General features: G+C 41.9%; 3 protein-coding genes across 10 annotated transcripts in view; 2 read left to right on the top strand and 1 right to left on the bottom strand.

Moving 5' to 3' along the window:
* The first annotated feature begins 1,056 nt into the window (after positions 1-1,056).
* On the top strand, positions 1,057-3,889 carry insm1b (insulinoma-associated 1b). The gene has a single exon (XM_079572917.1). It carries the CDS (start codon positions 1,568-1,570, stop codon positions 3,005-3,007), a length of 1,440 nt encoding a protein of 479 aa, XP_079429043.1. The 5' UTR covers positions 1,057-1,567; the 3' UTR covers positions 3,008-3,889.
* Positions 3,890-5,397: 1,508 nt separating this feature from the next.
* On the bottom strand, positions 5,398-63,045 carry ralgapa2 (Ral GTPase activating protein catalytic subunit alpha 2). 7 transcript variants are annotated; one of them, XM_079574196.1, is made up of 43 exons: positions 62,767-63,044; positions 55,748-55,855; positions 55,402-55,451; positions 51,382-51,439; positions 51,018-51,061; positions 50,726-50,906; positions 50,545-50,660; positions 50,212-50,350; positions 49,640-49,848; positions 49,175-49,411; positions 48,681-48,863; positions 48,248-48,379; positions 48,023-48,171; positions 47,822-47,933; positions 47,444-47,681; positions 47,042-47,221; positions 45,706-45,852; positions 45,368-45,490; positions 45,200-45,285; positions 45,005-45,095; positions 44,757-44,930; positions 44,335-44,493; positions 43,762-43,955; positions 43,312-43,410; positions 43,058-43,213; positions 40,353-40,481; positions 40,128-40,256; positions 39,903-39,961; positions 38,886-38,994; positions 37,550-37,660; positions 37,116-37,184; positions 36,813-36,950; positions 35,095-35,269; positions 32,979-33,792; positions 32,395-32,466; positions 32,161-32,284; positions 31,915-32,070; positions 26,731-26,889; positions 25,857-25,984; positions 12,093-12,214; positions 10,556-10,615; positions 9,686-9,723; positions 7,703-7,845 (listed from the first exon to the last, which is right to left on the bottom strand). In XM_079574196.1, exons 1-42 carry the CDS (start codon positions 62,870-62,872, stop codon positions 9,719-9,721), a joined length of 6,030 nt encoding a protein of 2,009 aa, XP_079430322.1. In that variant the 5' UTR covers positions 62,873-63,044; the 3' UTR covers positions 7,703-7,845; positions 9,686-9,718. The 7 variants fall into 7 exon arrangements, with proteins under 7 accessions (XP_079430318.1, XP_079430320.1, XP_079430319.1 ...); XM_079574192.1 differs by lacking the exon at positions 9,686-9,723 and having other exon boundaries at positions 5,398-7,845; XM_079574198.1 differs by lacking the exon at positions 10,556-10,615.
* A 57,829-nt stretch (positions 63,046-120,874) lies between these two features.
* kiz (kizuna centrosomal protein) overlaps positions 120,875-126,982 on the top strand; it is a 19,792-nt gene continuing 13,684 nt past the window's right edge. Inside the window, exons 1-6 of one of the 2 annotated variants that reach the window (XM_079573136.1) lie at positions 120,875-121,044; positions 121,221-121,283; positions 121,496-121,658; positions 122,390-122,464; positions 123,733-124,300; positions 124,388-124,601. In XM_079573136.1, the coding sequence (XP_079429262.1) occupies positions 120,878-121,044; positions 121,221-121,283; positions 121,496-121,658; positions 122,390-122,464; positions 123,733-124,300; positions 124,388-124,601 (1,250 nt within the window). In that variant the 5' untranslated portion in view covers positions 120,875-120,877. Of the gene's footprint in view, positions 121,045-121,220; positions 121,284-121,467; positions 121,659-122,389; positions 122,465-123,732; positions 124,301-124,387; positions 124,602-126,982 lie in introns of both variants that reach the window. The other variant, XM_079573137.1, reaches the window with a different exon arrangement.

The following is a 126,982-nucleotide window of genomic DNA, read 5'->3' as shown; positions in this document are numbered from 1 at the left end:
CTAAATAACGGTGTGCTGCCGGCAGGTGAGAAGGCACCGGGACACAGAGGCCTATTCAAAAGAAGGGCAGGCCTGCGGCTCAGCTCCGATTGTGTAATTATTTGACTTGGTCATACTGCAGCTTTATGCAAATGAGGAGAACAATGTGCGACGATGGAGATTAATTCCTCCCCGGTCTGCGGCTGAAAGGAGAATGCGCCACTGCTCAGAGGCACAGTGCAGCCCATACATTGGACACTTTCTCCCCCCCAAAAAATAAAAGAATCAAATAAATAAACAACTAAAATATAAAGGACCAGAAATAGCCTTAGTTGTGAGCAAAAATATGAAAACTTAACAAAAACTTTGGATCTTCCACAAACAAGATTAAAACTATATAAACACTGTGAGCTAATTTCCAATGTTGTCAACACTGGGGAAAAGTTTTGTCTCTGAATGAAACTATAGGCCTATATCACGGTAAGCTCTGTTTTTAAGCCAGCGTTGTTGGGAGAGTTCAACATTTTGCGGCTCGGGGCTGGTATGCGCACTTCTTTGTCTGCAGGCACTGATTACGCCCAGCACGCGTCTCGCGGTGGGCCAGATTGTCCACTAGTCCCGCTTCACAGTTAAGAGGTCAATTTGCTTTCCCAAACCAAAAAAAAAGGACAGGGATCCCCACGCCGGGGCAGACGTGGCCATTGTGCACAAAGGCCAGAGGGCTCTTATTACTTATGTATGCACCGAGATGTCTGATTTATATGTCGAGTTAAACTACCGAGACAGACACGTGCCCTAAAATAAAGAGACACTCCCTCTGCCGTATTTACCTAGGCGCCATAAAAATAGAGCAAACAAAACAATCAGGTTACAGTGAGCTGCCGTGACCAGTGCGTAAAAGTTATGCGTAAAGAGGCAGAGTAAACAACTGTGGGTATCAAGCAGAGGCAAAATGAGAAAACACACGACGAGGGACTGTGAAAGCAGTGTTTCAATATGTTGTGCCATGTCCATGCTGCAGTGCCACACACGTCAACACGTTACACCTACGTATATCTAAAACAGACTTTAATTCTGAAGTTATAGTTGTAGTAGTGACAGACATTTCCTTTTGGCAGCAGCGGGGCCCCCAGGAGGAGAGCCACAAAGCCGTGGCACGTGTGCATTTGTATAGGGGCCCATCAGACCGTAAAAAGGAAGGTCCCGGCGTGTGCCTCTGTAGGGGAGGGGCTAGACGCACACATTAATGTAATAAACCGCCAGTGCATCTGCTAAGCTATCTGCACATCCTCCAACGAAATCCACCAAAGCCAGGCTCTGAACCCTCCCACAATCAAATCCACTGGGATCTTGGTTTCATCCGATTGGCCGGGGATGCGGCGAAGAGGGGGGGCCGAACAATAGCATCATTCCGGCATAAAAAGAGTGGAGCTATGCCTTAGAGACGAAAACATTTCAGGAACAGAAGGATCGATATACAGGGGAGATAAAGTCCCACGCGCTTCTGTGTTGCCATATTTTGAACCAACCTGGATCCCCGAGACAACATTCATCTCCCCGAAGTGCCTTTCAGCAACGACTCGCCAACATGCCCAAAGGCTTCCTGGTAAAAAGAAACAAGAAATCGACACACGTTTCCTACAGGACGCGCCCAGACGAGGATGACCTCCAGGAGCCTCCCACCCCAGCTGCCTTGCCGAGTCAAGCGGACCCCTCCCCGCCGCTGTCCGTGGCGTCCAGTCCAGACCGCATGGATTTCAATGGAGCTGATGCGCCCGTGCCAAGACTGGAGAAGCCGGCGCAGTTCGGCAACCCGGAGACGGTGTGCCAAGCCCTTTACAGCCCCACCCGGCCAATCAGCAAGGAACACGAGCGGGGGTATTTTGAGCGAAGTTTCAATCTAGGCTCACCCATTTCTGCAGAGTCATTCCCCACACCCGCCTCGCTCGCCGGCCTGGACCACCTCCTGTACGCCCCGGTCGATCTGAAAATCGGAACCAGCAACAGCACCCGCAGCGGCACCTCCTCCTCCATCACCAGCAGCAGCAGCAGCAGCAGCAGCAGTAGTAGCAGCCTCCTGGCTCCAAACAACCGCCTAGCTACCAAAAGACCCGCTGAAGCCACGGAGCGCAAACCCAAACCCGCCCCCAAAAAACCCAAAGCCATCAGAAAGCTGAACTTTGAAGACGAAGTTACGACCTCTCCGGTGCTGGGGCTCAAAATCAAAGAGGGCCCAGTGGAGATGAAGCCACGAGCACAGTCAGTGGCGGGAAACAAACCTTTGGGGGAGTTTGTGTGTCAGCTTTGCAAAGAGGCATACGCGGATCCATTCTCTCTCGCGCAGCACAAGTGCTCGCGCATCGTCCGTGTCGAGTACCGCTGTCCCGAGTGTGACAAGATGTTCAGCTGCCCGGCTAACCTCGCCTCTCATCGTCGCTGGCACAAACCCCGGGCCGTCGCCACTGGGATGCCCCCTGCACAAGGCATCAAATCCGACATGGCCAAAACGCCTCATCTGGGTGTCAAGTCCGATGAAACCAAAGACATAAGTGACAGAGACACCCCGAGCCCAGGTCTGTCCGAGTCGGGGTCTGAAGACGGTGCGTATGACTGTCAGTTCTGCGGGAAGAGGTTCAAGCGCCAAGCATACCTAAGAAAACACATCATGGGGCACCAGGCCCTGCAGAAGAAAGTGCTGGAGGAGTTTCAGACCACCGAGCGCGCGGCAGAGCAGCATCCTCCTCCTATCCCCACCTCCTCATCATCAGAGGAAGCGTCAAACCAAAGCCCCCTCAACCTGAGCCCTGTGGACTGCCTACTGTGTCCCGTGTGCGGGGAGAGTTTCACCAGCAGGGCCGGCCAGGAGAGACACCTGCGCCTCATGCACTCATCCCAGATTTACCCGTGCAAATACTGCCCCGCCACGCTCTACAGCTCACCGGGGCTCACCAGGCACATAAACAAGTGCCACCCCTCGGAGAACAGGCAGGTGATCCTGCTGCAGATGCCGGTGCGCCCAGCCTGCTAGAGACAACACTCAACTCGTGCCTTTGAAGAAGAAAAAAAAAAAAGCAAACAAAAGTGGCTTTGGGAGGAGACCGAGTCTGTGATGATGCTCACTGCCACAACTTCAGGCCCATGAAGGGCAGGGCGGTTTGATGTAGCTGGTTTCTTTTTCATGCCAATCAGTGATTGTCGAATGCTTCTCTCTATCTTTAATTACATATAGGCCTATTTTGAGATTTACATTCTCAAATTAGTTTATCAAGTTGAAGAATACAAAGCGTTAGTTTGACTGTTGAAGGGTATTTTTCTAGAACAGCACGTGTGCTCAATGATAGCTTCTAGACCTAAGAAATGTCTTAAAATCTCAGTAACCTTTTCCCCATCAAAGCCTTCGAATTCACCGACCGTGATTGCTCTCTCGTGTAGCTTTACGCAGTTTGTGAACGACAGAACCTATACACTTTGCGTGGTGGAGAAGCGTGACTAAACATTCCCTGTTTAGAACCACAAATGCCTTTAGTATCAATGCCTAGTGACATAGTATCCATACCCATCCAAATCCCGCTGTACAACTGCCTTAAGTCAACTTAGATTGTTTCATTTGAATGCTGGCACATATTTTATTATGGAAGATTGTTGCAATATTTTTCATCATAAGTTTATTTATTTATTTATTCTAATTATTTTATGTAACTTATTGTTGTGTTTGTTGTGATTTCTGTGAATCGTTCTGGCAGTTTACATGTCGTATAGCCAAAATGTTTTTTGCTTTTGCTTTTTTTGTCAAATTTTTGAGTTGTGCTTAATGTCGTGGGTCGGGTTTTAAATCTTCAATCTTCACAGCTCTTGTAAAAAAATAAAAAAACGTAAAGCTCTTACCTTAGATGCAATCTTTTTTAAGGACAAGTTATTTTCCTAAATGTTGGCTTTTATAGCGCTTTGATTGTATGTGTATATCGTTGTTGTCTATCAATAAAGAAAAAAATATTTTCAAAAGAAAAAACATTTCTCAAGTACTTTACTTCAACAATTTAATTCAGAGTGACACATTTGATCCTTTAGATGCCTAGTTTTCTGGCTATTTCTTTCATAAGCCTTTTGAACTTTTCACTTTAATTATCCAGCCAACATTTTTCACGAAATACAATAGCCTACTAACAAAAGAGATATAGGTGATTATTATTATTATTATTATTATTATTATTATTATTATTATTATTATTATTTGTATTATTATTATTATTATTATTATTAAGTTAGAAACAAGGAGATGAATGGAAGTAGGCCGAAGATGACAAAGTTATTATAAGTTGCTATAAGCAATGATTCTTTAGGCTACTTGGTTTTATAAGGCTGTATAGCTACATCAGTAAGTTATTTACGTCATAGTTTTCCATGGCACACACTGTGCGTTTATTTTACAGCTTTGGTTAACGGGCATAAATCATAACCACTGGTTCAATATGAACAGAATCAGAGACACAGCAGCACTTAAGGCCTAAACATAAATTAACCCTGATGCCATGTTGGGACATGACAGGGGACAGCCAGGTTACGGATTATGTTCACCTTTAAAGCAGTAAAACACCTGCCTGCTCTTGAAGCTTCATTATTGTTGCTCATCGCAGATTTAAGACGCAACATTGTAAAAAGCATAGATCACCTAATAGAGCTTTGTGCTTGCTTGGCAGCAGATAATTGCAACCACCACAAGTCTAACTGAAAAATGTAAAACTTTCTCTTCAGTTGCGTTTGTCAGAGCTCTACATTTAGACTGTTCTGAGGTGAAAGGAGCCTATTACTATATTTGCACTTTCCCAAAATAATTGTGTTTTATTGTAGGCACTTCGCACTACAGTGACAATAGTGCTTTTTGAAACGTGAAAATACAAGGGCAACAATCATGGCCTGTGCAACATGTGACTCCAGATTGGGAGTAAGGTGAACATGCACCTCATGCTGGTGTAGTGCTAAATAAATAAACCTATCCCAGTGTTTAACAGCAGTGGGTTAAAAAAGAGGCATCATCACCCCCACACTTTTTAGACTCCAATTACAGTCAAGTGTCTTTCTGTGGAAAGGTGAGGCAGTCCAACCCAGAGGTGCAGCGGCCATTGCACCTGTACCTCCTGGTGGGCTTCCATTATGCCACTCTCCTTATAAGCTGAACTGAGCAGCAGGGGTGACAGATGGGAGGAGGGTCAGGTTACCCCCACTGCTGCCTGCTACAAGGCCAGGCCAGGGTCAGGAAGCCCCCGTGGAAACAACACCCACCATGTTTTTCCATATATCAAACCAGGGCGCAGTAATCCACAAGCTCTGGCATTACACAATTAGCTGACGAGGAGGAGGAAAAAAACAAGAGAGGGAGAATTTCAACTTGATTTAATGAAATGTTTCAACTTTCACATTTCTAATAAAGATAGCATTAAAAACAGTCTGATATGTTGACAAGGAATGGGGAAATCTTCAAGCTTTTTTTTTTTATACGTATACAAATAAAATAGTACAGGCATTCATATTATTATATTAAGAAAGGGGACAACAGAGTCCTCACATTTGACACAATTGTACAAGATTTTTCAGAGTAAAAAGTGACAAAAATCATACTAGGGCTAAGACTAGATCATTCTCCTCACATATTAAGAAACATATCTGTTCGGACTAAAAACTCCAGCAACTAAGCCACCGATGGGGGATTACAGACCCCTTCACTATTATGATCTACTGTATAACCTACAATCTTTACATCAGCATCCCAGGTGGTTTCTTCAAGAGGCTTATAGGGAAAAAAAAAAAAAGAAAAAAGAAAATTCCCCCCCGATGCGATACAGACCAATGCTTTTATACATTCTTCACAACCACACAGAGCACAAAAAAGGGATTTTAGCTCATCTCCTGTCCCTGTTAGTAATCTCCTTAGTTTTCAGCCGTGGGGAGTGCATACAGGTATAGCAGGCGGCCGGTGAGTGCGGAAAAGTAATAGGAGGAGAGCGTGGGGGAAATAAGGCATAGTTTAGTGTAGTGCAACAGATGGGACTATAGTGTGCAGCCTGGGTGGAGCCCTCAGATAGGTGCGAGCGCGTGTGTGTTTTAAGAGTATGCTGGGAACACCTGGCTGCCATGACGACCGGAGCGGGGCAGGTTGGAGGTGCAGTGGCTGTTGCTAGGAAGGTTGGGAGAGTTGAGGCATGCCACCGACAAAAAAAAACCCTCCTGTGGCCCTGGTGAAGCCCCCGGAGGCTTCATATGGGGAGGCTTCACATGGGAAAGAGGAGGAGCCTGTGCCTCTTCTTTCACTGTTATAAACACGGCAAAAGCATTAATAATACAGACTGAAGAGGCCCACAATTTCATCCATCTGTTGTTGTTGTTTTGGTGGGAATCGCAGGGCTTGAGGAGTCCGAGTGAGAGGAGAGGCTGCCAGTGAAGAGATGGCATAAAGGATGTCTGTGATGTGCCATGCAGAGACAATTAAGGATGGATAAGGAAAAGTGGTGATTATAAGAGAGGCAGACAGAGGCAGATGGAACAGAGGCACTGTTAAAGTCATTGGGGAGATGACACACTCATGCAGACGCACACAAAACCACTGCAGTGCATGGATTCAAAGTCACCTGAGGCTCACGAGGGATCTTTCCACAAACAAAACATCCAACTCTTAACAACAAAATAATGATTCAAATAACTATATATCGCTCTGACAAACAAAATAATTAAAAACAAGAGTAATCACACATTCAGTGAAAGATAATCAATGACAGTTAGTGCAATAATGTTGGAATGTCAATGCCTCCACGGGACGAAACTGATCGCAGAGGAAAGAGACAGGAGGAACTTATCCAATTACCGGACATGAGCCCATGTTAATGACATCACAAAACAATTACAAACGCAGACTTTCTCATTCCAGCAGAGCTGCATAAATCAAATCATGACACAATCCATTGGAATTCGTTTAAAAAGGAAAATTGGTGATAAAAAGCCCCAAACAGATTTCGGCTCAAGTTCAGTTAGAAAGACATCATTGATTGTCCACTCTGGGTTCAAAACAATTAAAAATCTCCTGGCAGCACACATTAGCCAGGCAGTCTGTGAGGTGGTGTGCCAAACTGGTCAGTGGAGAAACTCCCCCACAAGTCACTTCTTTCAGTAGTAAAATATGGACCATAACCCTGATCCAACAGGTGCAAATTAACAGTAACAAAAACTTTCACAATGTCCAACAATACAAACCAAGTGTGTTTACCAAAGAGGGGCAGTGGCCAAGTGCAAAGACGTATAAAAAGACAGACACATTTAAATGGACACCAATGTCTTGTGCAGTCCCACTGTTTCACTATTTACCAGCATCACTCAGTGCTCGGACTGGGATTGAGAAGGATCAGGGGTAAAGATTTGAAAGAAACATTACATATGATCAGATTTACTGCATCAGTTTGCACTGAAAATAATAAATGCTTGATTTTAGACTCTCAGTCATCCTAGGTTTCCCTAAAATATCTCTATCACAAACATTTGAAATTAAACATCAATAAATCTAATCAACACTTAAATAAAAAATTGCATAAAGTTCCAGTTCTATGTGACACATAATAAAACATAGAAACGGAATGTCTTGCAGTCACAGCGCGGAGAGGTTATTAAATATGAGCGTAAAGGCGATTGTGGGGGGAGAGACGCATCAGGCAGATGATTTGCTGATAGCGCTGGCTGAGCGACGGAGTTTTCCAGAAACTCGATGCTTTGTGGCACGGGGCAGAGTGGGAGAAACCTGGTCAGTGGAGTCCGTGGCAGCTGTGGCAGAGCTGGCTGCTGTGGCAGAGCTCGACTCGGTACTCGCGCTGCCAGTGAAGGAGCCTATAGAGGGGAGAGAGACAGCTTGTAAAACAAAAGAAATGAAGGCATGTGACAGGGGTCTTAAGGCGTGAATGTCCCATCATGCTTTATCATGCACGTGCCTGGTTGCTCCCCTAACCCAGATTACCGATAATGCATTTCAGAACAGATCATATCAATAATTTGCAGAAAGAGGAATGAACAAGTCAAGTGCACTTGTCCTGCACAAGGCGTCATTAGAAATGCAATCCCAGAAATCACTAACCATTTTTTCAGGAAAGCAAAGCTGGTTAAACATGCTCATATGTTGCCAAAGCAGTTTTTTCCCTTAATCAAAATGTCAGACAAAAAAAAAAAAAGACTATTCAGTTTGCAGCAAAATGTTTTGAAAGAAAACTAAATTACACATTATACTTCCTGTTTTGAACATGTGGAGTCTTTCCTTTGTCACATATTGTGGCTGTTCAGATAAGTCCATGATCATGGGATGGCAAACAGTAATAAGCTGGAAGGTGGGGAGGACAATCAAGAACTGTAAGCCTCCACTTGGTTGCTACACCCCCCCACCAGACCCAAACTGGAGACCCCCTCTGTCCCTGCACCATGCCTCCAGTTTAAACAACTTTTACGCTTTGTTGAGATGGCATCTGGTTGCCTATTTTCTTTCCTATCCTTTTATTTCCTGCCATTTTTTGGAGGCATCTCAAGTTGCAGCAGCTAAAAGGAATGGCAGATGGCTGGAGTAACAGACACTCAGCAGCACAGTGCACCCGGCAGCATCCCGTACAGGCAGAGAGGGATGGAGCACTGGGCGTGTGCATTGTACTGGGAGCAATGGGAGGTGAGGGCTCCCTACATGCATTCTCCAATCTGCATATGAATGTAAAAACCAATGGGCTCGGCTAAAAATGTGGGCTGGCTGTACAGACTCTGAAAGCCTGCATTCCCGTATTGTTGCACTCATTCCTACAGTAAGACACTTTCTTTTTTTAAAGTAAACCACAAGCATTGATCCAAACATAATTTGAAATGAAAACAGAAATATTACAGCTCACCACACACTCAACAGCCTTCCACTTTGGCGGCCATTAAAACAATCTGCAATCATCATTTCCACTGAGCCACTTGATGACTGAGGTTCACTTTCCTAAATAGGCTGCGCAGAGAATGGGCTTATGCAAAGTCATTGTAAAAAAGAAAAAAGGAAAATTACTTGTAGAGATGTGAACTAAGAATTTCCCAAACTAAAAACGACCTCATGGTTGATCTTTAAAATGGATAGAAACAAAGAGAACAGGCCACAAGGGAGAGCAGAAAGGGATTTTTTTAAATGACCCTTCTACCCCATTGGTCCCCCGTGCAGCAGTTCAAACAAGGCTGTGGATGACAAAGACGTCTTCCAGTGCGGCAGGTGTTAGTCTCAGAGTCTGCCTCGGGCAAACAGGCACACTCCAACAGGAGGAAGCCAGGGAAGGGAGGGGGGTTGGATCGGGAAATAAAGAGAAGAAAGAAAAAAAAAAAAAGAAAAAAAAAAGAGAAAAGTGTTTGCTGGGGGAGAGGAGAGGAGAAGGCGCGCCACATGCACAAGCGAGGGTCCAGAAGAGGAGCCGTATTGTTCATGCTGTTACTTAGTCAGGTGCTAATTGTCCCCACCGTGCATCACTCTCAATTACCAGCTTGCCCTAAACAGTGGGACGGCCCACCCAAATAAACAGCCAGTTTTTTCCAGTGCTCATTCCTTTTGTTCGGTAAATAAAGCTTGGTTAGTACCGAAGGATAAAAAAAAGAAGGGTGAGGGGATAGGAGTAAAACGATTGAAGGGTGCAAAGGGGCCTCTCTTCCAGCGGGACTCGGGGCTTACCTTTTCACAAAGCATTTGGACCTTTAAGAAATGTTAATCTAAAAGGGAAAAACACAGTGAAGCATCGCATGAGACCAGTGGACACACACCATACCCGAGTCAACTCCACACAACATGGCCGGGCCAGAAGCAGGGGGTCAGAGTTTAATGGGGCCTCCAGGCGGCTTGTGTGGAGTCGGGGGTTAGTCCTGAGTGGAAGGTCGAAAACATTTTACCCTGAAAACGGCGAGGTCTGCTGGCACCCTGATCTGCCCCTTTTAGAGAGTCGAAATGTCTGGCCGCTTCTCCAAAATTGGGTAGTTCACGTGGTATCAACAGGCTAAGAAAATACTTACTAGCCTTTTTTTTTTTTTTTGGAGCCTAGAGAGGGGTTAGAGGGAGCAAGGCACGCACAGCGAAGGCGCCTCAAAAAGGTCGAGGATGCTCTTAGAGACTTGAGAGCCGAACTGTGCGTGCCGTCATTTATTTAAAAAAAAAGAAAAAAGAAAAAGTTTGGAGACCAGGCAAAACAACGGGCAGAATGTGTGGTGAAAGATGTCATGAAAAGCACACTCACAGATGGGTTAGCTCATGCAGGAAGCCACGCTACTGAATGAAAAGGGTGTAATGGATTGGGCTTCTGTATGTTGAGGTGAGGTTAAGATATTAGGGCTGCACAATATGCGATATTTGACAACTGTGCTGAATATGACTTTTTCTGATGAGTGTCATATTGCGTAGCCCTGTTAGGTACAACGTTACACCCAGTGTTGGTACAATTAGTCGAGCAGAAATACTTGGATAAAGGTCTCAGATGATTTTAGTAAAAATGAATGTAGGTAGGGGGGCAATGGGCTTCATGCCGAGTGTGGAGGAAGCAGGCAGTCTTACAGTCCAGTTTGGCCCAGGGGTACTCCATGTCCCAAACCATCCCCGGCCAACGCCTGCACGCTGTCATGGAGCATGGATGACATGTTAGTGGCAGCAGTGGCAGCCAGAGCAGGATGAGCGGAGCAACTCGCATTCAGTCTCACACACGCACACAGACACCTGGACATGGCGGGGCAGTGGCACATTTCAGGGTGAGAATGAGGAAGAGTGTGAGCCAGCCACATCGATGCTTGATGGGGCACACAATAGTCGGGGATGGCAGGCTACAGCGGTGGGAAAATATTTACACAAGCAACATTTTTAAAGATGCTTTTCGAGCTCCCGACGTGTTCATCATGGCAATGTCCGATGTGAATTTAACTGCACATAATTATCTTGTAACTTGGGGCGACAGAGTTGACTCTAGTGTCTATGTACACTGGTGTATGAAAGGGATTGTAAGTCCAAATGCTGGGCCGATACCTACAATTTGGCGAGTTGTGTTGTTGCGCCTGTCCCATGTATGTTCATTACCATGCACTGACCCAACCAAATATACACCTACCCCCACACTACAAAGCTACAACTATTGTGCTTGATTGTGCGGATAATATGCTCAGCTTCCCCATGTCTAAACATTAAAGCCCCAAGATCTAAAAAAAAAAGAAAAAAAATATATATATATATATCTAAAATCTGGCAATTCATTTTCACATGCCATCGAACCCAATAGAAAACAGTGTCAACAACGTTGACAGCTCTGTAAATGGCACGACGTTGGCGAGTGTTGTATTGTGAAGTGCTTTTCTTGTCATAACAGAAAGTGTGGCGGGATCCGATAGAGTGGAAAAGTGCAGTTCAGTATTGATCCGAGCGCTGTTGCAGATCGATCGCGGCTGGTATGAGTCGGAAAAACAAGATAAGACACGTTTTTCCATTCTATTCATCATGGGCTGATAAGGCGCTGTCCTGACATCTGTGAGCATGCTGTTTGTCAGAGCGCATCTCCCGAGTGTCGCCGAGCTTATGACGGCAATGCAATGCCCCGGCGAGGTAACCTAATGTTTTGAAGTCATCGCAAAGGTATGGCCCGCAATAAGAAGGAGAGGGGAAAGAAGGGAGAGCGTTTGAAGTCGAGGAGCCTGGCTGTTCTTTTGATATTCATCGGACTCTGTAGTCGTACAAGGGGAGAGAGAATAAGGGGCCAAACAGGTGTGTTGTCAAGCGCAAGTAGATGCTAATGTGGAAGAATAGGTAGAAGGCACAGGGCAAGTAAAAATCTGTGCAGAGATAAGACTAGAACACTAATCCACAAATCAGTGAGCGTTCTTGAGGTGAATTTGCCTTCTGAGTGAAATCTAGTCAATTTCATTCTCTATTAATTATGTTGAATTACTGTGTTACAAATTGCCTTGCCATAAAGCGTTAAAAGTCAATGAGTAGACACAAAACAGGTGCTATGCATTGAGGGGACTTGTAGTGAAGATGTCAGGCTCTCAGAATGGACAAAGTAGACAATGTAAATGAAGGATCTGACAGATTTTTTGTTTTAACTCACCTGTTCCACTCATAGGATAGCCAGGAGAAGGCGAAAACACCTGTGATGCAAAGTCTTCAAATGTCACGACTTCTTTGTGATTCTGAATGATAGCCTCCAGGTAGAGGGCCCGCTCCTCATAGCTGCCATTAGATTAAGGAAGAGTCCATTCACATTCATCAACAGTAAACAGTATCAAGAGACAACAGTCATGACAATATTGTACTTCTGCAACATCATTTTTGTCTTCTCAATGCTATGTCTTCTAAAACTATTGTCATATAGATGAGGGAGTTGGGTAGTGTTCCTGGACTGGAGTGGTACCAAGAACATCCAATCAAGCAAATGAGACCGTACACACAAAAATCAATGTTGCTACTGTCCCCCCCCTAAAAAACAAACAAACAAAAAACAAACAAAGGATACAAAATGATCACTAAAGTAGGGAGAAATATCACAGCACTGGCATGGTGCTCAGACCTCTCCTCTATTTCATCCCTCTTTTCTCTCTAATACAAGCTGCAGGCTGCATGGCTAAGACCACCATTCCCGATGTGCAGCCTGCCACTTCTCCGTGCCATCAGGGGGAAAATTGGAGCCATTTGAAATTCAGAGTGACAAGCAGTGACTGGGGCACAGGCAGGAGAGATGGCTGAATTTAAAATGAGAATGCACAAATAAATAAGCAAATAAATAATCTGGCCGGGTGTGCAAAGGAAGCAATGGGATGGTTGTTATAATAGTATAATCAAAGCTATATAACTGACAGGTGACCATAAAGGTTTCATTTTGTCTTTTATTTCATGTATTTTTCTTTTAGTATGACAACAAGCAAGTGTGTTTCTTTGTCTTGATTTGTTTCAGTTCTTAAAGGTTTTTTGTTGAAGTTGAATTAAATATCTGTTTCCCATGTGTACACAAACGAGGCTCATGCAAACAGACACAAAACGCTCCTGCTGAACCTCTAGATGCACTTTGATTGCCAGGGAGGAGTGGCCTCAAGTCGGTGCTGAGGCCAACGCTCAGCCAGCCTGCACTGAGATAGGCTGGACAGGGCTGAGAGGCTCTGGTCTGGGTTAGATAGATAGGACAAGACAGTGACTGGGCAGGTGGCCTGCTGTGGGCACATGCCGCCACAGCAGGGGCCAAGTAAGCCATGACCAATGGCTTTGAGAGAGGCGTGGAGAAGTGGGGGTGACAGGCACCTGAGCCGGACACACCAGAGTGTAGACAGAACAAGCTGTTCACATGGACGGACAGAGACCCTCTGAGGTCACAAGCAGGCCTCAAACAATAACCTACAGGTAACTGGAGTTTAATGTGTCATCCAGCACTGGCTGCACAGTTCACTGCAATCACATCAATTATCAGCTTTTATTGCAATTAGCAAATCACAATGACTGCAAGTATTGAGGTAATAAATTGTCCTCTGGAAACAATAACCTCATGAATAAGACCTGACAATCTGGTAGTTAATCCTCTACAAACAGGTTCTGAAACAAATCTAATTGTAATACTTCAGAAAAACTGCCCTTGCCCTACTAACAAAGAAATAAGTTTACAAAAACACACCACCATATTCAAAATGTCACAAACAACCTGTTCATTTCAATATTGTCCTTTCCAGTTACCCCGCCCTGCCCTACCAGGATTTATCACGTTACAACCACAGGCTGTAAGGCCTAACATGGAGTGCAGCTTCACTCGACATGCAGCGTCATTGTTGACTGTCACTTGATGGAAACAGTGGGACAAAGAGTGGGCATCTCAGACTCAGCTGCTATGGCAACCTGGGTCACGGCTCTGTCTGATAGGTCATATCCGGGTTAGACGAGGCACAGAAAGGATGTCGATAAAGGGACAATATGAGAACAGCTACACGAGTGTGCATCTGTAAATAAACATGGAGTAAAGAAGGGCAAAATGAGAAAAATAAAAAGAGCAGTTACTACTGAGAGATACAGGGGTTAGAAAACCTTAGCACAGCATGGGTCAACAGCACCATATGGCTGTCCATTATCAAAGATGCAGATGACTGGAGGCCTGTTATTGAGATTCCTAAAGCAAATATTGACACCAGCTGGAGCAGGCGCTCTGACTCCAATACATGCTGCTCCTCCAACACTTCCTTCCTCTGACTTCTATTCCTGCTAGACCAACTGATTATAATGGGATAAAGAATAAAATAAAGGTGTTGGCATAGAATTACAACAGACAGAAAAATGTAAATATTCAAGATATTTCCTAAGCTGCACTGCTTTATTCATGCCATTGGATTTGTAATAAAGAGTAATGTTCAACATGTTTTTTCAATGCCTGAACTACTGATAGAGACAAACATTCTGCTGCCCCTGCAGATAAGAGCTCACTAAAACTTCAGGTTAGTCACAAACCTCCAGTGAAACAGAAAATGTGTTCTAACATTAGCGAGATAAAGACTCATAAAGCACACGCTGGTCTACATCTTCACAGATGGACTGACAGCTAAGTCATCCATGACATAACTGTCATTTACAGCAAAGCTATCCAAGCAAGTGTGTCATGTGGGCGAAGCAGTGCTCAAGCACTCTGGGAATTTCCAAGGAAGCCCATGGGTTCCAAGTGGTTGAATTCCTATTAGGAACATGAGAGCAAACCAATGTAATGTCGCTGGAGCATAACAACCAGAAAATAAGGCACCAGTAGGAAAAAATGTGAAAAAACCTCAAAAGACATATGTCCAACACAAACAGGCTTCTGTTAATGCCACTGAGACCTATCATTATCATATATCCATCTATGACATTTTCATTTAAAGATATATTGGGAAAGTTGAATACCTTTCATCAGGCCAATACCTGTGACAGAAAACGTGTACATGCATTAGTATCTATGGGTGTGTAGACGTATGTATACATATGCATACATGCAGTCCAGATGGTGAGAGGGTGACTCTGGGGGAATGGTGGGGGTCAAGAATCTTTGCGGATCAAAGCCAAGGTCAGGGCAGCAGCAGTGGCCCATGTTCAAGGTGAATGGAGGCCTCAGATGGTTCTTCATTAGCAGCCTGCTCCATCCCTGCTGGACCCCCTCGGCCAACCGCCACCAACCCTCATCACCATTCTTCTCTTTTTAACTCTCACTGTCCACAGGGACTTCTCTAGAAAACGCCTGTCCACTGGGATCCATTTTTGGGCCATGTGTCACCCCACCCAGTGCATGCAGAAGCGCACACATGCTCACACATTGTGGCTTTGTGCATTCATCAGCAGCAAAACACTCAGAGTCATTGCTGACCTCTGAACTGATGTCCTTCTGGAGAGGAGAATCACAACTTTTCACCTCAAAAGCTAGGTTTACTCTCTGTCTACCCTTATATGATGAAACACCTTTTGGGGAGTGACAATTTGAGAGGACATTTTACAACTGGTCAAGAAAAGTAAAAGGTTTCCGACTGTCCACTGATGATGCCCTGATGTACATGGACTGCCTCAAGCACAATAGGTTTTGAAGACAAGCTTCTGTACTGGTTCTGGACACAATGCATCTTGTATTTGCTTGATAAGAAAACTATTCAAAATGAAGAGTAAAAAAAATACACAAATTGGGAATAAAAAGTTGCGCCCTCCATAGAAATATCCAAGGTTAATCCAGTTTGTAGAAGCATTGGTGCTAATGGGGGCTCTTGAGGTGAAGTGGGACAGTTTAAAGATGAGGTGGAGGGTGTCTCTAGGTGCTTGACCCCCTCCTCTTTTAGCCTCGCATCGGCCCATTAACCTGTGCCAATCAGCTTGACCTTGGTGAGAAGAGAAGCTCAGGAGTAGCTCGCAGCGCCATTGACTCCCAGCAGTCACATAATTGGGCTGTTAAGAGGAAGGGGTGGGGGCACAGGGGCGTGTATTGTTGCCGGGATGCCAGGGTAAGCACTTTAAATAAGCAGTTATCATTCATTTATTTACATTAATAGTGCAGGTCGTTCACCGTCTAAGCATATGTGAAGTAAAGGCATGATAGGATATTCAATGCAACTTTTAGATATTCTTAAATATACTGGACAATGCACAAAAAGAGCAAGGTGAGAAAAGGTGTTGGAGAAATTGGTACACACGTGGTACCGTGGTGGAGATGGGCGGGATGCAGCGAGACAGAGCCAAAGGAAAGGGATAAAACGAAGCAGGTGTTGATTGGAGAAGGCCCGGCAGTGAGTGCCGGAGGTACCTGTTGTCACAGCGAGACCTGAGGTGTGAAGCTCGACTCAGCAGAGGCCCTTGGAGGTGTTAGGTGATTATGGGAAAACGGGGAAGCAGACAGATATTTAGATGGAGAGACACCAGGCAAAGAGAGAAAGGAAGAAAGCGAGAGTGAATGTGGCAATAACGCTGGCTGTAGGAATAATGGCAAGGTAGGAAGGAACAACAGCTTGAGATGGATAGAGTATAAAAGTGTGTGACGAAGACCGGCCAGCAGGCTGATTGTATTGTGTGTGGCATGTCCCACACCCATTCTCTATGGCAGCCACTCAAACTGGTGTCTCATTAAACAGCAGCTTTTTGCCATAAAAGCGACACCAGGGCAGCAAATACTTGGATGTGTCAGAGTCACAGAGGCATTATGATGAGTAGAGGTGTTTGTGCTGGTGGTGCATATACATACAGTACACAACACCAGAAGCTCTAGAGAAATAGATGGATGCAGAGAGTTTTTAACAAGTAGTCTAATTAGGAGCTGGTCCAGGAAACTGGAGTTCAGCAGCCCCAAAGGAGCTTTGTCAAACAGTAAGCCCAGGTTAATGACACCTCCAGAGGGGTGACTTTCCCACAGCAAGTGCTTCTAAGTTCCAACCTCCACCTCACTACAGTCCATCTGGTATTCAGACAGCAGCACAGAGTTATAGCTGTGACATCACTGCTAACCCGTGATATCATCACTGCCCATCAGTGATGTCACACGGCTTTGCCACAACTGCTCACTTAAAACTGATGTCTTCAAGTTGGCATGAGTAGTTTATTTATGTGCTGATAGGACGATGCAGTCGCCCATTTTCTCAAGTTTACATAGGCTCGGCAACCCCCTTCTCCTCTCGGGAGCAGTAAAAATTGATTTTTGTAAAGCTACAAATCACAAGATGACCACCTATAACAAAAGTCGGTGCCAGCTTTAAAACATATTGTAGATACAGTTGATCTTAAGAAATACATCAAATAAACTACAATGATGTGTAAAATTTCAAGGGATTTCTTATTGGAACAAAATGTCATAATGTATAGTTGTCACAAAACATAACTGTCGCCCAAGTACATTGATCTTGAGCATTCAACTGAGCTGAACCTGTAACCAATCTCTCTTTCAAAAGACGCCTGGTCTCCAGTGATGAGAAGTGACAGAGCAGCCTTAGATGTGAACACAATGGATGGACATGATTAATCAAACACAGGTCCATTATGGCTCCACAGTCACACAGGCCTCTATGGGGCATTAACAGAAAGTCATAATAAGATGAGCTACAAAAGGCTGAGCTGATGAAGATTAACAGATACACTTCTGTGACTGCAGAGTTTGTGAAGGTGCCTTTTGTCAGTGACGATGGCCAGTGACATGAAGCCTCTGTCTCTCTTTATTAGAACAGGACAAAGGTCTGCACCACACACACTCAAAATATGCATCACATTTCTCCTTAACTTCCTGCTACGTTTGCTCATTGTGAATCTCTGAGTATCGAGACAATGGTCGGTCCGTTCTGTTTATCTGTTCCCAACTTGAACTTTTATTAAAAAGTCAAATGAAGATTAAAAAAAAACAAAACAAGACAGATGGTAAACCCGGGCCATCAGATAACACACACCTTTTAGTGTCTTGTCTCTTATTAAAGACAAAGATCGAGGCTGTCATACAAACGGGGAAAATAATTCTATTGCAATATTTAGTCATATGTAATAAAACATAAATAAGCTCATTTGACATTTGTAGAAGAACAAGACTGACACTTTAATTGCAAGAAGACTGTTTCATGCCAAATATTCAGCTTTGATTTGAACCCGAAGATGACACAGACAAGCATTAATGAAATATTAAAACTCAATGAATAAAGGCTTCTGCAATTTTAATGATGTTTGCAGCATGTGGCTGTAGCATATCTGTAATGCGTTCAGGCCAATGATGACTGGCCACCTCTCAGCCAACACATGCATCAGATGAAGTCTCTTGCTCACTCATTGCCCCCTCTATGAAAGGTTCATCAGGCCAATTAGGCTGCCTGTCCTTATGCAAAATGCCAGGCATTTAACGAGAATGATAATGATTAGCACCACGTTACATTGGATCACAATTGGGGAAAATGGCTAGTTACGCTAGTGACTTCATTTTTACTCATACTTGGCATACTTAAATAATGTCAATGTAATTAACAGTAAAAAGAACGTGCTTCAGGGAGACATAATAACCAGACGTCAGCTGAATATTAGTGCTGTTGAGATGCTGAGATTTTACTTTCTACTGAAAAACAATAAAAAGCAGCGAGTCTAACAATAAATACAAACAATTGACTTGTTTACATTTTTGATAAGAAAGAAAGAGACCAAACAAGGACCTAAAACTCCACAGGTTTACAGTGACATGCATGCATGTATACACAGAAAACCATGGACACAAACCACAGACAAAACCTAAGGCAAAAAAAGAAAATGGACTACTGTGTTGGCAACAGCTTTTTGCTAATCCTCACCCCTAGGCTATATTGTGCAGTCAAGCAGGCTATTACATGGCAACAATTAGGGGAGCTGAAGCCCAACACCTGGTCGTCTTCTTTTCTGGCCCTTCAGTGGCAGCTGACTGTACAGTCTTATAGCCAGGTGGCCCTCCTTCAATAACATTAGCAAGTCACTCCAGGGTTAATCAGGAACCGACCAACGTCCCGTGGCTATACAGAGCTGCATTCAGATTGCACGCATTTATAGGCCTAAGGGACGAAGAGGGTATAGTCGTAAAATCTGCTCAATTAAAGACCTCCGACTGCGCACACCGACGAGTAAATAAAGTTGTGAAACCTGTGCATTAGGATTGATGAATTCAGTACACTTCTTCCTTGGTTCAACCCGAGCTCCTGGCATGGTTATTGTGCATCTTGCACGTTATAATGGACCTTTTCATGGGTGGACGAAAACAGATGGAGGAGCAGGAAGTGCTATACATCCACTCAGACAGGACAGCCAGCGTTGGAGGGGTGCGAAGGGGGGTATCACAGCGTCAGATACAAAAACAAGTGGGTGTAGCTAGAGCGGCCCTCGCTATATCTGCACAAAGCCCCATTCCAAAGGCCTCTGGCTTGAAGATCTGAGGGTAAATAACACTCATTAGAATAACAAAAGCTATAGATTTGTACCCAAATCAGCTCGAGCCTCATCAATAGTAATTAGAGGTTATACATAACTAATGAAGATGTGTTGCCTACATTAAACAAAGACACTGAGTGCTGCTGTTTCTAAATTTAGTGTGGGGATAAGTGGACGTCTGTGTCAAAAGGTTTCTAATCAAATTACAGCTAAATCAATAAAGTTAATAATTTTTGAATAAGACTACTATTAACTATCATCCTATTTATTAATTAATAATTGACAAATAGATCAGTGATTGTCCTAGTGTTATAACGTTAGGAAAATACTTTTGTTAGCTGTAACTTTAAAAAAGATGACATGTTTAAATTTATTTCAGTACCCCCCTTTATCTTAGTACACTTCTTATAATACTTATTAGTATTATCACATCAAAGGCTAATTCTGGAAGCAGGCGCCCACAATGCAAAGCAACGGATGCTTTATATTTGTTATATCCTTATTTCCCCGCTCTGTCTATCAATGCAGAAAATGCCCTTTAGTTGTGAAATGCAAATCCTGAGAGGTACAAGGACAGCCTTTAAAAGAGAACAATGGTCTCCGGCCACAGCAGGAATAGACACAGCCTCTGAACCCTTAGAGAAGCATTATCAAGCAACGTATACATAATCAACTAATTCCTCCTTAATGCAGTGACATGAAGCAACCCATTCTTATTGAAAATAAACTTTGGCTTCAAACCCAATTAAGGACAAAGGTACATAATAATATCTGTATTCACAGAGGTCACCTCAGACTCAGGGCCACATCAGTCCAGGAGATTCCGGCGAAAAACGGCGAGTGACATTTCACTGACATTTCCCCAAAGCACTCAATGAAAAGCTGTGTTAAGTCGCCTCAGAAATATCTATGGATATGTTTGAATGTGTGACAGGCGTAAAGCGACGCAGGTTCTTTCAGTGGAAGCCTCAGCTCTGGGGCTAGTGATGAGGAGTCTGGGTCCAGAGAGATTGAATGGTAATCACTGGAGCACAGATAATGGATGATTGAAGGCTCTTTCTTGCCGCTGTTGGATTTCAATATCAGAGAGGCCCTAGAATTGGAATTCTTATCAGGGGCGGTGTGTCAAACAAAAGAGAGCCGAGCGTGAAATATGGGGTCTAACTCAGGCACACGACCATGGCGATTAGCAAAGGATAAAAAAGGCCGCGCAGACAAAAGAGGACAGCTTTAGCTGGACAAAGAGCTGTCCACTCTGCCTTGTACCAACAGACACAGAGGAGGAAGAGATAGGACAGTGTGGAAGAACAGGACAAGACAAAGTTTGATGGCGATTCAGCTTGTTACTAACTTCAGGAGTTTGATTGATTGTGAAAAGACTTATAAAGAAGGTCTATCAATTTTTGGTAATTCTATGAATAAATCTTCTTACAAAAATTCTTATTTCTGCAAAAACTACATACTACAGTCTGTTATATTATACATTTCTTCAAAAACTCACAGACAAAAGATAGGGGAAACAAAACCTAACTAATCAATGAGAGCGCACCCATGAAGGAGGGGGGAGTGGTGTAGGGGGCAAGAACGCGCATCCATTTGGATAACCGCAGTAGAAACAGCTTCTGCCTCAGTGTTGCACTCGCTGACAATAGGGCGGAGGAAGAAAGTTCATTAATTAAACAGGGCTAGAGGGAACAGATGGAATGGCTAGCTTGATGCTAATCACTAAAAGCAGACAGACAGGTTTTTACACCCTGCTACTACAAGCATAACCGCAGCAATCACCACAAACATGTCTTTCCACACACAAAGATAGCCCACCTAGACCAAACACTGAGGTCATAACCATTTGAGCGCAGGACAGAATATTTGAGGAACCAATCAGGAAAGTCCGTGGGCTTGCAAATCTGGGAAATATATGTATAATAGAACACGCAAATCTAACAGATACAAGCCTGGGCATAATTATCTCAACAATTAAAACAATGTCTTGTGTTTTCTTTTTCTTTCCTTTGTACAACAGATGGAGAGTTAGATTAAGAGTAAAAAGAGAAACATGTGGGAGTTATTTTCAAATGCACAGCTTATATTCCAAAATTATTGGAAGTGCCCTGATTTAAAGATGCCAAACATTGATTCAAAATATGCACATATTTTTAAAGAGAATCACTAAGGCTAGATGTTTTTCCCCACAACATGCATGACTGTTTTAATGACTGTATGTACACAGAAACAGGCCAACCAGTACAACAGTTTGACACCAGCAGTGTGTGTGCGACTGTGAGGCGGGGCTCGGGCCCCTGCTGTTGGCCGTCTGCTTCCACGCCTGCTCTACCTGTGTTTAAAAAGGGGCGGAATGGGGTGGCCCCATGAAGCTCGGACCGAAGAGTACAGGCTGGGCCGGCCTCAGCCCCAAGGGCTTTGAGGGTGTCGGAGCCATACAGCCAAAGCCTTTTGTTGCGGGATGGGTGGCAAGAGGAGGAGGATCGTGTGTGTGTGTATGTGTGTACTGAGGAGGGGGCTAAAAGAAAAAAATGAGTAATGCTATGAGTCATTCTACATTAGCAGCAGGGGAGGGAGAAAGGGACGGGGGGTGAGGGGAGGAGGGAATACTTTTGCATGTTGTATGAAGCTAGACACCATATGCCATGCGAGCAGAGCTGCCTTCTGAGTCAAGGCGCTTGGTCTGACAAGCCTGTGCTTGCCCATTCCACACCCCCAAAACTACCCCTGCTCCTCCTACCAAAACCCTCCTCCCAGTAGGCCTTCACTGGTTCCAGCAAAGGCAATTGCTTCGGTTGTACATGAACTGTGCGCAGTGAACTTGTGTGCACATTTTAAGGGGGGTACTCAGTGATCTGAACACATTGGACATTGTGGAGAGTCCCTGCAGGAACAGCTGGTCAGCTGGAGAGTGGGGTGGGAGAGTAGGGATGAGGAGGGGGATTGAAGAGAGGCAGTGCGCTACACTGATAATAGGATTAGGTTAAAACATTCAGAGAGGTTCCTTTCCCTGTAGCCCTCCAAACACTGTTTACACTCTCAACTTCTCCACCAAGGCCACTAACCATCCCCAGTCCGCTCCAAGTAAACACTTCTATGAACCAAAAGGAGTAATGAACCAATTACAGTTATAAAAACAGAAAAAATATGCAGCAATACCAAGTAGCGCTTCCTCTCCTTCAGTTTCCAGATATAAACAATTGACCATTTTACATAAATAGGAAGTTGGCTACTTATGCCCTGTCAGCTAAAATGAAATGAGCGGAGCATAAAACGACAACCCAGGCGTCTCACTGTGCCCAGTGAAGCACCATGGTCCACAGTGATACAGACTGCTGAGTATTATCCATTAGACTGCTGACAGTCATGGCACAACAGCTGGCAAATTAGACCTATCAACGATGCTAAATAATTCATGTGAGACAACACTAACATGGCAGATCCTATTCATGACATCCAATCATGCATACAAACACTTTATCTGCTAGGTGAGGAATCTTACAGTCTTTGTCCAGTAAGGCTGGACAAAAGCACTGTGAATGAAAGAACTTGCAGGGGGGCGTGAGAAAATGCTATTGTCAAAACTGTAATTATTATGTTTGGAACAGTGCAGATATCCTGAAGTGAGCTTGGAACTGCAAGAGTGCGCTTTCTGGGCTTCACTGAAAGAATCAAGCCTCCCTCTTCCTTCATCTGCACACAGAAAAACCCACATTCACAGAGCACCTAAAAGCCTAGCTCGCATGACTGGTGATGGGCAGAAAGAGATTATGGTTATTGATCGCTGCCTGTAGAAGGGTGTGTGTGCCAAACCAGAAGTAAGGGACAGAGGACGAGGTGCGTGACATTGATTTTGACCAGCAGGGAGGCAATGTCTATGAATCAGGGTCAGTTCCTCACAGTCACACCTATTAGAAACCTGCTACCTCCAACATTTGTAGACTGTCCTACCTTCAGCAAAACTACACCACAGAGGGCGACGCACGCTACAATTATCACTTGTAAAGAATTTTTGGATGAAGAATTATGTTCCATATAGAATGTCAGGCTTTTCATGATCAAGTTATTATTGTCGATTCACAATACGCAAAAGCAAATAAATAATACTGGTTTTAGAAATGTCTAAAATGCTGGTGGTGCATTTTATGGTCATTACCATTCACAGAACAAAGTGCAGGGACAAAATACACTTAATGCACACAAAGCCAAACCAGCTGCTGTTTCCATCAGGCATATAAATAATTGATGTTAGACTTTAAAATGCCTGCAAAAGAAGCTTGTGATATGACGGTCGTGCAACTAACTAATAACAAAGAGCAAAAACATACAATGTGGCTCCATATTAGAAAACGTGAGTGAAAGCAGTACGTAGTGTAGAACAAAAAAAGGGAGGTCTCTGTGCCTTACTGAAGTTTGCTTCTGGTTCAATGAGAAATCCTCTTAAATCTAAAACATTGTGGGAGCAATGTAAAGAAAGAGACACTTCCATACAGGCCTTTTGTCTGGAGACACAGGGACCATATAGCTTCTCTTTGAAGAAATATATTCAACTAATTAGCTTGGAGAGTAGGCTGTGGATTATTTTTTTATCTTCTCATCATGAACATAAATACCTTGAAAAAGGCTGCCATTGTGTATACTCAACAATCATCTAAGATTCCCCAAATATTATCAAAGTTTTACACGTTTAAAATACTGCCTGAACCTCTTCAGGCATGGATTGGAAAAGGCTGAATCAAAACATTAACTCCCCCATCTTTAAAAATGTACCATTGTTAAACATTTACTTTACCACTTGACCTTCTGAACATTTTTATTTGTTATTATTTATTGTTTAAGATCTGACAATGTACTCAACGTTGCTTTATAAACTTCAAGTTTGAATTTAACCTGTGTAACGTATGTGAGTCAACTGTTTGTTTTGAATCGGCCAGTACTAACTTGATTCTGAACTCTTTACAGTAATCGATCTCAGGTTCCGTAAAGTCTAAAAATGTCACCCATATGACAAAACTCTGCTCCCTCAGGAGTTGAGGGGGAATTGAAATGTATTTATGTATTTGATTTTTTAATTTTCTGTGATTGGAATAAAATTTGTTTTGTCCTTTAATATATGGTAAAAGCAGACATTTATCCAAAAAACACTGGTTTTAAAGCCTTTAAAGAGCCATAAAACGTCAGGCTAGTAGGCATTTCTTACTGTGAAGTGACAGTCTTCCTCCCTGAAAGTTGTGAAACCTGGTTTAAACTCAGTCCCTGTGACGAATTTTGATGTTGTAAATGCATTAGGAAAGTTTGAGATGAGTTTGGATCAAGAAATAGCAATTTGAAATTTGAGTGATCCTGTTTCTTTGTACAATCAGGTATAGCTCCTTTAAGATGGGACACTGCATATTAATTAACACGAGTCCTCAAAGTCTGCATATGAATATGCCAGAGTTAGCTACAATGGCTAATTTTCATCTGTCCCATTTGTATTTTACTTTATAAAAGACTGAACTTAGTCCTGTAGACAGACAGGCACGTAGACACTTGTGCCTGTAGCCTGCTTTGGTTAGCACATTTATTCATCTCCTCTTTTGGAGAGCATCAGAGTTGGCAGCACATCAGTGCCAGAGCACCAGAGGCAGCGTTATCTGTACTGATAGATGATGCCTCTGCTAAGGAATGCCAGGTGAAGCTTCAGTGGCCTTGTGCATCCATAGTACTGCTGTGTCCCCATCTCACACCCGGAGGCTGAGAGGCAGCCTGTCCCCCCTGTAGCACACTGGGCTAATTCACTTGGCGTTGGGTAACAGACATCTGTCACTCAGGATGCCCCAGGGGACACACAGACAAGGCCTCGACAGTCAGCGGGAGGGCATTGAATGTGAACACAGAAGACATACATACTTCCACACAGCCAAATACAACATTTGTATGTAGTTTCAAAAATGGCCATAAAACAATTCCACACATATGACACCTTTGCATCTGACCAGTGAACACATTACACTTTCGTCTCCTTTGGGAAGTTTCTATAGCAACCGCCAGAGGGGCAGCGTGGTTCTGGCGAGGCGGTGCTGTACTTGTCCAAAAAGGAGCTGGGCGTTAGGGAGATCAGGTTTCCCCCTCCAGGGGCCATCCTGACTCAACTCCCCCCCATCTACCCCCCCAACTCTCTGCTGCTGGCATTCACATGCTAATTCATCTCTATTGGTGATTACACTCCCTTTAAACCAACTGACAACTACAGCTGGAGTCAGGCTCTTAACGGCACGCTGTTGGACGGAGGGGAGGAGCACTGACAGCTCGTGTGTGGGGATGCGTTTGTATCAACTATGGATCTGCTGATTGTGCAGAACACATATTTGTGCTTGTTTTTTGTTTGCATTTAACGCACTTGTTACAGATAAATGAGCATAAATCAGCACTGAAGAATTGAAAACAGGACAGTAAAATGTAATATAGTAAACTTTTTGAAAGGGAAGGATACAAGCTCTGGTAGAGCGTCAGTCGAGATTTGACAGCTCTACTGGCATTGATGCATGTGGCGCGCACTAAGCTTGGCAGCAGGGTCCCAGTAATGATGGCGCCATCAAACAAGGGGCCAAAAAAAGGAACCTGCAAGTAAATTAGACAAGTTATAGAAATGTATACTTTTTAAATAAAACATATTCACAGAACATGACTCTAACAACACATTGCCCCCTGAACGCATCAAGATCAAGACTTGATTAAAACCTTTTTGTTGTTGCTTTTCTATGTGTTAACGGTTTGTCCATCTGTTTGGGGCAGGGGTTCAAGCTGCAATTGGATTTTGCCCAACTTTGCATGACAACCACATATATCTGATGCCAATCAATGTTAGGTGAAAGAAATTAAAATGACAATCAATACAAAACAAAGCCCCCATATTGAGCAACTGAACAAACACAAAAGGACAATATGCATCTTGGCAGCAGAGTAGAAGTGTGTGTACATGCATATTGGGAAGAGGCCCTTAATCATTCTAGCTCAGTGATCGTTGACCTGGAAGCTGATCGAGAGTCGAAGTTATTCAGAAACGTCTTTAACTTGCAAGTCTAATTAATTACACAGTTTTGCATCCAATTATACAACACCATTTTACAAAAGCATCAGGTAAAAACAAATCTAACCCTACAAATGTTCACTGTATAAAGCTGAGATAAAAAAATTAGAGTATCTCAAGAAAAGGAATTTAAAATAAACTGCACAGGTGAGTAGTACTATGATAAACCAAGAAACAAGCACCGGTAGTGTCTGTGAAAACACATGCTCACAGTGTGGGTCATCACACCTACAGTTGTGGCTATAGTTTCAAAAGAGAATATTTTTTAGTCCTTTACCTGTGGCTTCTTCATAATCTGGATGAAGTACATGTGGTTCTTCATTGGATAGATGATTATCAGCACATCACCAAAGTCAGTGGGGATGATGCCACGGCGGTAGTCCCGGGAGTGCTCCGACCACACTATGTGCACCTCGTCATTTCCCAGGTGACGCAGCTGCCAAACAAACAAAATCAGCCTAATCAAGAGCCTGGCAAAACAGCTAATTTTCATCTCTATGGTGATGATAATAAGAACGCAAATTTATGGCAATTAGGACAAGACAAAGGGCTACAGCAGCTACTCCCTGGACTACAGCAATGCACAAGAGGAACTGTATGTTTACATGTTAACATTTTTGTTCTAATGTTGAATTTCCCAACAGTAAGACTGCCGGTGGAAAAAACAACTTGGCAGAAAGATATTGATAAGACAATGATTTAAATAAGCAGGCACAGCTGACCTATTTTATTGCCTTTTTAGTACACGTTCAAATTGCAGACACAAATGCACAAAATTGGTCATTTAAAAATAATTCAAATCCAATTAACTCGACCCATCAAGTTTAAATTGCTTCCCACTTCCACTCTATTCAGAAATCAAAATGAGACTGGACAAAACAAGATACACTTGAATAACAGGAAATGTAAAAAGCAGTACTGCCTTTTCTTGCGTAATATAATACATGGAAACGGCTACTTTATACAAACAAATTGGGTGCTGAATTAAGGTTAACCTTTTCAAAGATATCCTTTACAATGAGAAGCAGGTCTTCACTCTGAAGGAAACATCTGTCAATGTACTGGGTCTTAATGAGCTATCAGGAAACATGCCCTTGTCACCAAAAATGTAATTAGCACATTCTATTAAACCCTTCATTATGCCAAAACATTAATCTTAAACAAACCCCCTGCATGTTGATTATGCATGAACAACAGTCTGACCAAGGATCAGCACTTTAACGAGTATCTACAGTAAGTCAGTCACTGGGGCAATTGATCGAAAATGACAAATATGCATTTGCTGGAAATAAATCACAATCAAATGTGGGGTATTAATTTGGGCTAATGTATTATTTGCAGGGGCAGAATGACAAGTAAGGATTCTGAAGAAGCTCTCGCTTGTTAAAGGGGGCCTATTATGCAAAATCGACTTTTTCAAGCTTTACATCATGTTATTAAGTCATTCCCTCATTAAAACCATGCCTGAAGTGTTGCCTTGGCACATTCACGTATTTTCGAGTAATCTGTAGAAACTCTGATGGCGGCCATTTTAGGGATAAAACGCCTGATTCCTTCAGGAAACGCCCTCGACCTCCAGGATACGCCTCCGACCTTTCGTCACCAGCCGAGTAACCAACCACTGCCCCTCAGCAGAACCCCCTCCCCGCAGTGTCTAGCCCTAAGATGTAAACAGAGTCATCATGGAGGATTAGCTTCATGTGTTGTGAACCGGAGCCACAGCAGACTTTTACAAAGACACACATCAGTGTTTCTGTTACCGAAACACCCAGGATTAAAACCGGTGACAAGAACACTTATTTCAGTGTCTGGTTCTGCGCTGGGCCTTGATGATGCATAGAGCCTCCGGAGAAAGCTAATGCTAAGCTAAACCTCGAGTCATCACGTGAAAACGAGAAATATGCACAAATAAAGTCAATAAAACCACCACACACATAAAGAACCGTTTAACAATGATCACACACGGAGCCAGGCTTGTTGATTTGGAAGTTTATTGCTCACATTTCATCTACAATGGGTCATAGCCGAGTGGTTTTCTCCCGGAGCTAACAAGCTAGCCGCGACAAGCTAACGGGAAAATTCACTGAATACAAGCATATTATGCATTGAAAACGTCACTAAAACAGGCAACTGCTTGAAGCAGCCTTTATGATGATCACACACGGAGCCTGGCTTGTTGATTGTGTAGTTTATTGCTCTCATTTCATCTACAGTGAGTCGTAGCCGAGTGGTTTCTCCCGGAGCTAAGGCACTATTAGCCGCGACAAGCTAACAACCTTCACCTTCACAACATTCATTGAAAACAGGCAGCATATTATGCACAAATAACGTCAATAAAGCCGGCAACTACTCGAAGCAGCCTTTACGATGATCACACAATGAGCCTGGCTTTACACATTTGTGGTTTATTACAGACTTTTCATCAACAATGAGCTGTAGTCGATTATAACAAGCTAACGGGTAACCTCGAAAAACCATTGTCCACTTGCACAGATAATGTCCGTCTTTGAATCGTATGGGCTCCTGCAGATCCTGGTGTCGTCCATGGGGGTATAGTTAGAGATCCATAGGGCATGGCAGATGCAAAGAGATAGCCTCCAAACAGCAGTTATTTTTCAGGCAAGAGCCCCTTCCAAGCGTCCGGTGTGGAAGGTTTGTTTCCAAATAATATCCTGTGTGGCCATTGTTCACAAAGTGATAAACAGTAGGTCCTTTCCAACAATAAAAATTAAAATGCACCGATCGTAGTTTCAATACTTGAGACAACGAGCGGAGTGTTGTTGTGATGCCACAGACAGCGTGTGGAGGGGGCGTGTCGGAAAGGGTCAGAGGTTCTTAAAGAGACAGAGGCCTATTTCAAGTCATTTGCTAACGCCATTTTGAAAGAGCAATTTTATACAAGGCAGTTATTCTAATTTACTGCATTGACAGACCAACAGAAGGTTTCGTCATCATTGTAGTGTCCTATAGACTGGTGCTATGTGGCTGAAAAAAGCATAATACCCCCTCTTTAATACTAATGGATCGTCTCAGCCCTCTGTCTAAGCAGCAGAGCATAAAAAAAGAATTGCTAATTGGGTGATACTGTAAGCAACTTGAACTAGAGTCTGACAGTATATAAGAATGTTCTAAAGTCACATTCTGACCACAAGAGCCGAGAAGCTTCTGTGAATAGAAGCAAAACGTCAGTCCAGTCGACGATTTAAACTTCACCACGATGAATACTTCCTGGACAAATGACAAACCGAAACTCCCTCAAATAGTCCCCGCCCACATCTCCTGCAGATCAGCCTCTGTCACTGGGAATTTACCCATATCGCCGATTGGTCTTTTTCTATTGCTGAAGGAGCCCACAGACCTATCAAGCAGATGTGGTGCTAGTTCAAAGATGTTTTCAAAGTTCTGTGGCCTGTTTTCGCTGCATTTTATCATGAGCATTAACCTCAGATATCACAAATTATGAATAATACAAATGCTTTTTGGCTGCGGTCCATCAATTGACTATATTATTAAGCCTGGTGGAAAATCACTGCTGAGTGCATAGACCACTTGACTTTTTATGTTATTACAATTAGCATGTAAAAGTGGATCTACGAGTCAATTTCTTTGCCACAAACTCAACATTACAACAATCTTAAAAAAAAAAATCCCCCAAAAAATCAAGCAGTAGTAAAACAATAAATTAATAATCAAGAAAGTGATATTTATGACTAAAAAACCCAGATATAACATTTTATTCATTGCCAATTGAGAATAAATGTAATACACATATATCTAGGCTACATATTGAAGAGATTGATGGAAAAAGTAATTGAATAAAAAATGACCAATGTAAAACGAGGTAAAGTGTTTGTGAAGGTGAGGGTTTGGTCACTCTAGGACAAACACACATAAGTGATAAAAATGAATGATTTCATAAACAATAGTCTGTATCGGGACATTATAATAGATCTCTGGTCTAAAAAGGACTCAGGAACGTGCAGTTTTTATGTTCTTTAATATTTGCTCTAAGCTAATAAGTACTGGAAATACAGTTTTAAATCAAATCCAAATTGCGCTTCCTTCTTCCTCCTCTGCCTCTCAAGCTGCGGCAGCGCTGATGTAGGCTTACTGCTCTATCCCCGTGTTCCCTCATTTGAGTAAATGGTGGCTACTTGCGGAAGTAAACTGAGTAAATTTGATAACTTTAATGCACAAACTCGCGCAACAAGACAATAATAATAAGGCAAGGATGTCAGCGCCGCGTATAGAGACCATCCGGACAATGTAAGCGGGAAGAAGTCAGTAACTTTAGCAATTCTGTTTGTCGTGCTATAAAATATTTTTTTCATGGTTGAGCACCTGCTCCTCAAAATGTCTGTGCACGTCACTAGAACTGCTCTATGTTCTCTATGCACATTCCGCCCATTGCTCACTCTGTATGTACCGAAAATTGCAGAACAAAACATCTGTCACTCGTATTCACTACTTTAACAACATTAACTAGTGGTCTACATAACCTTTGAATTATGGTATGACCTGATCCTAAAACCCTAAGTCCAGTGGCTAGTGCAAACAGCCACAATTCAGTTTTACTTATTAGACATTACTCTCCTTGCAAGCAGCCACTCTGCTGACTGAAGTAAAACTATACAGAACTCTCAATAATCCAAGTTACTTTGAGTCTATCTGGCCATGTACAAATGCCATGGGGGAGTGAATCTATAAAGATGAACACCAGTGTATGGCAACGGAGAATATTAGTTTAATAGAGAAAAGGTGGGCAGCAGAGGACAGGAGGTGTATAGCCTGATGAATTTCCCTTCCCAGCAGGATCCTGTATGAGAAGATTGGGAGCAATGGCAGGGGCCTTGCGGCTCATTTCTTCGATGCTAACTGCTACTGGTGTGCAACAGTTCAGAATCCCACTGCAGAACCCGATCGATGGTTCCTGTGGCGGCAGCAGGAATTGGATAAAAGGATCCTGCCGGCATCCGGCCGGCGCCTGCCCTAGCAGCCAAAGCTAATGGCTGAATCCAGGCCCTGGTCACAGCACTGAGGGAGGGGGGCAGGAGCGAACAGAATCATAGTCATTACCACAGCGGCACATGCCCTCTCTTCACTCACGCGCCTGCAACTCTGTTCCACAGGCCTGATGGGCCAGGGTCACTAATCAATGCCCGCACTCCAGAGTCACACCTCCAGATCACAGTTTAACACAGAACTGAAGGCTACAGCAACACAGGGCCTACAACTATGTAGCCATTTCAACGGTTCATACACGCAGGACACACACCCCAGAGCTTATAAATAAAAAAAAATATTGGCTAAAACTTGCAACGTCACTTTGGTACGAGGTATATCGTCAGATTTGAGCTTCGTGGTACATCGTGGCATGGTGCATTGTTACACCACTACATTTTACTGCATCCAAATAACAATAAACGTAGCAAGGTTACAATGGAATTAAGCTAAAATGTACCTTTTTGGTGAGGCAGTCATCTGAATTAGACGGCATACGTGTGGAGACGTGAAAGATGGCTTCCACCGCGGAGGTAGCATAGTAAGGAGCTGTGAGACCTGTGCTGCCATTTCTCTGGAGGCCGCCCATAAAGCCACAGTGTGAAGCCAGCTCCACCTGTAAATAAAAACATTATTTTGTTGATATGTACAAAGAAAACTTGCTTTGTCTGATCATTTCCACTTTAGATGAAGTTGATGTCTGTACCTCCCATCCAAGCCCTGAAACAAAGCCTTCATATTCCTGACTGCCAGTGCAATTGGACAAGATGGAGCATTTATCCTCTTGACCTTCTCCAATGTAAAACACAGCAATCTTGTGTGTCTCTCGACTGCATCAAATCAACACAGTTAATATGACAAAACCAACAAGACCCTAACTTTATTCAATGCCATCTTTGTCCTGAGTGCATTTTAGAAAACGTTTGGCAGAAATCATTACCATTGTCTTGAATCCAAATTCTTCAACTCTCGCAACAGTTTTGAGTTTTTCTTCAGCAAATGGAAACTTTTCCTGATAAATAAAGAAAAAGAATGGTTTAATTATTGAAATAAAAAACATGTTCTTTCCAAAATTACCCCAAAAGCGGGATTAACAAGACAAAAACGGTGCAGGTGCTACTGGCAACCTTATTGGCTTTTTTTTTTTGCTTGCTTGACTATCACCATTAAGAGGTGTAAGCTTTTAATTTACGAGGAAGCATGGCAAAGGGTGGCTTTGCTAGACTTCAGTGGAAACAGCTGGGCACTTTTACCCCGTGGAGAGAAGATTAAGAATCTCTCCAGCATGCTTTTAACTCTACTTTCTGAGCAATACACCAACACATATAATAGCAGTGTATTTTTTAAATTAATTTATAATTAATAGAACAACTAAATCAAAGATCATTATGATTTTTCATCTTTAAAAGATGTATCGGTAACGTTTTGATACAAATTACTGTTAGTTTACAACTAGTTTTCTTCATTTTAGTTGATGAGTCTAAGTAAGTACTATTACTGAAGTAGCAGAAGAACCTTGAATACCTGTGGTCCCAAGAGTTCATGCCTAGGTCATTGAGGAGTAGTCGGCAGAAGTAGAAAGGAGCTTTGGGTTCCAGGTGGGTGGGCTCTCTCTGGCAGGCGGCTCTAAAGCTTACATCAGTGTCCCACTTCCTCACCTGCTCCTCCTCCTGCTGAGTCTGACGAAGAATGGCCTCTAGAATGGCACCTTCCTGTTCAAGATTCATGCCACAGGGGGAAGGAGCTGGCTGATTGAGCTTAAGCTGCGGCTGGGTCAGGCATTCTGGGCTGCTGTAGCCCAACTCCTCCAAAAGCTTATCCAAAATGTCCAGTTCCTCATCTTCACTGCAGCTCGAAAGTGAATGTTGTTTTCTGTAAAGCCCTTGTGCCAAATAGGTGGAATCATCTTTACTTTGTGTGCTTGTAGCAGAGGGTGAAAGAGGGACATTCATATTGTCTATGTCATGAGAATCTTCATGATTGGTGCAGTATAGGACTGAACCATCCCAGGAGTATTTGCCCGAGATATCCCGCACAATGACCCGTACTTGGGAGGAGGAATGTGGAGGCTGTCCAACAGCATGCTCATCTGCTGGGATTTGCAGATAAGACACCAGAGTGCTGTCATTAAAGACGAATAGCTGCAGGTTTGGGCTTTTGAAGACCTCGGAAGAGAGCTCTGATGACTCCACGTAAGGGTTGTCATGATTTTCACTCACAAGGCTGTGGAGAAGAGCCGGGCCACCGCTCAAAGGATGATGGCCCAGATGGTTCACAAGGTGTGTCATGACCATACGCGCTGTAAGGGGAATAACCTCCATGTTTCGCCGCCGTTTCTCTGTCAGAATGAATGAACAAGTAAATTAATAAACAGACAAACAAGCTTCTAACCCTCCCTGGGCACTTTCATCCGACCAGAGGGAGCTTGAAGGTTCTGTGCAGTATCTCTGCTGCTCCAAGACTGCACTTTTCAGGAGAGATGCCCCTCATCATTATATGAGGTTGTCTAGCAGTCCAGAAAAGTGCAGTTCAAGTTTGGAAGGATGAGAGAGAGAGACCGCCCGGGAAGGGTATAAGGAAATTATACATACCAATCTTATGTTTTTGTACAATGAGACAATACATTGAGTAGACACAAAAAACACATACTTCTATTACAGTATGGACTTTTTCTTTATTAACATTTAGTGCAGAATGTTTTCAGATTTGTTCTCCGTATTCTATATAATGGCTTAGGGACTGCATCCCAAAGCAGCCTTACCTTAAGATAACTTCGAAAAGCCTATTTAATATTTTCCACAATGACCAGGCTCTATGACGGGAAGAGGGCTAATAAGAACCACCATCTTTACACAACGATGAATAAGACTGAATGTGAATTGCATTTATGTAAATGGGTTTCAGTCGTAAGTGAACATGCCATGCTTTATTCTGCATAGAGGTGGAAAAAACAAGAAGATGCACTCCTGCATTGTGACAGTGCTATCAATACCATTATCCCCATCAAAGTGGAAAAAGCTCTTCAGAAAGCAGGCCAAGCTGCATTAGAGATGCACTGGCCTTTTGATGTGACTTGATCAATATGAGGCAGGGACATGAATATAACTAAGTCGGCACTCTTTGGTTTGCCCTTTTGGCAGTGTTTTGTTATTTCATTTAAGACAACAGCTGTGTACCAAAACGCACCCATGTGCTAACATTTTTCAGCATTGCCTACATGCACCATGTAGGTCGATTCAAAAGTCTTTTTGGAAGTTGAGCACATAGAGAGAAATATAGTCTCTACTTCCTAATGGAATTGCAAGGTCACAAAGAGAAAAGAGGGAAAAAAAATACATTTTTATCTAAACCCCATAATGGGTCTTCTCTCAAGGGATAAGCATTAATGTGAATCTCTCTCCCTCTGATACTTGATTTCCTTTTTATATATTTAAGACATTGACATTTAATGGAAAAGCTTCAAATGGAGGGAGTCCATTAAATGCACTCCCATTTAGTTTGTAGAATATTTCAGTATGCTCGGACACATGTGTGTAAAAAAATACAGTTTTGCACAGGGACCAATGTCTCACAACAAGGGCATGATCAGAGCTGCTACTCTAACAGCAACAAAGCAGAATTGTCACATGTATGTTCTTACCCTCGGCTACAGTAAGTAGATTTCCAAAGTCTGTAGCAGTCTGGGAGGGTGTGGGCTCACAGCTCTTAACTTGACCCAACATGAGGTCATAGTCAGTGGACAGGTCAGACAGACTCAGGAGGTAGTGGCTCTGCTGGGTGTACAAATTGGAGCCGTACACACAACAGTGCAGTACCTGAGAATAGGAGAGAGTGATATTGTTAATTTATGTACATGTCATCATGATCACTGTATTAATTGTAACATTGAACATGATGATCAACATAACGTTTCTGGAGAGTAAAAGAGGGATGGGTGAAGCTAAATCCATTTCTCCTGTAATGTGTGAGTGTATTGATCAACACAACAGATGGTGAAGCATTCGTTGGCAGGGCTAGATAAGACGCACTGGGGCAGTTGATTACAGCCATTGGACAGGTTTACCCAGTTTGATTTAATTAAGACTTTATCCTTGTGATAAGCTTCAACCACAAACACCAACAGAGATGTACGAATAAGCACAGTCTGAAACACCTGTATACAGTACTCATTAGATCCGAGTTCCAAGGCAAATATGTAAATGAGAGGGCCTCTCATTCAGGGTGGAGCAACATGGGTAGAGCCATGCACTTGCTAATCCTATTCAGTACACACATGCGCTCACACTTGGCTGAGGGATGCTTAGACGCAGGCATGCCCTGCCATCTGAAACAGTATTGTGTGGGGAAATGTAGACAGTATGGATGATTCTACCAAGCAGACCTTTGAGCACAGGGGGGAGGGACTGGAGGTTTGATGCTAAAAAGACCTGAACCAAACAGCTGCTACACGAAAGCCCCAAAGAGCTTCCTCTGTGGAGAGGTGGAGAGACACAGAGGAGGGGGAAACACGGCTGCGCTTGACAACTAAGTGGCTGCACTTCACATAGCAACAGTTTCTGAAATGTAAAAAATACAAAGCACACAAATGAAAATAAAATGAGGTAATATGTTAGTAAACATTTAGACAAACACAGAAAACAATAACAAAGAAGGAAAAAATACAATGCCAGCGTGCACACACTTTGCTTCCCCCCCCCCCTCTATACACACAACTAATGCAGCTGGTCACTGAGGGAGGCAATACGAGCAGATGGACAAGCTCCAACAAAACTTGCATGAACCCATAAGCATAATCAATGTCAGTCTTACAGCGAAGTACTGTTCACATGCCTAACGCTAACCATCACATGCTGTACTACGCTAATCATGTTTCCATTAAATGTTGGTGGGTTCAGACCTTTAGTGTTCTGGTATAGAAATAATCATGGATAATTGTCTTTGCTTTTGTAGCAGCTGCGGTCACTCTCATATTAAGACATATTCCATTCAGATGTGTAGAACAAGCATTCATGGCCAGAGCTTATCAAATGGACAATGGGTCCTGTTTGAATAATTGGACCATTTCTTATCAGGGTGACATCCTTACAATGATCTGCTGTTGACCGCATCTGCCCAGACAGGAGCGAATGAATACTGCCTCATTTATTTGTGTCAGCCCTGATCCTCAGGGTCAGGACATAAAATCAAGGAAGAAATACTGTACAGCGCTTGAATAAAATAAAATAAAATAAAACAAAATAAGTCGGAAGATGCATTTACTGCTTGCAATCCAGGAGTGGCACTGTTAATAAAGTAGGTTCTTAAAATGATTTTGTTGTTGAGAAAAAAACTTGGGTTACTGTTCATGTGGTCACCTACCCTGTAAATGTAGTCCAAAAGGGGGGCCTTATGAGGATCGCACTCCTCCAAGGTTGGCGTGGTGATGGGTTCAAGCAGCAGACTCAAGGGAACAGCCATGCACCAGTCCAAAAGACACAACAACAGAGACACCAGCAACTGTAAAAGAATATTAGAGAAACGGGTTTAGACCACACTTGACCAGCTACAAAGACGAAAGACATAGACAGAAACATTCCACTGCAAATGCACCATTCCACCATGATAGATCTGAGGGCTTTTAGATCTTAGATATTTTACATCCCCTCCTTTTAAAGCTGGTACCTTTTTGTCTGCCTCCACTGTTGAGTGCTCTGCGCTGGGTAACAAAAAGGCTATTGTGGCCACAAAGATCTGTAGTGGGACAAAACAAGGAGAAAGATAATTGGATGACACACTCCTATTCACCAGCAAGCAAGACACGTAATAAAAGTGGAAGTAATACTACACCGTGAAGCATATGGATAAGCAAAAATGAACGCAGAGGGACATTTGAAAGTCCGATAATCTAAATCTCCCTTTTGAAATCCCAGATATATCACATAAGACAATAAAATATCAAGGATATAATAAACTGAGTGACTGTGTGGCACACTGCACTTTCCTCTTTTAGTTCCAACTCTGGCGATGCCTGACGCTGAAAGAATCTCACGATGTATTTTTATTCTTGAAAAAAAAAAAAAAAACATCCTATATTCATATTTCATGTTCAAACATACCTCAATGATTTTCTTAGGCAGCGCAGAATCTAACTTCTGGAGATGTTCCCAGTGACAGACGAGCAGTTGCAGCACGTCACAGGCTGCATGCGCAACAGCTTTGTTCCCAAACTATACAAAACAGTGAACAATTATCAACTTAAATTCACATTCAGATAATTCAAGTACAAACCATAAAGAAGCTTTCAAACATTAATAAATGTTGTGTGCAATAAGTACATGGTTTTTACGAGACCAACTTCAATCATTCAGACTGCACAAAAAACAATCAGCTGAGGAAGAATCAAACACTGTTAAAGTGAAGCAAGTGCGCAGATATTTCTTTTATCATTCCAATTTCCAAGGGAAAAACACAACGAATGTTGGAGAGAGGAGTCTGCTCACATTCTTATTGAGTTTGAAGAGAAAAAATAAAAAAATGGAAGATAGAAACATTACTGTCCAGAGATCAAGAGAGATGGTTTAGGCCAAGTGTGAAAAAAATTTGTGTAATTTTCCCCAAATCCAGCTTTTCACTTACTGTGCAGATAATCAGCATAATTTCATTTCCACTTCAAGCCATGGCTCATTTTCTCTGGGCTCATTGGAGGAAAGAATTGAGCTGTTGACAATTTTCTTTCAAATGTGGATTTCTTCAGTGATTTGAAATTCTTTGTGGAGAAATAGAATTTCCCATTTCTTCCAGCTGAATGCCTCTCAACATGTAACAAGGGCAGACAATGTGGGGAGTGCAGAAATGGCCAAACACAAAAAAGGGCTCTGAGAGTTCAGCACCTGCTTTTAGAAAAGAGTCTCTCAGTGCCACTCTTCCCCCTGGATCCCCCACCTAGCATATACCCACTATTTTGGGACTGGCGAAGTCTGTGTGTCAACTTGTACAGGGGAGTGATTACTGCTCCATTAGAGGAAAGGGGTGGGGGGTAGTTCGAGCAGGAAGCTGGAGATGTAGCTGCTTAAATTGGCCTCACATCTACTGAGAGTAAGCCTGGAAATTACACCACCGCCCAAAACCTTTTCCATGGAAAAAAACAAACAAACAGCCACCACTGGTTAAGGCATCTCTTCACTCAGACAGAAAGAGGCCAGTTTTAAAACGTACCCGTGAGCCACATCACTGGACGTGTTTTACTCTACCTTCATTACGCTGAAATGGTTCAGAAGCCCTTTTATGTAATCAACTATCATCTTTCTCAAAACTAAATACTATAGCACATCAGTGCCAAACTAAAACACACTGTCACAAAGATTACATTTATGCAAAAACTATCTGCTATTTTTGTTCTAAATCAAATTCAGCTTTCTAATCTCAGAACATAACACGTAAATGTATCCGGACCTTTAGTGTTACTCCCAAAACGTTGATGGCATCCTTAACTTGATGGTGTATCTTCTTTTGCACAAGCTCCTGGCATATCCACAGACCCAAGCTGCACACAGCAATGCATCTGAAAAATGAACAATGAGAGCAGGTTAGAACAGGTATCACCAAAGTTTAACCTGAAATGCATATCATGAACAAGATCTTTAGCTAACTCTATAGTTCAGATGAGTGTGATCGAGTGGCAGAATAACCAGTCAGATAAGCGAATGGCACGTCAATATCTAAACACGCGGCATCTTGTGTGAATAAATAATAAATATATTGACAATTAAGAAATATCCATTAGTCCAGCAATAAAGTTATTAATCAGAGAGAAAGTATTAAGTTGGCTCTGAATTTAACAGATGTTTGAGCATTTAAAGGGGCTAGATGCAAGTTTGTCATTTTATACTCACTACTGCCACCTCAGGTCTTATGTGTAACTGCAGCTTCTATATTAAGCTTGTGCATGACAGCACTTTGGAACTGAATTAACACCTTTTTGAGTGACAGTGGAGGATTTTAGAGGCAGTTGTGGTGAACAGGTCTGAGCTCATTCTACACATTAGGACATGGCTGGAACATGTAGGGGAGGAAAATACATAATTTTAACATTTTTAAACTCTGTATAGTCCCTTTAAGTGACATACTACAAATAAACTGTGACTATAGCCAAGATTTTTCCTGAAGTTTCCTGAATTTGTATTTGTAGAATTGTGTGTCTGCGTTTGATTCATCCTTCAGTCATTGCCTCAGGGCAACCATCAGGAGCAGTGGCGACCGCGGGCAGTGTACAGGGACCCATCTCCTAAACGTGATCCAGGACCTAGGTCAGGAGTGCCTAGCAAGACGTTTTAACCCATGTCCTGGGTTGATGGGGGAAACGGGAGCATCTGGAAGAAATCCATCTCGACACAGGGAGAACATGCAAACTCCACACAGAGGCCCACATGGCCTGGGAATCAAACCCAGGACCTATTTATCTGAACTTACCTTGCAGCTTCACAGTGTTCCTTGATTGCTGATTCTAGAAGGATGTGGACCAGATAATCCTGAAAAGAGAAATCACAGTGAGACACTTTCAAATATACAGTAAACGAGCACATGTGATACAAATACAGTATGTATTAAGTTGAATCATTTGCTGAAGACTTAAGAACAAGTTTGTTTCATAACAACATTACAAATTATACAATAATGACACATTTATTTGCTGACCTTGATATCTTCTTTCCCTACGACTAAGTCATCGGAGTCTCTGATGCTCTGTAGTACTGGAATCTGGAGGTAAAGGTCTGGGAAACTCACGAGGGAACCCAAGATAGTCTGTGCCTCCATTCGGGGAGCCTAGAGAGAAGAAGACTAGGTAAATAGTTCTAAATGAAAAGAGCTTTTAAATTCATGTGACATTTTCACACATTCATTTTATCAGTGGAAAAGTACCTCAAGGGAGTCCGAACTTAGAATATAAGCAGCAGCAGAAATAAAGTCTCCAATCAGCATCGTGAAGCCGGGCAGGCCGAGGAAGAAGAATCGAGGTGAACAGGATCCAATGATAGTGTTTAAAACATCCTGGTGACATATACAGAACACGAACACAAACAGTTTACAGACTAGAAATATTTAGTTGGTGCAGGATCAGAAACATTTTGTAAATAAGCCATAATGTGGAAGGAGTTACTGGTGAAACAGTAAATGTCAGTAAACTCAATAGGTGCCAAAATCCATCATTTACTCAAGATGCAACAATTGGTTACACAGTCAAAACTGGTGATGAGGAGACAGATTGGTCATCTATTAACATTCTCCTTTTCAGCTCATTGCCCAGCAACAGCAATGTTACTGTAATGCATGTTTAAAAGAAATTGAATTATATTGCCTACAGTAACTATTTCAAAGTATAATCACATGGCATTGCAGCTTTCAAGTAATTACCCCTCTTATCTTAGAGGCTGGTGTTTACATTTGTGTACAAAGGCAAGGTCCAGCCTCGAAACACCTGCCTCCTTCGCCATAAACGTGTAAATCGGCCAGTTCAAACACAAACATGTTCCTCGCTAAAGTAAAGGTCACTTTAGCAAACACAAAGCCACACAAATCTTCCTTGGTTCTGTTCAAGCAAATACACACACTGCTGTACTACCCCTCTATCTGGGACATTAATAACCCGTGGCTTTGTAAACAGGGAATGCAGGTGAACAAAAGAGAAATAGAATAAACACGCCAAGGCAATAAACAGGAAGTCAAACCAACACGCTGCTTCTGATGTAGAAAATTGGTGGGAAGAGCTCCAGGATTGAAGGCCTATTTTACCATCATTTTGTTCGTAATTGACCTCTGGAGCATAATGTGCAGTGCAGTCAGAGGTAATTAGCAGGCAACAAACTGTTGCTTGATTGCTTGAAATAAGCATTTTAGAGGAAGCCACAAATGTAAAATGCAAAGTGTTTTCTATTGTATGCGTAAGTAGAGGGAAGCAGGTTTGAGGTTTGTGTATAGAAATGGGAACAGCACCCTGCATGTGGCTCTGTGCTGGCAGTAGGAATGGCCCCGACATCAACAAAAGATGCATTAACGTAAGTCTGAATAGAGCCACCTCAGGCTTTTTATTTGGCCTCATCTCCAGAAAAGCACACGCTGTCCACCTGCTGGCCCCAGGGGTGACAGAGTTCACTCTAACATTACATCGGATACCAACACAGGAAAACCAGGACATCCCATTAATGTATTTGTAATCACTAAATGTAATTAATTAAGTATAGATGTTATCATTCACTTTCCAATTCCATTCCAAATAATTTCAAACACATATGCTCAAAGTAAAAGGGAAGTTAGATTTCACATTGAACCTTTTAGCTAGATTACTGCTATTGTGCTATGGATGCGCCTCCAAGAGACCGGTGACCAGAGAGAGGCAGACAATCAGGGCAATAGCACTGACCTTGGCACTCTTTCAGCTCAGAAGAGACCGCTCTCAGGGAACTGTCATTTTCTTTAGGCTTGGCTGAATACAGCAGTAATAATTTACAGCGAGGTCTACACTGTAGATTGTGGCTGTTTTACACCATTTAAATAATTGTCTTAAAATGTAGTCTGAAGGTGCTTATTGAGGGGATATGACACACTTTGAAACACAGAAATGCTGTGCACAAGAGTATATTTATGTCACATGCACAGTCTTAAATGTGATGTAAAACAAAGTCATAAAATCTTAAAATGAAGAAAATTATGTGATCAGACATTATTTTTTGATTGGTAAAAGAATACTCACACTAATGTATTTAAGTTATAAATGATTTGCGTTTACAAATTGTTGATGATGTATATGTATTTTGTGTGGGGTATGGGGTGAAAGCTGGGACGGAGGAGGGGAAAATAAGAGGCACTTTCTTATGTTAAGCAGGCGTGCGGCTGTCCTCTATTGTGTGGCGTGAGGACTCTTTTCTCCGGCCAATTTGAGCATGCTTCAGTGGCCAGCCTGGCTCGGGCCCCCCGACGCATTATCCAGAGCCACAACAAAAGCTGGAGAATGTTGCCTCATCCCTGTGTGCCCCCCTCATTGCTCTACTCTCCGCTCCCCGGGCAGGATCCCTCCCGCTCCTTCACACAATCACAGTCAAAGCGCCCAGCGTACTCCGGGCCCAGAGCCGACGTGTCAGTCTAACGGAGCACGACAGACGTCAGGCCTTAATTAATCACGTATACGCGGCAGGGGCTCAAAACATTATTTAACAACATGGAAAACATTCTAATAAGCTTGTCGTACGCCAAGACATCAACAAAAAAAGAAAGAAAGCAAGCCAGGAGGGCAACAAACACAGGTTCTGTGGTTTTTGAGACTTCATTCATCTGCAGGCAGCTTTGTCTGATAGCAACAGAGCTACTCTAAACTGAAATTTTGAAATCTGAGACAGGATGTAACGCCGTAACTCTGTAGAAACTGCTCATCTAAATACTAACGTTGGATTTATAGTCTTAATAGTAACATTTACAGGAAGTGCGAAGCCATAAGAGGCATGTTTATTGTATTTGTATAGTGCTTAGAATGAACATATTAAGTGTATTCATTTCACATCTTCAGCTGCAGCAAAGTCTACTGTTAAAACAGATTCAAAGTAAAATGAAGGAGTGCCACCTAGTGTCTGTACCTGGTCATCGCTTGTAAAAGCCTTGTGCATTATAGAGTAAAGGTGCACCAAAAAGTCACTATTGGGAAGCAAGTCCTGGTGTCTGGTCATCATCTCACAGATCAGCTTATAGGCCTGCAGTTTCCCTGCTTTGAACTCTGCTGGAAGCATTGTTGCCTGTAAAAGACAATTGGGTTGTAATATGAAAATGTATTACAACTCTAATAACCTTTTGGTTTAAAAAAAAAAAAAAATCATGGTTGTCTTGTCAATACCCGAAAAAGCCATGACGCCATCATTCTGAGAGGAGGGATGAAGACCGGCTGTGGAGGGGAAGACTGGTTGTCCACGCTAATACCAAGGTTGTCTCGAATCTGCAATAAAATGTAATACTTGTAAATCCGCCTGAACAAATTTATTCAAAGTTACAATCTCAACTTTCGTAGATCTCCATGATGTCAAGTTATTTAATCGCTAGGTCAGCCTATTCTGTGGCGTCAACAAAAGGTTTGTAATTTGAAGGAATACAATGGAAAGCATTCATTATCTGTTTAAGCTGATTCATAGTCCATCTTGTCTATGCTCATAGCCCGTATTTGTAAAAACAAAATATTTGTTTTATTTGGACTTGCTTGAAATTGTGATTTTTGCCATATTGCCAACTCTTGTAATGCAATTTTTTCTTTTTTTTTCTTTTACAAGATACAGTAGAATTCTTGTCTTACCTTTGCCAACTTGTGCCACAGTTCATAAAGATAAGAGAAGACTTTGGCATGAATCTTGGGGCAACGAATATTATTCACATCTCCCAGAATACCCAGTATTCTCCTCCAAAGGACGAACGCTGAATCAGCGTGCCAACCAGTGAGGGTACCACCAGCAATTATACTGACGTCATCAGTTAAACATTCACTACTGTCTGTATAAGACAGAAGAAAAAAAACAACAGAAAAAGCATCACAAACCTTGATTGACACACAATTAGGTCTTTACACAATTTGATTCACACACAATTAGGTCTTCACATAATTTTTAACATTTTTTTCCTTATATGCTTCAAAATGTTATATATTAATAGTCATGACATATTTTAATGGGGGTTAACGCATGCAATGGACAAAAACTACAGCGTGAAAAGAAGGAGGACAGCGCCACACAGTGGTAGACGGTTAAAATGACAAAGTAACAGGAATAACAGAACTGAAAAAACTGTAACAAGGAAAAGTGGCCATTAAAGATCGTGGTATAAAAGAACAAATCATACAACTCATGGTTGAGTAACAGCTAAAAAGCAGTACCCAAATGATGTGGCATGTGTAAGACAGACTGATGCATGGTGTTGTCCAGGGGGCAGTCACGAGGGCACTCAGTGTGCACTAACAGGGCGGGTGAGGCAGGGGGGTTCTGGGGGTAGTGGTAGGATTGAGGGGGGTGAGAATGGAGGGCACACTCAGGTCCTAAAAACAACAGGAACAGGGATACAATCAGGTTTGAGAGGCACAACACACAGGGTAACCAGACAGGTCGACATTTCAGAGTAAGAGGAGATATAAACTGGAGGAACGCATGCATGAGAAAAATAAATACACATACCAATCAAATACTACACAAATATGCCAATTAAACCATCTGATAGTATTTGTATGGAACTCGATAATGTGAATGAACTGAGATTGTGAAATTGTTTGTGAATGACAGGTGAATAGATGCGGCTGCCTACCTGCTAGAGCTTCAGTGTGGCTGAAGAGCAGGCTGCCCTGGCTCTGTGGCTCAGCAGTCACATCCATCTGTGTGGACTGGGTTGACTGTGTATCAGCTTCCTCGTCAAATGCCTGCCATGTCACCTCAGCTTCATTGAGGTAGCCATTGGATGCTTCACTGCTGATGCTCTCACCTTGAAATAGTAATAGTTAATATCAAATTTAAACATAATAATGTTATTTAACAATCTGCTGCAGTATTTTTTACTTTTCTCCCTGAGCTTAGGCCGTGTAAAACTTGTGTGATCTTCTGCATTGCACTCTGTATCGGCTGGGCTGCTGCTCAGCCGGATGAAGATCTACACACAGTAACAAGATGGAAACAAAAATTAAAGTAAAAAAATAGTATTTACTATTAGGGAGTCTAGATAAATAACTGTAATGCTTATTGACTTTTCCTGACCGAGGGAGGGTCCCTGCTTTCTCTCTGGCCTTCAGATACTGTGCCTTCAGAGCCTACAGACGTAGGGGAATAGTCTCTTTTCTGGCCTTGGGTATAGAAGAGAAAGGCAGCTTAATAAAAAAAAAAAAAATCTCAAAATCGAATCTTTGTTTGTGGCTGTGAATGTACCTGGTATAGATTCAGAAAGCTGCTGGGTGATATCAGATGTACTGCTGCTTCGTGGGAGGGGACTCTCACTGTTCCCAAGCTCCTCCTCAGCTCCACATTCTGACAACTGGCACTCCTCCAAGTCTACCAAGAGCATACAGTCTTAATACTTTAGCAACATTCAAAAGATAACATCATCATTAACAATTTATTTTGCATGCATACATTAAGACGTCGATGATGTGCAGTATAGAGAAATAAGCCTGGTGTTAATACACATTTCCACAAGTGCACATGCAGAGACAGAGATGGAAGAGATAGGATGGAGCTCATACACACAAACACATCCAGCTCTTTACCTGAGAGTCTGTGAGAGCAAGCAGAGTTACCAGAAGAGATACCAGGCAAGAGAGAGCTCACAGTGTGGAGCAGCATAGGAACGCTTTTAGTAGTGGGCAAAGCTTCATAGAGATGGACACAGTTGCTGATAGACTGGCTTCTCTTAGCTTCCAGTGGAGAAAGGTACAGGAAAAAGAAATGAAATAGTAAAACAGAGAGGTAAAGAGAGTTGCTTACATAAAAATAGATCAAACTTATTGATTTCTGTCTTGTGTACAGACAAGATGCCAGAACAATATTAGTAGGTATTTGATGAGTAAGAACTGCTAAGTTTTGACACTTTTCAATCCTGAATGAAAGGTGTTAATGCCTCGTGTCTGGACGGCACATTAGTGTTTATCTCAAAGAGAGCTATCACCGACTATTCTTTGCTTTAGCACACTTTAATTATGTCTTTCAGTAAGCAGCTCACATCAGCCATGCTGCCTGCTGCTCTTGCACATTTACGCATATTAATGAGCATTAATTACATTCTTAATGAAAGTATCAAAAACTGCGCTTCAATTGATGCAGGAGCCTACTTCCATCATTCAAGAGTTGAAGGAGGGCTACCAAGGCCTTTGAAGATCAATGGAATAGAAATTCAGTGAGACAAAAAAGTGAATGTGAGAAGGTAGTGCTTTGAGTACTGTGCTGCTTGGCAAATAAACAATCGAGGGACATAAACATCCACACAAAAGTCAAACCTTCCCAACACCAATCATATAAAGACCAGACTAAACATAAGTGAAATAGGTGAAATTTTTGCTTTCAGTTTCTTTAGAACAGTCTATGAAAACTGGTAGAAGCAAAGTACTATTCAGCAGCCAGTGTGGCTCCTAATGCGATACCAGAGCTTAAGTTTGCCTGTTGAAATTGAGTTAATAACAATGAGTGGCATTGTGCTGTACACTGACAATGGAGCTGACAAGGAAACATGTTGATGTTGGTCTGTGACATGCAAGAGAAACAATATGGGCCATCTGCTGGTCTTTGTTTGTAGGTGTAGTGCTTTCAGGAGCACCTGGACTGCTGCACATATGGACTTGTCAATGTGTTTCAATGTGTCTTACATATACAAATACATTCTTTAAGGCAGTGTTGGCTCTTAATGCATTCAAGAATTAGTTACATGACTTTCTCTTGTCATGGATGCCCTTTTGACAACTTTGAGAACAGTCCTCAAAATGGCATGGCCCTAAATTTACATTGCTTGAAAACCATGGATAGATAAAATAATGATGCATGAAAAAATGTAGAATCCTCAAAATTGTTACTTTGTTATACAGCACAGTCAACTACTTCATAATTGCTTACCAGAGGCTTTCTGCCGGACATTGTTGCGAGCCTTCTCCACACCAGGAGCTCCTGATGTTGTGGCAGAGCGAATCCGCATTGGCTCCTGAGTCCCAGGTGCGCCTTGCTCTCCGTTGTTCCTCCAGCTCAGGGAGAATGACCGAGCCACTGCAGATGATTTCTGAGAGTCATGGCCAAAGCCTAATACAATAAACAAACAAAACACATATTACTTTCTATTAAAGATAGGACTGATGATGTTGACAGAACAGACAAATGTTAAAAGTTTTATTCAGGGAAATGATAATAATATACTGTGTAGCACCATGTTTAGGCCTGTACAAAACAGCCGATTGAAACAAATATTTAGAACACAATAAAACACTCTCTCTTCACATTATTTGACCACTCCAGTCCTCTCACCCCGTCCTCTCTGCCTTTTCTCCTTCTGCTCGCTGAGTTTGTCCAGAGGCAGGCTGTTCATATCCAGACCATAAACACTCCGTGCCAGCACAGTTGTTAAAGAGTCCATGATGCTGGCCCATTCAGCCACCAGCTCTTCCCAGCAGGTAAGAGAGGACAAGACTGCCAGCAGCTCGTCCCATAGCTCACGGGAAATAAATACACATAGGTTGGCTCGCACCCATGCTACAATGATGGTCTGAATACAAATGAGAAGGAAAGAATTAAACTTCACAATAAAGCACAAGCAGTGACTTTAATACTGCCACAATTTTAATTTTAATTGACTTCAAATAGAACAGGAAATGTAAATGTTGTGACATGAAAGTGAATACATACTCTAAAAAGAATAGATGCCAAACTTTCAGCAAAGCAATCTTTTCTTTGGTTATCGTGAGGCCTTTTCATCACTGCTTCTGTTATTCTCAACAATACTTGCAACAGCTGCTCCCTGAAATACAGAGGCCAATCTTAAAATAAATGTCTGTAAAAAATATACGCAATCTATGTACACACAAATATCCTAATTTGGTTATTCACCATGTCTGTGTGTTCATTGAGTGCTCCATAATCATGTGACGATATATACTTAAAACCCCTTTGCACACCTCCACCTGGTTTTCTAACAGTTTAGGGACATCCTGACAAGGCTCCAAAAGAAAGACATTAGAGGAGTTGGTCAGGAAGACCTGTAGATAAGATGCAAAGTAATAAGTCAACACCATTTACAATTGTGTAAACTTGTACTTATATGTGCACACAGACCTGTAGTGTAGGCTGGATACCAGCCTTGATGTCTCTATTCTGCTCCTCCGTGAAGAAACCCCGGTTAATGGCACTGCTAAATGAGTAGGTTCTCCCCCAACTGGATGACCGTCTGTGGCCAAGACTTTCGACCTGTATGGGCAAAAAGTGACAAATCTTGAATATTTGCTATTAATGTTGTAGACATATTTTTAATTCTTATTTTGAAAGCCTACTTAAATTGAGTATTGGCCAATGAGTAATCAAATGTATGATTGGGGTTGGCATGAGAAGAAGAATTTGTGCTTTTAAACATATCTTTTTGCAATGTTAGGCATTTTTACGTTTGTATGGTCATTAGATCAACTGCATCAGCAATAATCAGAAATACATTGAACCTGTTCATTTATTGAATAAAAAAATGATTCTATTATAAATTATCCCAATCTTGTACCTGGACATGCATGTTGTTATTGTCTGCGGTGACCATCTTTCCAGTGCCTTCATCTACTTCATCCTCCTGAGTGTTTTTGTCAGGTTCTGTCATAAACCTTGGCTTTTCCAGGAGAATCCACTTCCTATACACTCGGATGACTTTCCTTGTAGCAGATGCTTCACATGATGGCAGCAGAAAGGCCTGGTAGTAGGAGAAGGAAGAAAAGAACATTCCACTGTGTTAGGCAGGAAAGAACCACAAGAGGGCAACAAAGTTCATGTTATCACCCATTATCAGCTTCAGTCCATACTGATCAATTAAAGTGATATTGAAGAACTAAATTAAATCATTACTATAACATGGGTCAGATGTTTGGTATAAAATAAATAAAGAATAAATATAAACATTGTGGCTGCAATAAGCATGTAAAAATACAAACATTATATCACCAATCAATGCAAATTAATTTGCTATCTACAGTATCTGCTCATTAGTATTGATGCGCGTCATACCTGATGAAAGACCTCATTGACAAAGTTGACATTTTCTCTGGTGGAGAGCAGAATTCCATGCACCATCTCATAGACCTGCCGATGCTCCTCCTCAATGCTACACAGACTGGAGTCACTGGGCCGTCTGTTGGACAGAGTACTGCTGTTGGAGTGGCTCTTCTCAGGCTCCCCCACTGGTCCATTTGTTTCCCCATCAGTCTTCTCCTTTTCTTGGCCGCCACTGCCTGTAGTGACAGTCTGTCAAACATAAAGACAGTCAGAAAAAAAATGTGCTGGAAGGAATAATCTGAATAACACACCCAATTGCAACAGAATACTAACTTTATCAATGCAACCTGTATTTTGTTGCATGAACACATTAGAATTGGTCAAAAATCAACTTAATTCAGATGAACTTGCAGACATGAGTCTAGCCAGCCTCAGTTTTACAGTGACAAAAGAACAAATAGGCAGACAGGAGTTCACCTGGATGAGTTTGGGAATGACCTCTGTGCCATTCTTGGTGCTCTGCATCGTGGCAGCACTGCTGACATATTTCTTCTCGAGAAAGAAGGTGACGAGCCACATGATGAAGGCCACACGAGGAGCCAGGTACTGGTCCCTTGTGCAGAAGGTGCTTTCATTATTCCGTGTGACTGGCACATACAAGGGTTTGGGTCTGTGGTGCGGGAGTTCTAGACCCCCCCAAGAAACAAACAAACAAACAAACAAACAAACAAACAAACACAAAAACATAAAAGTGAGACTCAAAATATTCTCCACATGGATGCATTATTCAGATTGTAGATTTATGAAGATTTAGTGCAAACATTAACAAGCATTGAAAATATACAGTCAATATGTAATAAATTTGTAGAACTGTGCTCTGTGGAATTTGAACACTTTTAAAAACATTAAAGAAAATGTGTGCTCGGATAATACTGCTATATATCAACATGTCTGCTGAGTCCTGACCCATAATGAGATGAGAATATTTAGATTAGTGCATGGTCACATGAAACTGAGGTAAATACAATGTATTTCAAATAATGCCTTACCCAATATAGGCTTGTAGAGATTTGTGAGCTTGGTGAAAGAGGGGAAGAGATGTGGCAGGTAGTACTTCTTAAACAGACTAAAGAGAAACCTGAAGCCTGTGTCCTGGTTCTCTTTGTTCTTCCATTCTAAACTGGCTGCCTAGCAGGCGGATAAATCAAAACACAAAGCAAGGTCAGACAACAGATCCAGAGAACGCTTCCAGCATCCCTCAGCCATTGACAATATACTATCACAACACAATAACAGAGCTGCTTTACAACACAGACACGTTGTCAGACAGAAACTATGAGGAATGCCAAAAAAATAAATAAATAAAAATCTTTTTTTTTTACCTGAATGACCATAAACTTGAGCAACGTTTCCAGAACGAAGCAGGTCTGATCGTCGGCAACCTTTTCTCCCACCACAGCTGGCACAAGTGGGGTTATCTCCTCAGGCACTACCTTTGCTGTTTGCAAACAAACTGTGTGAATCTTCATTTTCACTTTTAAACACAGTCATAGTGGGCCTCACCATCGCAAGGCGTTGAGAAAGGATTGTATATGATGGTGTCCAGAGTGCAGGGCCCTCGAGAAGACGGTACTGCAGGGAATCCTGGCACCAAACAGGCAAAGATAAGAAACTGCTCCTCGGCACAATTGTCCCGCAGGGCCTGTAGCCACAGCAGAAAGAGGCGGATGCCCTCACAGCGGATCTGCAGACAAAGGACAGGCTTTACAAAAGGAACATCTATTATATGTCCCAATCCAGTTCATAACAGGATTACAATATTAACTCAAATTAACTCAAAGTCAAAAGACATTACCTTAAATGAGTTTCCAGTGTGTAAAAGCTTTTTGAGTATAGATCCTAAATATAAACACACACATATTAAAATCAGGCCTTGTGATGTTAAAACCATAGAACTTGCAAAAATAAGTTTGTTATTATTGAGGTAAAATATTGATCCTTTGTACTATGACTATTAAATGAAGTGCAAAAAAGTAAAAACAATATTTTTTATTATTCGTTGAACAATTGACATTGAATAATCAGTGTGCTTACTGTGGCAGCCATTAATATCACACATCCTTTCACGGAACAACAATTTGGCTTTTTTTCTACTTCAACCAAAGACCGATTGTTTTTCTTCATTACAGCTTAAGCTTTGCTGAGGAAATGGGTTTTACCTATGCTGTGAAATTGCCATCGATTGTAGATTTTCTCAGGCAAAAGTTGCAAGATTTTCTGAAAAACAAAAACCATCAGCAAATCAATTACTACATAGTGACTAAGGAAAGGAGTTGGGTGGCTAATATTAAGGCTGAGACTAGGACAGTGCCCTATGCTACTCCATAAAGAACGTCCAATCTTCTAAAAAAGACAGATGAAAACTAAAAAAAGACAAAACACAGGAAAAAACACACGTTAAATTTTTGAGCTCATAATGCTATAATAATGCTATAAAGATAGAAAACTTTTCTTGACCATTTTTTATGCCAAATCTTCTAAATTCTAGATCAGTTCTTCCAAATGTCCAGCACATCGTGGCCCCCCTTGTCAATCAAAAGATCCCTCAACCCCAACCGTATGATGAACTCTTTTCAAATTATACAAAACAATTGGCAAACAATAATGATAAAAGGGTAAATATATATTATTATGAAACCAACATACACAAAGTTCAGTTCAAACTCATGTGTTTTTGTAGAAATTAAGCGTGGACAACCTTTAGAGGCCTCCCTGCAGTGCCTCTGGGGCCCCTAAGGGGTCCCCGGAACCCAGTTTGGGAATGGCTGTTCTAGATAATAACTGCGTCGTCCTAACATTATATATTCTGGACATACTAACTGCCAAGTGCATTATGCAGTACTGTGTCCTGTATGAAGCTGTACACACGCCTGCATACTCTCTTTGGCTCCCTTATTGTTTTTCATATTACTCTCTAAATGTTTCTTGCCTATTGTTTTTTTGCACCAAAGGCTTGAGAGTAACACACTACAGTAAACATTCTCTGGAGCTTAACATGCAACAGAACTGAAGAACTGGATTGTATTTAAATGTAACTTTTACCGAGTATTTGACAAGCCCAGTTTCTTGTTATTAACAAGCCTGTGTCAATATCAACAAACGTTTACATGAAGAATCAAACAAAATAAATAAATAAATAAATAAAAAGTATTATTTTGGCCCTTTTCAATGGCAATATTATCTAAAGTCTGCCCTTGATCACAAGCGAAATATCTCTCTTTGCCATAGGAAGTTGGCCTTGAAAGACCTGCATCACTCAGGATCAGAAGATCAGACGACACAAATGCACAAATATATGGCTGAATGTTGATTTGGCCAATGTGAACAGCGCTGTTCTCTGTAGGGCAACCAACGCATTATGCTAGACCTTTACACAGTGGGGAAGCCAGCTTAAGCCTTCTTCTCTGTGTGTATTTGTGAACACAATACCAAGGGAGGGAAGAAAGAAATGAGATGGAGAAGCTAGCTCAGTAAGACTCCCTGCTGCGGTGTGATGGCTATAACCCCAATGAGGAATTTACGGGCTGATATAAGGCAAGCGCAGAGACTGCCGTACTAGAGGTTGGTGGAGTTAGTCTAATCTGCAGCCATACTCCAGCATAACGATAGGAGCATTACTGTGGCAGATCTACAGCCTGCACACATTTACATGATCCGCACTTAGCTTTCTAGACACAGGCCTAGAACATGACAAAGAATATGGTTTTCCAAAGGTGGTCTACAAGGGCTTTCTGACGGAAACACTATTACACTGAAAAAATGTAGTGGGGAACATACAAGCGATTAAACTTTTATCAAATGCTATGGAAAGACATGACCAGAAGAGCAGAGAAAACCAGAAATTATAAACATCTAATATTTACTGGGTTACAAATATAAGTTTCATTGAGCGCAACAGAGAGGGGCAAATTAATTATCATTAACAACAAAAAAATCTAGATTGTTTGTGGAATAGCATTATCGAGTACTGCCAGTAGATGGCAGCAGCTGGACATTTTTCTGAGAAGCCAGAGCAGCTACTTCAGTAAACAGATTGAAGCAGAGAGATCTTTATATGATGATTATCATTTAAAGAGTTTGCAACACTATTTCCTAGACAGCTGCTAATGTTATGACACAAAGATAGATGGGGCACTTGGAACTTTTGCTATTTGGGAAGCGTGCCAGGCGATTTTCTTCCAAGTCAAAAGATAGGGTTCCAATTCAAAGCCTGAAGTCCACGGGTCCTCACTCAGGTGTTTTTTTCAAAGGGGTATTTTGTATCAGAAGTGTAGGTCTCTGTAGTGCACCGAAATATTCCTCAAAATCACCCGGGAGGCTTCAGAACGATGCGGGCAGGCCGGATTTGGCCCCCGGGCCTGACGCTGCTTACCCCCATTTTACAATATCTTTTTTATTCAACAATGATCAAGTCCAACTGTCAAGTCAGGAGTCTGTGCGGGGGTTAAGGGAAACAGAGTGCTGAGTCAGGTCCGGATGACAGACAGCCGGTCACAGTGGGTCACATCCTGATGAAAGAGGTCTGAGGAAAAGGATACGCTCAGGCTTTTCTCCCTGTTTTATGTCTCTCATAGCTGTCCTTTAACCTGTCCCACAACCCCGCACGTCAGATCGGTAACAGGTCATCTACAAGGATCTGGGAACGCAAGCAAACTACACACTCTCAAGACCCAAAACGACTCTACTTTAAATACTACCAGATCATCATGCTGAATATTAGGCCTGCACATTTAAATGAATGACCATTGAAGGGTTGAAATGAGCAGATCACAGACAAGAATATCATGTCATCATGGGATCACAGTCTTGATATGTTTTGGCCACTAATTTATTCGAGGTTGCCTTTCCTCAAGTCCACAATGACGTGGTATTGTTGCATTCTGTTGCCCTAAAGGGTATTACTTCCCCATATTAGATTTTATTTGGATGCTCCAAGCTGTTTGTGAATACTTTGCATGGCAGCAAGCACAAAGGGATTGTACCATGGAGCAGCGATGGCGGCTAATGATAGTGGGGGTGGGGTGTCGCTGCAAGGTTTAGGGGGAGGCTCCACAAAGAGCCCCCCCAGATATCCATTACTAGAACTGTGTGAGTGGAGGACGAAAAGGGAGGGGGGGGTCATACGCCGCTGCAGAAACCCATGAAGCAGGTCATCCACTTAGTCATGACAAGAAAGTGATCTACTTAGTGCATATTAAGAGGATCATTAATATCAGCGTGATCAAAATTATAGTACATTATGTGTCAAGTAGGGTGAACCAACCTATATTATTACACATTAACAGTGCTAAACGTAGTTTAGTAGACAAAACCAAGTTATCCACACAACAGGGACTGCTTTTTGGACTAATGTAACGTGGCATCTAGTCTCATGTGTGGCTGAAGCTCTGGATTTCAAAGCCACCCTGTATCTCTACTGTACACAGCACTCAACACGAGCTTATCTCCTGAGTGCATGGGTAAAAGCACAAGCCGTCATCGACAGCGGCTAAAGAAGGACAAACACGGGCTAAGCTGCTTTCAATAACACTTCTTTTGAAAATGACGACTTCATTAAAACAAGAGGCATTTTACTGATGAGTTTTGGACAGGAAGAGTTTTTGTTTCAAGTAAAGTTACAACTCCAAAGTCCAGGTTGCAAAACATTTACCCCAAATGTAAAGCATATCAAATTGGGATCTCATTGTAGCAGCCACAAACACCTTTTGCCTGGGCAGATATCCAGTCTCCTGAGCCATTGTCATATTCAGGAAGAACTAGGACAGGCCCAGAAAAAAAACACCATCCTCCATTTTTGTGTCCGATACCAATATGACAGCCGTGCCCTGAGCAAATGTAACAGGAGAGCTGACTGTTTGGACTGGAAACTGGAGCCGCCTTAGCAGCCAGCCGGGAAAACGAGGTCGGGGACTTTAACCTGCAACACAGCGCTAACGATTTACAGGCACAAGACAAACATGTCCTGACGGTTTAAAATATGTCCCAAATTTTAAGCAACACCACAGCTCAGAGAGACATCCCCTTGTTGCCGATATGGACAGCGTCAGGTTCAGGAAGTATGGAAAGGTGCACTGTGCCGCCATGGAAACTGCGGTCCCACCCCACGGTGCTGCGTTTAGTAAACAGGGTGCAGCAGTAACAAGCAGGAAGGCAACGGGCGAGGATAAAGGACAACTTACTTCAAAAACAAAGAGGATAGAGTCCAGCTCTTCTCTCTGTGATTTGTTCCCTGAAAGACAAGAGAGACTTGCAGTACTTTTTAAACACATAACCAGAAGGCACGCTGCAGTCGCCTCATAAATAATGGAACGATCATATGGGCCATTTTGTGAACACTTAAGGATGTAATGTGTGACCATGAAAACATGCTCCCTGAGGGAATAGGTCCCTCCAAAAGCGGGGCAAGAAACGGGCGACAGTATCTAAATGTATGCATTTGTCCTCAGGCAATCAAACAGCAGTAATGCAGCAGAATGGTTAATTATTAAACTCCTGTATGAGACGTGACACAAGCACAGTGCTTACCTTTTTGTTTTAAGTTGCTTTCCAGTGTAATGAAGTTTTCATAGAAGATAAAATAAATCTGTGAGCTGTTACTCTCAAAGAATGACTTCAGTTCACTCTTGTCAGTATCTGCAAAAACAGAAAAACAGACGATTCAATATTAGTTGTGAATGACAAGCATACTTTAAACCTGTGCGCCGCTCAGGTTTGGAATACCATGTACGACTAGAATGCAGATAAGAGTGTTCAGACTCAGGAATTCTACGCTCTTTTAGAGAAGAAAAATAGAAGCACATGTCTAAACCATGAACGCCAAGATAACATCATACAAAACACATTTTAAAGAAATTGTTACACAGATAAACTAAAGACACAGTGCCGGTAACAATTCTACTTGTATTACCTTCACTACTATATTATTCACTAAAATGAGTGACCCATACAGCTGTTCATATACATATGGGATATGGGAATCAAACAAATAGAAATTTAGCTTGTCATCCAAAAACACTCCAGTTGTTCATAAATGCGTTGCAGTGAGTGAGACCCTTGAGAGAATCAATAATCTCTCCAATACCAGAGGAGCTAAACCTGTTTTCCAAGGTGACAGAATGAGTTGGGACTTGAGATATCACCTAAATGTTTAGCTCTTGGCCTATCGTTGACTCCTCTCTCGAACACGACTTCACAGCTCGTCTGAATGAAACACACTTTCATTGATTCGAAGTCCAGGGAGCATTTATTTATATTGTTTTTGAACAGCGAGATTCTCACCAGGGGCAGGCTGAAGTGTGACAATTTTAAACACCATTTCCTGCATTTTGAGGGCCATATTTTAAATCAGGTATCGATTCAAAAAGGAAAAAACAACAGAAAATCGCACCTACGTTGGTTGAAACTGGGGACATTATAATATCGCCAACGGCCGATCTAGCACCCAAAAAGGTGAGCGTAGGGGGTAAAATCGCAGCATGGGGGAAAAAATTCACGGCGTAGGGGGGCCCTACGCTCAATTGCACTGCCGAGAACACGTAAAGAGTGATTTATAATAACTAAAATGTATTGACTGTGATTAGACCAGTGACGCTGATAAAACAGGTGGCAAAGAGGCAAAAAGGGGCAGGTTTGGAAGTCACAGTCTCTATTGTATTTCATTTCCGTTAAACTGTCGGGTAAAAGGAGCGGGTCCACCCCCTTTTTAAAAACACCAGCTGGTCAATAGAGCATTCACACAGCTCGTAGAGATGCAACAATTGTGTGGTACGAATAGGGCATCTTGGCTTCAATTTAGTTGGTAACTCGTGCTTGTTTAGCAATTAGTGGGAAAGAAAATACTATGGTACACTAGAAACATAAAAGACTCAACGAACAAGAGTCCACTATCAACTATTCTCCTTTTACTGATCTGGAGGTATTGCATGATCAAAACTATCAGCAGTGGGCAGAAAGTACAAAGTAGTAAAGTGTTCCTTCATGAACCATTACTGAAATTGTAAATGTTTAATGACGGTCTAAAAGTGTAGTAATCACGACGTCCTTGGCTGTTATTCTAACCTCCATGGGTGATAACATCATTTTGCTAACAATGTTACCAATTTTCCAAGATTTGATTTTCAAAGAATTGCAGTTACATTATTTGTGATTTATGTTCTAAGATGAAGATTCAGCTCTCAGCGCATGTATCTGAAGAAGACGCATTAACATTTGAGAATCCCGTGCACAGGAGATTTCTGTGGGGTTAGCAAGTTTTATGATTAATCTTAAAAGAGGCTTTGCTAATAGCTATTAGCGGCCATTAAAATGGCAATTGCTCACTACAGGGTTAAGGTCATCTAGCCATCTAAGGCTTATATATTTACGCAGGCAAACTCAAACATTAGGCGAGTGCTTTCCTGTTCAAACTTCATAAGCACACATCGCACATGTCGTAATGAGGACATGCATATTAATATCTAAAGGTGTCAATCTGCATTTAACCTTTAAACACAGCCCGTTTAGACAATCCGGTCAGCACAGTCATTACCACACCATGTCAAACTCTAAAACAAGTCTAAAAGAGCTCTTTGATGGCAGACATTCATTTGCATAGCTCTGCACCAGCACCTGCAGGTGCACCAGTCTCCATAGCCAAAGCAGAGAGAGCCACACAGGACATAGAGCAGGCTTTTAGCTTGTGAGACGGACTAAGAACTCCATATGTGGACATTTACTGTACATATAATACCATGCAGTCGTGCAGTGCAGGGGAATAAGGCAGGATAGGAACTACAGAAATGGGTCAGGCTGGTGGTTCCTTGCGGATATGCAAGGTACAAAAGTCACGTTAATCATAAATCTACAACCAACAGAGTAAGATGACAAGGCAACAGCCCCAGACTTTTCTAATGCTTTTTTTTGTGTGTTATTTGCTTGGTAAAGTATGTTTAAAAGCTCCAGTTAAAGCTGGGGTACCTGACTTTTTGTTGTAATAAGTAAGGAGTAAATGTGTATGTTTGCCACTTCAGATTATGTTGTAAACACAGCAAAAAAGAGACCTTGTTATAGCATTGTCTTAACCTAAATTAAAAAATATAATCTAAATTTGTGCAATTCATTTTAGGGGTGGTGATCCCCCTGCTTCATTTTGTCACCGCTCAAGGCTGCACGAGCGTGAAACGTGCATCATTCATGTGCTTGAACAATTTGGATGTCCAAGAAGGCTTGTGAGAGCGAGAAACCAGTTTGGGACAAAAATGTGTCACAGTTAGAACAGAAAAAATCAGGTACCCCAGATTCTAATTGATCCAATTCAATTATTGTGGGCTTTGACTAAATGCTATGGGCCAAGTGGTAATATAGTGAGCTATAGTAAAACAGTAAGTAGTAGTTGTATTCAGTAAAACAGTGTGGCATTCCTCCGCGTGGACAAGGGACTGGAAGTTAATTTCATGAGGAGTCCATCATGCCAAGTGCTGCTAAATGGGCTGTGGGCATCTCGCTGAGCTGCAGATTGGGCCTGAGAGAATACAGCACAGTTTGAAAAAGTCATGGAGCAAACATGACCTTATCACTCACTAACAAAATGGCTCATCTGTCACAGACGGAGATGCAGCAACAGAACAGACAGCTTAACCTGGTTATATGTTTGTAGTTCTTAAGTGATATCGTTGCATTCTCAATCAGTGTTGACATAACAGTCGGGATACTTGCATTTATCAGAGTGTTTCCAAAACAAGGCACGTGTGTCGGCCTGAAACACATAGACATGGTGTATAAAACAGGCAATGTGGAGAATCTGATAACAACAATGCTCTACACTTGTCCATGCTTTGGAAACAGTGAACGTGTCCACTAGAGATGAACTATATGAAATAGATGAATACAAAATACAAGGCTTAGGCCATGAGACACGCAAACTGAAAAACTGGACCAACTGGTTTTATGTGAAAACACACACACACGGCACCGCTGAACAGAAATGCTCCCATCATTTCAGCCAATGCTAACAACTCCATTTATTATTAATTCATGACAATTAGCCTAAATTTACTGGTCCACCAATCACCAAAATATTTGGCTTTGAACAACTAGGTCAGTCCAAAACTAAATCTTAACAGAGCCCGGGACATAATTATAACTAAACTGCTTGCAAATTAAAGTATGAACCAAGAAAAGAACAAACTGGAAAGTTATATGCATAAGAACAATCGTGACGTCGTTGCATCCGGAGCCTGTGGTAGGCAATATAATGTATAATAATATTTCTATAGTGGATAGGGAAGTCTGGGCATCTCTGCTCAGACTGCTGACTCCGTGACCCGGCCCCGGATAAAGTGATATGATGGCGGGCAAAAACAACATTCAAAAACAGGGCATTGCTTCCCTCGCGCTGTTCAGATCAGTAATTTTATAAAACAGCCTTAGGGACCTGGAAACATCAGCTGTTGCCTACCATTCACCAAAACATCCCCCACAATCACATAAGTAAACAACATCAATATAGTAAAATGTCTAAAATGGCAGATGACCACAATACGCATACTGTAGTTTGAGAACCCCGGTATAGTTATCTTTTTATGGTCAGAGGAACACTGAGTGCTGTCCCTGAGAGAGGAGCAATGTGAGGAGTTTGGATATCTAAGCCTCAGAGTGGGACAAGGAGGAAGGCAGTTTGGGCACAGAGCTCTGGACTTGTTTGATTGGATCATCTGTGCAGTTCCTTCAAAACTCCCACACCAGGAGAGGCATTTAAGTACAATAAACCGGCCGAGGAAAATACCAGATGTTTACAGGTTCTCTGGCTCGAGAACGACACCATCTGTGTGTGATCTGTGACCCTAAGTTGCATTTCTAATATTGTAATATTGTAATAGGCTATACCTTATATTAAGACCAAATTCCATATTCAGTGAGCAATTCAATCCATATTTCTGAATCGGGTCAGGTTTCTGCGTTTAGTGGATTTGAAATAGATAAATCAGATACATGTTTTATTTTGGGGGGGTTCTTTTAGTAGTTTTCATTTGAGATACGGTTGTGTGTACCAAACTATATGCACAAATGCAAATGATGTTACAACCAACCCCAGTCTCCCCCTAATTGTGGACAAACAGGCACCAGGACGGAAGACATCACCAATGTGATTTTTTGATGACAAATGACACCAAATTTATAATAAACCAGTGTTATGGGGTAATACCTAAATACAAGCTCATTGTTCTAACATGTTGTTTTGTTGGAGTAATATCAAAGGGAAATAAGGCTATTAAATTGATAAGAATGTGCACATAAAAACTGCTTACTTCATAGTAAATTTGAAATAATTAGAAAACAATATGTCAGGTTTTGATGTAGAATGAAGGATACATACTGATGATCTGTGACCATAATGTGCATTTCTAATATTCCTGGGCTGTGACACACAATTTACAGGTACACGTCAAAAACCAGTCGAAGAACAACACTTGAGTCTATGTGACGCAGAGAGCAATAGTTTTAGAGCAAAGGGGTGTCGTCTTTGTACCAACAACACATTTTGAGATGTAGGATTCATTGCTACACTCACCCACACTAGTCAGACAACCCTTTGAGTGTCAATATCATGGTTAAACGCCGTTGGAGAAAAGATGAAAAGCAGCTGAAGTTATTCACGAGGAGCAGCCAAGTGTTTTGCAAAAGCGAGAATCAGAAGTCGAGTGATCTCAGCCTTTACTTGAGCCACACAGAGGACCTTCTCAAGAGCTCTCACGGTGTTATCCTCATTGTTTCCACAGCAGCTTCACCTTGTGATTTCCTCTTCAGCAGCACTTTGAGCTGATCCTGACCCCCACAACACTTAGAGTCGCTGGTGCATGTAGAAAAATATACTACTTTGTATCAGTGATCATCAGCTGCACTGCAAAAGGCCTTTGGTTCAGTTTGAAACTAGACAGCAATAACAACTAGGCTTCTTGCTCTCTCAGGCAGTGTAAACTGACAACCCAAGAAGATGAAATGGATCTTTTAGAAACTGTGTAATACAACAGCTTTTTATCATCGTCTGATTTCTGAAGATTAGGGCGTGACAAATGAAATAAAAAGATTCGAAGGAATACCCACAGTGCTTTAAGTAAGACCAAAGTGAAGTGATCAGGTGGTTTTCTGGGCTTCAGTAATTAACAAGCTCGGCCAAATCCAGCCAGGCATGACAAGAAAATTAACATGCAGCAGCTTTCACACTCCATCCACCGATCTGCTCAGTGAGCAGAAAATCAATATAGAGCCATTCTGAAAATAGTCCAGACCACAGAGCCATGTACCGCTACTATTAAAAGGATTTAACAGTAGCATACTACACTCAAACTTTGTTTTCTATAACATGGCATCTTTTCAGCATCAGAAGAAATCCTTCCAAACCAGCACTTCTGGCCTGAGGACCAGCCAGGACTTTTGGATCTAAACATAGAATATCAGTCAGGTATTGCTCCATAGAGGTTTGATTTCCTCTGGCACATTCTTGTACCGACAAGGTTTTCTAAGCCAAATATTCCAATATGGTGACAGCATTAGATAATTCAGGCTTTTGTGAGATCTCGAGTCACTTCTGAACTACAATAACAGAGTTACTAAGCAAAATGCAGAAAGTTAGACGTCTGGTACCTTCATTAGAAACACACTAAATAAAATGTAAAAAGTTGATTAAACAATTGCACTCAAAATAACAAAACAATGCACATATCTCTTTGCCTGCTTTGCTTACAACCAAAGTTTTGGGTCACCCAATAGCAGAAACACAACACACATTAATGTACTGAGCACTGAGTGCAGCTAAGAATAACAACCTATTAAGATTATTAGTTCATACAGAAAAAACAACAACTACTGTAACAAAACAACAAAGACAGATACTTTGACTATACTAGTGTAGTTGACTAGTAAGGTAAACAACTCTGAAAGACTGCAAAGACATATTTACATTATGCTTATAAAAGAAATGAAAACTCATTTATAAAACACTGCAATACACTTCATCTTGTTTTACTTGCCCCAAATTCTATCAATGTTATTATAGGCAAATGTAAACAATCTTGCAATTTACAGATTTTATTATTATTATTATTATTATTATTATTATTATTATTATTAATATATATAATTACTGTTTATGTGGCTTTAGGCAGTTTAATCTGTCCGTTCATCTGTGAAATAATCCTGAACAAAGAATAAAACGGCTATAGCATTCATAAACGACAGATGCTCTGACAAGACAACATCAGCACAGCTAACACTGGCTGCTAGTTAGCACCATGGGGTTAGCGGTAGCTAGCACATATTAAAATATTATTCAATGCTGATTTGCAAAAAATGGCAAACACAAGGAGGGTGCAGCTGGCAAGTGCTGCAGTTTGTAAGGGTAGTGTTACATTTTGCACTATTGTCTCCCCATAGTCAACACTGTAGTGACTGACTACCACCCGGCTAATGCACTGCCTTATTTGACGTTAGCTGTGGCTTAATGTGAGCTAGCTGCTTCGGCTAGCTAAACGTCGCGAATGCACCCTCCAAAGCCTTGTGACACTCACCTAAGAGAGCCCGGAGGTGCTTCAGTCGCGTCAATACATCCTTCTTTGGGTCCAAAACTTTCTGTGTAGATTTCTTGACGTCTCCATGCCCCCTTCGAGTGAACATCCCGCTTTACCAAACAGCAGTAGAGCCTGAATCACCTGTGATCAGCACCTCTCCTGTGTGACTGTCACTTTCCTCACCACTACTCTACGCTCGCTGGGTAAACATCGCCCGACTGCCGCTGGAGTCCAGTCTTGTGAGTGTGTAAACACGGAAGTGCAGTTTGACAGAGAGAGGAGTGGTCACATCACATCATCAATACACGCCTTCTAATTATTATTATTAAGTAATCATCCAACTGCCACTAGTGAACGCTGGGTCATTTTCATTAATCATTCAAGACACATAATATGATGCTTCGTTTTAATATAACTAATTTTCGTAGTCTATTGGTAGAAATAGCCAAATATTGTACCTCCAAAATCAAATGTTGCTGCTATCAAACTGAAGCTATGTGTTAATAAGGCATGACCACTGACAGGCATGACACAGAGCTTTCAACAGTTCAGTATAATATAATGTAGACAAAGCCCATTTTTAATTGGCGCTCTGGCGCCATCTGGTGTACAAATAGCCAATAATCATGTCAGGCCAAATTCCCGGGGTGAGGAAAGTTAGGGGTCTCTGGTTAAAAGGCTAAATCTGAAAGAATACTTGTTTAAGGGGTAAAACGTAAATACAAGCTCGTTGGTCTATCTAGCATGTTGTTTTGCCTTTAGCAATATCAAAGGAAATATAGGCTATTTAATTAATAAGAATTTGCAAATGAAAACTACTTACAGCATTGAACATTTGAAATAATTAGGAAACAATAGGTACAGTTTTGATGTAGATTGAAGAATACTGCGTGCTATGGATTAAGGGGTTTTCAGAAATTATGTTTTAGGCTACTCCATTAGCATGTGATCTGAACTGAATTAGAGCTATATCCAATAATAACTTCCAATCACAATGAGGCTTGTGTGGTCCTTGTGGTGGTTTTAATATTTTTTAGTTCCAGAATGCAAAATAAAGAAAGGATCATCATAAAGGAAATTTTGCAGCCTGAACAATATATATATTTTTAAAGCTGCCCAATGTCACCACGAGATGGCGCCTAAACATAAGGTATAAAAAGACAAGCATCCAAAGGAAGGGCTAACGGCACAAGTCAAAACATTATTAGTATTTTTATATAATAGAAAAGAATAAAACAAACAAACAAGTCTGTGTAAGCCTATGCATTCTCCTATTTATTAATTTGTTTATTAACTTAATAATCCATTCATTCACTGCTCGAGAACCCTCCACCATTAAAAAAGGTTTCAATAGTTTTTATTCAACACTCATGCCACAGAAGGCTCCTGATTTGGAATTAAGGCCATTATGTTGCATCACTGTCTTGAGTGTTTTCTTGCAAACAGTATTTGAGGATTCTCTTGTATGAAAGGTATCATTTCCCAAATCCTATATGTTCCATGCTGTATTGAGAGTAAATGATAGTTAAAACGCCATTAAAATCACATGAATAGAACCAAATTGTATTGTGTTCTATAGATGTCTTAGATAACAGCAGAAGTAACAGAGAATAGTGAGTGCGGAGGCCACAGAAGAGGGGTGAAATCAGCCTTTGGCCTGCAGTTTGGTATGACATTCATTATCTGAAGTGGGCCATTCAGGGAGAGGAGGAGGATGCCTGTCACAACAGATGTTGATTACACAAAACAGGGTAGTTTGGAAGGATGCACAAATAAAGCACAAGCCTACACACATACATGCACACCGTTATTGTTGGTGATTTGTCATCAGACTTAATTGATTGTAATCACCATTCTTTCTTGGCAAACCTCCACCATTCTTGAAGTGCAGGTTACTGCTCATTATCTGAGATGGCACAGACCTACAACAACTATCAACAGTAACCGCATGGCTGGGGCTTTCTGCCTCTCCAAATGTGCGGCTGGCTTCAGCTCCTTTTCAAACAAGATGCTATAGGCTTAAGCAGATCTACTTTAGAGGACAGGGCTGAGGCCTATACTCTGTCAGTAATAGTGGACATGCTATTATAAAATGTGATCCAAATAAACAAACAATAAGGTAATCCAAAGATGATGGGAGTTGCTATCGCGATACTCCTGCAGATCACGCCTTGACCAAAAGGTGGCACTGGAGCATTACAAATGTACACCATGTTTCTTATAGCCGACCCGTTTCCATTCCAAGGTTTGAAAAGCTCTTGTCTGCTCTAAATTGTTCTTATAAAGAGCCTGGAAATACTTGACATTTCTCCTTATGTGGTTATGGATTTCTTTTTTGTACAATTAAGACCAATTAAAGTCTAATATATCCTGTTTTGGTGCATTATGAGGTTTGGGTGGTCAGCGGCACAGTTATCTGTCTGTGTAAAGTGAATGGACACCAACAATCGGGACATTTTTCTAAATGTATATTGGACATTCAGAAACTTTGCAATGAATAGAATCAAAGGAAAAGTCCACTGATTTTTTTCTCTGAGACCACCCACAGTTACTTGCCAAGCAATAAAAAGCAAGCTCTCTTTGAAAAAGAACTAAGGTTTTACATTTTTTGCCCTTTTAAATACTTTTTTTTTTTTACATTTTAAAATTACCATTAACATTTTAAACTGTAATTTCTTCTTATCATTTATTTAATCCATTTAAAAGTGATCAGTTTACAATAAAAATAATTAGTTTACTCTATCTAAATAAATGCGGTTTAATTTCTAGCACATTTATTCAAACTACTAAATGTATATCTATTTATTTAAAAGGCGAAGTATTTCAACTTTTATAGATCTATTAAATTGTGTTTGGACATAACACAAATATACAGGGAGAGTGAATATAAGCAGTTCCGTGAGTCTAGTGTTTGTAATGCGAACTGTAGTTGGAGCACATCTCTATAGAGGTTAATGAGGGAGCACTCTGAAGTAATTAGAACAAGTGCATTATAAGGCAGCAGTTTCACATAAGACACTCATAGCAACAAACCCCATACTTAATTAAAACTCTTTGCTGACAGCATTTATATCTTCTCAGGTAATCTTCTGTGAAATTAATAATAAGGCAGAATGAAATCAGTAATATAGAAAAAGACAGCCTATTGCTGTATGAATAATAAGAGTCGCTATCTGAAAATGCCCGATCCTTCCCCTGAAAAATACTTTCTCCCCCCAATCATAATCTGATTGCAATTTAACTAGTGGTCAGGCGGTGTGGTGACAAGCGTGGGGGCGTTTTAATTGAAATGTCCATGCCTTTAATTGGATTCTGTTAAGATGTGAAATTACCTCCTGCAATACAGTGGTGCACCTTCACAGCGGATACAGTGGCCGTTTCTAGTGGTGATCAGTTAAGGTGCTGAAATAATGCTCTATTCAGAGCAGCATCACCACGCCAAGGAAAAGAGAACAAATGTTGCATTTAAAGAAAGAAAAAAAAAGAGAAAAGAGTTTGACGAAGAGCTTGCATTTCAAAGGCAGAGATTTATCTCAATGAATTGTTAGATGTAATAGTGCAGTGCTTAAGAGACAATGAGATACGTAAGCCTGGTTCTGTATCCAACATGGCTATAGAGGTTTATATTGATAAAATAAATATAGCCGAGGCAACTAACTAAATGTGCTTTGCATAATTAAATATTAACTTATTTTTTCCAAATTAGAATAGCATATACTTTAAAGTATTAGTAGATGATTAAGCAGTGCAGATCCATGATAATGGCAGGCTCTTTAAAGGTGTTAAAAACAATCTCATAATCACACCAGTGTCCACGGACAAAAATACACACACAAAAAAGAGAGAAATTATTAAATAAATAAACAAATTAGCACAGTCTAAAGACGACTTCTACCTCTACCAAAATCTGAAAAAAGAAAGAATGTAATGCAATAAAGTGTTAAATTAAGGGTCAAAATCACAAACATTTTCTGTAAAGTCAATATTCATTAAACCACTCTTGCAGGATTCAACTACTTCTGACTAATTTCACTAATTTCAATAGCTAATAGCAGAAAACCTAAGCCTTTTTAGGAAAAGTCCGTTCATGATATCATAGCTGAGCTGCAGCATTCGCATCACTGACACGTTCAGGTAATACGTGGGTGTTAGCCAGTCAAGCTTTCTTCACCTTTTCGAGGGTTGTGCTCTTCCAACCCTCCCTATTTAGGATTTGTGATTTTTTTTTTTCCAATTCTAGGGCCTATGTCACCCTGCTGTGGCTGCGCAAAACATCCCTGCTCACCCACAGCTGCCTCCTCCACCTACAACCATGACCCCTTGTGATAAGCCTGGAGTTGGTTGCTTTGCACTGATTAGTTTGCTGGCAGATTGAATGCCCGTGTCTGCGGACCCCGGCGTCACCCGCTCTGGCTCTACCTGTGTGCGCCTGGATCAGCAGGTGGATGGCACACGGGCGAGCATGATACTGAAACCATTATTTATACATGACAGTTTTTTCCCTCTATGCTTGGCAAAGACACGCTTTGCAGCCCGAGAATGTATGGGGCTGTCTCGCTTTTGCTAATGCTATTTTGAAATCCTACGAAAGTACATTTGGCTATTTCGAAATGTTCTGCTATTACCTGGACACACACATACACACAAACATAAATCCATTCAACATCACCTTTTTTTTCCCGAAGCATATATACAGGGAACAAAACAAACTATTGCCAGAAATATACACCACACACAAAAAAAAGCTGAACTCTTCCTTGCGATTCCATCATTTATATTCTATGTGAGAGACCCATAGTGGAGATATGAGGTCATTAAGTCTGGCAAAACCTCCCCACTTCAATAATGCTATGTGTTTCTGAATTATTAGTTTGTTTACCGTGCTAGTAGTGGCCCAACTTGGAGCCACAGGAGTGTGAAATAACAAGCACAAGAGGGATTTCGCGCCTTTACAGAGCTGAAAAAAAGATATGTGTTTTTATTTTATTTTATTTTTTTATGTGCAACACAGCTGTTTTTTTTTTTCCTAACCCTGACAAACTTTACTTCCCACACCTCTACCTATTTAGCACAATTAAAATGATCATTACATATGGGTTCCCACGGGTAGAGTGTGATTGGCCCGGCTTATGTTACACGAGCGGTCAGGTTTATCGGCATTATCGATGGTACAAGGTGCATCATTAGAAAAGATAAACAGCCAGTTACTTTGGGGGGTGAATGGATACCCTGACAGGAAATCAATGGCCAGTTTCCCACAAGAACCTGATTAGCCTGGACACTTACACACTGTTGGAACACAGAGGACAACTCCGCCGGGCAGCAGGTTCAACACACAGAGAGCCCCATCACATACACCATCATAGGTATTTTGTTGATTATAGTTCTTCCCGTGAATACAAGTTCTCACCTTAAAGTGTAAGCAAAAATATATGTTTATTCCGCAAACATGTACTTGAGTAAAAAGTATCCGGCGCCTTTTCACCACTGTCTACGATGCACTGAAAGGAAACTGTAAAGGATGTGATGCTTTTTCTGCTGACTGCTGCTACACCAGGTCAGGGAACATTCAGGGAGTGAATTTCAAACTTGAGTGCCTTGCAGAAAGCGGTTTTCCAAAATGGGTCTGACTCACTTGGTCTCTGCACTGCAAATTCTAAACATTCATCCAAAGCTGAGGAGCAAAAAAAGGAAAAGTAAAAAAAAAAAGAAAAAGAAATCCAAAATGTCCAATTCAATTCTATAATCTGCTAGAGTGACACTTCCGAATTCCCACCATGGACAAGGTGGCAGTACAAACGCAGATAGATGAAGGGGAATAAAGGGGCCTTCTTATGAAAAAAACTTTCTGGAAATGTCATCCTTTCATGCTGTTGAGAAGACCTATTTCATATCTATTACAGCAGGCATTCTGTGTCCGATATTTCCGATATTTCAGTCGTCCCTACACTGCAAATCCGCTGCCAATCTTCCGCCCTTAAGAATCTCTGCCAGCCCGGTGCATTATTCCCCTCCACCTCCCCTCTCCCCTCCGCGCTTTTGATGTGACAGAACAAACTGCGACCTATTAGGATTAAGGCTTTGAAAAGATCTTTGAAGCCCCGCTCAAGGTTCCTTTAAACCGCGCAATGACAATATGAGCTATGTGGCGGGCGCTTGCTTGAATGAAGTGATTGCTGGTTCTCGGCAACGCGGCCCGGTGTCACCCCACATGCGCGGACACACAAGTGGACCCACCCTTATCCCGAGCTCTGCGGGTGTCCTTTACAGTAACGCTATAAAGACGAACAATAAGTTTTTCGTTTTTTTTTACTTTACATTTGTTTAAGTCTTAATATCAACTTTTTCAAAGCCCAAAGATGATCGGCACACAAACAGCATTTAAAACTGACTAGAAACAATGGTTTAGTTCTTTCTTTTTACCCTGGTTGATTCCTCCTGCTGCCAGCAGACGGTGCTCCAAGCAACATCCGCAATGCTTAGAACAGCAGTCCTCTTCGTCGGGCGTCTTTAACACATTATGGACACATTCATTTCAACTAGAAAATGTAAAACATCAAAGCTGAGGTGCCCATAAACAGGCTTATATGCCACAATAACGCATGATATGGCCACATTAATGTGTTTATACATGACTTGTATGCGGTTTAATTGCAATGTGTATACTTTTTCTGCATTGTTTCCTATATCCTGCCTGCAATTGGAGGGAAAGTGAACCGGTAAAAGTGGGGAAGGAAGAAGTTAAGGGTGAGAGAAGAGACTTGTTAAGTTATGTCACCAGGCAGTGCAGTAAAAAGCTAATAGTTAGATGTTTAGGCATTGAAGTTTTTTTTCTCGTCAATCTAGTAAGTGTTTCTGAACTCGTCAAAGGCATCGTCAGTGAGAGGAGGATGCAGCGTGTGAAGGACAGCCATGAACATTGATAGATGGAAAGACTGCTTCAAGTTGCAACCTACTTGTGTGTTGCCAACGATCTCGGTAAGGGCATGCCAATGAGAGTTTTCCATGTCATTAAAACATAATACCGGAGTGGTCTGTCATCCGGAAAATTAAAGGAGTTCAAGGTGCCGCACTTTTCAGCGGGGAGATTTTGAAAAGCAGAAGAATTCTCATTTCATCTTTCTGCGATGCCTCGGCACATCGACAGTGCATCTGATGGCTGTGGAATGCCGGAATGGAGAGGAGAGCAAATTAAGTAAAAAAAATGACATGCTGAATGCTACCTATACACTTTGCTTCACTCACACAGACACGGCCGAGTGCAGAATGCTATTGCTATGCATCTCCCACAATGAAAAAGGAATTTAGCTGCTTTTTATCTCATCACTTCCCTGAATATTGCTTATCTGAGCTGCTTCCCCCCTGAGGTAGCTAAAGACAGATGTGATATCAAATATTCAAACTGGGTGTTTCCTGGAGAGATTTATCATAACAAATTTCATAGGCGATTCCATTTAGATATTCGGTTTTGTGCGGCGCGTGGGTTAAACATGCCCTGGTGTGAGATGTCACCCTGAGACAGTCAGTGTAGATAGCCGGTGTGTGGAGAAATGAAGCCATGGGGCAGACAGGGTAACGGCCGCTCACCACACGGGCCAGACTTTGATTGATCTGCAGGTGCATCTTATCTGTGTGACTCTACATTAAATGCTAAACACACACTCTCTCCTGCTCCCCCTGGCAGGCTGAAGGCCCCTCTATATGCCTGAGTGGAGAAGCACTAATCTCCCCATGAAGTAGTAGAAGCCTATCACCGGCACTGACAAAAGCCTGACTGCAGAAAGAGCATCTCGGAAATTAACCAGCTTAAATCGCTCCTCGGGGTAAAGTATATACCTGCTATATTATCAGATCTGATGTGGAAACAGTGACTTCTGACACTACTTGTACTTTTTGTTTCTACATGTTTAGGATTATTGGACTTAACCCCATTCGCAGTTCTTCTCTTCACTCTCTGTTATCATAATCCAAACAATTGGCAATTGGCTGACTGTATGTATTCCTCTTGTGGGAAATGGCTAGGACTTAGAACCTCTTGGGTCTTATTTAATGGTTTGCCCAAATGAGCTGGGACAAAATAGCCGGGAATAAAAGGGAAAAGCCTGGGCAGACAGACAGATGAGCCGCAGCCTCCAGGGCTTTGACTTCAGCCAAACAAACAATTTGTTCTTCAATGTGTTTTATAGTCGGGTGGATTAGGGCGGATGTGCACCAAAGCCCTTACACCCTGCTCATGCAGGGCCTTGTCAAACGCTACATTGAGAAGAGGCTGCGCACCTGTTCGGCTGGCCCAGAGGAGCAGCACCGGGATGATAGTGAGCACAGCACTGGGTATCCCAGTCACAACAAAGCTGTCAGCCAGGGCTCATTCATCTTTGATGTTCATTGATGAGGAAACTGGTGGGCCTCAACAGGACATTGTTTCCTCTAAGTGGGGCCCATTGATAGCAGAAAGCCACGTTTGTTTTTACTCTCTGACGGGAGGAGCTACTTTTAAAAGGCTTAATGATGCATTTAACCAGCCCAGAACACGGTGCACTGGAGCTGCACTTGCACTATTGGCTCAAGCTTGACTTCCTGTAAGCTAGAGGGCCTATAAACAATCATAAAATGCAAATTATTCATGAAAAGAGAACTGGTGGGCAGACATGCTGTACCCTGGCTTCTTCTCAATGGACTGTTTGACAAATCTAGATCCAACATTGGGAGCATTTGATCACCACTGTGTCTGCTTCCTGTGTTGTGCTCTCTCCTCTTTGTTATGAAGACCTGGATAGCCTTCATAGAGAGCATTGCTCATGCTATTGTTCCGCTAATCATGTCCTCTCCAATAATTTCATGATGTGACAAGATAAGATGTAGAATATTAAAGCTATATCTCTTCATCTCAATTTATGAAAAATACGTGGCCATGGAAGGCATCAGGAGGAAACACACATCAATTTTGCATAGCTTTCCATTTTGGTACATTGGCTTGAAAACAGAGCATTTTATCTACCTCAAATCCTATTAGAATCAGGTTAATTTAGTGGCAGCGATTTCAAACCGTTTTCATATCACTGTATCAGCTGATGACTTTGAGTGCTTTGTGTTTCTTGCACCGCTTAAATTGAATGTAGATACCAGATAGCATTTTATACGATCGGTGATATCATTTTGGGGGATGTGGAATAAATGATTATTTTAATTAACCCATTTGCTCTAATAGGCGGTTGTAGTTTGAAAGAAAACTGCAGTTGACATGAGCAGCATGCCACGCTGCTATTCTTGCTACTGACTTTCTTGCTCTTCTCATACTTGAGAATCTTAATTAAACTGTGCACTCTGGAAATACCGTAAGGAATATGCTTTTTGTGACCAACTTTCCGAGAATGGCTGCTCATAATTTACTATAGATTCTTCATTTATGAATATGAATGTATATGTATACAGCTTTCTCAAGGGCTGCCTCTCATTGTGATATATCAAGGACTCACGCCTTGTCTCAATGCGGGGTTGTATCAAGGATGCAATGCAACGTATCACCTTAAATAAAAGACTTATGCTTACATATTCAAAGGAATGGGAAACGGAATTTCACGAGTTTCTTCCCTCGCCCTCTCTGATTGTTTGCAAACTTGATGCGCTTGAATTCCTAAATGATAGGCTCATATAGAGGCCCAGACTTTGTTTATGGGCTTTTGGTTGGCTGCCTCCTTAAGCGTGAGAGATATGCAAGAGCAATCAAATATGTCTATGGCGTGTATAAACGACAGAGGATAGAAGAGGAAGTTTGAGTTTTCGCTTCTCATTTGAGCTTCTGTATATTGCCTGTTTTACTTTTTTTTTCTTTCCCCGGCAAAGAAAATAGATGGCTTTGTCAGTCAGTATGCATAAACTATTGAGCCTGTTTGTTGTACGCTGTCAACGGAAATGATAACCGCTCCTATTTGTCTTATGAGAAAGACATTGCTACAAAGTCGGAATTGTGGTCTTCATAAAAGGGATTGTTTGCCCATTCAAGAAGTTATTTCCTTCAGACATTATTTGACATATCTAAACTTCAACTGCAGAAGCCCCTGTCACATTGTGATAGGTTGAGAGGAAAACAGAACAGGAACTTGACACTTCTGTATGGATGTTTTTTCCTGCACACTGTCTGACACATGCTCTTATAGTGCATAGAACGCCGATGCAGGACGCTATGAAGGAAAACTTGATCTGAGTGGCGGTAATTATGATCTGCTCGGCCAACACTAATAGCACACCGCTGAGATTGCAATTTGTCTCTTTATCGGAAATGACAGACTTGTCAAACATGCAGCCGCCCGAACATCTACCTCGCAGCCTCATATCATTGGCCACTTGAAACAAACATACATTTCTATCTAAGAGAATAGCATCCTGGCTTTGGCGGCGAGGAGGTGTGTCCGCTTCTCTCTTCACAAGCATCGCCGGGAGAGAGACAGTAGCTCTCTCTACTCTAACTGGTAGTGTTTGACTTCCCTCAGCCAGGAGTGGGTAATTCTGGAGCCCTGTGTGAGGTTGTTAGATCACTGAGGCCCAAGACAGCACCATTCTTTGCAGACCCTTGACAGCAAATATGTGGTAATGATATTGTCTCCTGCTGGGTAATAACACACAATTCAGACTGCCACATACTGCAGTCGCCGGGGAAAAATGGAGGGGAAGAGAGAAAAAGAATTACACTGAAGTACTGAGAGAAAATGACGGGAGAAATGTCTTCAACCTGAAGTGCTATATTGAAAAAATTCACTCCTGCAGGACACTACAGTCAGAACAATCCTGGCGAGAGGTGATGTGGCACCCAATCAATTGTCTGCAGCTATCTGTTGAAGAAACAAAGCAATTTCCACATGCAAATGCACCCGTTCTCTTTGATATTATACATAGTGGTACGCTTCATATCGTCTAAAGTCTAAATAATACATTCACAGCCCGGTCTGTTTAGCCGTGGCTTTAAATGACTAACCCCTTTGTATCCATGTAACACAGTGCCTGGTTAGTGTTAGTAAAAGTGTTCCCCTTTTCTATAGAGACCCTTTCATTTTTTACCAGACCACACGAGCAGTCTCAACCTTGACCTTTGTGTTGCTCCACTTGGTACTTGGCTTGTAACTGTCAACACCGTACATCGTCTGCCAATCAGAGCGCGGGCTGGGGGCCAGTACCCCTGCTGTACTGTGAAATTGTGGCATGTGATCCTTAATGTGCGTGAAGTCGACAAGGCCCTGACACAATGCATCAAGCCTCAGGGGGGCCAGTCTATTAGCCTCCTACCGCGGTCCGAGCGGATAAGTTGGAATAATAGTGCTGCTAACCACACAGGCCATCCCACTCTCTGGCATAATGCTAACTTTCTAACAAAGTGATTAAAGCTGTTTATGGCTGCAATGTTGTGTTATTTTGCTGGTAATGCATGACTTCTTATGTTTGGGCACTTATCGGAACCTTGTCCTCATTCCGTCAAACTTGAAGAAAAAAAAAAAGAAAAAGCTTCAAGCGAGTGTCCATGATCTTAGATACGGAGCTCTCTTTTCTATAGAGCACTGGAGAGAAAAATATAGTAGCCTCTCCTCATTCATTCATTGGACTACCAGAGCAACACTGAAAAATGGGTTAAAATAACAGAGCTCCGTGTAAAAAGGTAACCTTGATATTGCACGGCTGGGTGAAAAAGGGAGGCACATTGAGAGGCAAGGATTCATCTTTTCTATCAGCCTCTCCGCTCATCAGTTGAACTAGGTATTCAAATGGGTTCAATCTCGCCGGCTCAGATTTGCATAACACAGACAGATGAACTCAAGTGATTGAATTGGGCTAGGTGGAGTCAAAAAAAAAGGGAAGAAAATGAATTTCCAAGTGAATTAAGAAACGATGGGAACAGAAAAGGGTACATTATTTATTTTTCACACTGAAATAATTACAGAATTAACCTTTCTTTCCGCTGTGACGGCCTCCTTTATCACAATGAATCTGATGTGCAGAGCTCTTGGAGAAAAACTTGACCCTTTTAAGAATCATACAGAAATAGCTACTATCACTACCACAATAGCTACCAGCGGTTATCTGTCCGACAGAGGTAAGACTACTGTCAGTGCACTTTGACTGTGGGACAACTAAAAGTCACACTCTGCAGGAGGCAGAGTGGAGGAGGCACAGTTCACTTCAAGGTTAATATGTTTCTGTCATTTTTAGAGTACGGGGTCTGTTTAAGTTTCATAGACAGAAAGGTGGTGTGCTGAAGTCAACACTGAGATCAAGTCAAGACGGAGAGCAATTATATGCAGTAGTAGAAAAACAACAAGAGCAAAGTACCTTTATACCAAGGACACTTTGTTTCTTCACTGACTCCATGTGGTTGGTGCGTTGTTAATTCCATAATGATAAAAAACATAATTATTTCTAGAGCTATGCCCATCAATCTTATGAAACTAACAAACAGTCCAACATAAAAAAAAACTTCTCTTGGTGCAGGTGATAAATGTTCACTCTAATTCTATCCCTTTATGATATTCAATAATAGAGTAAGAGGGAGATACTGCAGCTTCCTCCAGCCAGTTGAGCACGTGCTCTGACATCAGCAGATGTACTTGTGTCCAGTAGTAGAGGTGTGAGGGTGTACTTTTCTAAGTGTACCTCTGTGTACATGTCTTGCGTGCTGTGCTCACACAGTTAGCTAAGCCTCTCTAATTGTTGCGAGGTGCATTAGCACTCAGCTCTCACCTCTCTCTTCCTCCATCTCTCTGTCTTTGTTTTTCCTCTCAGTGCCAGTCTGCGGGCCACAAGACAATCAGACCAGAAGGGTCATTTTCTGCAAGAGCTCACCTCCCTCTCCCAGCCTGGCTGCTGACAGGCTCACGCTCGGCAGGAGCCCTAAATTAACACTTGACGTCTGCAAGGCTCAGACCTGATGAGGCCGAAGAGAGACAAAATGTCAGAAAACAAACACTCCATCATTTTTGCTTCATTTCCTTCAGCACTAAAGAAACACACTCACCTGGAGGGCTTCAGAAGGACTGTAACAGCGTCCACACTGATCGGCTGTGCTACATCAGCGCTAGTGTCTATGAGACGACATTAGCAGAGTCAGCTAAGTGACTCGTAATTTAGTAGTCGACACCAAGAAGCAAATAGCAAAAAAATTCTCTCAACACATATTTTGGTGCAACTTTTTTATTTTAAACATGTATTCTTCAGTTTCTACACAAAAAAAAAACTCTCTCCAACTACACCTTTCAAACTAAATGATTTGTTTTCCTGAGCACATGAACAACAGCCCTTGTAATTATTCCTCACTGGGGATGTGAAGAAGAGCTAGGACTCTGCTGTAGAGTTGTATGATACTATTTGAAGCCTACTTCAAACACAGTGCCCCTGGCGAGTTCCGATAGCGCCAGTGTCTATTTTATTATTTGCTTTATCTCTTTGTTGCGTGAGAGTTGATTTGTTTACATGAGAGGGATTGGAGGTTTGGTGATCTGAGCAAATTGCAGCAGAAAGTACTTCACATGGGAATGACTGTAATTAGTGTGCTCTTAAATGTGGAACGCTCTCCTAATGTTTTTGTTTATGTGGAGCAGCTGATCTGTGACTCGTGTGGAGGCGGCACACAGGCAGGTTAAAATCACTTGTCGTGCCAGAGATCATCATTATGAGCTTACAATTGGTCAGTGTTGAGAAACAATCAATGCCACACCAGGTAGGCACTCCAACAGCCTTCACTGCAATGAATGGTGTGTAGACAGTATGGCAATCATTTTCTGCAACAAATAATTTGGAAAAGTGTTTCTGTTTGCATATATTCTTCCTTTTCCCTGATCCAAGTGCCTGCTTTCCATTCCTAATCTCAGCATCAAACCAGAAGTCTACAGTGACATGACACTCATTAAAAGCCAATTAAGAATTTGCTAGTGCACCCAGTAATTTGGTGAGTGATTATATTTCAGTGGAGAGCGATATCCAGGTAAATTAAGATTCAATTTAATTCCGCCCCGCTTCTCGCCGCATCTCTATTTCATATCATAGAACAATTGAGATCTTATCTCGGATTAAAGAGGAGAATATTACTGCTGATTTAAAATATGCACATGTACAATTGCACCAACAGCTTAAGCATTCACCATAGCTATACAAAAAAAGGCTGAGACAATTATGGCCTCAAAACTCAAAGGGATGTGAGAATCCATTATACTGGAGGGAGAATTTAGAGTTGTAAAGAGGGCTTGAAAAAAATGAAGAGACGTGACAGGAAGTTGTGAAACACTCAAAAGGAGGTCCTGTCTTAGTCAGGTGACAGTGTAACAAAGTTGTGCTTGTTCAAAATGGAAATCTTCCCAGACTTCCTCCCGCTTGCCCTTTATACCCTCAATGCACCCCCAGTACCCCCACTGCAAACGCTAAGCTCCGGCATCTGAAGTGGCAACACTTGAGATGGAGAAAGTGACAACATCTTAACATAAGCTGAGGGGCTAAAGTGAAAGTCAGAGCAAACCCCCAACAACCTCTCCTTCTTCCTCCCACATCACTCCTACTCTGTCATTGCCCTTAACCCTTCACTCTGCTCGCAGACAACAGCAGTTGCACTGGTTCTGGCTTGTCTTACTGGGAAAGGTCAAGGTGGATATATTCTAATGTAGTTCTTATTCATTCAAGCAAAGGGTAAAAAGTTTATATAGATTCCAGTCACTTTCTGTTTCATTGTTGCCTGTCGTTCCCTCCTCGCTCAAATCTCAGGTACCTGCAAACAGAACTAGACGGACGCATGTAATCCTCCAAAATCCAGCCTCTTCCGAAGAGTGTAAAACCAGGAATGCTGTGTGGGGTCACTGGATTAGACAGAATTCATGGTGGTAGCTTGGCTTGAGAGTTGGAATTAGAGGTGTGGGGAAAAGAGTGAGAAGACTGGACTGGTGTTGTATTAAAATGAGCTTACCAGGTGGTCTCCCTCCCAAAAGTAGACACAGTGTGTCAAGTAATCTGAAAAGCCCCCTGGGTGTTTGTTACCCATTGGCCAGGGGCCTGGTAAAAAGAGACAGAGCGGGGCTGAGAGAAAGAGAGGGGCAGGATAGGGAGGAGTGCTGCTGTGGCCATTGAGGCCGCAGTGAAATGTCTGTCAGGCTTGGTTTACCACAATCACAGCAGTGATTAGACCTCTTTTGATGACAGGTTTAGTTTTCTGTCCATTGGAAAGAAAGTGAGAATGGACAAGAGGTGGGGTATAGGGGGCGAGGGGCTGCACCAGGGCTTTGGGGGTGGGCCTTCACACACTGCTGCAGCAGAGCGGGAGGGGTCATCACAGAGAAGGTGGGTTTATTCTTGTCTTGCACCAGGGAGCTCCTACGTAATTTCCCAGCAGGTCGTGGGGTCAGGTTTGTATTTAGTTAGTGGTAATGATCTCGTTAGGGATCTGAATGGACCACCGTCTAAGCCCATTGAGGGGAGCGAGTGTGCCTCCCCATCCCCCAGTTCGGGCTGCCTTGTGTGGGCTTACACAGCCTGTGAACTGTGATTAATGGACTTCCAGGGCTTAATAACTTGCAAAACAGTATTAAACAAGGGAGGCCCCAAGACAATCGGAGAGGCTACCCGGGCGGAGTAGGAGGTGGCTGTAAACAGTGTCCAGCAACAATTGCAATGCATGGAATTAACTGAGATGGGCCACTCACAATGCTACAGCTGGCTAGTGGCAGGGAGCCAGGCCTGGGAGAAAGCTTCAGTGGAGCTTCCAGGTGGCCTGGACCAGGCCTGGCCTTTTCAGTTTTGTAAGTGCTAAAAAATAGAAGGGGAGAAAGGCTACATTTGTGATGGGGAGACAGTGAGAGGAAGCCATTGAGCAGAGACAAGAAAGAGATTAAAGCGCGCAGAGTGTGATAAGCAGATAATGGTAGGGCACATTCAATAGAACAAGTAATCCTTGACATGCAAGCACAAATATTAGGCCTTTGTGTGTTGTGTCTAATTCACAACAGAATGTGTAGAGTGGCAAAAGCAATAGTGATCCACATAAACAAGTACACATAGACATGCTCATCTGTCTACATGCACATACACAAAAGTACACTGGCCGCCTCCCACATCCCCTTATAGTCCCCTGCTCCTGTTCCCAGCCCTGTGCCCTCTTGTGTGCAAACAAATGATCGCAGCGTGGAGTCAGGAGTACTGATGTGTTCAGACCACCCTCCACTTTGCTCTCCCAAACACTGGTGTGCACTTTCTGCCATTAGAATTTCAGAAGGTGAGAAAAGGAGGCCACTTTGACTATGGGAAAGTGAGTTTTATTGGACCTATGGCAAACTCTCCAATAAGGAAAAAAGTAAAAGTTAAACACCAACCACCTGCATGATGAAGAAATTGCACCGTTTTATTGAGATTGAGTTAGAAAATATTTGACACTTATAAATTGTTGCAATACAGGTAAAAACATTTCAGTGTTTAACACAATACTTACAATATTACAAATGCCAAATTAGCTGGAATGCACAGCTATAGGGACAAGCTTGAATAAAAATAGGCGTAAAAAGAAGCATTGGCCTTTTTGAACAAAAGAATCACCAAAACAAATTGAGATATTATGAAATATAAGCAAAATGTAGCGTTACCGATATCAATTGTGGCAGTAGCACAAATAGTAGAGAATGAAAACTTTGCCTTTTAAAATTGTGTTTTTAACAATGAGCCAATCCAAATATAGTGAAGATGACAATGGAGATGACGATAATGACGATACATCAAATGTCCCTCTGGTTCCTAGTGTTTGTCCTCTTGACAGTGAGACATCTCCAAATGAGTGACACTGGGGTCATCCTAATCTGCTTTCTCTCCAGATCAGAGCTGAGCCAGACAAAAGCTCGCTTCTCTCTCAGCCACACACAAGTCCAATATGTCCCCAAAATATTTACCCAAACACTTTACTTAATCAGCCTCTGAGAGGTTATTCATTATGGAGATCCTTCCTGAATGTGAAAGCATGTTAGTGTTCAAATAAGTCATAAAAAACATCCCTCTAGGTTCAGAGAGGTTGTGTTATCAAGTAAATCAAATTCAATCATTGTTTTAAATCAAGACAAAGCTGTTGTTTCCCTTTGTACTAAATTGTGTTTAATGTAGATATTGAAATAACTGGTACAAGTATATGTACAGTGTATGTATGAATCTAAAGTTATATAAAGTTTGGTTTCTGGTCAGTAGCTTTGCATTTACTTGTATTACTGATGTACCCTTTAAAATCACAAAACCATGGCTAACATTTGCTAACGTTTGCTTAATATGAGCAACTATGACTTAAAAATGTTTAGGGAGTGTAAAACAATGCAGCATATCTCTTGATCATGTACTCTTGGACTTTCGGTGAGGTGCAGTGGTGTGTGTGTGTGTGTTTGGGGGGGGGGATGCACCGCTGTGCTAAGCCTCTGCCTTGCTGCTCTCACCCCACCTTCTCCCATCATGAATAATGGAACACAGAAATACATTTATCTTTTAATAGCTCCAGCCCCCTGTCTGCGGAGTGCTCATTGCATCCCGAACCGCCACAGTTCTACGCTGGGGTTTTTGAGAAGGCACCCCTCCCCGTGCCACCACCCAACCCGTGATTGTCTCTGCTCCTTTTGAAGTTGGGCGCTTCTTAGTGTCCTAGAGATGGGTAATCAGGCTTGATTCAGGACGGGTCAGGCCATCTTTGAAGGGGCAGTCAACCCCAAGTTTGACTGTGTTTGGAGGGCTTCGCTCGCCCTGCAATAGTCATGTCATCTATGTCTAATGTCTAAAGTCTAGACTTTAGCCATTTGAGTTTATTATTGAAATGAAGTGGAAAAGTCTGCACAGGACTGTAGCATTTACGAAACCCTTTACTTACACAGTTAAGCATCAATAGTTTTCAAATGCTTACTTTTGGATAACAAATTAAGATTCATGAGAAATGTTATTTAGATGTATGTATGTATGTATGTATGTATGTATGTATGTATGTATGTATGTATGTATGTATGTATGTATGTATGTATGTATGTATGTATGTATGTATGTATGTATGTATGTTTATCTTGAAAACTAAATAGATAAATTAAAATCAGTAATTCAACATGGGGCCTAATGCATTGAATATTACAACAAATTCATAATACTACAATGTTTTTGATCAAAATCAAATATATTTATAATACATTTATTTGCAATTTTGTAAATAATAAAATATTTGTGGAATCCTTATTTACATTTATTTATTTATTTACATGTATACTTTTGCACATTCTTGGGTGTACTTGAATTAAAAAAAATGCACTTCAGTCATAATAATGCAGTCAAAAATACCAAAGTATTTTTGAAATTAGTATGCTTCTCAAGTAAGATCGACCCTGACCCATAAAAATTCCCTCTGGTCCAAATATAATCAAATTTACAAGCAAAAAAATGTACTTAGGCAAAACACACTAAAGCTTTATCTCACATAAAGATACGTTTAATATCCCAAAGTGTGTTTTTCCATAATGCGCTCGGTACCGTGGCACTGCGATGGGGGAATAAGGAGCTGGTTCTTTGTTTAACTGTGGATCAGGGGATTTGTGTCGGGTGTCAGCCGGCGCTCAGCTCACACATCTGGACGTGTGTTTAGAGCGGCGGCGGATGGAGCAAAGCCAGTGTATCCAGATATACCTTAACTCTCTGTTTGTCTACGCTGATTTACGGCTCAAGCATCCCACGCTGCGACACCTGCGCGAACTGGAAGGAGAGTGGAAGAGACGGAGCACAGTGGATTTAACAGTCATCGGAGGGTGAAATTGTTTCATTGTCTTGTTATGAGTGATTAGTGTAAATGTGCTCTTTTGGATATGGGGTTATTTAGATATAAAGCATATTTCTTTGTTAATTTTAGGAAGCATCGATAGGTAGTTATATTTCTAATTTCCTAATTAACCTCATTTATATTGACCTATGTTTTTATTTATTTATTTGGAATATTCAAAGAAGTCCATTTTTATGTCTAACCTTCCGGTCTAGTTCAAAAAGAAATAAATATTCCTCTATTTAACTAATCCTGGTAAAAAATAATATAGAAAAAACACTTTAAGAAAGTAAAATAAAATGTTGATTGTATATTTAATGACGTTTTAACAAAATAATAATAATTAAAATCCATCTAAATATAAACTGACAGCGACAAGCTATAGTTAGACAAAATCTGGAAGTGTTTCAACATTTTTGTTCTGTCTCTGAATCATGATCACATAATCGCACAAATGAAAACTACAAAGGACAAAACACTCTCGAGAAACACTAAAGCTGACATCACTTTTTTCAGCCAACAATAACAAGTTCAAGCACGCACTTCTTCCCCAACGCGTCCCCTCCTCCCTCTGCTCCACGCACACGGACACTGGGACCGAAATCTCCTCTCTCCATATCCCCACATATGGGCAGCCCCTCTCTCTTTACCCACAATCCCCTGCCCCACCGCCCCACCCTAACCAACCCCCCCCCCCGATCCTCTGAGCAGCCCCGAGTTAGCGTGGTCATGCGTCAGTCGCACGGTTTTTTAGGACTGGGCCTCGCTCACTGCGGCAACGCCGGGGCTGGGTCCTCGCCAGCGGCTCCTCAGCTCCCTGCTCGGCTCTGTGGAAGGCAGAGGAGCTGAAAGTACCATTTATCATCACTTGTGTGGGCAGCATCACCACGGCAACGCTCAGGCTGGCAAATGCCACTGCTGTGAATACTAATGAGGCTCTTGGCAGGCCTGTGTTGGCGTCAATGGGGCCAGGGTTGTACGCTCGGTGCGCTTCTATGTGTTTGTGTGCGAGTGGGCTCTAGGAGGGCTACAGTAGAGGTAAACAGTCCAAAGGAAATCAATTAAGTGTTTCCACAGTGTTTGGCAAGAGCTCTAATCTTCCGCAGCACATTTTAAAATAAGGGCGAAATCTGCCTTTAATGCCTCCTCCGCTTCCTGCATGACAATATACTGACAGGCAACAATAAACAGGCGTGCACAGTCGAGCTTGACTAAGTCCTCCAGTCGCTGTGGCGGCAAAACGCGAGTCAAGTCATTATGGCAGTTTCTTACTTTACTTTCCGACGCACTACACGTCTTTTCAGAAACTCAACGGGAAGCGCTTCTCCGAGCAAGTTTCAATCCACATTATGCTAAAATGCAAAAGTGAAAAGTGAAAAGGTTAGGTTACAGTGTCTTCAGAGAGTATTCATACTTCTCTCTTCATGCTATTATGTTGAAGTTTGACATTAAGTTTTATTCTTTAAGAAATCTCCGGCTCCCAGAGGCTGTACCTTTTAGAATCACGATGAAAGGAATTTACAAAAAAACGTCACTTTTATGAATGTTGAAAAGCAGCTATGATTGAGAGCAATTACTTTATTTTTTATAATTCAGTTTTTCATGCGTTCTAGAAGGGTTATCATTGAAGACTTGTCTGCTACATAATACCCTAACTATTAGGGCTGTACATAATAATAATCACTAAATTATTATTGCAGTGACACAATAACCTTAGTGCAAGAAGCAATAATATAATGCTAAATCACTTAAAGGCATTGTACACTGTATTTTTTTTTATTAGCAGTGAAATTAAATGTTTTTTCCTCCTTCCATATATTGATCATAATTGTTTTGTGTGGGAAAAAAAGATGTCATTATAAAGCATTTTTATTGATTGTGAGCTTGCTGGCTTGTTTTTGTTAGCATTACTGTGACAGTGACCTTGAAAAGTGACCGTGAAAGTTGTGAAACGTGCTTATAAACTCATCTCTGTGGAGAATTCCTCACTTCCTGTGAGTGAGGAATTCAACTTGGGACAAAAACTTGAAGAATTTCCCAGGATTTTAAGCAGCAGATGCAGTTTTACAACTGACTGAGACAAACACATGCTATTTTACTCCTATTGGCGTCTAAAAGCCTTCCTAGTTCTATTGTATTACTTTGAAGGCTTGACTAAGTACGTGCCCGGAGCATATGGCTACTTAATATGCGTACACAAATAGACGTACTTCGATTACGGCCGCTGGGTTGTACCAGAGTTCTTCCGACTCAAGTCGAAGACGTTAGCACTAGCCGTGTTAGCTGTAGCAAGTGCATTTTTATCATGGAAACAAAGCTATAGCTGTACTACAGAGGTATGGCCGAACATCATGACCCAATGTAATAAATAGCTATTTAAATAAGTGAGCAGGTGACTGAGAGATACTGACACAGTCACATTAACTTGACTACGAACTGGTCTGCCTTGGCTTTGTCTTCTCCGCTCTGTGGGCGTGTGCCTCCGGCTCAAACGCAACGCTTCTCTTTTCCGCTGCTTCAACTAGGTTCATCAATTCTACTTTACAATGCTTTTCAAATAATTCTACAGCTCTGGCACATTTGCACTGAAGTTTATGTCCCATTTCCCGTTTTTGTTTATCCTGTGTTTGCACATACGCAACTCGACTCATCATAGCCTAAGCACATATTTCGGTAGTGAAGAATTGGGATGTGTAAAACAACTCAAAAGTTTTAGTCATTAGTCAAATTGTGTTAATTCTGACACGCTAACTGTGTAAATTGTAAAAATGAAACTTATGGCACAATAAAGTAATAAAAAAAAAAAAAAAAGTTTTAGTCATGATTTTTCTGATGTAGTTCAATTTTAGCCTTGTTGTGGTATCGTTTTGACACAATTTGAAAAAGCAAAACCATTACTATTAGGTTTCTCTTTGTAAGACATGGTTTTTATTATCTGTTACCTGTTTCGAGAGTCTATGCTGCTGAGACGTGTCAGCTGATGTTCCCCAATAGAACAATCTTTGAACAAGAAGACATAATGGAAAACAAAACTACACCAAAAATAATTACTTACGACTTTTGCTTAACTTTAATGCACTGTTCTATAAAATATCGCTTTCGCAATATACAAGACAATGATCAAACATCGTGATTTTCATCCCCTTGCAGCCCTAATACTAATAATTAAAAGAGGTATGAAAACTTTCTGAAGCCACTACAAATCAGGGGTAATGTGCGGTCATGAACTGGCCACACCTGCCTCTTGGCAATCAGTGGTGGTTTGGAGTTTCAAAGGAGCGAGCTCAGTGTCACCTGTCAGTGATGATCTGTGGCTCTCTCTGTCGCTGGGTGCCTCTCAGGTCGAAGTGATGCTGTGAATAAATTGGCCTGGAGCATGCCTGCTTCGCTCTTTATTGATTCAGCCACTTTGATTGAGCAGGGATCTAATCAATTCTTCAGTGCTGGTGAGACGCCGCGCTGAAATTATTCTCGGGCAAGCCCCTCAAACGACTCGTCATTAATTTGCCTCTTTACTGGCACTTGTTTGCCAGGAACGAGATGCTTTTGGGCTTTCTCTGTCTATTAGTGAGGTTGCGCTCCTGGGATTGTCATGGGCTGCTAAGCTTCGGGGAGAACAGAGCTTGTGTGTGTACGTGCTGGTATTTTGTGTCCAAATCTGTTTATGTGGTTATAACGGTGATTGGCCACACTATGCTTGCTCATCCTTACAGAGGGACTTATTAGAGCTAATTGGAAAGGACAGTTCAAACAAGCGCACAGGAGTGGTTGTCACACTGGAGTGACAAGAGTGTTGTCGGGGGCAAGCGAGGCAGGATCATCCACACGGGTGGCAAAAGTCAGGTCTTGGTATCAGGTGGTAGATTTGACCTGGAGTCAACATGGACCACAATGACAACAGGCACGTAGAAGACACATAAATAATGGTGTAAATATGTTAATATGAAACCAGACACTGTGAAAAGGCTGTGAAATAGTTGCAGGAACATTAATGGTGCCCACAAAGGAAGCACTGCTATTGAGAGTCATTGTGATATTTTCTCTGATATGCATTTCCAGCTAAGAAGAAAATGTTACCTTGGTTTACTTAAAATACTAAAGTTGGACAATATTGGACAACTTTTACAATATAAAATATGTGTACGGCAGAACCTTCATTTGAGTATAGTTTTTTTTTTAACTACATCCATGTGCCCTGAAGCCTCCAGTTAATGACAAATCAACTACTGGTGCATTGACATTAAGACCTCTTCTTGAAAAAAAATAAACCCCAACACACTACATATTTCCACTGAGCAGAGTTTTTCGCTAATTTCAATCATTATTTAGTAGCATAATTGCTGCAATTATATTCGGCACAAAGTGATATAAGGTATAAGCACCAATTAGCAACTGGTCATTATCTTAAGCATTCGGTGCAGTGGGAGAGTGAAGTAATAGCCTACCATTGAGTAATCCTTGCACTGAGAAATGACTTGATAGCACCTCGGTAATTAGAAGTGCATGTTTGCATTCTGACATAAAAGGATCCACCAACCACTATTACTACTTTTGAGAGTCACAATTTCCAATTACGAAACCCTGCTAATGTACGCCATGGAGATGACAATGTATAGTAATTATTATAAATGCACAGGCGGTTAAAGTGGCACATTCTGAGTCCTCATACCTTTGCATAGCACCTATAAAAATGGAAAAAAAAGTGAAGCAACCAGGCGAAACAGCGCTGGGTGTTGCAGAGACAATAACAATGGAAGATTCCGGAATAAATAAAAAGCCTCGGTGTTCAAATGGTATATAATGGTGATTTCCTAGGCTATTTGCTGTGCATGTGTCTGTGTCTCAAAGCTGCACCAGCGAGGATCACAAGAGCAATATCAAAGCGCTCGGCTGCCATGCGAAATGTCTTGACGCAGCGGGGGATTGTGGGATTGTTGTTGGCGTCCCGACTGGCTTTGAATGTCAGCTTCACTAACAGGGCAGTTGGCCTACATGCTACTGCCGACAGCACAGCCTTTCCACTTTCAACTTTTCCCATTCTCTCCTTTTTTCGCCAAGCTTTTTCCTGCTCGGCACAGCGCCTCTCAGTGGCAGCGAAGATGACAAGCATGACAAGATCCTATTCTTTTTCTTGATCCTCGCAGAAGACACATTGTGAAATTCGACATGTGTTCCGGAGAACACTAGGTCAGGGTGCATTTAAAAGCGATGCAAGCTTAGAGGCTGTTTTTGTTGCGAGTGACACAGGCTGGACTTGTGAAGGCTGTATCGGAGGACAGCTGAGCACAACAGCTTTGCACATAAATCAAGCGTACCCCGTCTTAGTGGGCCCTGCCTAATAGATGTTTAACTAAACCCCCTCATTTCAAACAGTTTGACCCTAGTTCGCTAAAACACAATGTAAGAACTCCCGGAGGATTAGGCCCTGACCTCAACAGGAATGGAGGGACGGGCCCACAGGGGCTATAAAGGAGCAGGCCATTGTGCGGCCCAGGCATGGGGGAGGACAGCGTTAGGGGAGATACATGCCACTGGGAGGAGATAGTCTTGTAGTAACGACATCTTGATGGAGCATCTCTCCCACCCACCGCAGCCGTACGCGCTCTGTATGTATTTTAATGAGCCTTTGTGTCTGCCCACATATAGCCCCTGTGCTGACAGCCAACGTGTTAGCAACATGCTCGCCCTTTGTCACGGCACCCAATCACATCATCGACGGCGCGGGTAGATTTATGCGCTCTGCCAGTGTTTGTACACACCGGCTGGAAATACTTTTGCGACTTGTTACAGCATGGTTGTAAAGTTGCAGGGGTGAACTATCTTTGGTGAGTTTACCTCAATGTGGGTGCAAAGCATGCTGGAATTTCCAAAAGAAATATTTAAACATAGCATTATAATTTACAAGGATCACTCCAGTGTTTGAGTACTTTACAGAATAATCGTCCCGAATGATTTTTGCCTTTTATATCGTAAGATCCTCAACATTATTTAATTTTTTTGGTATCTTTTCATTTCAGAGTCCCTCAGTGCACAATGAATGTGTTGATTATGTGAAATGACGAGGCGCGGGGGAGTCATTAGTTTTTTTGTTGTTGAGCGTTTCAGTTTTTTTTCTTTTTTCCACGCCGGGGTTTAGAAGATCCTAATTCTGTGCCAGGAAGCAATTCAGATTTTATTTTCTTAGTTACTGACCTTGATCGGAAGAACGGCAGGGTCACAGCCTCTCCAGTCTCCATTGTGTGCCGCAATAGAATGTTAATGAATTGGCGCGGAGGATATTAAAATGCAGACCCCGGGCAGACTGCTGTGGCATCTTGAGTGTTTTGATGGCTAGACACACCGATTCTGACTGAGAAAAGAGTGGGTGTGGGTACTAGATTTATTTATCTATCTCTTTCTTTCTTTCTCTTTTTTTTTTTTACAATTATAGAACAGGCAGTTTCATTTTTATCCTTTCTCTGACAGGGGGAGGCAAATAAATGAAGGTGGACGCATGATTTGTAGGTAAAGGAAGTGACTCGGTTAGGAGGGGTGTCAGAAGTCCAACAATCGGGCCCTGTTCAATTGTGAATGGTTTTTTATGCGCACACAATGAGATTGAGCACAGTGCCTTGGTGTTTCGTATTGGCCCCGGAAGTGCTTGATTTGTGCGCGGAGGACAGCTGCTCGTCCCCGTTTGTCTCCCCGTGCCTTTGATTAGCCTGGCATGCTTGAGAAGGGGCACAAGCACTGATTGTCTGAAGCCAAACCTGGCAGGCTATCAGCTGGGAGGATTGTTAATTGAGGGGTATAAGGCAGGACAGAGTCAACAAAGAGCGGCCAGTTAGCCAAAAGAAAACGCACTGAGTGTCTTTACAGCATTTCCAATGAAATATTAGGCATTGTAACAGAGTACTAATTTCTGTGATGGACCCTCAACCAGTGGCTTTTGTTGTGGAGTGTGGGCCCCACTGAGTCCAGAATAGGCTACATGGCAGGAGAGCAGAAAGCAAGAATGTATAGATAGTACATCAGCTGCGACAGAGGGCTGCATGACTACAAGCACGGCTTAAGGTCACCATGTTCTCAATGCGGCCATTCAAGAGTGCTGCTATATTCATGATTAACATTGAGTCTTAGAATGTGTCTATGAATGGCAGAAATGAAAATGGATCTTTTAAAATTCATTGCCTATCAAGGACAATTATTTGCGAATTCATAAAGAAATAGAAATGCATAAATTAAAAAGGGTAGAATGTGGAATAGGCAGAAAAATGCAGTAAAAAGAAAACATTGTAAAGCTGGCAAAGCCCGGAAAATTCAAATCTAAAGGCGCAGAGAAACAAAGCTGGGACTGATTCAACATCAGAGCGGATTCCAGAAAATCTAATTACTAGTTAGCAGCTACAGTAACGTGTATTTATTTACCTTTCAAAAGGAGCGGCATATTTAATGCAATCTAATTGACAAGCAGAGCTGAGTTTCACCTTGCATTTGGTATCGACTGAGAAAAAAAAGGGGTTATCCTTTTCAGTTGAGCTGAATAGAACAGATCCCAGAATTCATTTAGCCAAGTCTATTTCTCTTTCACGGCCCTGCACCGAGTCCCTCTATACAAGGATGAGTGAGTGTGGCCTCGCGCTTGCCTCCCTCTCCCTGAAAACGGAAAGGGAGAAAAGGCAGCAAATAAACAAAAACACATCTTGGAGTTGCATTGCCTTGCCTCTCCATCGTACTCATTTTGAAGCAGCTGTGCATAGAATGTCAAAAATTCAGAGTGTCCTCTTTTTATATATCTTTCTGTCAAGTATTTCTCTTTTCCCTGAGGTTCAGATGGAAACCAATGTGTGATGACACATCTGAGGTACTCTAAAATGACCCGGAGAGAAAGAGCAAGACAAGTAAAAAAAAAAAAAACAAGGTAGATGGGAATGTGTGTGCGTGGGCTTGGCTCGTCTCAGGCTTTACTGAGCATCAGTGCATGCAAATGACTGGCTGTGGGTGTGTGCAGTTGGCCAACACATCCTATCTGAAGATGGTGCAGATGTCCATGTTGTGGTTAGTCTCACACACCGTTCAAAATCAACATGCCTCAAAAAGGAGGGATTTTCCCTCTTTGTTTCACATTTCACAGGCCGTCCAAATGGGCACAGACATGCTTCCAAAATAAATAAATTAATGGATGTATCAGTTGCCAACATCTGCAGATTATGATTAGCATTTGGAAATTGTGTCCTTGAATGAGATTTGGATGTCGACTGTCAGTCTTCTTTTATGAGTGCGACTCCTTTTCTGGGCAAGTAGAGGGGAGTGCTTTGTCCTTAAATTGGCTACAATTTGGCGGGAGAATGAATCCTCTTCTCCCTCTTCCCCTCTCTCCGTTATAGCGTTGTATGAACAAGAAAGAGACACTATTAATTGTCTTGACTATGAATAGCCCGATTCGGTTAAACAGTTTCAAAGGACACAAGCCCAATAGAACTTCTTTTCGTCTTCTTCCTCCTACTGTCTGCCGCTGCTTTTTCTTCTCTTCTTTATCAAGATTTTTTTTCTCCCCTCTCTAATTTTACACTGAGCGCACTGGCTGCTTCAGTGCGGCTGCATTATCTTATGTATTCAGCTTTCAGCTCCTCTCCCTCTCCCGATGAGGCGAGGCTTAATTGGGCTCCGGCTTTAAAGTCTGTAGAGCTCTCCACTTGCTCATAGAAACACATTCAGGGGCTGCTCATTCACTTCGAGTATGTGTTAGATGTACAAATATTATTTACTTTTATACTTCAAATCAAAAGGCACACACTTTCTCTTCCTCTCCAACGCACAGTCCATGCTGGAGATTTCACAGTTCAATTCACTAGGGCTATTTTTTCTTTGTCATTCTATTAGAGTAGAGTTGGAGATGCGTGCTACTATTTTAAAACCACTAATACTGAGTCCTACCACTGCATTTTGAATTAATATAAACTAATTAATTAATTAACAAGACTTAGTAATTACATTTTGGACTAACAACACAATGATGACTGTTTTTAAAGACACGGTGATAAAGCACTGTGGTAAGCAGAAAAAAAAAAAGGAATGATGTAAAAAGGAAAATAAAACAAACCCAGATGGCAGGAGTGGATAATGATGGTGTCACCTCTTGCAGATGAGGCAAAAGGGAGCCACTTTGTACACACACTCCGGCATTGTACCTAAACAACCTAAGCAATTAGCTGCGCCATTAGAGCTTGGAGAAGGGAAAGAAGCTGTTAAAGCCAAAAGCAGCAGCGAGTGAGAGGAAGTTGGCTCCTCTTGTTCAGTGCACTGTTATGTGGAGTGTCTCGGCCCCACGCGCTCACCACACCGCGGCCATTCGAGCCGCAGCTGATGAACTGCATCCTCCCTCAGACCTGAGCTCCCATTCCAAACTCCTCCTCATTAGTTGTTGTCACTTACTCTGCGGCGGCAGCCAGCAGAATAAATGAGACCACTATCAGCTGCTGCCTTGATAAGCTGCCTTATCTCATTAGGTTCCACATCAAAGTTAATCAGAGATGGGAATAGTAATTGGCCGAGTAGACAATGCCACAGATCATGGGGCTTTTGTAGTGTATGTCATCTCCAAAACATCAGCAGGCTGGGACTAGAAGATAGGGTGCATCTGTTGGAGAGAGAACGGAGGAGGAGGAGGAGGGGGAGGGAGGGCGTGATGAAGAGCACGGGGTGAGAGACAGACACAGAGAGAGAAAGAGGCGATGAGAGGCGAAAGGAGTAATGGCAGAGGCATAACAAGCAAGCTGCTCAGAATTAATGAGCTTACTCAATAAGAAAAGAATAACCAATCAGTGTGTGTTGGGCAAATATAATTTGGGAATAATTGCTTGATTGCTTTTCTATAGTAGGCTGATTTGACCACACACAAGAACTGAGAATTAAGATGTCAAGACAAGAATTAATTTGGCAAGCGAGGGCACACAAATGTTCCTCTGGCTTCCCACTCAGGCGGCTGGGGAGGCAGCCGAGCCGCGAGTTGGAGCACACTAATGATGAAAACACAGTGGTAGATTGCGTATTCATTTCCCTGTCTCTGTTTTACATAAAGAGAGCCACAGCTAATGCCACAGATGTTGGGATATTGTACGAAAAAAAAAGAAAAAAAAAACAACTCTGCGTATGCTAACACATTTAATTGGCATTTTTGCATATTCCACTCAATTGTTGATAGCTAGTTGCTGCTGATTGTTCAGTTTGTGCCCTCATTGATTTTGGTGCGTGTGCTTTTCGGATGGGTAACTGTCAGGGGAGAGTAATTGGCGTGTTTCGACGCCTCCTGTCCCTGAACACTGAAGTCTTCTCTCCTCTCTCGATTGCCAATTCGTGAAGGCTAAGAGTGTGCCTTTCATTACACACTACCTGCTTTGAGAAATCAGTCTCGACCTCACTCGTACACACTTGGTCGAGAGACAATGAGGAAATATTTTTGTCCCTTAACAAAGTAGTGGTCAGAGTCACGCATTACAGAAGCACCAGCAGGGAAACCGGGGTGGCGAGGAGCAAAACAACAAGCGCGGTAAAAGTCTAATGGGCAGCTGCACGACTAATGACACACACAGCTCTGGAGCAGCAGCCGGCGCAGTCTCCAGCCGGGGCCTGTGTGAGGGCTGCGATGTACACATGCAGGAGCTTATTAATAGTAATGACAGGACATGATGCAGGGTACAGTCCAACATTAGCGCTGCATTTGGACGGGATTCAGTCAACCCCTATTCAATTTAGATCTGAATAAGAAATATACCCCGACCTGACCACATGCATATGAATTGCCACATATATTTGCTCCCACATGTGTCCGCTACTTAGTTCCAATTAGTGTGAAAACAGAGCTGCTGTGACAGAGGCTGCTCACACCGGCCCAGTTATCACTTCTCTGCAGGTCCCACAGCTAAAGCTATTCATTCTCAAGCGCGTGCCGCGGTGGGGGCCGTGCATGTCCGTGCGCATGTGATGGCTGACATTATATGAGCAGTGAGGTAAGTGAAGGGAATAAATAAGCAGACAGATCCCGTCATGATGATGTTATTGCCACTCCGGTTTGCCCACAGCATTAGCAGACATATTCCTCCCTGTCACATGCACACATGCGCTTCTGGGGATCTAGGGCACATGTTCTAGGTAAATTTGCTTTGATCCGCGTTGCACCTAATTGAGTCAAAAGCTATGTCTCTATTCCCAGATCGAGGAATTTGAAAATGTTAGATTATTTCGCTTGGGGATTAAACCTAATTTTCATGTGTTAGGCATTAACCTATTAGGCTGGTTCATCTGCATTGCTAATGCATTACTGCCGACAGCTGTCAGTGCCCCCCAAAAACATGATCATGCAGTCCTTAAATGAATGATCCGGGCACAGATTAGTGGCAGTGAACTTCGCTGAGCCCAAGTGATAAGGCAGCGAAATTCCCAAGTTGCCAATAGCTCCAAAATTTATCAGACTGAAGGCAAAGGAGAAATTGTGCCTTCCGGCTCAGGGGCTTCAATCCAGGGTTTGCCCAGATTGACATTATTTAAAGCTATGGAAATGGGCTGTGGCTATCTGGAGGATTGCTAAAATAAGAAATTTCCAAGCAACATTTATGAATACGCTGACAGGAGAGGATAGGGGAAATATATACGCTGTATGCATTCTTAAAAAAGCAATTTTAGGGTAATTTTATGATTTTACGATCTAATCTAGGTAAATAAATAAACCAATATGTGTGGAGCGAAAACCCATATGGCTGTAATATTCTTAAAGGACCTCAGCAATTTTGACTGAGAATCTACTTTAGCAGGGCATCACTGTGCACTCTATGTGCAAACCAAGTACATTGTTTTATGGCCTGATGCAGCAGAAATGGAAACAAAATCCCTTCAATCACTTGCAGCCAATGCAACATTTGTGCAGTTGCTGGAAGACAGCTGCATAAAGAAATGGTAATGCATTTTCTAATATATTCGCTAACATTAGCACATGGTCCCATAGTGGACAATCACACATGACTGAAGATGAAAATTAGCAGCAGTGAATGTGGCTATTTGGCATTGCTTAACACTCAAACTGACTATGATTGCATATGTGGAGAACATGTGTTTGTGCAAAACTCACACTGTGTCTGTGAGACTCGAGTGTGTCTTCATCACCAATGAAAATATATGTGGATGGGAGTGTTACACCACCCCTGAGTACCTATTCAAAAGAGCACAAGCTCTAATAGCAGGCCCTTGTGTTTCCAGCCTTGGACGTACGGGGACAGAGTAGTCAACGCAGGCTCCACCCAGGATGCATCTGTGTTTTTAATGACACACAGAATTTTAATCCTACAACTAAATATTTTTTAATTATCTATATTCACATTTGGTTTGAGCACTATGCAAATGCATGCACATCATTGTGTAGGTCCCAGCACTGTGCAAATGGTCCACTGGACACTTCAGTTTGGCTAATGGATGCAACTTCATTATCATCAAGTGCGATATGACCTCACATTATCACAATAGATTCCCTACTATTCTCATCTGCTACCTAATTATGGATTGGTATCAGACATAATGCTTTTATAGCCACAATCTACCTCTCAAAAGCGGATTTTAAATTACCTTAAACTAGTGAGAGAAAAAACATACGCACTATAACGCAACTAAAAAAATGCATCTAAAATTTCCCAGAGCACTTTTAGGCTCTAAGCAGACATTGCTATCAGTATCTGAGCGGCTGTGGCCTGAATATGGGGAATCATGCAGCACAAAGACTAATCAATGTCAGGCTGGAAGCGCAGGATCCCAGGGCCCGCACTATCTGACTTAACTGCTCCGTTTGTGCTCTCACTGATCCTGGGCTCTTTGTGTACATTGTAATGAGTGCTGACATAATCCTGTGGATTTTCCTAGGGGCCAAACCTTTACCACCCCTTTTAGGCCTGAGGTTTCTGCAATCAGGGGGGCTGCCAGAGCAGGACAGACAGAGCCACAATGCTCCCCCGACCCCAAAGAAATGCTTATGTTTAGGGATGGTTGAAGCTCACAGTGATTGAGCAAGTAACCCATTTTAATCCTATTAATACAATCCAACAAAGGCTAAATCTGCTGCAGGACATGCATAGTGGGGTCATGGAGGCTGGGCTCACACAGACCCAACCAGTTACATAAAATTATGAAGCAACAGTCCAATAACACAATACTGGTGTAAAGCTTGCCCGTAAGGGTGCTGCTCTTTGAGAAGCCCAGTGATAAATATGGCACAAGAATACAGGTTTAGACACAGAGAGAAGACACAAAACAAAGAACAAAGCCTTTTTTATGCCTCGTCAGTCTCCATCAATATCCAGAGTCAAAGATTTATAAGGCATCCATCTTAAAGCTGGAACAGTCACTGACAGAGTGCATGATAAATGTACAGCAGATGAGCGACAGAAAGTGTGTTCCGAACCTTGTAGCGACTGGTACCGCCAAGTGGAGGAACATAAACAGTGGAGACTTTGAATACACTTTTGTGATGGGTGCATCACAGGGCAAAGGGGCCAAGTATGCTGGTGGTCTCTGCCCTCGCTCAGTCACACAGGGAAGGGTTTTACACGTCTACTGTGGCAGCCTAAACCTCCCCCATTGTAAGAAAACAAGAGGGGAGTGACAGCGTCCATACAGACACAAAGTGTTCTCTGGCCAACAGCGCAGGATATGACTCTTTAAGGGCCAAAGAGGTGAGTGAACAATCCCTGAGAGAGAAAACAAAACCAGAGTATGCAAACCCAAAACACTGCAATTCTCAGTCCTGTTCCAGACACCTCCAAGACTCTTGTCCATCAGCCTACTTTATTTGAATCAAATTCCACATAGTCTATATGATTATAATTGTTAGTGTGAGGGCTATGGAGTATGTCATTACTGTGCAGGGTAGTCTTTGACATGGGTCACTAGAGCAGAGGAGCGACAGGCCATAAACCAAAACTCCTGAGGGAATAGCAGAGATTTCTGTTCATCCCCAGCATCATTATTTTTAAACAAAAACTCATAAAATGCTCCTGTGGCCCTTCCCCTGTGGACTACGCACAGTGGGGCCAGGGCAGGGGCATAATCAGTGAAGTGCATGACACAGACAATTGGCTGACTAGTGACAGACAGTGAGCTGGTGTCAGCGTCCTGTGAGGTCTGCCCTTCCCTCTCCCCAAAGCCGGCTCTCCACGTCCTCTCTGAGGTTGCGGCCGGCTACGTACATGTGAATATATTCATGCATGTCTGACCTTTCCATAATGACTTCACTTCAGAAGCATTTAGCATAGCAAAATATACACAGAAAGATCCAGCAGAAAATCTGATCAGTGTGAGAGGATGGAAAAGTCAGTAAAATCTTAGTAAATGCAGTACATAGAAAAGTCAATCAAAGTAGTTTTGCAATACTGGTCCACAGGCCACATCAGAGCTCATCCTTGGAGAACATACTCAACAGTAGAATAAAGATGTAAGGTCAACTGTTTAGTCTAAAAGTTTAAAGTTTAAAATACCTGTCCTTTTTTAACTCACATAAAAACGTTCTCATTGCAGACACTGTAAAGGTGTGAAGACGGGTCTCTGAGAAAAACGCTTGAACCAGTGTCTGCCCTGTTGACAATAGGAGAGAGCACCCTACCTGTTAAGATTGCAAATTCATCCAGGGAGAGTGGGCTTAGAGGAATTGCTGGCCTGTACAGGATATGACCTCCTGGCTACAAGTATATGATAAGCACTTATCTGTTTCCACTAACAGAACACATGCATTCAGGGCCTTCCCGCTGCTAGAGCACTGTATGCACCCTCCAGTGACGCAGACACACAGCACAATGTTTACATCGCAGAAATAATATCTCCATACAATAGAAAGAAATAAGTAGCTGCCCACCCTGCTCCTTAGCCCAGCTCATCCTCCTCATAATTAGCTCTCTTGTGCTGTTGTGTGCCGTACACAGCCACCACAAAACAAGTGCTTCATGGGAGGAGGTATTTATCAACATTTCCATTTACTGTGTACAAAAAGGACACAAGCAGCACATTCTCTTCAGTTCATGGGCAAACTCTTTAATTCAGTGAGGAAGCAAGCGAGGTATTCAGGGCGCACGGCTAGACAAGCATATCACAAATAGTGCCTGGCGTCCAGATAGGGGCTCATAACCAGAGATCATCAGTAATTTTCAGAAGTACTGAGTTCCGCTGCGAATGGCGTTCAGCGGGTCAGAAAGTGTACTTGACAGGAAATATGCATACTGAGTGGATCCTCCTCCTCTGCTTTCCATTTGCATTGTGTATTGATTTTTTTGGACCCATTTAATACAATATTATAGTGTGGGTCTACAGCAGCTTTTAGGCGCCTCTGGAGTGGAGCAGCTCTATTGGAGGCTTAATGATAATTGCAGCTGGTATAGGTAAGTTCAGGCACATTTCACAGCAGAGCCATCAGGGCCTTCTCGCCCACTCCTTCATTCTCGTAGACCTTTCTTGTGTTAAACACGTATGAATACAAGCACGGCCAATCACAGCTCCACCTATCCAGACAGAAGAAATGCTGTAGAGAGGAAAAGAAAAGGTTCAATGATTTTCCAAGCAATCACTAGACCTCTTGACTACATGTCTTCACAAAAAGCTACAATGACATTTTCCTGATCTGAAAAAGCCCCCCCCCCAAAACCCCTCAGCTTGCTTCTATTTCCTATACAATGTAACCTTTACTTCAGCTTACGCCGGTAGACAACTCTGCATAAAAAGATACGGACAGAAACTGTCAGCTGCCCCAATGCAAATTAGCTTCCTTCTCCCAGGAGACCCTGATTAATGCTATTATTGTAATACAATCGGTCACAATGTGTCTCCCTTTGAGAAAAATAAAGTCAAATATGTAACTCCCTAATAACATGATACTTATCGCAGGGCCACCGTATAAAACTGTTAAAGCATGACACACAAATCATATTAAGGTCCTGGTCACGCTCCTGCTCTCTCACTGCACACACAGGCTGGGTTAGAGATTATTGAGCTGTCAGACAGCGCCAGTGATAAGCGGCTATTTGGTCTACAAATTAGGCATAATTAAGGTGACATGTTTCCAAACACTACCACACATATCTTCATCAGGCCCAAATATGACAGCATTCAGTTGTACGGCTCATCCTAAAAATCGAACGGGTGAAAGAATTCTGTGTTTACGCTGATAGACTAGTAATAATGCGTTTTATGCTTGCAGTTGTTTATGTCTCAATGGCTTAAAAGAAGCCGAGAGGTGTTGTGTATCTGGGGAGGAGGCTGGCGGCGTCGATGACTGTTGTCTTTTTTTAAGGGCTTAACGCTCATCCCTTGTTTATATCTACGGCTACCAACAGACATGCACAAACATTAATGAGATTAAGAGGAAGCGCAGTGCAATATTTATTAGGCTCGACAAACACTTCTGGGCTTTAGTGTGCTGGGAACAGGACCCTCTCCAGGGGCCGCCATTGGCACAGGCTGCCCAAGCTGTAGAGGCAGATGTCTCCAATTGCCAAGTGCGCCTGTCTGCCACCCTCAAGATTGCTGCACCACTTCTCCATACAACTTTAAAATGCTCTCCATGTGAATGTGGTTATGCGTGCGCTTGAAATTTGTATGTGATCGCTGTCTCTGACAGACTCTCCAGCCACAAACGTGAGCCGTATTTTTGTTTTCTCTTTGTGGCGGCTCTAAACCTAAAATGCAAATGCTGTGTGGATTGTTGTGATGGTTGATAGGGACCTCTATGTATTTTGAGTTAACCTCCATTAGACAGGATTACATGGACCGAGGCACACTGGCATTTGGTCAGCGTGACAGTGTAATACTTGCGCTGGCTGGAATGGCCGGCTGTCACAGTCAGCTTTATCACTGGGCTTTCTCTCCTCCGAGTGTGGACTAATAAGCCTAGAAATTACAATTGCCTCCCTGCTGAATCCCTGATAGGCGGAAATAATGATATCAGTGCCCTGCTAATCTTCTGGGCTTGCTGCTTGGCATCAGCCTATTGAGGCACCTGTCATACTTGCATGTGATGAGATGAATTTAATCTTTCTGGCCGTAATGACCATAGAGGCTATTTTAATGTTATGGATGATATTTGTCAAGGTTCATTCTTTTCAGCCCTCTGCTTTTTCCAGCTCATACCCTATTTACAATATTCTGTCAGAGTATCAGGACACTTGGACGTGAGCTAAACCCATCAAGATACTGAGTGTTTCTTCATTTTCTCACTTAATGGAGGAGCCAAATAAAGTGCAACAATAGCCAGTCTGAATTCAAATAGATACTTTAGAATAAATTGCTAAGAGAGTTAAGCAGATCTACCAGGACTTCTGTCATAATATTCATGTCTACACAGCTCTAGTTCTCCCGGATCTTCAGTTCTCCACAAAATCCTTTAACTCATTTTAATAACAAATGCATTTGTCAATGTGCTGCATTCCTTCCGTAGAAATGTGTTCCATTAAGAGGGATGTACAGTACAGCAGTCATTGATTTTGGTCAGGAGAAAAGCAGAAAAGGACGGCACCAAAAAAAATTCATATCAAGGCACTTCTTTAACAGACCGGCTCAAGGACATGTCTCCAAAAACAGTCTGCTTCTTCCGTTGTACCAGAACTGCTTTTGAAAAATCAAGTCGTTTAGTCAAGCAACACTTGTCGAACAGTTTATCTACATATTTCATTTAAAACTGTTAAGGCTGTCTTCATGATTTCATGTTTGACAGTGACAGTGCATCAAACATGACACTTGCTGTGAACTTGAAAACACACTATTGCAATTTGAACAGTTGCAATTAGCAAATCACAGAGACTGCAATTATTTAGCATAACAAGAAACTGTCCAGGACCCATGGGTTCTTAAAGCATGCCCATGTTGAAGTCTCTCTACAAATGTATAGGTTTAGTAGTTCATTTGTCAATATCTAAAATGTGAACTGAATCGGAAACACTTAAAAAGATGGCAATTAAAAAAAAACGTGCACCATTAAAACACACTTGCAAAAGTCGGTTTATCTATTTGTACAATTGCAGCCCCTGTCTGGGCACATGAAGACTGAACAAGCCAAGAAAAAACTGAAAGCACCTGTATCAAGCTTCTCCATGTTTTCCCCCCGCAGTGAATCGCACTATGTTTAAAACAACAGGACCCCATCAGCGCAGACACACACACTTGTTTATCCACACGCAAACACTGGGGATGTGCGTGGATCGATTGTCGTCATAGAAACTCTGTCATTAGATAAATGACTGCTTGCCGGAGCTGTCAGATTAACTTTGACAGAACAATCAACACTATGTTATTTATGCCTGGCTGACAAAGAATCGTTTTGGCTTGCCGTGCGCTGAACAATCCCGCTGTGTGCCCTGCTTGTCCTATTCAGAAATGACAAGCCCTGAGTTATAGGATGACCGGACTTCCGTTACTGTCTTTACATGGGACAGCATTCAAATAGGGCTCCTATGTCATGGAAATCCGGCCTGTGCTGAGTCAATGGAGACTTGTTGAGTCCGGACTTCCGCACAAGCTGTGAGCACTAAATGTACAGTTTTTAATTACTGACATAAAAAATGCCAGCCTGTGTTTACAGAAATAGATACATTGTGTTGTTGCCGTATGGTGCTCATAATAATAACAGGAATAAACTAACAGATGCAAATTAATATACTGGACAACCGCACAACATTTTTGAAGTGAAGAACAGCAGGGGGAGCACAATTAGCGTCACGATTTGATGTTCTTGTGTGCATGAGCATCGCGCAGATTGGATGTAGGCCACGGTTTCGGAGCTGCCGCATTATTATCTTTTCCCTTGATTTAAAAGTAACAAAAGAGCAAGAAAAGACGTGGAAGTTTACACCAATAAGCGTGACCAAATGTTCGCTAACTTTTAAGCGCTGCTCAAATCCCCGTGCGTGGGAAGAGAATATCACCGCGCCGTCTGCTTTGTTTCCGTCCTTAGTGTTTTTACAGACTGATTGCCTCTCTGCTTCATGCTCTAATTTGAAATGTGTTTGTCTTTGCATGGAGGAGAGCATTGTTCTTTCCTGCGCTGTGCCGTTAATGAGTATGGTTAAGAACATCATTATTTTTTAAGTATCATTTGGGTGTTCACAGTGGGTGATCTTGACAATAATCTGTTTTCTTGTTTCATATCCAGAGTGACAGCAGTGGGCGCCTCTTTAATACCCAGAAAATCATTAGTGCCGTGAATCTTGGGTATGAGAGAGAGCGACAGAGAGCGAAAATTGTAATGAAGACGTATTAACTACGGGTAATTTGGTTGTTCTTGAGCTTGAGTTTCCATTCGCACTGCGAGCTGGTTTTTATTTGCATTGGTGTCTCCTCAGAAGTAGTTTGCTACTCCAACAAAGGGGTTGGCATATGTTAAGTGCTTTTGAAATCATGAGCGTTGCAGCCGTGAGGGCCTGGCCTGATGAAAGGGTGTGAAATTCAGTGTATGAATGAATTTGTCTATCTACTCGTTTGGCCTCATGGAAAGTGCAGTTTTATGTGAAGGCACAGTGTGTGAGTCAGTGCACAACTAAAGCACGCAGCTTACACCTATAAATTGATGCAAATTCTAACCACGCCATGGGCAGAATACATTACAGCTATTTAGTGCTGTTGTGAAGGATTACGCAAAAAAAGTTAAATCAAGTGAATGATGTCATCAAAGCATGCCACTGCCCCTCCACGCTGTAACACTAAGCCACTTGTAAAATACAAAGGTCAAATACTTGATTTTCATTTCCTCAAAACAGACACGACTGCATCACAGATATCCCAGTGTGAATGCTGTCATTCACACAGAATTATGGGTGGAAAAAAGAACAGGAAGTCAGGGATTCCTTCAGTCAGTGTAAGCATCATTATATTATCGCAATCTGTCAGCTCGGAGCCCAGCTACCATCATCAATGTCATTCCACTTCCAGAAAAAATGCTTTTGTTTTTCTCCGTTGCCACGATGTTGCCATGGCTTGGGTCATCCATCTATTCCACTATTAATCTATTCCCAGTGTATGTGTCTGCTGAATGTAAATGACAGCTCAATGTCTATACTGTTACAAAAGGGCTACAGAGAGCCAAGGCGATGGGACAACAGTGAGAGCTTCTCTGTGGAGCGCTAACTGTGCCATCTGTGTAGCTGGTTTAATGGGAACGACACACAATGAAATAATAAAGCATCTCTCTTCACCGTTTTGAGAATTATGGCAGTGATATCCGTCAAGCCTTTTCACCATATTTTAAAATGCTTCAACAGTTTGCAGATGTTGTATTTTTTACACACAGAGAGAACAGACAAAAGTAAAGCGAACAAGGAGTTGATTCAAAAGAAAAATAACAAGGACATTGAACTGTGTGCTATTTAAAACTACTGATTTCTTGAGGCTGTGTCGTGGAGATGTTTTATGTATATGTTTGATTTGCCCTATGAGACGAAGCCTCTTAATGGCTGGGTGGGATCAGAGCGACTTCAGGTCAGGCAATGAGCTAGGAGAGTCAATTAAAGAAGCTCCATCTTAATAGGGTTGTGATGTGCAGCCATAACAGAGCTATCTTGGCTCTCGCTCGGGTGGCCAGATCTCTTTTGTGACATGAGCCAAGTAAATAAATAGCCAAATGAGGGCACACAAAAGCATCGGCAAACTCCCAGGGCACCTATTATGCAAGGGGCAGGGAAAATTATGCCTGCAACAAATTGCTAATGATGAGCCAATGATGCCTTGTTAAGCGACATTGTTTCCCTCAGATCCGTTTGTGTCTTTGTTATGTTCTTTATATAACAAGATACACAAAAGGAGCCGCCTGGCTTAGCAATATTTTCTTTTCTTCTCTCTCTTTGTTTCTCTAGATTCATCTTGGTTTTCACTTTGCAGTTAACTTGTGTCAGTGCCTCTGTTTTCCATCCTCACATGTGCCATGGCTGCCACTCCGAGGGCCTGATTTGGCGCATGAGAACATGCTAGAGTGGGCCTGCTCAGCAGGGAAGAGCCTTTTGATGCAGACCCCCTGGGATCCATCTACTGAACCAGGACTACGTACCACAGATGTGACAGCTTTCATCTAACAGTTAACTTTTCCTAATTAAAGTCCCAAGTCTAATTACACGAGCCTATCTGGTATTTCTGAGATGGTCAGAGCAGCTCTAGGGGCACAGCCCATCAAAGATCCAAGCATTGGTGATTGGGAGGGTGGGTGTATTTTGGAAGGAAATGGAGCATTGCTGGTGCCCTGTGTGGGCTGTGGGCTCACCTGGGTGTGGGGGACAGAGAATGCCAAATGGCAAGGCCTCGTCTCATTTGCAAGGATGCTGCCCCTGAATGTGGTTGTGCAATTATCAACCAGAGAGAAAAAAATGGGCAAAAGAAAAAAAATCTGTAATTAGCAAGGCAACTCCAAGCACAAGCAATGGAAATTAGTCCTGGTGTAATGAATTAGCCTGTGCATATATTACATGAGATGAACACCCTTGGGGACAGCAGTACACTCCTGTGTATTTCAATAAACCAGTTAGGCCTTTGTTACCACCCAGTAGCACTCTTTCTCTTTATATTTCAGGTTTTCACAACTTCTCCCTCTGTGACAGCTGGGTGCGGTCTCTTTGTCTCCATGATCGCTCCTCATACCCGGTGGTTTTGAACATCCTGTAGCCATAATTCTGCAAAGTCTGCCAGCCTTCATAATCAATGGATATTTTGTGTTCTATTTTACGTTGATTGGAGTTACCCATTTCTCCCTCGCTATTTCCTGAGCGCTGATAAACAAACGTGAAATTAGAACTGGTTGAGAAGAGCGGCGGGGAAATTTGCATCAAAATAATACAGTGTGTGGCTAACAAACCAAAATCAGATAGCAGCGACAAAAGCTGGCAAATTGCAAATTAAAAGGCATGATGTAAATGGTATTTTGTCATTAAGCCTTTGCTGCCATTTGGAGGCTGAGGTGGGGGAGAGAGGGAGACTCAGGCTGCAGGTTGTGATGGGTCTTATCCACAGTGATTATTCATACTTGTCCTTCTGCTTGAATTAAAGCAAGAGTGCTGGAGCCAGTTAAAGCCAAATACTTGAATGGCTAGTGAACTCTCACCTTCACGCGCATCCATTTAGCTCACAAATGAAAGCCAAGTACAGTTAGTGGAAAGCCATAATGGGCCTTTCTTCTTGCAGAGTGTGGCCATTACATACTAATTTCTTCTGGAGGCTCTTCAGGAATTTAAACAGTTGGCTGCAGCCGCCGAGTCTGGTGCAGAGACGAGAGGACAAGGGGATGCCAACATAAGGTGTGTGTGCCGGTCACACTCATGCACGCAGGACACAATGATGATCATTTGGAGAGCTTCTTATATCTGAATAGGACTCTTGTATTCTATTGGGCAAGGACCACAGTGCCATTATAATGTAATATTTAAAACATCTATTTTCCTCTAGGTTTTTGTATTTGGGAGAGTGTCATATTCGAGCATCTGCCTTCTGTGGAGCTGAAATCCAGATGAAAATGGACTTTTGGTAAATGTTCTATATTTACTGTCTCTTGGCTTGGGACTTTGGTGTGTTTGTGGCCTCTTGTGGCTGAACTAAAGCCACATTTTAATAATATTGGTCATGGTCACTCAGATGCATAACAATATATTTAAACATAGTACATAAATGCTCTAATATTAAAAATAATTATAAACAATGTTGTCACACGGTTTCTTTCAACCAGATCATGTCTATGGGAGGTAACCTACAGTGTGTTTACAATGCTGGATGGATGTCCTTGATGAGTTGCTATGGTCAGAGCCATCCATTACCATTATCGAGTAACCCACATTGTTGACGAGTGGTATTTTTGTGCCAGATTACCCACCACACATCAGTCGCACCCAGGAGGCAGTATTTAATTATGCAATTAGTGTGGTGGATGATTAAATGGCCTAATTAATAGAGGCAGATTGGGAATTTGGCTGGAGTTGACAATATTTAGCTAGCTTACTCGTTTGTGGATCTTTTAATAATTAGTCTTTGGTCCTTTTGTACTGTGCAATGCATTGGTATGATGACGAGTGTCACAACAGAAAGAAAGCAAGACAGCTACACACTCAAACTGGCTGTGCTGACATCGTTTTTTTTTTTAACTGGATGTCAGCATATCCAGCTAACTGGATGCTAGCTGCTTACCACAAAAACTGTTATTGTTCCTGTAGTAACCAGCTAATGACTCCACTTCATGAATCAATAAATGCAATTACATGCAATAGAACAAACTCTCCATGCCACAGTGGCTCGGAAAGCAGAGGGATTTCACACCTCATCATGCTGCCTTTGGAGTCCATTACGTTTCTCTGCGGTGCTCGGCAGGTGTCTTCTCACTCAGGTGGAGGTGGTGTTTTATGAACTGGATTAGTTCAGCTCTGAACTCTCGAACACAGCAGTTACAATTGATTGACAAGCCATGAAGATTGCAATTCTTAACAGCCTGCCTGATTGTATGCTGTGTGCTGAGATGCATCGAGGGATAGTCAATGGAGAGTTACATGGTTCTTTGTCAAAAGCAGTTGTCGGAAAGGCGCAATCTTGTGAGCATGCAGTTTTTTGAGTTGAGCAGTGCTGGCTGAGTGTATATTGTTTGCAGTACTTGACACCGGAGCGTGAGGCTGAGTGAAGCTGCTCGCTGGCCCTAACGAGTGTGATGTCTTGCTTCCGCAAAAGTACAATCCTGTCGACTAAAAAGCTACTTAACGTAAATGCCACCGGATTTTTGCACTTTGTGTTATTCCTTGTATAACACTGGGCTAAAATATTTAAAAGAGACATCTCTTTCCCTTTGAGCTAAAGTGGTGCTTTACTGTGTTACAAACCTGCAAAAGAACACCGTAATGAGAGCAGTTTTAGTTAACCCCTGTCACACCATAATAAAGCTATTTGCTATTTGACCTTTTAGCTCCGAACCCTTTGGACAAATTAACAGAATAATATAATTTCGCTGTGTGTGATTTTGGTCCATCACGACTACAGGAGACATTATCCAGCTCTAGGCTGAATGCTATACAGTAGATGTAATAACACTATTTTAATCACACATACTCAGCAGTCATAATCAAATGGGCCAATTACTAAGTGTGCAATTTTCCCTTTGTTGGTCAGAATTGCATTAATAGAGGCTTTAAAGCTGGATATAATTATTTCTCTTTTAATTTGCTTTGCTATATAATCCAGCGCTGTTCAGAGCCCTTTTAAAACCGACATTCACTGGTCATAATAAATATAACAGCATGTCGCTTTGCAAAAAATGTACCTTGTTTTTACTAAGTTGTGCAGTGGGCAATTCACAAAAAAGGCTGCATCAAAGCCATGGTTTGCAGCACGATGTTCACTACCTATACACATGGTCACTTCACTCACACATAGCAAACACACTTGACTAGATCCCATTCATGTTTCGAAGGTTAACAACTACAATTAGAGAGCATCATAATTCTAGATGGAGAGAAAAGGTAATATTTTTCCATGCTATTTATATTCACTGAATAGTTATACACATGATAGCTTTATATTTAAAATGTCTGTTTGTTTGTTTTTACTTGAACATGATGTAACATAACAGCAATAGCCCAGTAATATATCAAATAATATTAGAAAAGACAGGAAACTGAGCAAACCTGTCTACTACATAACACTATTACAAAGTTAATACAACATACATTTTCACTTTACAAAATAAATAAACACAAATATCAGACTGAAAAATAAAAATGTAATATTTTCAACATAAATTCATACTATAATCAATGGTGGTCAAAGAACTGGATTTCATTAAAAGTAGAAGTACAGGTACTGCTGGTCGAATACTCCTCCAAAACAATTACTACAAGTCAAATACTTACTTAAATGAAAGTACTGAAGTATTTGCTGTGAAAAATACTTTTCAAAGTATAAAGTATACATCTGTGTTAGGAAAAATAACTTTACTCTTTCAAAACATGAAAATTGCACCCCACCAGTACGGCAAACAGGACAAACCTTCTTCCTTGTTGTGAGACAGTGGCATTTGAAAGACCACCTGCACAGCGCCACCTATTGATCATAGACTGTGACTTATTAGGCTTTTAAAATCAACACATGAAATTAGTACTATACAAAAATAATAATAGTAATGTTTTACTTCATTGACCACCATTACTATTTTATATTAGACCTGTCACTATAATAACTATATCTTGAACAATTTAGCAAAGTCAGTTTTGTTTCATTGTGTTTCTTGCTTGTTGTTGCTCATGTGTTATTGAAGATATGTCAATATGTCGTTTATCGCAATATATTCTCTCCTCAATATAGCAAACTTAAAATGTTGTTATTGTGACAGGCCTATAGTACATCCTTATAGCTCGACCACACAGCAGTGTCAGAAGCACAGGGCATGTCTGTCAGTCTGCTGTGATGGAGACATCAAGGTAATCCATGTTTACACTGTCCTACGCATGTCACGCCGATCCCTTAACCACACAGCATTAGGCAGGGTCTGACACCTCCTGCAAACGCCACTTGAACCCATCATCGCCTTCAGCGCCCGTACACTGAGTAATGCATCATTATGCGCCCCCAAAGTAAGACAGAGGGTTAGAAGATGCTAAAGTGGCTTAAGGAACAGTTTATTTTTTCATATCATAAGTTTATGTTTTGTATGTAACATCAGTGTAGCCAAAACACAATGATTTTAGAGTCAGACCGCTACACCGTAAAATAATTAAAAGAGGTCTGAAAACTTTCTGAGCCCACTTTATGGGTAGAAGTAGGATGTTTTTGTGGGTTGACAATGGTTGGCACTGAGCTGAGTGCCACTCCTGGACTATCCTCCACTGTCCTCTTCCGTCCCTCATTCTCCCTCTATCTCCCTCCGCTTAGCTCTCTCGGTTGCTTACACAGAGGAGCCGCCGGTGTTTGCTTCTCCTTATCCCGGTTTCTAATCCGCAGCCGGTGAAAGAGTCCACTAAATAGGAGCTGGTGTTGTGGTATAAAGGAGGTGTGGGGGGCATATACAGGCAGGGGACAGGCAGGACCATTAGAGGAGAGTTTATCAGAGGGGCTCCATCTTTTATCGCTGCTGTCCCTCCTGCCTGCGACCACCTCCCGCCCAACACCGAGCTACTGATTATAGTCTCCGCCATTTCAAGACACATTCACACACAAGTCCATCTACTCTGAAGTAGGGCTGGCCTATTTAAAATATACAGATATATCTATTTAACAGTGACTTTTAAAAAATAAAATAAAAACATATATATATATATACTGCAATTGTGAATTAGATTTGCTGTTTATATTTTAAAATCAAGATTTAGTACATGCCCAGAAGCCTTAAGACAAAAAATAATAATAAATAGAACAAGATATGCTAAACTAATACATATATTTGAGAATATGTTTGTAGAGGGCAAAACTAAAGGGTTAGCCAGTTTTAACAATAGGACCCCAAATTGTGCTACCATCAAATTGCAATTTTAAATTCTCCATTTGCTGTTGAAAGCATTCAAAACATGTTTTTTTCTCAATAAACACATTCATTTGAAATAGAAACGTTAACATCACAAAAACAATGATTCTAGTGTGGAGCAGGTGCCATCATTTTTGTTGGCATGGGTGCCACTGGGACAGACTGAAGTTTACCTAAAGGATAAATGTCAAAGGATCAGGGAAATTAGATTGAGGCCATATTAAGACATCAACAGCAGCTCAAGAGCACATGGGGTTATGTGTGTGCTTTGTATCATGCTATTTGAATGAGTGAAGTGCAGCTCTTAGCAAGACCGCAGCCTGAGCTAAAATGGTGCTTAAAATTAATGTGATAAAAAGTGGATCCCTGGAGTTCTAGTTCAGAATGAACCAGGGAAATACTTTTACTTATTAGGATTGCATTATTGTGGAGTAATACCATGTTCCATTGTGCTTTTTTCTGACAAACATGTCAGTTCACAGTGTTTTTTGTTTGTGTTTTTAACATCCCCATAGCATTAACATTTGAGAGAAGGCTAAAATATAAGTTGCCAAAAACAAATCATTTTTAAATACTTTTTAAATATAAAGAAAATGTGTTTGAAATATATTACAGCAGCCATAACAGGCTATACAGCTTTGTAATATTTAGACTTCAGGCAAGAAATGCTTAACAAGAAGTGCATCGTAGCTTCTTGACCACTGTAGCTGCAGGCAGCTAAGGCCTATCTTGACTTGTGATTATAGGTGGATGCAGTGTAAGTAGTTCTGTGGCCCTAATGTCTGCAACAGGGAAATAGGTGTACATCCACTACACCTTCACCCACAGTTGCCGCGGTTTCTTTCTGTGTTGTATGTTTCAGCGAGCGCTTATCCTCCTGGAGGGCTTTGTTAACATGGATCACTTTCATCTATCTGCTCTGTGTCCTTAGAAGCAAGACAACGCATAACTCACACATTGTGAATACTAAGAGAATATATATGACAAAACAACACCAACTTTGTAAATATATTCAACATTACGACAGGCTATTTAGGTTTTTTTTTTCTTTTTCGTTTTTTGCCCTTTTACGGGAGCACAGTCCAGCAGAAGCAGGGAAATGATGGTTGCAGAGTGACATTTTTTGCCACTGGATCCGTGTTCCGTCATTTAGAAGTAATGGCTCTGACCACTGCCGGTGTGTTTACATAGTAGCAGTGCTCCCAGCACCCAGCTTGTGACAAATTATAAAAGCCGGGCCTCTGTAGCCAGGCTGCATTTCATTAAACTTTAACTTCTCTTATCTGCAGCCACAGAGGATGGAATAATAAAGGCTGACAGGTATCTAAAGATGTGTGTTTGGACTAGGGGACAGGAACAGCATGAGAGCCATAGCCAGCTTTGTCACCAAAGAAGAGGCATATGTTACGGGCTATAAAAATGGTAGGCAGATGTTGTCGTTTTACTGAAGCCGCGAGAGGCTGTAAGCACTGATGGGGCTGCGCACATATGTCCACTGTGAATCACTAACAATGCACCCTGCTGCAGATGAGCGAAAACACAGGTGTATTAAGCATCTGTGAACTTCACGGAGTACAACATTCACTCAACTCAAACATGTCGTTATTGTTATTGAACTACCACTGTTCTCTTCTGTACATGATTTGTATGTGTAATGTATACACACATGAGCTGCTATTTGTGCTTGCATTCATATAAGTCAAAAGTTTATAATAGAAAGTAAAGTATCCCACTAAGTTTTAGATTTGTATTATAATAACCCACTTTTACTGTGCAGTGATATTGTTGTTGTGCAAAGTTTAAGAGGACAGATTTGAAGATATTTCTTTGACTGAAAAGAATGACTGAGTTTCAAAACATTCTTCCGGTATGCTGTCATGCATTATTAGACAGAACAATGTGTTACAGCCTTGCTTGTATTTCTCTGGTTGTATTTTCCCCACAGTGAGGCCTCTCTGAAATCCACTCTACACAAAAAAGACCCCTCAGAAAAGAAACTTGGATCTCAGGCGCAAGTTGGATGAGGTTTATCTCAAAAGGACAATGTGGCAAGGCCAACATTAAACCATGGTAAGATCCTCTGAGAGAAGCAGTTGATTGATTCCATAGAACCTTGTTCATCAAGGCCACCAGGTTTGAACCAAAGATATTTGGAATGTGAAGAAGAAAGAGGTAGTTACGGCAACAAAAAGCAGCTGAAGCGGTCTTTGTAAGTATCTGAAAAGACCTATCTACAGCGTGCTAGGCTCTCCCATTGAGCAAGCGAAAGACTACCATGTAAATAAAAGCCACGGGTGAGCTCACAACTTTGCCTGAATAATTAAAAAGGACACAATAACATTAGCAAAGTATAAAGAAAAACCTACACAGCTTCTCTTTAGTTGGGTTTGTAAATACATATATATTTCCATCTCCCAAATGATTAGGTAAACTCTTTGTTTATTGGTATATTCGTCAAACTACACCCAGAATTGAGCTGCGGCTGATTTGATGATTTCTGCCCTGTGAGTGAAAACTTGTTCTCTGCCAGTGCGCTGACGGACAGTTACATACAGACTGAGATAAGGTCAGACAGGGCTGGAGCTCGCGCTGGTCATGCAGCCTGCGGAGTGGACTAGCCTGCTCCGATAGCCTCCTCCTGCAGGCGCTGGGGTCTGGAGTGCTCCTGCTCTCTCTCCCCCCAGCAGCCATGTCCTGCTGGAGAGAGCCCCTCACCACAGCTTTGTCTGAGCAGAGAGTAGCCGAAAGGGCCCTCTGACACACACTGGACAAGACCCTTCAATATACACAAGCGCCACCTCCTCAGCCCGCGCCTTCAGCCCCACACATGCACGTGCACTGGGATAGACAGCATCACCTCATGTGCGGCCCAGTGCTGTTTTATCTACTGTTTTGTATGTTTTTTAGAGTTTGAACAGAGTGCTAAGCTCAAACGCAAACACAGGGAGACGGGCGGGGGGGACGTGAGAGCGGAGCACCATCTGCCCCGTTCATGGCCTGTCAGGCTTTCACTGTCCATCTTCAACCAGACAAATCTCTGCATTCACAGGGAGCAGCGGAGAGAAAAGACCGAGATAGTGTTGTACAGGCTCAGTAAGTTTTAAATAGTGTTTTATCTACAGTGTTTTTTTTTAACAGCAAATGGAAGTTGAAATAGAGATGTAATCAATAATAAACAGCCTTGAAAATGGCAGTAAACAGATGGCTTTATGAAAAGAGACACGCTTTTCACCCTCGCCATGTTTGTGCTCACTCATTTACAAATTAAAGAAGGTCTCCCCTTCCAGTGGCTACACAACTGCATTGTACGACATGATAGCAAATCTCTCCGTCAATAGATGCACACAATTGCCGGTGCAGGTAGTGCAATTGTCTTCCACGTTATCGCGCGTAACAACTTCCAGGCATGTCCTAAGGCAGATAACTCCCAGCCTGCGCCACAAAGCCCTCCGTGTGTCACATCTAGTAGCAAATATACAGATGAAAAAAATGAGGGGCGTTAAAGAGCTACGCAGTATTATGTATGGCGTTTTTTTTGTCCACACAACTGTCGGCTCACACACACTAGTGACACATTTGAAATTGGCCCTGGCCTGCCCACAAAGACGGACAGAGGCGCCGGCAGCACTAGCCAATCCATACTCTCCAGGCACCTGCTCGGCTGTGAGAATCCTCAGATATTGACCTTCAATTCAACTGGCATTCAGAGTAGATGAAAAGAGATAAGCACTCTAATCTGTCCGCCGTCTCCGCACTTCCATTTATTGACTAACTGACAGTCCTATTTTAGCACCTCCGTCTGCAGCCATGTGTCTGTGCGACGCATTAAACTAATGTTCATCTGAAGGAGGCTAATATGAAAATTGCTGCTAAAGACAGTAAAGACAAACGGCATCGGGATGTCGAGGAACAGTTTTGGAATATGAATTTGTGCTTTTTACATCTGAAAACAAAGCACAAAATAATGTTGTCTTATTGCTGTCTTGTTTTGAAACTTTTCAGGTCGCAAACGCTACAATATCAATGCGAACGACTGGGCACCCCCCGCAGTTAAATGTAATTAGTGCTTGTAGTCAAAACATTTCATAATATTCATTTTGGATCATAATATTGTTATTTGATGTAATTTACTATCATGGTACACATTAGAAAATATATTATCACAATTTCATTATTTTTGAAAATTGAATTTCCCTTGCTCCAGCTCAGTGCCTACCCCACTTTTCTGAACTCTTGGGCTACACACATGTAATAATTAATTTATTATTACTATTACTATTACTATTAATAATAATAATAATAATAATAATAATAATAATAATAATAATAATAATAATAATAATAATAATAATAATAAACCACTAGATAACTGTATTATTTCAGACCTGACTAACTGAATCTATGAAGCGTTAATGAAAACACGTATGGATGGCTTACACATTATAGCCAGTAGGGTAGGACATTTGTTGACCCTCCCACTACGGCCCCACATTTGCGGCACAGGAGTAGGCTAGCTGGCTGTTAGAGGCACTTGACTATGAGCAGCGGAGTAGGAGGGAATGCTTAGCGCAAGACTCTGCAGAAGAGGGTGACCATCCATGCACACATACATGTATAATAATCATAGAAACACACAGATTAGTGCAGCGATCCACACACACACACACACACGCACGCACGCACACACACACACACACACACACACACACACACACACACACCGCCTCTATCAGTGAGCCATCCGGTCATTTTCATATTCATATTTACATGTATATAAGGGCCGCCGCATCCCAGGAATACAGATCTATTAAAATTCAGACCGAACCGGTAAATACCCACCTTCGGAGGGGATCGAGAAAAAGGAGCCAGTATATTTATTTGAGTGACATTGTCTAAATTGAAGTTTGACACTCTTCACCACTCTAACCTTTATGCAAATGTGAAAACATCTATATATGATGGACAGAATTCAATTAACCGAGATGACAGAAAATAATCTAGTGAACTGAATACATCATGCAGTTGAAAGGTAACATAATCATCCTGGTGGGAAAAGGTTTGACTTGTGTGTGGGGGGGGGGGGCCTGCTGAGACGCCGAACGGGGGGACTAGCGGGAGAGAGAAAGAGATGCTGCGAGGAAGTAGGAGATAGAGGCCATTTCTGCAGCATCTCATTGAATGGCACAAGCTCTATTTCTCCAAAGCGGCGTCTTCAGTCCACTAAACTCTTGATCTCAAATGAGAGACCCTGGAACACTGTTGCTAAGCAATTAGGGCCGGCTTATTGAGCAGCTGATTCCCACCGCACACTGTCTGTCATTACAGTTTTTTCTCACCTCATAGACTTCCATATTGATGAACAGCAGCGGCGCAAGGATCCGAGCACAGGGAATGGGTCCATCCAAATCATGGCATCTGGTACACTGAGATCCTCCAAGTAAATGCTGCAGGTTTATCTGAAAAAATGCAAAAAATTAGGGTGAAAAAAAAGTTATTTAATTCTAATTATTATTGTCATAATTTTCTTATCTGCCGAATGCAAAGCTGAAAGCACCGTATAAACAAGCTGTAAGCTTTGAAACTAAACTGTAGCCACACTGTCAAACAGAAATGTTTATTCACTGTTGGCCAGCTGGGGGCACCCTTAACCAATTTTTGACAAATCGTGCTCCGTGAATACAATGGCACATAAGTGTATTCCATACGGTTTTATTTCTTACTATTTTCATACTATATGGCTCTAAATATATATATAAAAATTGCAGCAAAAAAAAAAATACAATAGGCATATGAAGCCTGCTAAAGTATTTCCTTTTCTTTATGTGTGTGTGTGAGTGTGCGTGTGTGTGTGTGCGTGTGTGTGCGTGTGTGTGCGTGTGTGTGTGTGTGTGTGTGCGTGTGTGCGTGTGTGCGTGTGCGTGCGTGTGTGTGTGTTCGTGCGTGCGTGTGTGTGCGTGCGTGCATGTGTGTGTGTTGTAGTTTTGGTTCTTAACATTATGTTAGCATTAAACTGTCTATTCAATCACAAAATGCACAATAATTTAATCTTAAAACATTTGATAGTAATTTTCTCAGCCATTCAGAGACCATAGAGGAGCAGGAAGACTACTACAGAGGTCTATTGTTAAGTGAGAGCTAACACTAGGTGGCTCTCTGCTCTTTTAGTGGCCCTGAAGTGCCACTCAGTCCTGTTGGATTGGTCTTGTGTTTATGAGCTGTAGATTTTGCAAAAGCGTCTATCCTCACCTGAGTCCTATTGCCACCTAATAAGAAACTCAATACAACAAAATTTACGCATTAATCTCTTATCAAATGACCTACACACAGGGCTTGTAAATCATTCTGCACAACAGCAGCGAGGGGCGTAATGATAATGGGTGGTTAAGTGACTCCTCACCAGATCTCTTACATATAATGTAAGTTCCATTAGTCCTGCGACGGCAACTGTATGTTTCCTAATTAAATATAGTATTTGAAAGAAACTCATGGCCAGTAATTTAGAAGCTTGTTCGAGGTTACTAGTGCTTTAAACCAGAGCCCTCACTGCAAAGACTGATAATTAACATATTTAGAAGTAAGTACATTTGTCATGCACTAATCATTCACTAATAAGCTTAGAACGGCAATCAAACGTGACATAATCAGCAATTATGTATCCAAAGTAAAAGCACACAAATAAATACATACAAAATTGCCTGAAGCTTCTACATATGATTGGTTTAATGGATACCTTTACGTGATGCATGAGTAGAGCTATCAATAAGTGCCTTGCGGACGATACATGTGCTCCAGTAAGAACAGTCTTATGTAAGTGTGGATTGATTTTATAATGCATTAGTCTTTTTGATTTCTCGAATTTGGGAAGACTGACGCCTCAAATCAAAAAGGGTGTTCTTTATCGAACACACAGTGCCATCCATTTGGAACCCACATATTTCTGAGTGAAGTGTGCAGTTAAATGTAAAAACACGAGTTATTTCAAGTTTATCATGGAGGTAATGTCATTGACTTGAGGGTTTAGAAAACATCATGAGTGAAAAGTTGAACGATCTCAAATCAACTATATATTTATACTATTTCAGCAATTGTCTCAACAATTACTTTGCACAATAGAAAATTGGAACTGTATCATTAGCATAGGGAACTTGTGTTTGCTCTGTGAAGACCAAACATACATATTCCAATGGAAAAGGCCAATAAACAGAAGACAGCTCACTAGGGGACCAGACATGTATTTTTAAGATGGTGCTGCTTCCATCCCACAGGCCAGTGGCTGGGCAACCACACACACACATACACACGCGAGAAGGAGAGGACACAGCGGGCAGCCAGGCCTCTGCCGTACTTAGTGCTGTCAGGTTGCTCTCTTTCTCTGGCTCAACAGTGCCCAATCGCAGCAGGGGACTCTGCTGATTGCTGACCACACACACAACACAATGTTGCCTGTGAACTCATGCTTTATAGCTACCCAGGCTTTGATGCAGCACCTAATTGGCCAAGATGAACTGTTGCTGTGGCAGCTTGGGGCCGGCTCCACTGTACACCAGCCTGTATCATCCACAGCCACTTTAATTAGGTGCCCTTGCCCTATGTGTGTGTAGAGATACTGTCAGTACATTGACATGTACATTTCCCCCATGACACCACGGTGTCTGTTCTGCTTCGGGGATTGATTACAAACTAAAAATGATTAATTAGGTTACTAGATCTGAAGCAAAGCATCTTTAAAATTAAACACGTGTGCTGTCCAACTGTCCAGCAGTGTGTTTCTTCAGTGCTTAATGTTGCTTGAGGCAGCAGTGATTGGCTCAGGCAGTGACAGGATGCAGCAGAGGAGAAATAGATAGAGGGATGTCTTAGCGATTTGTTTTCGCAGACCCTTCACTTCTCAGCGTTTGGTGGTGGCTCTGGAGCTTGTTGTCAGTGTGGAGTGAGTGGTGCTTTGTTTAACTTCCTCTCAGTGCTTGAGAAACCAGCAGGGACTGATAATGAGTCTGCAAACAGGACTTGTGAGCAAGAAAAGAACATTGCTCTTTTACTAATTGCACTTGTGATTTCTGGGTTAAATGGCAAAAGCTCGAAGTTTGTGCAATAACAGATCAAACATCTTTTGTTTAGTTGCATTCAGTTTCAGAAACATCTGCTGTATTTACTTGTGTACAATAAACAATAACAGCAATCAAAAAACATAAACAGGTCACTATGCCGACCATGCTTCAGGCAGGCCTGGATAACAGAGGATGAGAAAGTCTGGGATAGGCTACAGGTTAAGGCTGCTGCATCCCAGCGTCATGGGATTGAGTCCTGGCACCAATAATTTGCTGTCTCTCCCCGCTCTTCATCCTGTCAAATAAAGCCTATGGGCCAAAAAATACTTAAAGAAAGAAATTGTGCCTCCCAAGTATACCATTAAACGATTTGAGCTCAGCGCAATGAATTATCTGCACAGGAAGTATCCTTAAACCGTTTTATTCATGAGCAATGCATGAATGCTGTTGGGGTGTCAGAAACAAACCTGCTATATTGAAGGTTGCATGTTGTGTCCAAGGAAGCTTTTTTTCTTTTCTACCACACATGCAACATTTGGAACTTTCTGAGATTAACACCTGCAACCATGTTAAAATCCAAACAATGGCAATGCCGGAAGTCTTGTCATTTTAAAATAGCAGTCACTCAGCTAAATCTTAAGTTTTTGGTCAATTTGATTGTGGCAATTCATTTGAAAATTCCAATGAACACAATAAATGGTCAAAGAAAAAGGGATGTATATTATTTCCCATATAATGTGGTATCCTTTATGCCAAAGACAGGAACTGATTGTCGTGATGTCTTCCCTCGCACCATCCAAGAAAAAGACATTCATTTGCACACATAAAATGTAAACTATAGCAATTATAGAATTCAGAGAAATATAGTTTTGTTTATGGGGTTTGTTTGGATGCAACAAGACCTAATTGTCCTTTTCTGCAATTTTCCAACTTTGTCTGTAATTATTACCGTGGCATTGAAGTACTAATGAGTGGAATTGTTATCTGAAAGATGGCTCCCTTTTTCCCTGCTGTGAAAGCACATTATATCCAGTCAGCTCATTTCCATTTCCCCTGTCATCTCTCTAGAAATGACGTTCAGTGCTTGAAACTGTTTATTTCCAAATTCAGACCTCCTCCGCCGCAGCCATCGGCTTCAATTACCAGCTTTTCCTGAGCGGAGCCATCAGGCAGCCTGACACTGAGGTCCAACCTAATTCCCACCTTCTCCAAAGTCAAGAGCATAATGTGCAGATAAAAAAGGTGGAAAATAGCCTGCCGCTCATTAGTATGCAGCGCCTGTCTGTTCATTTGCCTGCTGCGAATGAAAGTTTGGACACTCAGTGCCTTGTGCAATACGAGAACAGTCCTCTTCAGTCTACCTCGTGTCCTTAGTGGCATGGAAAGGTCATTGGCAAAGGTGTGATTCGGCCAACCTGGCTCATGCTCTTCAGAGACCCACCCTGGAGGGGGTTAGCCAGGAGTATTGATTCAGGGGGAACCTCATTACCCGCAGAATCAACATATTACTGCCATGTTTCACCCAGCCGAGTTGTTTACAAGTGTCTTTAGCGAGGGCAAACCCCTGCTCTGGGAGGCCGTGACCGCATTCATTAGTCTGTGACCTTGGTGATTATGTGTTATCTGATATGCTGCTATCTGGCTTGGCCGCATGATCAGGGCCACTAGCCTGCATTGGCCTGGGCCCATTACAACACCTCTGTCTGTCTCTTGCTCTCCCCCTCAATCTCACTTTCCTAGCTCGGTGCACCCTTTGAATGTATCCATTAGCCTGGCGATGTGTAAATTGTTTTCACCTGCACTGCGGGCAGATGGGGCGCAGTGTCTCTTTCGTGATTTCCTATGCATGAGCTTTCTAATCAGTCGGAGTGTAACACGAATCCCCTGCTCCTTACTCGGGAAAGGAGTGCGTGCGTACACACATATAATGCAAGGCAGAGAACACATGATCTCACAATCTGCAATCAATATGCATGCTGTGTTGTAGGGATATTGGAACAGTAGTAGGGGTAACTGGGTTTATTATATGAGGTTCGCCTTACAACCCAGTGATGGCTTAATACAGAAGAGAGACCTAGGCATGGGCTGATCCTCACTCCCAATTTCCCTTTAAATTGAAGGATAATTTGACCTGCAAGGCGAAAGCCACATACAGCCGATGACATTCAGCAGCAGAGTCAAACTCACTTTGACCCTTGCAAGGCTCAGGACAGGACAAGCCTGGTACAAACAATAATAAAGTCTAGTATATGTAATGTGTCCATTGGAGCTCATATGTTCAGGTAGGTTATTCTGTATAAGGCCTCGTGGTCATCTGCTACCACAAAGATGCCTCCACACTCAACCGAGAGCCTGAGCAACATGACATTTCGGAAACCGTAATAGATATTGATATTAAAGTGGTTGCTAATAATTATTTGTTTCTATTTATTTCAGCTTTTGATCCCTTAAATAAGGTAAGCCATACTTTTTAGGAGCTGGAGGATTAACGTATTGTAAATGTTTTTAGCGATAGGGGAAACCGGAGTACCCGGAGGAAACATGGGGAGAACATCCAAACTCCACACAGAAAAGCCCTGTCCGGGGATCGAACAAGGGACTTTCTAGCTGTGAAGCATGAGCTGTCCACCGTCCAGCCTTTTCAAGACAAAATGGCCCCAGATTGGTCAAACTAGTGGATGATGCTACGCTCCAAGGCATTTATAAACGGCTACATGTGCTGCGACTCAAAGTGAATCTATGTTTTACAAAAAAAATACTTGAATGTGTCCTCATGGGGTACAACAAAGACTGGTCTGAGGGCCGTACCTGCCACCACCTGGGTCATGGTTCTAACACCACTGACGCCTGACCTATAGTTATTATAGCCGGAGGTAGACTGGTGAGGTTATAGTGTATGAACTTATGAGCCACCCAAAGACCAAACATCAACCCTGTCTTGTAAAAACTCTGACCCAAGCAGTCGACCCTCATACATCTCATCACCTGACAACTACACATGCTGCCCTTTGTGAGCACTGCTGTGCACCTCTGCTATTAGCTGTCACTCAAACTGCACACAGAACTGATGGCTGTCAATCTAGGATATGGTGCTTTCCTTGTACCTCCTGCTCCCATCTGTGCTCAATACTATGCTACACAACAGAAACACAGGAAGAGGAACACAAACCCACAGCACTGGCACATCGGAAGGGTGTCCCAACAACAGAGCATTGTCATTGGCTTGAGGGTCTTTGTTTAAAAGCACACTAAAGCATTGTGTTCTCAGACAGCACTCGAGACTGCACTGATGTTTGTTCAAATTTCCCACACGTGCAACAGTATGGCATTTGTCAGTATTTGAAGGAGGCAAGATGGGAAAAGCGACTTTAGTAACCGTGTTTTGTTGACATTAATGAATTGCGTTTGTTGTTGTTGTTGTTGGACATTTTCAACCTAAATAGCACTATTTTAATAGTTACAGTATTTTAGTCTCACACTTTTCCAGTAGTTTCCAGTGAAACAATTGGCTTCACAATTTGCAAGAAGGCTTTAAAATGGCACTGTGCTGATAAGGTTTTTCAAATACATTGTCTTTGTGCATTTATAAAGTTTATTTTGGCTCTTCATATTTGGCAACTTCAAATTGCCATTTTCCTATACACAAGAACAGTGGATTTGTATTAACTCTAAACACTGCTTCAGTATCTAAGCGATGAAAACCAAGACAGTGGAAGAACAGCTACAAACAGGAGATAAAGCCAACACCACGGAGAGGTGAGCCAACTGTGTCTTAAACAAGGGGTGTGCTGTGGGGAAAGGAGATAATTTAGCATTTGTGTAAGCTGTTTATCAAATTATTAACTGCACAGATGTTTGTGACTTGCTGGGGGCAGAACAAGGGCTCTGCCAGCCAAAGGGAACAAAGGTCTGAAACATCCAATGGTGATGTGCACTGAATATCAATTTAATTTACTCGCTTTTAATTCGCATGCAAATTCTGACCTCTTTTAAGGCACAGAAATAGCCATACACATTAGATGTCTCCCAAAAGACAAAGAAATTGAACGGTGCAAATACTGTAGCACAATTGTCTTGAAACAAAATACACCTTTTTATCATAACCTATTTTATTTTTTATCTTAAAGTGGTGTATTGCAAAAAATATTAATAGTATTGATGTGCAAAACAATACATAGAAAATACAGTGCAGAAATATACCTGAATACTGTTACTGTTAGAACACTACACCTGTTAATAAAACACTCACATGATTGTTGTGCAGTCGGAACAGCATCTGAAAGTCCCATTATATTTCTAGCCAATATGCTCCAAAGGGCACCTTTCAGAACAACAAAAACAATGATAACAATATTATTATATACAGTATTTGTTGAAAACAAATGGATTTCAAGAAATATCATTCGAGATTCAAAACAGAGGAGAATAGAACAAGTTACAAAGCTTAGGTTTGCCTGATTAGAGTGTATTTGGAGTCAAAATACAAATTTCAACAACCATGTCACACGTGTACATAGACTATATCAGCAGTGAAAATGTGCAGAGAAGATTAAACCACAAAATATATCATTCAAAACATTATTTCAATATGATCTTCATCTCACCTCAAGGATATTCTAAAGTAAAACAATACACACGTAAATCTAAACCTAAGCGATCCAATAACAACGCTTTTATATTCATAATTGTGACAAAAAGTCTTCCACCATCATGGGCACCTCCCGCATCTCGAACCCTGCGCCCATCCATGGCACCCACATGTTCCTCACGTGACCGCACTGTTTAGGAGCAAAGCTTTCTGGGAAGCGGGTGCTCATGGTAACCAGTGTAAACAGCATCCCTGCTTGCTCTCTTGTCATTAGCTCATGCTTTAAGCTCTCCAGATTTACTTGGCAGCTGTCGAATCGAGCGAGCAACATGACTTACAACGGGGAACAATATTACGAAAAGATAGCGTCCATTCAACAAAGCTTACATGAAAGGTAAGGCTAGCTCGCTCTCGTGCCTGCTGTTAGCTGGGATGCTAACGAAATAGAGAGTAATAGAAAGGGAGGCTGCCGTAGATATGGTCAGCACTGCAGCAGATAATGTTTATGGATTCTAGGAAATCGGAATGAAGGATGGTGTTAACTTTGTGTTCGTCTGTCTGTGTTTGCAGGGAGCGGCGGAGACTTGAACTGGAGAGAGAACTATTTGTTTATTGCAGATCTGATAAAAGAATGTAAGTCGATGCCTGGTCTGTAATTTAGCTATTGGTTATTATTGACCAATGACTATGAAAATCCGATATTGCAATCTATTTCTATCTTATGTGACTTGTCTTTAAAGATCACTGCATTTGCTATACATTTGAAGTGTTTTCCCTCCTATAAAGCGAAGTCGACACTTCTTTTTTATGATTGCAGTGAGGTAAAAGTTCTCCCTTGTTTTAAGTTCGCAGATGAAGTGTTCCAAACTGCGCAGTTATCTCAGGGAAATTTCTGACAGAGAGGAGCGAGCAAAGAGGAGAAACCTTGAACTTCTGAGAGATGTGGAGTACATAGAAAAAGGCATGAAGAAGCATCAACCAAACCATGACCCTCTTCTGCAAAAAAAGGTGATCTCGTGCTAAGAGTGGCGTTTTCATCTCCCTAAATGTGTATGTAATGTATTGTTTTAAAGGCGCATTATGGAATTATTTATGTGGAAAGAAAAAAAAAATGGCTGTGTGAGTGGTCAGCATGGCGCCTTTACTTTCCATCACGGTGGCCTCTACAACGCTCCAGGGTCAATTGTTTTGTAGGTTTTCTGGTGAGAGCGTCCGACAGAAGCAAAAACCAGCCAGAAACTCTAAAAGCAATTGATCCTGGAGCCGCCGTGATGGAACGTAAAGGTAAAGGTAACCTCTCATACAGCCACTGGGTCACTGAAAAGTCAAATAAGCGATAATAAAAAGTGTATTTCTTTTTCACGTAAAAAGTTCAATTTTGCACCTTTCACGTTAATTGAAAATGAGCAGATCAACAAATCATTTACAAACAAACATTTATTTGAAGAATCTTTCAAATGCGCTTTAATGATGCCAAGACATTTTAACTCAGTGGCAATAGAAAATTAAGTACAATTCAGTAAGACAAAACTCTGAACTTCAAAATGATCGGTGATGGCTAACACACTGGAGTGCTTCAAAGATTGTACTCCCTAAAGCACTAAAATAGTTTTATTTAAATTGTGTTGATATCATTTATTTATTTGTTAAAAGTAATGTATCCAAATGAACCTAAAAGCCTTTAGTTGTCATTGGCAGTCTCCAATTATTGTGCATTATTCTTTTTTTCTTTTCTACAGACTGAGGTTATGAATATGATTTCCAAGTTTATGGATGCTGGAAAAATAAACCATCAAAAGACTGAAGCTGCTAAGGTAATGGCTGTTTTTGTAAATGCCATTTAATGGTACATTATTGTAAGCCTTTGTGTTTTTCACCTTCTAGAGTTATGATCATCTGAGTTATTTTGAGCTTTATTTAGCTTGGCATTGCAAAGAAAGGCACTCTTTATTCCTGGTAAATCTTTAAGAAGTCTGCTTTTAAATTACTAACACTGGTTTAATCCTAACTGGTGATGTGGTTCAAGCCCATAACTGCTTTCTCCCTTTACTTAAAGCAGTTAAAGCTCTTTTAGATAAAATGTCTAAGACAGCTCATAATAACTTGGAGCATGCTGTCTCAAGCAGTCACTTGTAACTGTGTGTGCCCCCCTCCCTCGCTGTCAATATTGTAATGAGCAAAATGGTTCCGTCACTCCATTATGCATACAAGCCATTGGCTGGCAGTGTGCATGTCCCTCAGGCTGCAGCATTCATTAAGGAAAGCTTACCGGGCTGAAAGCTGGAGACAGATGATAACGGGATATGATTTTCATATTTAATGCATTCCTTGGAAGAGCACACGCGTGCCACAGATTGATAGAAGAATCAATTGCTACTTTACTGAAACACTTTCTACTTTGCCCTGCAGCTACCGATGGAATCACTCAGCCAAGAAATTAACTTTTCCCCTTTTTACCTACTTTGTGGATCTGCTGGGCAGGCTACATGGTTACAGTGAATGTTATTAAGCAGCTAACTGTTTGGTATTTAAGACGCTTATCAGAAAAGAAACAGAAGCCTTGCTTTTTGTTATTATGTTTCGAAGGAGGCTTTTTTGCTTGACTCTCTCCTCCCCTTGGTGACACTGCAGACATGAATCAAAACATTAAAAGTTTAACATTGATCTTAAGACATTCTTCTGAAATGTCTTTTGAAATAAATTCTAACCTTGGCTGAACTAACTAGCTACACTTTATTACATTTCTAAGTTAATTATAAGTGGGTAGTTATTAAATTTGATGAAATCAGACCTATCTCATCTGTCATCTTAAAGGAATAGGCCACCATTTTTACACACTGAGATGTTCTTACCTTAGCTTAGATGAGTTGATACGTAACTGTCTGGTCTTTGTGCGTGCCCTCAGTCACGCAAATAGACCAAAGACGTTGTTAGCATTTGGCCTCTCCCAGCATATTCCTACAGACTAAAGCTAACAACGTCTTTGGTCTGAGTAAGAACATATCTCAATATGTAAAAACGGTGGCCTCTTCCTACTATTGACCTAATATCGCAAGTATTTTCCCCTTTTTTTTAATTTCAGGTAAAAGTCACGCTACACCAGGGCATGTCATTTACTGATCCAGCTAACATGCCGACAGAGTTAAGTGTAATGGGCCAGAAGACAAGAGATGGTCTCACAAGTGCAAGCTCAGACCATATACTGCATTGCTCTCCAAAGAGCAGAGTGCAGATTCATGGACATTTACAGAGGGGACTTTTGAAGGAAACTGGAGCCGACTTGGAGGATCCCGTCAGCGAGCAAGCATGTTTATCAGATGACATTTCAAGCTCAAACAATCCCCCTTATGGCTGTAATTTGAGAGACAAATATGAGAGAACAACAGCAGAGCTTCAAAATGTTTGTGCCTTCACGCTCGATGCCAGAAATGTGCCTTCTCTGAGTAATGAACACGTACCTTTACCTCCAGTGACCTTGACAGTCCCTGAAGAGAAGCAATCTCACTGCAGCAGTGGCCCCATGGGAGCTGAAAATCCCATTGTAGAGAAAACGGAGCCCAAAGAATCCACAACCCAGCCACTAGGAGAAGAAAAAGAAAGAGGCCTGATTCCTGAGCACACTACTGGCAAAAAGTGTTTACATTCACCAGGTATGCAACTTCATGAATAATAAAAACAACCGCAATGATTATTCTTATGATTAGGTTTGTGTCATTGTGTCATTTCTGTTTGATTAGAAGGTTGTGAGAGTTCTCTGTCATCGGAGATTGACTTGACTTTAAGCAAATCTAGCGCTTTGTCTATTTCCTTGACACAATCTGAACTGGAAGAAGACCTACCAGAGAGTGAGGCTGCTGTTGATCATGATCTCATCGAAGAAACTGACAATCACTACCAGCACTGTCCAAAATCCTCACTGCACTCCGATCGATCTGACGGACCAATGGAAGGGTAATACATTCTGTCTTTTTTACTGTTTATGATATAAAACAGATGGAACATTTCAGTGCTATCCAAAAAGTACTCTCTGCTATCTCTTTAGATCTTGCGGATAAGAAACTATAAAAAGAACCATGTTTTGTGGGGGAAAAAAGTACAAAAGCATATCTGACAGACACTAGGATAGTGGGTGTCAGTCCGTGGCAGCGAGCGCGACAGCTGCAGCAGTAGCAGTCATGCACAGCCCAGAGCCTGTCACTAACAGTATTGCCATAATCCAAGATAATACTGTAACAGAGCAATTTTCTGCCTCAGAGACCTTAGGAAGTCCCCAGTGGAGGGGGAAATTTGTGGCACCGCAGAGTGTTGCAGAGGGTGGGCGTATGGACAGCACTTACAGCCACAAATCCTTAGCGTGACGATAGCCTCTGAGTTGAAGGATCATTTTGGATGAGGTTGGATACATATGAAAATCCAGCCAGAATCCTTAATTTCTCAACCATACTTTGTGAGAAGGTGCTTATGTCAATTCAAAAATCACCTATGTTTTAAAAGTAATCTCTGCTACTAGGCTATGGCCACATTGCTAACAGTGTAAGATTATTTATATATCGAACTGCATGTCAGCAACCCTGGTTTATTGCTCTAAATATATTTTTCTCTCTTTTAAATACTTATATTGTTTCCTCTGTACAGCACCAAACCTAAAAAATCTATAAGTAAGCTTTATTTTGGTCAAACATAACTGAATATTTTATTAAACTGCATTAATATTTGTTTTAATATTTACAGCACAGTAATAGCATGGTGATTGCATGGAAATAGCATGGTACTTAAATCAATAGGTTAGCTTTAAAAGATGGCAAATATTGTAAACACATGAAAACAGACACCCTTACCCAATATTAAGTCTGTAAATGACCAGGGTTCACAGTAGTATTTTCATGATAACCATATTGTAAAATTGAATCGCACATATTCTTGTAGCTTTGTCAAATTAGGGCCTTTGCTCTGCCTGATCCACTCAGACCTCAGACGCTAAGCAGGGAAGGGCCTTGTCGGTATTTGGATGGGATACCGTTTGGGAAACACCAGGAAGCCTGGGGTGAATGTAGTGAGTGAGTGGTTGGTGGTGGTTGAAGGGCCTGATGGTGCAGACTCGTTGCCTCGCTTCTGTCAGTCTACCCTAGGGCAGCTGTGGCTACAATTGTAGCTTACCACCACCGAGTATGGAGTGAATGAATGATGCACGGAATTGTAAAGCGACTTTGTACATCTGGAAAACCGCTATATAAGAATGTATTATTATTATTATTATTAAATTGAGTGATTGCAGAGTAAATAATAATTATTTTCTTGCAGTTTGATTTGAGTGAGGCAGGTTATTGCTAGTCAGTGGCTTAGGGGTGGAGCCTTCACTCACTGTCAATTCCAGTTTAAACCATGTTTACAGCTATTTACAGCTATAGTGCTCATTATGTTACATTGTAAGCTTTCCTTGAAACATCATTTAAGTGTTCCTGCTATTCCTGTTATTACTTGTGGTTTATTTTCCTACTCCTTGTGTGTAATGTTGGCCGTCTGAGTCGATGAAATTCCTTTGACATCAATCACTCAACAGTGAGGCCATTCCATGTGCTAAATCACCTTGAGGTCACCACTGCACACTGTTGAGCAATATCTCTGCAGAGATGCTGACCTCTTCCTCTGAGCTAACAATGTGCTGCTGATGATGTCGGCGCATGGACAACAGCCGCATCTAAAGTGAGGTTGCAGACCTTGACATGAAAGCTGGCAACAATACAATGAAAGGTTTGTGGAAAAAACCCAGCTAATTCACTTTCTCCCTCTCTAAAGGTCTCTTTTTGAAGAGCATTGACAAATAAAGTGGAAAGAGAAAGATGACTATTTCAAGGCCCATGCTGACGATGAGGAAGAAAAGAGCCCAAGCTTTTGCCTGTACTACTTCAGCCGGGCTCAAGAGGACTCAGCACAGACAGATTACACACTACAGAATGTCATGGATATAATTCAACTTGCCACCTTAATCAGGATGTTTCCAGGAAACAACCTGCAAAAAAAAACTGGGGCAATTATTTGCTGACCTCTGACCCAAGAGCCTGCTAAGATTGACATCAATTCTCCTTTGGCTTTACTTTGGCCTTTTTTGCTATGGGTGGTTTTCAGTCTCTGGTTTTGAGTTTCTTGGGGAATTCTTGTTTTTTAGACATGGTTTGCATTCAGTTTAGACAAAACCCACAGAGTCACTTTCTCTGTTTGAAAGGTTGTTATTTTGAAAGATCATACCTTTTATCTAGCAGTGCTACATATTTTGTGTCAGGATTTATGCCTAAAGTCGTACATTACTGTTTTACAGGCTGAATCATCAGACA

Source organism: Gobius niger, assembly GCF_951799975.1.
Source record: "Gobius niger genome assembly, chromosome: 16".
Lineage (NCBI taxonomy): Eukaryota > Metazoa > Chordata > Actinopteri > Gobiiformes > Gobiidae > Gobius > Gobius niger.
The sequence above is the reverse complement of the archived record's forward strand: the minus strand, read 5'-3'. Positions and strand labels throughout refer to the sequence as shown.

What these genes read in the sequence shown, in the direction of transcription:
- insm1b (XM_079572917.1), top strand. Translation starts at nt 1,568, where the DNA reads ATGCCCAAAGGCTTCCTGGTAAAAAGAAACAAGAAATCGACACACGTT.
- ralgapa2 (XM_079574192.1), bottom strand. Translation starts at nt 62,872, where the DNA reads ATGTTCACTCGAAGGGGGCATGGAGACGTCAAGAAATCTACACAGAAA. An exon ending in TCAAGTTTATGGTCATTCAG is followed by an intron (nt 50,351 to 50,544) that starts GTAAAAAAAAAA and finishes TCCGCCTGCTAG; the next exon opens with GCAGCCAGTTTAGAATGGAA. An exon ending in CTTTTACAAGCGATGACCAG is followed by an intron (nt 40,482 to 43,057) that starts GTACAGACACTA and finishes ATATGTCACCAG; the next exon opens with GATGTTTTAAACACTATCAT.